The sequence below is a fragment of the Glandiceps talaboti genome, chromosome 23, assembly GCF_964340395.1.
Source record: "Glandiceps talaboti chromosome 23, keGlaTala1.1, whole genome shotgun sequence".
Classification (NCBI taxonomy): domain Eukaryota; kingdom Metazoa; phylum Hemichordata; class Enteropneusta; family Spengelidae; genus Glandiceps; species Glandiceps talaboti.
The window spans coordinates 15,079,721-15,207,220 of record NC_135571.1 but is presented as its reverse complement, the minus strand read 5'-3'; the positions used below and the strand labels follow the sequence as shown (position 1 = coordinate 15,207,220).

Below are 127,500 nucleotides of genomic sequence, written 5' to 3'. Positions count from 1 at the left end.
TACAACATTTCTGACTGACTGACTAGTGACTGACAGACCCCTTGTAATATACATGTACTACTTGATGGCTGACTAACAGGTGACTGACTGACTGCTTCAGTTGTACTACAACGTTACTGACTGACTGACTGACTGACTAGTGGCTGGCAGACTCCTTGTAATGTGCATGTACTACTTGATGGCTGACTAACAGGTGACTGACTGACTACGTCAGTTGTACAACAACATTTCTGACTGACTGACTGACTGACTGACTGACTGACTGACTAACTAGTGACTGACAGACTCCTAGTAATGTACATGTACTACTTAATTGCTGACTGACTGGCTGCTTCAGTTATATACTACAACATTTCTGACTGACTGACTGACTGACTGACTGACTGACTGACTGACTAACTAGTGACTGACTGACTGACTTACTTACTGACTGACTGACTGGACTGACTAGTGACTGACTGACTCCTTGTAATGTACATGTACCACTTGATCGGTGACTGACTGCTTCAGTTGTACTACAACATTTCTTACTGACTGACTGACTGACTGACTGGTGACTCTCTCCCTCCTTGTAATGTACATACATGTACTACTTGGTGGCTGACTGACTGCTTCAGTTGTACTACAAAATTTCTGACTGACTGACTGACTGACTGACTGACTGACTGGTGAGTGACTGTCTAGTGACTCTCCTTGTAATGTACACGTACTGCTTAATGGCTGACTGACTGTTTCAGTTGTTCTACAACATTTCTGACTGACTGACTGACTGACTGTCTGTCTGACTAGTGACTGACTGACTCTTTGTAATGTACACATACTACTTGATGGCTGACTGATAGGTGACTGACTGACTGCTTCAGTTGTACTACAACATTTCTGACTGACTGACTGACTGACTGACTGACTGACTGACTGACTAGTGACTGACAGACCCCTTGTAATGTATATGTACTGCTTGATGGCTGACCGACAGGTGACTGACTGACAGCTTCAGTTGTACTACAACATTTCTGACTGACTGACTGACTGACTGACTGACTGACTGACTGACTGACTGACTGACTGACTGACTAGTGACTGACAGACCCCTTGTAATATACATGTACTACTTGGTGGTTGACTGACAGGTGACTAACTGACTGCTTCAGTTGTACTACAACGTTACTGACTGACTGACTGACTGACTAGTGGCTGGCAGACTCCTTGTAATGTGCATGTACTACTTGATGGCTGACTAACAGGTGACTGACTGACTACGTCAGTTGTACAACAACATTTCTGACTGACTGACTGACTGACTGACTGACTGACTGACTAACTAGTGACTGACAGACTCCTAGTAATGTACATGTACTACTTAATTGCTGACTGACTGGCTGCTTCAGTTATATACTACAACATTTCTGACTGACTGACTGACTGACTGACTGACTGGACTGACTAGTGACTGACTGACTGACTGACTTACTGACTGACTGGACTGACTAGTGACTGACTGACTCCTAGTAATGTACATGTACTACTTAATTGCTGACTGACTGGCTGCTTCAGTTATATACTACAACATTTCTGACTGACTGACTGACTGACTGACTGACTGACTGACTGACTAACTAGTGACTGACTGACTGACTTACTGACTGACTGACTGGACTGACTAGTGACTGACTGACTCCTTGTAATGTACATACATGTACTACTTGGTGGCTGACTGACTGCTTCAGTTGTACTACAAAATTTCTGACTGACTGACTGACTGACTGACTGACTGACTGGCTGGCTGGCTGGCTGGCTGGCTGGCTGGCTGGCTGACTGACTGACTGACTGACTGACTGACTGACTGGTGAGTGACTGTCTAGTGACTCTCCTTGTAATGTACACGTACTGCTTAATGGCTGACTGACTGTTTCAGTTGTTCTACAACATTTCTGACTGACTGACTGACTGACTGACTGACTGACTGTCTGTCTGTCTGACTAGTGACTGACTGACTCTTTGTAATGTACACATACTACTTGATGGCTGACTGATAGGTGACTGACTGACTGCTTCAGTTGTACTACAACATTTCTGACTGACTAGTGACTGACAGACCCCTTGTAATGTATATGTACTGCTTGGTGGTTGACTGACAGGTGACTAACTGACTGCTTCAGTTGTACTACAACGTTACTGACTGACTGACTGACTGACTAGTGGCTGGCAGACTCCTTGTAATGTGCATGTACTACTTGATGGCTGACTAACAGGTGACTGACTGACTACGTCAGTTGTACAACAACATTTCTGACTGACTGACTGACTGACTGACTGACTGACTGACTGACTAACTAGTGACTGACAGACTCCTAGTAATGTACATGTACTACTTAATTGCTGACTGACTGGCTGCTTCAGTTATATACTACAACATTTCTGACTGACTGACTGACTGACTGACTGACTGACTGACTGACTGGACTGACTAGTGACTGACTGACCCCTGGTAATGTACATGTACTACCTGATGACTGACTGACTGACTGCTTTAGTTGTACTACAACATTTCTGACTGACTGACTGACTGACTGACTGACTGACAGACAGACAGACTCACTTGTGACTGTCATACGTCATGATCACGATCAGAAATCCTGTCATTTGTGCGATTTGTTATTCAAGTTATACAATTAAATGAAAATTCCTAAACTCTGAATAGTGTTGCACCTCAACAACCTACAAAACTTTGGAAAACCAAAATTTCCGAGGGTATTTATGAGATGTACTTGGACGACGTCATTTTGAATGCCGATCTTCGGATTTTCGGTAAGTTTCGGAAACAATCGGAAGCCAATGCCTCCGAGCTCCGTTCCATTTCTCACGTTCGGTAATGTTCGATTGACAGTTGTGCTCGATTGAGTAGATCTCCCCACCCGATTGTCAACTCGGCAAACCAAAAACCGATATTCAGAGTACGATAACATATTGAGTACGATCGATTTAGATCATCTATATTTCGTTACTAACGGAAATAGAGAGTTTATTTTTAAGGCTTTTCTTAGAAATTTCAAATAATCAAAGTACAAAACCAATTTTGCAAGTAATTTGTAAATTTTTAGCAGCTGAATAGCCGACCCAATTGACTGAAAAGCCGGGCAAACTGGTCGGTGGCCAGCTTAAAATGAACACGCTGAATCACAAGTCTCAAAAAATGGCAGTCCAGACTATTCTTTTAGTTGTATCTCTTGCACATTCCAACCATTTCTTTAGTGGGCTTCAAATTCTTGATATATTTAAATTACACAAACCTCAACTTTGAACTTCCGTGTATGACTTATTATAATATTAAACAAGTAGTTACCTCACTACCTTCCACATTATTGCACTCCACCATTTTTATGATTATAGTACTAGCTAGGTTAAATGTTAGGGGATGACATATCAAACAACAACAAAATGTGCTCCCTGATCCGAAACACATTTTAGAGGGGAGCGTTAAATAGGGGGATCTGTAGCGGCTGTAGCGTTGTAAAAGTGATTTAGCAAAACTGCTACAGATTCAGATATGAATCGGTTCTGTCTATTTGCGTTTGCGTTAGAAGAATTATTGAGTTTGATTTGGGTTAAACGTCGAAACGAAAAAAAGCACGAAAACAGACGAAAAAGCCCTCAAAATCACACAAAAAATGCAGCTATAATGAGAGCGACCTAAGACACCAATACCATTTCAAAAAAGACAAAAAATATATTATATATAAGACAATTATTGACTCACTTCTGCCTTGAGATTGAAAATCACATCCATCTATCTTGGGGATGTTCCATCTGAAAGTGAATTCATCAAACAATAGTTAAAAAAAAAATACTTTTTCAATATATAGCATTCATTGATATTGTAATATCTTATTCTGTTACATACCACAGACTTGAAAGTCTCTAACTTCTAATGTTCCAATAACACTGGTAAAATCACTTTATAAGACAATTATTACTTACGTCTGCCTTGAAATTGATAATCACATCCAACTGTCTCTGGTCTTCTTGTCCAGCTCCATTATTGTGCCCACCTGGTTGGTTTTTAATTTTTCTTTGCTGAATTTTTTTTCATCGTGAACATATATAATGAGAGACTGAGATCTATGATACAATACCATTTCGAAAAAGACAATTTGACATGCATTAAAGAGGAGAAATTTAAATATTAGTGAATTAATTAAAGTTATTCGTGACTAAATGTGCGAAGTGCGAGATAGAAAGTGCCGGCCATTCAATTTATTTTAGCTACTTTTTGAACTGGTAGTGGCAAAATAGAACGCTTTCATTAATTTTGTTCACGTAACTATGAAGTCATGTTATTTTTGTCCCAAATTTTTCCAACATTTTTCAACTAATCGAGCCTATAATTGTTGCTTCTCCTAGACAATGGAATTGGCCAAACTGTTGTCCATTGCCCACATAACCCAACCCAACACAATCCGTACAAGAGAAAAAAATAGCATGATGTCAAAAATGAAGCAAATAAAATCTATCCTAGCATGATGTCAGTTATCCCAACCAAACAGGTAGGCACAACTTTGGGCTTCCTCCTTCTTTACAAGTCGCGTCTTCCATCGAGCCTCAGCAATTCACAGACAGACATTACAGATAGATGTGTAGCCATTTTGAACTTTTTGAGCTGTTGTAGTAAGACGGATTTACAAGTATTTGAAAAGGTATTGAGAACCAATCAAAATAAAGAGCAAAAATTAACCCATCACCTGTGATTTTACATTTTGGCGGGAAACTATTGTCTCTATGTGAGGTCAGTATTAATGAGCAAGTATTACACGTTATATTGCGTGACAGCCAATCAACGTCAGAATTTTACTCGGCGGGAATTTACAAGTGGTGTAAACAACATCCTTACATAACACATCCGTGGGTGCACACCATATCTTAATCAATTGTTTCTCGCGAAATGCAAATAGTCGGAAAACGGCGCATGATTTCTGAAAGCGCTCTGACCGCAAAAGTCGGAATAAGTCACCCCGTTTGAATTACATACCTTAGTAATAAAATGGAATGTCAGAGACCAACAAATAAAATGAAATAGGACGACTTCACCTACAATGTGGTATAACGAACGTGTATCTATAGGAAGTTTGCGATTTTCCATCTCTTTATGTTAATATCACAGTTTGTACGATCCAGAAGTAAAAATGTACAAGGCAGCGTCGTTAGCATAATTTCATCGATAACTTGAACTTTCCAACGATTTAAAATCTCAGTATAAATTATAGTCTATTTTTTATGTTGCTTCCAAATGTATGCAAACTATACGATAAACTATTTTAGAATAACATATTGTCCATGTATATCTTCAGATGTCAACCTTTGTACATTTGTAACAAAATTGTTATGTTAATTAAGACATGAAAACAAAATTTGGGGTGAGTGTCTCGTCATTATATTTCCATAAAGTACGTTTTTCTGCCTTGCACATATCACAGTTAGAAAAAAAAATCACCAGTGTTTTTTTTAAATATCATATAATTATTTATGTTAATACGTAACAGTGTATTCATGTAAGTATTCCCATTTCCATGGTAATCACTATTTCCATGGTATACTGTGACACCTCTGACGCGTGACGGCGGCAATTTGAACGACACACATGCATTCCCTTGTAATAAAAAAATAATAAAAGTTGTACGAAGTTGCAGACGTCGACAGAGACACTCAGGCCTAACTCGACCTTCAAAGTTTTCGTAGTGTTCGACAGGTGAGGCAAAACCATTTAAAGAGAATTGTTTGTCCTTGGTGTATGTTATTTGTAACTTGACATGTAACCTGCAATAGATCAATTCAACCAGAAGAGGGGTACTTTTCTACGATCGTGTATATTGTCTATTTGCTCATTCGAATAACAATCGGGTGATAATACAAAGTACTGGTATATACAGTTCATAATAAATATAATTAAATGAAAATATGTACAATAATATATACTTGAGTTGGCACATAATCCCCCGTGCTTGTTGAAATACCAAGATATGATTCAGTACACTTCAAGGACAACTCATACAAATCCACGCCAGATCTAGATTATCGCAGACTGTACTCATAGCTCGTCCAGTCTCAGACAACACTAGACAAGTGCAAAGTGTGTCGTACGCGTGTCTGAGGTCCAATAATTTGATCGTGTATATTGCTTGAAATTTACTTTCAGAAGAAAAACGTGTGGGTTCATCGAAATGCTTTGCCTATATTTTCACGTATACATAATGATTCACAACAGCGGCGCGATCGTCATCGTGTATGATTTTCTCCTCGTACTTAGCCCCGTACAAGATAGGCTTCCTTTGACCGAGTGACACGTGAAAAAAAGCTCACAAAATGTAAGTTTTTTTCCGCATCCGCATATTTGTTATAAAGACGTTTCTTTTTATCGACGGTAATTACTATTTAGGTTTGTTGACAATTTTATTTCATCGCACTGTATTCGTACGCTCATACCTATGTGTTTACAGCACTTGAACTTTGGCATACTTTTGATAACTGTTCCGTGTCGGTCCTTGCCATCGTTAGTAAGAATTAAGTAAAGTATATTAAAAAATTATTTGACATTTGTAAATAAAATAAGATTGATAATACGAAAAGAATTATTCGGTTTTCGTGAATGTTTTTGGTCAAATCCCATTGAATGTCTGACAAGTTCATACAATGAGCATGATTTACTGGAGGAATCCGTACTGCAAATGGTAACTATATAGCTTTTAGTCACACATCTACTAGACTAGTATTCATGCCGGCCCCGTGCATCGCGTCAAAAATAAAGAAATCTTGTTAATACGATATTAAAACAAATTCTATGTATCCATCGAATGATATTTAATACGTCAAACAAACAAGGAAGGGGTAGGATGTAAACATGACACACCCCTCGTTGATTGCCGTGGATGACAAACTACATGTACTATCCAGACATGTCATTATGTACTCACGTGTATGGCAAGCCGTTCAGGTCAAAATTATTATTTTATTTTAGCTGTACATGTAGTATTTCTTTTATATTTTTCGTACTGACAAACTAATTTAACCGTTTATGTACTTTTATTCCATGTTCATATTATTTCAATTGAAATACGTTTTCATTTATTTGAGAATATTGTTTTATTTTTCGTCAAACCAGAATTTTTAAGGATTTATTTTTCGTCAAACCAGAATTTTTAAGGATTATATATACAAATGTAATTAAAAGTCAAAATGTATTTTTTATTAAAGTTTTTTATTTTCTTATTTTTTTCAACTTTTTATTTTTTAACATTTTTTTTCAACTTTTATAAAAAAAGTTTTTTATTTTTTTATTTTTTTCAACTTTGTTCTTTTCAACTTTTTTTTTGGCCGAGTGCTGACAGGCACAGGTAACGAGCACGTCGTGCTCGCGACAGGCGTGAACTTTGACATCCATTACGACGCGTTTCGGCGTCAAATACACATTCTTATTACCTTTGAAGTTGATCGCTCAAACATTATATCAGTTCTCAAAACTGTTAATTTACGTGTGATAGTATCTGTTTTTTCCCTAACAACCGCGACTTCAGCCGCGTACACACATGTGTACACCGTCACTTTAAGGTTATGACCGCTTGTATGATGTATTATTACATGGTGTAGTACGTAGGACAGGACCCATGTGCAACGGGTAAAGGTAGTTAATCTACAACAACTGAAGTTTGGCGCATCAATAACATTCATTATTGTGAAACTGAACAAAATTGAAATTAGATGGTACACTATAATGTGAGCGTGAGCAAAATAGCTTTAGGAACAAAAACGTCCAATGGGTCAGTCAGGTACGAGCGCACATGTTGACGTCGACCTTTGTATTACATGTACATACGTAGGCGTGTTGTTCTCAACTTTTCATGATACATGCGTGTACTTAGACCACTAAAAATGTATACTACAATGTACGATAAAGTATTTATTAGCACCAAATTATCACATACAACGCAATTATGTTATAAATAATACAGTTCAACATAATCTATCTTATACTAGTGTTCTATCAACATAAATCAACTGCAATTCTAGCACTTCTCAAAGTACCTTGTCCGTGAGGATGTGCAAGACTTGTTTCATCACAATCACTATCAGTGTTATCATCAGTACATGAATTTTCTGAGCTATCAGTATCACAATTGTCTCCATCACTGCCTTGATCATGCATTACAGAAGTATCACTTTCAGTCTCAGTCACTATCTGTTTCATTCATGTCCATGATATTAATTTTAATTTCATTAATTTTTCCAGCCAGTTTTCTAAATCTAAATTCTGATGTTCCTACTATGCGAGTGGATACTATGTCTAATTTTTCTCTTTTTTTAATTTATTCTCTATACCTGCAAACCATGTTTAGTTGATAACTTAAACTTGAACAATTACAATTACAATTGATAAATATTCTATTTTGGCGGAGATCTCACCATAGTTTAAAGTAATTTATTCACTATGCTTGAAAACCATGGTTCGGGGCCATAGATTCGTCCTATGACTGCAACGTGCACCGTATTTGGCTTGGAACATGGTTATCAAGCACAGTGAATAAATTTCTTCAACTATGGTGAGATCTCTGCCAAAATACAATAATTAATTTATTCTCTTTGCCTGCAAACCATGTTCAGGGACCTACGATACGTCATATGACGTATTTGCATCACTTCTCTCCAATCATGATTGACCACGAACTGAAGTCATATGCATCATGGCGACTGACCTTATAAATCTATGTGAATATATTTCTGGAATCGTTAGATTGCTGGATGATGTTTCAGAGTTTAATCAGTTGAATACTGCAGTCCATAAAGTTGTTTTGGTTGAAGAAGAATTGGTTTGGCATGCCCTTAGTTTTGATATTCCAAATGACGTCTTCAATTACATTTGGCACGCTATAACAACTTTACAGGAATGTGATGACCCTGGCAGTACAGATGTGCGCCATTTATCCCCAAAAATCGGTGAATTACGTGATGTAACAAACTATGACTTTCGAGAGAAAATAAATTCGTAACCGTGAATAAATGTTTGTGTAGTTTTATTAAATGTAAATATGAGACAGTATGCAGCAGGGTCGTAAATCTTTACCTGTATTTTCTATGGACAATCGGAGCCACGGTGGTGCACATGGATGAAACGCGTATCATGCTAGGCACAACATTAGTTTCAATAGTTTCAATCTTTATTGCGTATTATATTATAGCATTACCAATTCCAGTGTGTTTTGTGACGTCATCGCTGTACATTATTACTGATAATGTACTCCGTTATTGGGCATCGCAGCCCCGGAACGAGCATAACAATACAAGCTTATTTGTTCTGTTTCTTCATACGACTTGGTATTTTTTCGAAATGTGTGTTGTTACTTATGATTGTCATTTCCACTGTTTAAAAATACAACACATTCATGAAACATATTTGTGTTCACAGCAGTTCATAGAAGTGTATATGTGTGTGTATGTGTACGTACGTGTGTCGCTATGATTAGTATTCAGCTTCCGGGCCGAACATGGCAGACGATGTTCAGTGCTGTGTATATTATACGTTGTTTTGTGTTTCTCGGTCTACAAATTCACTGGAATTGGCAAAACTATAAAATAATAACAATAATGTACACTCTCTCAGTCCATAATGGACTCAAGCAAACTTTGCACTCCATAATGGGCTCGGCTGTCGCCTCGCCCATTATGTCGTTCAAAGTTTGCTTTCGTCCATTATGGGCTGGGAGGGCGTACATTATTGTTTAAACATCATGCTTTAGCGAGCATGGTAAAGCATACAAAAAAAAAGTAAATAAAATACAATCATTTAGCCAACTGCTATATTATTTACATTAACAAGAAAGTTTCCAAGAGAAAGTTTATCATCAGCAGACAAAATATGTAAAAATTTACTTTTGTTATCTAAGGAATGAAAATTGTAAATACTTAATGAAAAAGAAGAAAGAAGTTTCTTTCTCTCATTTATGTAATGAGAACAAATAATTAAATGATGAAATTCATCTTCTACCATATTTTGACAAAATTTACAGAATCTTTCATCTGCAGGAATCTTAGGAGTACAACGCCTTCCTAATTCCATTTGAATGTTATAATCTGAAATTCTAAATTTAGTCACTAGTGTTCTATGAACAGTATTTTTAATATGAACAAGGTATTTCTCAAAAACAATCTAAAAATCTGTTTTAAACAATCTATATGTTCTCAATTTGTTTTTATCAGTACTATTTCTTCTAATGTCATTATGTAATTCCCTGAACCAAGATTTACAAAATTCTTTACATAAATTATCATGAACTTTTTTGATTGTATAATTGAATTTGCAAAGATTTGACCAAATGCTGTTCTCACTATATTTATCAAGTAAATTTCTTATATAAATGCCCCATTTTGAGTAACGTATAGAAGACATATAGGCTGCTCTCAGTAAACCATCTCCATCAACAATTAATCTATACCAATACTTAAGCATCAGTTTTATTACAGTGAAATTGATAGGAAAACGACCCAATTCTCCAATAATACCACACCCTTGAGGCCTTTTTAGAAACCCCAAGTAAAAATCTATAAAAAGAAAAACTAACATCATCAAGAAAATTTCTTTTGCTATCAATTTCATAACCCCAAACTTCACAACCATAAGTCATAATAGGAACAATTAAACGATCAAAAAGATCTAGCGCAATGTCAATAGAAATACTCCCATTTGGAGAAATAGTTCTACGTAAACTAAACAGAGCTCTCATCGATTTAAGTTTTAAATTATTGAAGTTTTGTTTAAATTTACCATTAGCAGAAATGATGATACCAAGATAACAGTATTCTTTTACAATGTCAAGTGTAATGCCATCAAAATAAAAGTTCACTCCCTTAATTAATTGATTTCCTTTATTAAATACAATGACTTTAGTTTTCTTAATATTGATTGTTAACTTCCACTTTGTACAAAACAGTGTAATTTATCTAAGCAACTTTGCAACCCAGCTTTAGTTTCAGAGAATAATAACAGATCATCAGCATATAAAAGACAATTCAGTGACAAAGTTTTAAGTTTTACAGGGCTATCATTCAAATCAAAAATTGATGGAAGATCATTAAAAAAAATATTGAATAAAGTAGGACTTAAGTTACATCCTTGTTTAACACCAACAAAAGATTGAAAATTCTTGGTAATACCAACACCCGTTTTAACACAGTATTGTACATTATCATACATAGATTTGACAAGGTGGTAAAATTTACCATTTACCCCATATTTTCTTAATTTCCAAAATAAACCTGTGCGCCAAACACTATCGAAAGCCTTTCGAAAATCTACAAAACAAGTGTAAAGATGTTTGCTATCATTACCTTCAACTGTAGAATAAACACATTTTTCAACTGCTGACTTAAGTACAAAAATATTATCAGATGTTCTTCGTTTAGCTCTAAAACCTGACTGAAATGGAGTGTAAAGGTTATTTTCTTCTAGAAAATGAACAAGTCTGTTATTCAACACAGAAGTAAAAAGTTTAGCCAAACAACTATTAACAGAAATACCTCTATAGTTAGAAGGATCACATTTCGAACCAGATTTATATATTGGAACCAACATGGCATTTTTCCAGGTAGATGGAAACTCACCAGAGTAAAGAATGACATTAAATAACTCACAAAGTGGTTTGAGTAAGATGTGACTACCACATTTCAACATTTCATTCAAAATACCATCAAAACCTAGAGATTTACTAAATTTCAACCTACGCAATGCTTTTAATATTTCTAATTCACGAAACGAGACATTGAGAGTTTTGTCTATCCTACCATCGTCCGATTCCATAGAAAACAACTCACTCTCTATATTCTTAGAGGAAACGTCTGTAGATGATGAAGTATTCATACTCATTTTTTTGAAATGTTCAAACCACTCATCCGCAGTTACAAAAGAATCAACATTACAGTTATCTTGAGATGATAAATCTTTCAACAGTTTCCAAAACGAGTTACGGTCATTAGAGAATGCATTATTTAATTTTGAAAGTTTAGATTTTTTAAACTGAGACTTTTTCTGTTTGATTATTTTTTTGAAACTTTTTCTCAGAACAAAACATCTACCTCTTATAAAAGGGTCGTTTGGAAAAAGACTTAATAACTTCAAACAGTGTTTTAAATCTTTACACAATGAGAAGCATGATTTATCAAACCATGATTGTTTTTTCTTTTTAGTTTTCTTTGACTTAATTCTAGGAGTAATTTTTCTCAAAGAACTATCTGAAACTTTATGCAAAATATTTTCAAATAAAGAAACAATATCATCACTTGTAGCATTATTACTACATGCTAAGTGAAGTTTATCCAAATCATTTTTTATTGATGAACGTTGTAAACTATCAATAAACTGTTGTTTAGAAGTATCATCCCAAATGTATTTACTAGGAAAAGGAAGTACACCAGGAAACTTATCGTTAGAATTAAACAAATGTGACACAGAATGAAGTGAAAGACCCACAGGACAATGATCAGAAAGGTGAGACAAACCAAAAACTTTAAAATACTGAACAAGATCAATCAAATCTTTTGAAATAATTCCATAGTCAACAATGCTATAGCCACTATATTTATAACATGTGGGTTTACCATTCAGATCACCAATAGTCCTACCATTTAAAATTAGTAAATTATTTTGAATACAAAGATCAATCAACTCACGACCAAAATTATTACTACAAAATTTACCACTATCCATGGACTCTTTCATAAACATCATCGGGAATGAAATCAATTTGAGAATTACAAAAATCAACATCATCATCACGAATATATAATATTGTAGATTGCCAGTACGAGCATTAAAATCACCAAGCAAAATTACATCCCCACAAGAAGAATAACGTAAAATTTCAGACTGTAGCGAATCAAAATAATCATCGCTAGAATGCATAATAGAACCTTGTGGAGGTATATATACACAACAGATATAAATGTCTCGAACACATGAAAAAGATTTTTTATCCAGTTTACACCAAAGATAATCTGAAATTTTTGAATCCAATTTCTGAATACCACTCTGTAAAATTGACTTGAAAAAAGACAACAGATCCCCCAGCAGCACGTTTACTACGTTTATGACGAAAAGTGCGATCAGATCTGAAAAAGTTACAGCCATTCAGTGAGATATCATGCGATTTTGAAAGCCAAGTTTCTTGTACACAAAAAATATCAAATTTATCAACAATATCTTGAAAATCTACATCATTACATTTGTTTGCAAGACAACCCTGAATATTCCAACTTCCAATACTAAGTGACGTTGGACTCTTATGACAAGAATTCGTAATATTATACCTATTCTTACGACAAAGACACATTATAAAAAATGTCAAAGTCACACAAAAAAACCCCACAGATAATGTACAAAAAATTGTACTTCAAAAAAGTTTGGAATTCAAACAATTAGAAGTTCACCCTGAAAGGTAAGTAAGCATGCAAGTAAAGTGGCCAAACTTCAACTAGGTTCCAGGAAAACCAACATTAGTCAGGTTACGTATTACACCGTATGCTTGTAATGGCAATACTCGGTAAATTGTATCATGTACCAATATTATATTCTGGCCTTTGAGTGAGAAATGAGACAAGTAAAATTTATAACTGTGAGTAAATGTATGTACTTGTACTATATTAAATGCGATTGTGGGATGGCTGGGTTGTAAATCCTCGTATTTTCTACAAAAAAGTGACGTGCACGGTGCATACGCCATCATCACACAGCTGGCCATGTGTTTTGTACAGTAGTGAAAACACCTCTGTAATTACGCTCTAACTTTCGAGCAATTAACCCAGATAAATAAAATTCAGCCAATAAAGTTATAACTGTGAATTGATGTTTGTACTTTTAATAGTCTAAATTGTGGTTATGATATGGCAGGGTCGCAAAGCACGAAAAGTAAACGATGTATGCTGGGACGCTATGCATATGCAGAGAGCAGATAAACTTAGACCCACGTACGCTATGCTACGAGCATGCACCACAGCTCGGTAAATCATGTGTACTAAACCTTGGCTTTTGAGCAAAAAGAAAGAGACAAATAAATTCATGACTGAGTAAATTTTACTTCTTTTTAATGATTACTTTGGGACAGCAGGGACGACGCGATAGCCGTCAGATATTTTCTTCAAAAGTGACTTGTACGTAATGCATGTGTAGAACCAACAACATTGTTTGTGTCTTCCGTATTATATGGGTAATCTGATGTGTCATGCCGCCGGGCAAGCAATGCAGTCTAAATGCCACCCACCAACATGCGTGCGTCCAGTCTGGGATAATTTTCCTGTAAAATGTCGTGGAGATCAGTCGCTGTACTGTCGTACACTTTCCGCCATACTCACTCATGATACTTGATTTACTAACAGTGAACTACGTCATGAACGACATATCTTTGGCCCCGGAACATGGTTTGCAAGCATAGTGAATAAATTAAATATTTCAAGTTGATAACTTATACTTAAACAATTACAATTGATGAAAAGCACAGATAAGAATCAAAATATAGACTTAAATAACAAAATACTGAATTGCAAAAATAATTTAATAATAAGCTTAAGAGAACATCATAATTAAAATATATTGCTGAGAATGTTTAAATTCACTGTAGGCAAATGAAATAATTTAATACGATAAATAATTAAAATCTTAATAACTGAGGAAAAGTGAAATCAGATGCAAAATACAGATTTAAATAACGGAATTATACATTTTAAAACTAATTGAATGTTAAGAAATAAAGGTAAAATATTAAATAAGCAAGTTTCTTGACATAAGTCGAATAATTCAACTTGAATTATAGAAAAATAAAAATAACAAGAACAAATTGCAAATTAAGAACAAAATACATAAATAATTAAAATGTGAATAAATAAATAATGAAATAGTTTCAAAAATAATTAAAATTAACTGACAAAGGAAATACACCTATTTCATTAGAATAAATAAGTGAATAAATAAATAAAGAAATAATTGTGGAAATATTAAATAAAAATTATTCAAATAAATTAATTTCACAATAAAGTAAATACATCCATTTTATTAAAATAAATAAGTGAATAAATAAAGAAATAATTATAATAAAAGTAATCAATTTGACAATAAAGTAAATACATTAATTTTATTAAAATAAAGAAGTGAATAAATACAGAAATAATTGTGTCAATTAAATACATCTATAAATTTGGGATATCACCCCATAGCCTGGTCGCCTGCCGCATTTCCACCCACTTCTTGTTTTGTCTTACTTTCTTCGCTGTTCTTTGTTTCTCCTCCTTCTCTCCTTCTCTGCCATGTGTACTTGTTGGTGCATGAATCGTTTAGCAAGCACTTTTACTGTATGGTTTACTTTATTTTCTATTGTCTCTGTTGTGGCTTTCAATGTAGACAACTTGGTCAGTTTATCATCAATAAACTGACATTCGTTTCCAGACCATTTTAATTATTAAGAGTTTTTTCAGTGTTATTTAGACCAATTTGATTTCTTTTAGCACACATTTAGGAAACTGAACTGGAACAATACAGTATAAAACTCTCTTTAGATAACATGTGCATCACAATATTTGCAAATACAACTAAAATGACGAATGATGATTTATCTCTAAGGAAAATTCTCTAATTAATTTTTTTTGTATTCAATACTGTAGTTAGTGTTTTATATCTAACATTTTTGTTTCTATTGTTTCTGTATGTTGTTTTTTACTTTAGATAATGTATGAGACAAGTGGAAAGCCCTATGGCTGGGTAGCAGGGAGATTGATAGAGACATATACACTGTCGATAGAAATTAAAAGCACAATTTTGCTGATGTTACCATCATCAATTACACACACACACACACACACACACACACACACACACACAGAAAGAAAGAAAGGACAGGACATATAGACACAGACAGACAGACAGACATATAGATGGACAGACAGACAGACAGACAGACAGACACATACATCCATACATACATAAAACATAAACACGCAATTATGAAACTGGCTGATCATGTGATTTTTAGCAACAAGTATGGCCAAAATTCAGTCAAATTTAATATACTCAGGGATATCTATAATATATTAATGGAACCCTATAATATATTTAATATCCAGAAAGGATGGCAGTGAAGCATAATCTAATATATATATATATATATATATATATATATATATATATATATATATATATATATATATATATATATATATATATATAATTGATATATATATATATATATCTCATCTCTTTGGAATCTCTTGATTGTTTTCAACCAGTATCAGAGAAGGAAAATCACGATATCATCAGGGGTGCACCAAACAAGTCAAGTAGCTTAGATCCATTGCCAACATCATTTGTCAAGCTGTGTCTTGATAAACTATCACTATCACTTGGATTATTAATTTGTCACTCAAATCTGGCTCTGTACCTCATTTATTGAAGTCTGCAGTTGTCACACCACTTATAAAGAAACCCACGCTCGATCCGGAAATTCTCAAAAACTTTCGTCCAATTTCCAATCTACCTTTTCTGTCTAAGTTTAATACTTGAAAAGGTAGTTGCTGCTCAGCTCACAGACTTCTTGAATAATAACCTTTTATTTGAGCCACTTCAATATGCCTACAAACAACATCACAGTACCGAAACAGCACTTCTCCTTGTACATAATGATATTCTGACTGCACTCGACTCCGGACAAATTGTTCTTCTTGTTCTTTTAGACTTATCTGCAGCGTTTGATACCATAGATCACGAAATACTTCTAAACCGTTTGTCAGATCTTGGTATCAAAGGAACTCCTCTTAAATGGCTTTGCTCATACCTCACAGACAGATTTCAATCAGTTACAGTAAATGGGAAAATGTCACTTGCTCAATTGCTACGGTTCGGAGTACCTCAGGGCTCTGTCCTAGGACCTCTATTGTTTACTATTTATATTTCACCACTCGGTCAGATCATTCGCCGTCATAAACTTCAGTTTCACCAATTCGCTGACGATAATGAACTGTACTTGTCTTTTAAGAAATCCAATACCACCTCTGCCGTATCTTCTATTGAAGAATGTGTCAACGATATTAAGAAATGGATGACGCAAAATAAACTGAAGTTAAACGATTCTAAGACGGAAGTCATTTTAATTCGTTCCAAATTTGATCATTCGCCGTTGCCTCTCACTTCCATCAACATATGTTCAAGTGTTATTGAAACTACTTCATCTGCGAGAAACATTGGTGTTATATTTGATGACAATTATACATTTCAACAACACATAATTATCACCTGCCGCACCATTCACTTCCTCCTTCGTAAAATTGGACACATCAGGAAATACCTCTCTCGAGATTCTTGTGCCACCCTTGTCCATGCTGTCATATCATCGAAGCTGGACTATTGTAATTCCTTACTATATGGTCTGCCTGACGTTCACTTACAGCGCTTACAACGTGCCCAAAATACAGCTAGGAATATTACGCGCACCAGAAAATTCGAACACATAACCCCTATTCTGAAACAACTTCATTGGCTTCCAGTATCTCATCGTATTGTTTTCAAACTTCTGCTCATCACTTACAAAGCCCTAAATGGAATCTCTCCACGATATCTCAAGAACTTAATTACACCTCGTTCTTCATTACGCACTCTTCGTTCATCGGATAAATGCCTTCTGCATACACCCAAATGGAATCTGGTTTCCTATGGTCGCCGCTCCTTCTCTTCAGCAGCTCCTGAACGTTGGAACTCTCTGGACATTAAAACCTCTCCCAATGTTAACATTTTCAAAAGACGCTTGAAACCCACATATTTCAGAGAGCTTTTTCATCTACTTTCTAACTCTAAGCGCCACTGAACATTGTTTTCTTTGGATATTTGACGCTATATAAATTTATTAGCTAAATATATATATATATATATATATATATATATATATATATATATATATATATATATATATATATATATACCATATATATATATATATATCAGTTTGCCGTAGTTTGTTGACTTTCTGGATTCAACATATTCATTTTTACCTTCCGTAAGGAAGGTTATAATATACCGATATACCGATGAAGTCTGTGTGTCTGTGCGTGTGTGTGTCTGTATCACCATTTCCGAAAAAACGGCTGCATCAATTCAAACAAAACTTCATAGATACGTTCTGTAGGGTAGGGTAATGGCCAGAACTGATTAGGTTTTGGTAATAATCAGATGAATATTAATGACCAATTTGAGTAATTAATCGATCGAACGAATATAAAGTTGACGTCAGATTCAGATTTAGATTCAGATAGTGTTATCTTATGAATGTTATATTGAGCGTCAGATGGCCCCAGATCCACCACACTTGATGTTAAACCTGAAATAATACCATTGAGACTACAGGAAAGGATTCTACTTCACTGCCGTTGAGTGTATTCTGACGCTCAATCTGACGCTACCTGAATCTGAATCTGACGCCAACTTTATACTCATGCTCTACATAGCTCTACACTGAGAAAGACTCTGTTTTCAGGGGTTTTGTACGTGCCAACCTTATTTTGTGTTTCCCTTGGATCTGCACTCTGCATTGGCTGGACAAACACGAGATAAGACCGAGGCAGGGTATTTAACTTGATTCAAACTAACCAGAAAACATTTTTTCTTCTTGGCCTTAAAATAGGTTTACAATGAGCATGGAGTTCACAAACAGGTACAGGTTCACTGAACCGTGTAGAAATGTTACCATGGATACTTTTTTCATGGAAAGACAATGTAGGTAATTTTTTATACAACTTCAATGAACCGTGTAGAAATGTTACCATGGTTACTTTTTTCATGGAAAGACAATGTAGGTAATTTTTTATACAACTTGTATATAACTTTGTTGCAATTTGAATATTTTTTAGGGTTACATGATACATAAACATAATCACAAAACACTGACTTCAACTTATACTTGTACAGTTGGCCTGACAGATGGAAAATAGTCGTATTTGTGATTGAATACATCTACTTAAACACATGACTATGAATTCAGTAATTTTACATCGGCAGGGTATTACTACATTGATACAGGGATGTAAGGGGAGGGTGGGGGGAGGGGTTTCCAATGGAAATTAATACTGAACATACTAAATATAGGAACTGATGACCCAATCAGTTGGGCATTTAAAATTAAAGTTCAACAACGTTAACCCTATTTTGTTTGTTTTGGTTTTATAATTTATCACAAGGAAGAATTACAAAAAAGCAAATAAATAAAATAAAATAAATATATAATTACATGTATATAAATAAAATAAACATGCAAAAACAAAAGTATGAGTACATGCACAGATTTCCTGGTGCACAAAACCATCATTGAGTTAGCATCTTATCCTTCCTTGAGAAAAGTATAAACGCCAGACTCTCAAACAAAAGGAAATGAAAATATTTTTTGACATTTATTTGTATACCTACACATGTATATACAGGTGTGTGTATACATGTATTACTTATTACTATGTTTCTATATAGTATAATGACCAGTGTGTATTGCTTTGATAGTGTACAGGCCTGTATATGCATGAATAAATATACATGTTCATGTATACAGATATTCATGATTATTAATTTCAATTTCATATTATCATGCAAATGTTTTTTTAATTGTATTCATTAATTTCATAAGTTGCCTTTTTTCTTCTTCTTTTTTTTTTGGGGGGGGGGGGAGTTTGGCTTCCTGTGCATTCTTATGAATTTTCATTTAATTTTCTTTTCTTTTTTTAAACTATATTTACAATTCAATCAATTCAGATGTAAAAAGATCATACATCTACCTTGAAATTAGGATTTTTGTCAGTCATTTTTACATTGTTTTAATAAACACTATTTGTTCAAAGTCTTCATTAAGTTATTTTGGTAGTTTACACAGATACACACACACAAACAAACACACATGCACATGCACATACACACAGCGACAAATATAAACAATCTGTTATGTTTATTGGTTTTGTATGGACTATTCCCTTTCAGAGGATGTGGCTGTGAAAAGAACCATCTGGTTTGGTTGGCCTTCACAAAATCCAGTCGAGTTGGTAACAGATTTAAATGGGTTAATTCCAAAGATAGTCCTAGTAGACCATATTAATGATTCCTTTGGAAAGGCCTGTATGATTTGGTTCTAGTGAGTAATATGAGTAAAACCCAATTGTAATAATATAAAGCCCTTAAACTTTGGCGAGATGTCTTGAGTAGCACAGGTTGTAGTACAGGTATTTCTGATGATCCATTGACATGTCAGTTGATACAAGGCTCTCGGGTAGGTTGTCTGCAGTCAGTATTGAGATGTCCATCATTGACCTCAGTATTTGGATTTTATTTCTGTCTCTTTACTGTTTGTTCTTTCTTTTACATGCACTACTCCTAGATTTTCATGATGGAAGCAAGAGTGACGATATTTGCTGCCCAATGTACCAATTTTGCTGATCTGAAATAAATATCAAAATATGCCAATCAGTATTTTTATGTGTATTAAAGTTTCTGTAAAATGTCAAGAATAAAATTTGGTTGTCACTTCCACTTAAGTTAATTTCACTGGTTTTAATAAGAGATGGGGTAAAGACTGTTTTCAATAGTGTATTAATTCCTTAGCCTCACCTGTCAACTGATGTGGATTTATATAGTGGATCACTCAGGACATTGAGTATGTAGTCATTAACCTTCTTTCTAATGATTTGCTCGTGTATCTATTTTGACCATTAAAATTTACACTATTCTCGGCAAAGTATGGTGCATCACTGCAGAATTAAAAGTATTCACAAGACAAAGGAAATAGTCAATTCTAGTCAGTTTCTACTAAAGGAAAGCTAATGGCTAATCATATTATTAGCTACATGCTAAAATTTTATCCTGACTTAATCAGATGGAGTTGAATCTTACCACCAGTTAAACAAGAAAATAAGGCAGAAATTGTGTAATAAATATTTTGATTGCTTGGAGAAAAAAAATATTCGGGGATACATGGAAAGATGGAAGTGATAACAAATTATGTACTTTAATATGATTTTCAAGAATACATTTAAGTTTGAAGACTTTTACACATAATGTAGAAATATCTCTGGAGAAATTTAGGCTAAGTGATCATAATTTGGGTCTAGAAATGGGAAGAAAAAGTAAACCAAGATTACCTATGAAGGAAAGAGTTTTCACAGATACAAGAATAATGTGTGATTCACTTGTTAGTTTCATGTAAGGAGCACAGATCTGATGGAATTATTTTGTTCCAGATTTGTAATTTCAATACTTCTACTTTTTCCATTATCTCACATACAGAAAACTTAAAAATGAAAATCGAATACAATTATCTAGAGCATCAATGCAGGTATTTTAAAGAAACACTGTTATATGTTGTGCTCTCCGGTAGCTCCATGCAACAGATAAAAGTTGCTTGTATACAATGCATAATTGTTTATGCTCTTCAATTGTGAAGCTTGTAGTTTTTCAAATAGTCTTTTCATGAATTGGCACCCTATCATACACTCTCTGCTAGTGTGTGTTGATGAGCAATATGTATAGTAACAATATGCCTGATTGATTGATTTCAATGAACATCATATGGATATACTAAATACCCTGTGTGCTTAGTGACCTGAATAATGAAAAACATTGACATAACAACTAGTAAATAAATCAAAATAATACAGTATATTATAGTTGTACATTGATAGTACATGAATCAGAGTAAAATATACATAGTATCACTTTTGCGGGCAAATTTACAAATCTGATTATTGTTATCCTATAAAATGACAAAAAATGTATTTCTTTATTTGTTATCAGTGCATATTTTCATACATATTTAACACTGAAACATAATTTCAGAATAGGTAAATATCAAATGAAAGCATGTATTTTTAACTCCAAAACATACTTATATGACTGTATGTTAACACCAAAATATTGCAATGTCAATGAAAATGGTTAAGTGTTGGAACCTGGATGAGTTGTTTTCGAATTCCTTATCTGGTTAAATGGGATAATATACGGCAATATTTTATAAATGAACATTAAATTGGAGTGGGAGATATTACATTTAAAGATTTTTAATAAATCTTTAATGTGTTATCTCCCACTCAAATTTAAAAATGTCACATTTTGTCTGAGTTCACAGATTTGCATGTAAATACAGAATTAGAATAAATTGGTCTACATGTATAATCAGGTTGACATCCAGAAGACATCATAATTTGTGTCTGTTTTTAGTAATCATCATGCTACAAGACTTAATATACCAGGTATACAGACACTGCCTATTGTCTAATAGTATTGTATTTATACACAAACTAATCATATTCAACTACAGTTATAGCATCATAGAATGTATAAATGCGTGCAATATCAATATTATGCAATGCAATACCTTACCTGGCCTGATTGCTTGTTGATGTACAACTGGGTCTGACTGTTTCCAGCTGATGAGTTGACAGCTTCAAGCTTCAGCTACATGATCCATGCAGGGTATAAACTAGTTGTTGGGACATTGAATGAATATTCAAAATATTCCATAAATATGACAGGGACCATTGCCACTAATCACGAAACTCGGTGTTATTTATTCAATTAGTCCAAAATGTTCTCAAGCATGGTCATGTTCCCATCACAGTTATCGGCATTTCATATTGCATTCTTTTCCCAAATGCCCGGTTTGCAAGGTAGTACAGAGTTCGCTCGTGGAATCTTTCCAATTATAGCAATATATACTTTCACCTTCTTTGCATATTATATGTGGTATCCATGTTCTATCCATCCTTGTTCTGCGACCTCGGAGTCTATGTTGATGATACATTTCATCAATGATCAAGTCAAAAAATTATAAGATAGTTCCTCTTACGGGCAACAAGTAATGGTTGTATATCTTATTTTCTTCGAAATTACCTTCCGTTCACCCCTAAATCTCTAGGAGCGTATGCAATGTTTCGCCTGAAACACATACATGTATGACTACACTTTACTTCCGGGTTTGCTTCGCGCATTACGTTTGTCACGCGTCTGGACATGTCCCGTTTCAGTTGCAGCGCCTCTTACGAGGTAGCATGGAAATGTCTCACATTAGAGAATCACGCGAGACCTTTCGACATTCCGCCATCTTGGTCTGTGCGTGCATTGGCAAGTCATCGAAAGTAATTACTGAACTCTGAAGACACTCTTATTCGTAAACCGAGATTTATTAAGATTTAACGTAACCATGGTAAGTACGCATTATCCAAGTAATGTGCTACCTACTATTCGGTGGCTAGATATTTTTGGTTAATATGTGTTGCGGTACTTTGACATCACTAGGGAGACTCGTCCGTTCACTCCTGTAGTGAACTGCTACCCACGTGTGGACGATGGCATGACCAGTCCATAGGTTATTTGGGAAAACTTGTAGTACGATTTGTTTTTATTGTTGCTGTTTTCAAAATTCGACAGAATGTGTCCTGATTCCTCTTTTGTGATATATTATAAATTGCGTATTGTAATCAGCCATCTATATTTTGTCCGTGCCATGCCGATCTAACCACAGGCACTTGTTTCTCGAGATATGTATCATATCACTTTATCAGAACATTTCTATCAGACTCCAATAAAATGTCGATAATATAATAATATTGATGTATTTAGCCAACTGTATATGAAAGGGGTAAAAATGCACTTGTTTCTATGATCGCACAAGTCCACCCACCGCGAAATAACAAGGTTTGCAACAGAACACAATTACTGTACGCAACATGAACTTTCAACCGGTGTACTCAGCAAACATTTCGAAAGTTTTAACTTCCATAACATCCTAGTTCCCAAATTTAGTAATCTTCCGATAAATCTTGTCGTTGTTGCAATCGGACCGTGCATATCAAAGATATCAAACGATTTCTGATGCCATGTAGAAGAATTGGAGCATTTAACTACCTTCTGATTAGCTGCAATAATTGTAGCGTCTTGTTGCGGTTTTGTGGTTTTTTTCGTCTGTTTTGGTGACTTTTTAAGTTTTTGTGTTTAACCCGCACCTAACGCTACAATTCCTAGTGCAGGAAATCCAATCAGCTGGTGCGATGCGGATCTGCATCGCACGTATCAATCCCTATTTTCGCCAAAATATCGACCTACCTACGGAAAATCTGACATTTCCTAACCGTAACGCTTCTTAGGAATCCTCCGCAGCACAATCGACACCCCGATCTGCCCTTTTCCCCGTCAAAAACGGCCGCCGAACATGCGAGACTAGACAATTTTGAAAACGAAGGTCGTTGATCACGCGATACATTTGCCGAGATCTCGTAGCCGCGAAAGTTTTCAAAATTGTCTAGTCTCGCATGAAGAAGAGAAATCACTCAATCATTTATTTTTAAAATTTCACCAAGCTGCAATATTGAATGTGACATACAAGTCAATCTCTGGGGTACCATGGTGAAGGGCGAATTTGAACTAAAACAGGGGAAATGATACATTCAGGGTACTGGGTACCGAGAGTGTGGTGCCGAAATGACTGGGGTCAAAATGGCCAGGTGTTGAAATGTCTAGAACGCAGTTCCATCAAAAGGTATATTGCATTCCTCAAAAAAAAATTTTTTACCATTTTTTAGCTTTAAATCAGTTGTATCATCGGGAAATGACCAACACCGTAATAGTAATGCGTTTCATGACCCATGACATGCATGACCTTGGAAGACGTTACTTCTTTCAGCATTGGAGTGTTTGAATTTGTTGGTGTTGACACGATGCAACAACATCTTGCTATTGCCTATTGCTAACATTAGTAACAATACTGACAAGCTACAGAAGACCATAATGTATACTGTACTGCAAGGTCAACCAAGACTTGCATGGCATGTTACCGATTTTGTTTGTTTACATTTATTACTTTTATTCAGTAAATCCCAAATGAGTACTGAGTTCTAGAAATGTTTACATGTTATCTGGGGGATTATTTTGACAAGTTCACACTGAAGAAAAATCTTCCATAGAAGTAATGATTTATAAGAATGAAACACTGATGACAATCACGCAAGTGTTTCAAAAAGTTACATACTAAAGTTCAAATTAGATAACTTGCTAGTGATGTCAGTGCCACTTTGATTAATAGGACGAATGTATTAGTACTCCTGATAAAATCATACAATAGTTCATGGCTACAGATATACACCCATCAGGATGATAAGTATTCATCTTCTTACAAAGTTGTTCTATGGACTTGTCAACCTTGCTACAATAATAATAATAAATTCTTATCAGCGCATTACGCAACAGCCTCAATGCGCTTTACAAAACTGAAAAAAAGAAAAGAAGCACAAACTTGATTTGCATAGAAATCAAAACCGAGAAAAACTTGACGTTCACTATTGATTACAATTAAAAGCACAATATGTCCTAAACGTTTGTAAACAAGAGTATGGCACAAACTTAATTTGCAAAAAACGACAACTTGAAATTCACTAAAAATCAAAACTTCTTGATTACTGCATGTAAAAGTATACAATGAAGGGAAGAGACCTGTAACAAGGAATTCAGTAAAGAGAAGAGAAAACAAGTTGTAGAGAGACTGGCAGGACAGAAAGGACAGAATAGAACTGAAAAAATACATATATTATACTTTTTTCATTATTTCTACCCCTGATGAGTGATATTCAAATTAGGTGTAAAAATGTTCATATTTTTTGTCAAAAACTTATATCTCAAAGAGTACTTGGTCAGTGAGTCTGAAACTTAGTGAGATGTTTCTGAAAGTGCTATTCTGCAGATTTTCTCTAAAACATTTTGACAAAATTGGTCCTAGCAACCTTGACCACGCCCTTAGCAACAACCGAGTGGCTGTATATTTTGGTCAAATAACATCATCTGGTAGGCAAGTGAGTAAACATTCAAAAAATGTATGCAAATACCCTAGCAACCATGACCACACCCATAGTAACAGCCAAACGATCGTGTATTTCACAAAGATAACGGATTAATAGACAATTGAATAAACATTCAAAAAATGTATGTAAATTTGCCTAGCAACAACACCACACCCATAGCAACAGCCAAATAATCATGTATATTGCAAAGATAACAACAGGAATAGAAAGACAAATGAATAAACATTCAAAAAATATATGTAAATGTGCCTAGCAACAGCCAAATGATCACATATATATCAAAGATAACAACAAGGATTAATAGACAATTGAATAAACATTCAAAAGTATGTAGGTATGCCTAGCAACAAGACCACGCCCATAGCAACAGCTAAATGATCACGTATATTGCAAAGATAATATCAGGAATTCATACACAAGTGAACAAAAACATATAAAAATGTATGCAAATATATCTAACAACATGACCAAGCCCATAGCAACAGCCAAATGACAGCATATATCGTAAAGATAGCGACATGCATGGTTGGATAGGCAACTGGATAGTCATTCAGCAAATGAACACCTATTGTTAGCATGGACTAGCATATGGATAAACATTTTTAAAAAACTGTACAGTTGTGCTACAATGCCATTGGTGGTATTTTTACTAGAGAAATTTGAAACAAATTTTGCATCAGTTTGATGGTAAACCTGCTATATTGACTAACAAATGTCAGTTATTTTTACTCATGTTGCATCACTATATTAGCATAAATTATATTCCCGAAAAATCAAAGTACATCATAATAAAATTAATATCAAACAAGTAGTACATGTACATGTGACCAAAGGAAAGTTGAAGGCCAATTTATTAATTCAAAATATTAGCACCAAAAAGAAACTCATAAAGCAGTGTTATTGATTATTATTGTTAGGAAAGCTGAAATTATTTAAATCTTAATGTCCACAGATAAATTAGACTTTCGAAACACAAAAAGTTTGTGTACAGCAACCGGCAGACATCGTGTTAGTCCGAAATATCGTGATACACGAGACTTACTATACTTCCCTATGGAGGACTTCCAAAACTCGCGATAGTTTGTGATGTCATGGCCGCCATATTGGAAAATCCATGCGTAGTCGTACGATGTATCAGTCTACAAATTACAATGTCAAACTACAAACTAAACGTGTTTTCAGGGTAAAATTGAACATGAAGCTGATAATCAGAGATAACATTGCCACTTTATCGAAAGGTACATTAGTCTGTTCAACTCTTTTCACAACATTGAAGAATGCACATGCTCATGCTCTTGGGTTGAGACATACGGTGTTATCACTGTTACTCTGTCACTCATAGAAAATTAACTAGACACTGAATGTCAACTTCATGCGTTTGTCGAACTTTTATACTTTATAGCAAAATGGCACGGCATCGTTTGATTTTATAGTTGTCAAAATCTGGCAGTTCCGACATGCTTCTACGGTCGAACCGACGTTACGGATGGGCCGGTTTTGCCTTTGATTTACCGAAAGCTGTTGTACCGAGTGTGAGTCACACTACCATTAGCGGGTTTACGCATTTTATTCCTATCGAAAACAATACTGATGGCAAACTTCAATGAAATCTGTCTGGTAATCATTACCATATCATAAACAAGGATGTCGGGCAAGATCTAAAGCGTCACGGCACATTGTCAAGCGTCACGGCCTGCCGTCCAAGCGTCACGGTGCCGTGCCGCTTCAAGGGCCTGGGGAGAACACTGGAGTATATATGAAATATATGAGGGCAAAGTCAGTGCTCCTAACAGCAGTTTGAATTTCCTGCATATGCATACATTACCCATAACTCCCTTAATATAGGGGACATCTGCCTTTAATGAATTTGACTAATTAAATATTTCTCGTAGTTACAAGACATTAATAAATTTTTTTTCATGTCAAAGGTTTCATTGGCACCTGTCAACATCTTTAAAAATGCAGCAGAAGAAGAGAAAGCAGAGACTGCCAGAATGTCATCATTTATTGGTGCTATTGCTATTGGTGACTTGGTAAAAAGTACCCTAGGACCAAAAGGAATGGTATGTATTGCTGTTGGTACAACACATGATACAGGCCAGTTATAGAGTGAATATTGTTTTGGATTTACATTCACTTTGGATCCAAAGATCCGTCATCTGTTTTTATTTGCAATATCAGGCTCACGGCTGTCGGCAGGTGTCAGGCCCGACTGCCACTCACAATTGCCGACCTTGACTTGGAGGTTGCCGACCATAACTACTTGAAATGCATTTTTCTCTCTCTCCTTGTGTTGATCCATCATTGTCATGTTTTCTGCCCACACATGCGTATTGATTTAAAATACAATGTAGTAAAAAATGTCTTTTTGAGAAAAGAACAATGTAAACAACCATTAATTACAATAATAACAAATACTCAACTATTTGTAAAGATGAAGTGTGAATTGACCACAGCTGACTCTATATGTATACAATATTATTATCAGAATACATTGTATATGGTGTATGGTAATATGTGAATTACATGGTTTGTCATTGGCAAGATCGCCCAATCGTGGGACCAGCCATTGACGACATCAGTCCAAAAGTCGAAGTTATCGGGTGGGATTTCGATACGTTCTAGGAGGACAAAATTTACTTCCTCAAACCCTTAAAATTCTTCATCATCATCGCTACCACTGCCTAGCAATTGTTGAGTGAAAAAACTCTCTGTCTTCTGGGTTTAATTCGTTCAATATATTAGCATAATGTCAAAGGTCAACATCCATATTCACAGCGGCTGCCATATTAGGCATTGCTAAGTAGGCACTATTTGCATTCGGCAGCAAAAAGTGAGAAAAATCGCACATGTGACTGTTCCCCACCTGAATATTTTAATATTTAATAAGATAACATTGTGTACACCATTACTTATTATAGGCATAAGGGCGGGACAGCGATAAACCCATTACAACGTCACTTTATCGACAGCATATGCAAATTACCCTGTTGTTGTTGATATCAACGACGTGGCCTAGAATGTGGAAGTGCTTGGATTTCAACGATGCGGCGTCACAAGGGTTAAAGGGTTGGCCCGCCCCATTAAATTTTGTTGCCACCCCCTTTAAATTTACATACCAGAACTTTGATGTGTTTGACATCGTAAATCTTGAAATTCTGGCAGCGACTTAAAACATGCATTTACTAATGATATCATTAACCATCGCAAGTTCATTGTAAGTCTCAGATTTAAAGAGATTTAGGACTAGACACAATGACTGCATGCAAATATATATATTGGAAGATTAAACACACTTGAATTAAGGATTTTGCTTTGATGCTTTTTGCTTTGCTCCAAGGTGTTGAAGTTCATCATCTCAGTTTTAAAGCAGTCTGTATTTGTAGAATATTTATTTTGAATCATTTGAGTAACTAGTGTATAATATACTGCTTGCACATGTATGTAAATATATGCAAATTTAATTTTTCCATCTGTCAGTGATGTAGATAATATTTGAATAGATTGTCACCAAAGTCATGCAGGTTGTCATAGCTGTGAGGGCGCACAGCGGCAGAGGTGATGATACCGGTGAGGGTTTTAGAGAGGGGTGTCCCCCCACCCTAGGTTTAGAGCTTTTTTGGATTTGTACATGCTTCAAAGTGCTTTTTATGGCTTTTAGTATAATATTTGATTTGCAAAATGTCAGTCTTAGATCACTAAAATAGCTACATGTACTTGAAGATGACAATTTGGAAAACAATTGTGAAACATTGTGACTATGAAGTTATGTCTTATGATAAATTTAATAGTATATATTGTAATTGGTGTTAATGAGATGTATATGACTTTGTTGTCTGACTGGTTTTATAGATAGTGACTATAATTATAATTTCCCATAAAGCAAACCAGTTACAATACCCTGGAAAGTTTTTGTCAGTTCATTTTTGTGTCCCTCACCATATTCCTCTCATTGATTTCTTTCGGAAAGAAAGATACTCTTTGCAGCATTTCTTTATTTATACTCCCCATAGCTGTTTTATGTTGTTCTGTTTCCACAGTATATTCTTGGATTGCAGACATTCTGAATGGGACAAACATATAGTGTCCCCATTCAATGTTTTGGATTATTTTATTTAAAAGATTTGTGATGTCTTTGACACACATTTTGAAAAATATACATTTCCACAAACCACCATAATTATGTATATTTGTCAAATGATGTATCTATTCAAGGGGAAGTTCTATACAAGTAATACAACACAAGCAACTGTCCGGGCCTTAGGGATCATTAAAGAAATAATAGTCGTTAGTTGCCAACTTCAGATTTGTTTACGAATTACATCACTGTACCTGTAATCAATGTCACTTACATTTGTATCAGTATCAAATGTCGCATTAAATGTTTCCAAAATGTGTTGCTTCCCATCAGAAAATCATAACATAAAGTATTGGAATTCTTGATCATAACATATTCAGTCATAAAATCATCAGGTTTCTGACAAATTCCAATATTTGTAAAGAAAAACTGCTATCCAAGAACATTTGGAAACAACAGCATAAGATAAAATTAGTTATTACATGATCATCGCCCAGTTGATGTGCTTCCTGTACAGGTACATATACATGTAGCGTGTCTGTCAGTGTCACATTTTGCTTCCTCTCTTCAGTTTTCTAAGATATTACTTACTGTTATAAGAATTTGAAAATCGTCTGTGTGATCGACAGAATTTCTTTTCTTGTGCTGTTGCATCATGCATCATTAGATGTCACATTGACCTCATGTCACATTGACCTCATGCTTCCTTTGATGTCCTTATGAAACTAGGTCAGGGGTTAACTTCACCTCGAAGGCTTTTGTTAGCGATTGATAGCATGGCCACTCTTGTTTTATCGCATAATCGTCAAATATCTTCCAAACAATTAGGAATTAATTTCTTATTTTGCACTTTGGTTATTTTTAGTAGCTATTAGCACTTCTGTGCTACTCATATTTAATTTTCTGACCTCAGAATATTTTTTCAATGATCTGGTTTGAGTAGTTTCCTAAATTTATAGCCGGGTGTTGTGACAGGTAACCGGCTATTATCCACATCACTGTCTGTGGAGAACACTGGATACATATAATCTAAGAACTTGGCAATACAAACTTGAAAATTGTGAAATGTTTTACTTCATGCATCAGTCATGTAAACAGATTGATCCATTATTCAGAACACATGACCTGGACACAAGCAGAATAAGGCATCATACATGCCTGGAAGTTTATATTGAACTAATAATATTGTTTGTTTTTGATACTATACAGGATAAAATTCTACAGTCTCCTAGTCATACAGCTACAGTAGAAGTGACCAATGATGGTGCTACTATTCTGAAATCAGTAGGTGTTGATAATCCAGCAGCCAAAGTATTGGTGGAGATCAGTAAAGTACAAGATGATGAAGTTGGAGATGGAACCACTTCAGTTGTTGTATTAGCATGTGAACTACTCAAGGTTTGATGTTTTACATATCCTGTCACTACACTACACTAGAATAGAATAGAATAGAATAGCATTTTCATCTACTTCAAAATCCTGTGACAGTCACTGTCTTTTACATGGATTTCACCTGAAGAGGGTTAAGAATGAAATTTTGATGTACATTAAGCTATTGCATTACAACCTACTAGTGCAAGGATAAAAAATGTAAATTATCGGTATTTCAATTTCCTACTCTGTACTATGATAGCATTAACTTGCAATCTATCAAATATTTATATATATAATCCCTTTGAAATCAATGTTAGTTTTACGTCATACTGTTTCGAGTATGATTCTGCGGACTCATACAAATTCGAGCTGGTAGGCGAGAAATTGTAGTCCGCAGAATCATGCGAGGAACAGTATGTCGTAAAACTAACATGATTTCATGGGATTATATATTTATCACATAAGTAAGTTTTTCCACAAACTTCCTCCATTTTGAATTGAATTTTACGAATACTACATCGTTTCATCCCACTTTACTCTTCATCGCATATCAAAAATGGCATCCGATGGCTATGCAAATTACGTAATCGCGTGACCTGTTGCGAGGTCAACCTTATGTGCAAACCACAGTGTGCTGTGGTTTCTCGACCAAAATTATCGGTTATAACCTAGCAATGTACATGTAATATCAAATTTAGCTTTAAAATGTAAGTAAACTTTGTCTGCATGTGACTTTTGTTCCAACATTTTATTTGTATTAGCTCAGGATTACGTTCTGAGCTTTGAGCTTGACGGAAAACTGAACCGGCTGCGAGCCTACATAGGAATTGTTATCGATAATCTGCATGATTTTTAGATAGAATAGTATCTGTTCAATAAAAATAAAAGTACCTCTACGTATCAGACTCATGCCACCCAATGATGTATGTAAAGCAATGTGTGCATTTATGGTTTGAAATACATAATTATTACGACAACTTGATCATAGTGTAACAGGAACACTTGAACAATTGAGAAAAAAATTTGGTAGAACAGGGGTGATACACGTTTTTGATCTGCCCTGTTTGACGTCATACAGTAGCAGATATGCACATGCTTATGTGATATGGGTGTGGATATCACATACACAGTACTCAATATGGGTGTGGATACCACATACATGGTACTCAATATGGGTGTACAGTACTCAATATGTATGTGTATACCACATACACAGTACTCAATATGGGTGTGGATACCACATACACAGTACTCAATATGTATGTGGATATCACATACACAGTACTCAATATGTATGTGGATACCACATACACAGTACTCAATATGGGTGTGGATACCACATACACAGTACTCAATATGGGTGTGGATACCACATACACAGTACTCAATATGTATGTGGATACCACATATATGGTACTCAATATGGGTGTGGATATCACATACACAGTACTTAATATGGGTGTGGATACCACATACACAGTACTCAATATGGATGTGGATACCACATACACAGTACTCAATATGGATGTGGATACCACATACACAGTACTCAATATGAATGTGGATATCACATACACAGTACTCAATATGCATGTGTATACCACATACACAGTACTCAATATGAATGTGGATATCACATACACAGTACTCAATATGCATGTGTATATCACATACACAGTACTCAATATGGGTGTGGATACCACATACACAGTACTCAATATGTATGTGTATACCACATACACAGTACTCAATATGGGTGTGGATACCACATACACAGTACTCAATATGGATGTGGATACCACATACACAGTACTCAATATGGGTGTGGATACCACATACACAGTACTCAATATGAATGTGGATACCACATACACAGTACTCAATATGGGTGTGGATACCACATACACAGTACTCAATATGGATGTGGATACCACATACACAGTACTCAATATGTATGTGGATACCACATATATAGTACTCAATATGGGTGTGGATACCACATACACAATACTCAATATAGATGTGGATACCACATACACAGTACTCAATATAGATGTGGATACCACATACACAGTACTCAATATGGGTGTGGATACCACATACACAGTACTCAATATGGGTGTGGATACCACATACACAGTACTCAATATGGGTGTGGATACCACATACACAGTACTCAATATGGATGTGGATACCACATATATGGTACTCAATATGGGTGTGGATACCACATACACAGTACTCAATATGGGTGTGGATACCACATACACAGTATTCAATATGGGTGTGGATATCACATACACAGTACTCAATATGGATGTGGAAACCACATACATGGTACTCAATATGGGTGTGGATACCACATACACAGTACTCAATATGGGTGTGGATACCACATACACAGTATTCAATATGGGTGTGGATATCACATACACAGTACTCAATATGGATGTGGAAACCACATACACAGTACTCAATATGGGTGTGGATATCACATACACAGTACTCAATATGGATGTGGATACCACATACACAGTACTCAATATGTATGTGGATACCACATATATAGTACTCAATATGTATGTGGATACCACATATATGGTACTCAATATGGGTGTGGATACCACACACACAGTACTCAATATGGGTGTGGATACCACATACACAGTACTCAATATGGGTGTGGATACCACATACACAGTATTCAATATGGGTGTGGATATCACATACACAGTACTCAATATGGATGTGGAAACCACATACACAGTACTCAATATGGATGTGGATACCACATACACAGTACTCAATATAGATGTGGATACCACATACACAGTACTCAATATGGATGTGGAAACCACATACACAGTACTCAATATGGATGTGGATACCACATACACAGTACTCAATATGGATGTGGATACCACATACACAGTACTCAATATGGATGTGGATATCACATACACAGTACTCAATATGGGTGTGGATACCACATACACAGTACTCAATATGGATGTGGATACCACATACACAGTACTCAATATGTATGTGGATACCACATATATAGTACTCAATATGGGTGTGGATACCACATACACAATACTCAATATAGATGTGGATACCACATACACAGTACTCAATATAGATGTGGATACCACATACACAGTACTCAATATGGGTGTGGATACCACATACACAGTACTCAATATGGGTGTGGATACCACATACACAGTACTCAATATGGGTGTGGATACCACATACACAGTACTCAATATGGATGTGGATACCACATATATGGTACTCAATATGGGTGTGGATACCACACACACAGTACTCAATATGGGTGTGGATACCACATACACAGTACTCAATATGGGTGTGGATACCACATACACAGTATTCAATATGGGTGTGGATACCACATACACAGTACTCAATATGGGTGTGGATATCACATACACAGTACTCAATATGGATGTGGAAACCACATACATGGTACTCAATATGGGTGTGGATACCACATACACAGTACTCAATATGGGTGTGGATACCACATACACAGTATTCAATATGGGTGTGGATATCACATACACAGTACTCAATATGGATGTGGAAACCACATACACAGTACTCAATATGGATGTGGATACCACATACACAGCGATCTTTTGTGTATAGCAACATCTAAGTGATGTCTTTTAAGTGTTGGAAACGGTTAACCGCTATGGCAGCCATATTGGATTTTACGAAACTTTAAAAATGACAACTTCTCCAAAAGCACTGCATTACTTTACTAGAATCAACTACTTGATTACTTAAAAGTTTGTAATCGAGAAAAAATTTCAACTCTTAGTTTTTTGGCAGTCATTAATTTGGGAAATCCAGTGGTGGCCATATTGGATTTTCCTCCAAATCATTGTTAGCACAACTAAACTACAATGTAGGTTCAGTAGTGCTATAGGCATCGAGCGGTGTCTGTCCGTTCGTCCGTCTGTCTGTTTGTCTGTCTGTCTGTGTGGACGACTTAAACTCAAATGAAAATGATCGCATTACAGGTGTGTGATTTGGGTAAAAAAATATGATTTTTGGTAAAAAAAAACTTAAACTCAGAAACTACTGGGCAGATTGGTGCAAAATTTAGTGGGACATTCTTAAGGGGGGTGTAAAGTAAGATTTGTTCATGACATGATGTTCCATCAGTAATATGCAAATTAGGACTAAAAAATCTGTCTTTGTTAAAAGATCTTTAATGTCAAAACTACTCAACAGATTGGGATGAAATTTAACTGGTGCATCTTGGGGTGTATAGATAAAGAAATATTAAGAATATAATGATGATATGAGTAATATGCAAATTGGGTGGAAGATGTGAATTTTGGTCAGAAATGTATATCTCAAAAAGTTCTTGGTCTTATGTTTCTAGATATTTTATTCTGCAGATTTTGTTCAAAGCATTTTGACCCAATTGGCCCTAGCAACCATGACCATGCCCTTAGCAACAGCCAGATGGGAGTACATCTTGGTCAAATAACATTATCTGGTAGGCAAATGAGTAAACATTGTAAACATTCAAAATATATATGCAAATATCCTTAGCAACCATGACCACACCTATAGCCACAGCCAAACGGTGATGTATTCCATGAAAATTACATCAGGGATTCTTAGACAAACGAACAAACATTAAAGAAATATATGTGAATGTGCCTAGCAACAAGACCACACCCATAGCAACAGCCAAACGGTGATGTATTCCATGAAAATTACATCAGGGATTCTTAGACAAACGAACAAACATTAAAGAAATATATGTGAATGTGCCTAGCAACAAGACCACACCCATAGCAACAGCCAAACGGTGATGTATTCCATGAAAATTACATCAGGGATTCTTAGACAAACGAACAAACATTAAAGAAATATATGTGAATGTGCCTAGCAACAAGACCACACCCATAGCAACAGCCAAACGGTGATGTATTCCATGAAAATTACATCAGGGATTCTTAGACAAACGAACAAACATTAAAGAAATATATGTGAATGTGCCTAGCAACAAGACCACACCCATAGCAACAGCCAAACGGTGATGTATTCCATGAAAATTACATCAGGGATTCTTAGACAAACGAACAAACATTAAATAAATATATGTGAATGTGCCTAGCAACAAGACCACGCCCATAGCAACAGCCATATGATCACTTATATCACAAAGATAGCAACAGGGAGAAATAGACAAATGAACAAACATTCAAGAAATATATGTAAATGTGCATAGCAACAAGAACACACCCATAGCAGTGTTTTTGCTAAGGTTTGGGAACCCCGGTAACAGAAAGGGGGAAAGAGGTAAAACTGGTAGTACTTCCCATGCAATTTATCATAGTTTAGGTGGGGAACCCCGGTAAAATGATGTGGGAACCCCGGTAGATTTTACCTACTTACCGCCCTTAAATAAAACACTGCATAGCAACAGGCAAATAATCACATATATTGCAAAGATAACAAGACTTTATATACAAGTGAACGAACATTCACAAAATGTATGCAAATATGTCTAGCAACATGACCACACCCATACCAACTGCCAAATGATCATGTATATTGCAAAAGATAACAGCATGGTTGGATCGGCAACTGGATAGTCATTCAGCAAATGAACACCTATACCTAGTATGGATCAACATGTGGATAAACATTTTTAAAACTGCACAGTTGTGCTGCAATGCTATTAGCACTATTTTAGAAATGTTCTCTGAAATCAGTGTATAGATAACCTTACAATTTGGCGTGTAGAAGGAAGACTATTCCAACCTCCATGCAGCACAATATTGTCTCCTGGGCAAACCGCTTCGACCTACAAATGTTGCTTGCAGCTTTAATTTGATTTGTTTTACACTTTCAGGAGGCAGAAACATTGGTGTCATCTAAGTTACATCCACAGACAATCATTGCAGGCTGGAGAAAATCTGTAGATGAAGCAAGGAAAGTTCTTGAAGCGAATGCCCTGGACCATGGGTAAGTTTAGTGTTTTATTAAGTTAACTCTTTCACCACCATTGGCGTCATGGGATTGTTTGTTCTCCACCAGCCCCCTCAATAACATAAGGTGAGAGTGAGTGTGGTGTAATCAAATTGATGTAAAAATACTGAGAATTGCTCAATCTTTGAAAATTAGGTATCATTTTACTGGAAAATAAATTGCCTATATCAATTTCAGTCGAAATATCCAAAGACAGCGACATAATTTATATCGTAGCCCATGTTATGAGAGCTGTTAATTATATCCGCCATGTTTAAATTCGATCTTGTGGGCGAAAAATGCATGTAATCTAAATGCTCGTCATTTAGATTGTAACTCCTGATACCATTCACTATCATGCATTCAAAATGGCAGGTTAGATAAACAAGGCTAACATTCATGTGTGGAACTAGTTATGGCAGCAAATTTTGCAGCAATAGCTGCTGTTGAACGGTTTTACGGCAAGATAGGTGAATGAACTTTGGCATTTCGGTATACCGGGTTCTGGTGGGCGCCCTAGCGTGTCCCGGTATATCGGGTACTGGTGGTGAAAGGGTTAAAGCTAATGTCCTGGACCATGGGTAAAGTAATTTTTGTAACAATTTCAAAATCATTCCGTGGATCACTATTGAACCATGTTGTTTCAGACTTAGCCATTGTGATCCTTGCTTTTCATTGTTTAGGTAAGCCTGAAATCATGGGGAGACAAACTAATTTCTTCATTTCAGACATTTTTCTCAGTGTCTGCTTACAACATTCTAGGTAACACTTTGTGTTAATAAAGTATTCTGGCTAGAGTGCCTTCAAAGCTAATTTGACACGCCACTGACACACACAGTTTCTAGTAATTAACAAAATTTGGTGGTGCCTACAGTTCTGTAAAACATCCTAGTTTTTCTCATTTTGACTCACAACAACAAAATGTGGCTATCCTTGGAGGGTACACTGATTCCAGCTAACACTTTGTGTTGTGTGTCAGTCAAGTGTTCAAGCCAGCACTGTGTTGTGTGTCAATCAAGTGTTCAAGCTAACTCTATGTTGTCAGTCAAATGTCATAGCTAAAACTGTGTTGTGTCAGTCAAGTGTCCTAGCCAACACTGAGTTGTGTCAGTCAAGTGTTCTAGCTAAAACTGTGTTGTGTCAGTCAAGTGTTCTAGCTAACTGTGTTGTGTCAGTCAAGTGTTCTAGCTAACGCTTTGTTATGTGTCAGTCAAGTGTTCTAGCTAACACTTTGTGTATTATGTCAAGTCAAGTGTTCTAGTCAACACTGTGTTGTCAGTCAAGTGTTCTAGCTAATGCTTTGTGTTGTCAGTCAAATGTTTTAGCTAATTCTTTGTTTTGTCTGTTTATAGCAATGATCCAGTAAAGTTCCGTGAAGACTTGATGAATATTGCCAGGACCACACTAAGTTCTAAGTTGTTAACTCAACACAAGGACCATTTTGCTAACCTAGCAGTTGAAGCTGTTCTCAGGTTGAAGGTAAAATATTGACTTGATACTAGTTAATTACTTAAATCCAACTTTCTTATTTACATTGTACATCAGATTGGAGGCAAACAAAACCAACAACAGGTATATGTTTATATAATTATAATATTTAAAGTTACTGCACCTTCAAGTCTCCAAGACCTTCTTGATTTGGTTGCAACAAAGACAACCAAGTCAGAGGGTGAGGTGCTGTCATCCTCACTAGTGTGGTTTAACCATGTGAATGGACGTCTTGGGGGTCAGTGCACTTTGCCATGTGCTCTGATTTATACTTTGTGAAGTGTGCAACACCTGATGCCAAGTCATAAGGAAACAGCTTTGAATTTTCCAGTTATTAATAGGCCTAGTCAATTAATATCGTCAGTGGAAATTTTGCCAGCATCCCAAAATTATAAAAAACGGTTGTAACTGACTTGAAATCGCAAACTAAATCGGTAACTGTTCGCCCACACAAAGGTATACAAAGCAAGTCGTTGGTAATCGTTCGTCCATACAAAGGTATACAAAGCAAGTCATTGGTAAGTGTTCGCCCACACAAAGGTATACAAAGCAAGTCATTGGTAAGTGTTTGCCCACACAAAGGTATATAAAGCAAGTCGTTGGTAAGTGTTGGTCCATACAAAGGTATACAAAGCAAGTCATTTGTAAGCGTTCGTCCACACAAAGGTATACAAAGCAAGTCATTTGTAAGCGTTCGTCCACACAAAGGTATACAAAGCAAGTCATTTGTAAGCGTTCGTCCACACAAAGGTATACAAAGCAAGTCATTGGTAAGTGTTTGCCCACACAAAGGTATATAAAGCAAGTCGTTGGTAAGTGTTGGTCCATACAAAGGTATACAAAGCAAGTCGTTGGTAAGTGTTCGCACACACAAAGCCTAGGTATGGAGGGGACATGTCAGTCAGTACCTTTGGCAGTGACCACCATTGCTATAAATGGTCGAGTTGGGGAAAATTGTTGGTACACGAAAGTGCTTCCCATCGTCGGGGAATTTTTCCCCACAAGTGACTATTTTTCCTGAGTTGTGGAGAGAGTGGCAAATACTGCCAGAGTGAAATTAACCTGGGGGAAGGAAAAGGGTTTAACTTTGATAGGAAGTGATTTCCTGAACGACTACCCCTTGAAAAATGACACTTATGCAAATGCCTGATATGCTAATGCAGACCTCAAGATATGAAAAAGGCCAAGATGTGTTGACTGGCTTTGTAATCAACATGAAACCAAAGAAGGATGAAAAAAGTGATTTTTAGCACAACTGAACTGAGGTTCAGTAGTGCTATAGGGATTGTTTGTCTGTATGAGTGTGTGTGTATGTGTGTGTCTGTGTGTCTGTGTGTGTGCGTGCGTGCGTGTGTCTGTGTGTGTGTGTGTGTGTGTGTGTGTGTGTGTGTGTGTGTGTGTAAACAACTTAAAGTCAAAACCGCTGAACCAACTGCCATGATATTTGATGGGTCCATTACCTTTGGTGTCTAATTGGGAAATTGTTCAAATCAAAATGATCCTAGCATCGGTTTGTGATTTGGGTAAAAAAAATGTGATTTTTGGTCAAAAAACTTAAACTGAAACACTACTGGGTTGGGCAGATTGGGCTGAAATTTGGGTGAAACATTATTCAGGGTGTTTTTACTATGAATTGTTCATGATATGATGGTCCCATCAGTGATATGAATTAGGGCTAAAAATGTGTCTTTTGGTCAAAAATCTATAATTCCAAAACCACTGAGCAGATTGGGCTGAAATTTTATGGGAATGCATCTAGGGATGTATGGACGAATAATTCCATAAGTGATATGCAAATTAGGTGTAAACATGTTCATTTTTTTGGTCAAAAAATCTCTGAAAGTAATTGGTCAATGAGTCTGAAACTTGGTGAGATGTTTCTAGAAGTGTTATTCTGCAGATTTTTTTTCAAAACATTTTGACAAAATTGGCCCTAGCAACCATAACCATGCCCTTAGCAACAACCAAATGGCAGTATATTTTGGTAATTAAAAATAACATCATCTGGTAGGCAAGTGAGTAAACATTCAAAAAATGTATGTAAATGTACCTTTGATCACTAATTCTTTCAACAGGACCACTGGATTATTTAAGGCACTGGTCCAGGGACCAATGGTTCACAAAATGATTTGTTCACCCCTGGATCACTAATTCTTTTAACAGGACCACTGGATTATTTAAGGCACTGGTCTGGGGACCAGTGGTTCACAAATGATTTGTTCACCCCTGGATCACTAATTCTTTCAACAGGACCACTGGATTATTTAAGGCACTGGTCTGGGGACCAGTGGTTCACAAAATGATTTGTTCACCCCTGGATCACTAATTCTTTTAACAGGACCACTGGATTATTTAAGGCACTGGTCTGGGGACCAGTGCCTCACAAATGATTTGTTCACCCCTGGAGTATATTTCAAAGATAACGACAGCATTGGATAGGCTACTAGATATTTATTCAGCAAATGAACACCTATTGTTAGCATGACCTAGCATATAAACATTTTTATAAACTGTACAGTTGTGCTACAACGCCATTGGCGCTATTTTTATATTATTACAGGGTAGTGGTAATTTAAATGCTATTCAAATTATGAAGAAATCTGGTGGCAGTATGTTAGATTCTCATTTAGATGAAGGATTTTTATTGGATAAGAAAATTGGTGTCAATCAACCTAAACGAATTGAAAATGCTAAAATAATGGTTGCAAATACAGCTATGGATGCTGATAAAATTAAGGTAAGGTTCAGTGCTTGTTTGTGTGTAGGTATCCTAAATTCTTGATTACCCCCCTCCCCCCTCCCATAAGGGGAGGTTATATTATACTTGCTTCTGTCTGTGTCTGTCTCTCAAAATTTACAACATATACATTGTATTGTAATGAAACAAGCTGCACATCTGGTAATGACAGGAACTGATTAGATTTTGGTAAACATCCAATGAACATTAATTAGTCATTTGCATCATTAATGGTTTTTAGTAATTAGGCTATACCTTGGGAACGCAATGTCATATGCAATATAATTTTGTACATAAGTTAATTATAACAAAGCACATATGTTCTATAAAGTATGTTGATTTCGCTAAAAGCTGTAATGAATGATTTGCATAATTAATAATGTCAGGTAAGTTGATTCTATCTAACAAATGCATACTTCAATTTCAATATGATGTTGTACATGTGTTAACCATGACAAAGCACATATGTCCTATAAAATTTGTTGATAAAACTTACATTTTTAGTGAATAATTTGCATAATTAACGATTTTCGGTAATTAGTATGAATGTATGCATCAGTTACAATATAATTTAGTACATACATGTTAGCCATAAGAAATTGTATATGTCCTATAAAGTTGTTGATGTACCTTACAGTTTTAATGAGTAATTTATGTAATTAATGACTTTCCATAAGTTATTATCTTAAGAATGCACACTTCAATTCCATGTCATCTGAGACTGTTGGCATAGTTTTTTTAGTTTCAAAAGTTAATTTGCAAAATCTAGGTACCTGCAGTCACGTACTTCATACCTAAAACAAGTTTTCTAACAGACATTGCATGTTTTCATTTTGGTAGATATTTGGTTCACGGGTCCGTGTTGATTCAACAGCAAAGATAGCAGAGTTGGAGCTAGCTGAAAAAGAGAAAATGAAAGACAAAGTGGAGAAGATTCTCAAACATGGAATTAATGTATTTATCAACAGGTAAATTAGACAAAGTGATAGACAACACATTGTTATATTGACATCAAGTGTTTATTTCTGAGACATTTTTAGCTCCACTGTCAGTACCAGCTGAGTGGAGCTTAGCCCTTTCACCAATAGAATGCGTAAGCGCTAACCCTTTCACCACTGATTCAAATTCAAATTTCAACATGGCTGAAGCAAAAATTGTCTCCATAACATGGTTTATGATGTAAATAAAGGCTGTGTTTGGAAAAAATTCTATTCAATTTTGACTATGATTACCATGTTTAACACATCAAGTAGATGGCTGAATGAACTCTATGTAATTTATGTATGGGTCATTTAAATGCTACATAAATTCAAAGTTCTGACTCCAGTTTACTTCGATTGCAATGTTAACGGCAAATTTAGTGCCACCTTGCTGACCCAATTCGGACTCCACATTACTGACTTCAGTGCATTTTTTAGCACAACTGAACTGATAAGTAGTGCTGTAGGCATGGGAAAGTGTGTGTGTGTGTGTGTGTGTGTGAGAAAAACCCAAGTCTGAAACTGCTTGACCGATTGCCATGGTATTTGGTAGGTATATTACCTTGGGTGTCTAGTTGGGAAATTGTTCAAATCATCATGATTTAATCAGTGATATGCAAATTAGGGATACAAATATGTTGTTTTGGTAAAAAAATATGCAAGTCCAATAGTTCTTGTGTCTGATTTGGCTGAAATTTCACAGGAATGTTTCTGGGGATGTACAGATCAAATGATGTTAATGGTATGATGATCCCATTAGTGATATGCAAAATAGATCTAAAAAACATGTGAAATGTCTGTCAGGAATATTTAAACAGATAGGAGTGTACAGAAATGATTGTTTTAGTGATCTCATTAACCCTTTAGAGACTTCCCGGGAGGCTATGCATTTTGTGTATGACTATGCACTTTGGTCATCATTCCATCATTTTTCGAAAATTTGGTCATATATCTCTCTATATATTTGGAAAGGATGTTAAATAAGGAATATAAAACAAGTACAACATTGTTTATAAATTGTTGCAATTTTATACATTACCTAATTATATATTCAAAATGGCTGTCAGTGTGTGAATGACTTCAAGTTAAAAACCGCCACACGGATTGCCTTGGTATTTGGTGGGGACATTACTTTTGGTGTCTAGTTGGAAAAAGTAAAATGATGGGGATGTTATTCTTCAGTTATTATTGAAAACTGGGAAGGGTAGCCAAATGAATAAAGGTTCCAAAAATGTATGCAAATATGCCCAGGAACAAGACCATACCCATAGCAACAGCAAAATACAGTTGTGTTACAATGCCGTTGGCAATATTGTTATGTGTGTGTATATATATATATATATATATATATATATATATATATATATATATATATATATATATATAAAAGCTGCTTCTCACATGCCCCTCTCAAAGCATCTTTCCTCTCTGTGTCTGAGATCTTTACTCCCTTTTCAGTAGACACTATTATTTGTATGATATATTTAACTTTTCTGATCAGTATGATTTATATGTAAGAATGAAGTAGTTTAGTACAAATTATCAGTGGACACTATGATTTATATGTAAGAATGAAGTAGTTTAGTACAAATTATCAGTGGACACTATGATTTATATGTAAGAATGAAGTAGTTTAGTACAAATTATCAGTGGACACTATGATTTATATGTAAGAATGAAGTAGTTTAGTACAAATTATCAGTGGACACTATGATTTATATGTAAGAATGAAGTAGTTTAGTACAAATTATCAGTGGACACTATGATTTATATGTAAGAATGAAGTAGTTTAGTACAAATTATCAGTGGACACTGATTTATATGTAAGAATGAAGTAGTTCAGTACAAATTATCAGTGGACACTGATTTATATGTAAGAATAAAGTAGTTTAGTACAAATTATCAGTGGACACTATGATTTATATCTAAGAATAAAGTAGTTCAGTACAAATTATCAGTGGACACTATGATTTATATGTAAGAATGAAGTAGTTCAGTACAAATTATCAGTGGACAGTAAGAATGAAGTAGTTTAGTACAAATTATCAGTGGACACTATGATTTATATGTAAGAATGAAGTAGTTCAGTACAAATTATCAGTGGACACTGATGTATATGTAAGAATGAAGTAGTTTAGTACAAATTATCAGTGGACAGTAAGAATGAAGTAGTTCAGTACAAATTATCAGTGGACACTATGATTTATATGTAAGAATGAAGTAGTTTAGTACAAATTATCAGTGGACACTATGATTTATATGTAAGAATGAAGTAGTTCAGTACAAATTATCAGTGGACACTATGATTTATATGTAAGAATGAAGTAGTTCAGTACAAATTATCAGTGGACACTATGATTTATATGTAAGAATAAAGTAGTTTAGTACAAATTATCAGTGGACACTATGATTTATATGTAAGAATGAAGTAGTTTAGTACAAATTATCAGTGGACACTATGATTTATATGTAAGAATGAAGTAGTTCAGTACAAATTATCAGTGGACACTATGATTTATATGTAAGAATGAAGTAGTTCAGTACAAATTATCAGTGGACACTATGATTTATATGTAAGAATGAAGTAGTTTAGTACAAATTATCAGTGGACACTGATTTATATGTAAGAATGAAGTAGTTCAGTACAAATTATCAGTGGACACTATGATTTATATGTAAGAATGAAGTAGTTTAGTACAAATTATCAGTGGACAGTAAGAATGAAGTAGTTTAGTACAAATTATCAGTGGACACTATGATTTATATGTAAGAATGAAGTAGTTCAGAACAAATTATCAGTGGACACTATGATTTATATGTAAGAATGAAGTAGTTTAGTACAAATTATCAGTGGACACTATGATTTATATGTAAGATTGAAGTAGTTTAGTACAAATTATCAGTGGACACTATGATTTATATGTAAGAATGAAGTAGTTTAGTACAAATTATCAGTGGACACTATGATTTATATGTAAGAATGAAGTAGTTTAGTACAAATTATCAGTGGACACTATGATTTATATGTAAGAATGAAGTAGTTTAGTACAAATTATCAATGGACACTATGATTTATATATAAGAATGAAGTAGTTTAGTACAAATTATCAGTGGACACTATGATTTATATGTAAGAATGAAGTAGTTCACTACAAATTATCAGTGGACACTGATTTATATGTAAGAATGAAGTAGTTCAGTACAAATTATCAGTGGACACTATGATTTATATGTAAGAATGAAGTAGTTCAGTACAAATTATCAGTGGACACTATGATTTATATGTAAGAATGAAGTAGTTCAGTACAAATTATCAGTGGACACTATGATTTATATGTAAGAATGAAGTAGTTCAGTACAAATTATCAGTGGACACTATGATTTATATGTAAGAATGAAGTAGTTCAGTACAAATTATCAGTGGACACTATGATTTATATGTAAGAATGAAGTAGTTTAGTACAAATTATCAGTGGACACTGATTTATATGTAAGAATGAAGTAGTTCAGTACAAATTATCAGTGGACAGTAAGAATGAAGTAGTTTAGTACAAATTATCAGTGGACACTATGATTTATATGTAAGAATGAAGTAGTTCAGAACAAATTATCAGTGGACACTATGATTTATATGTAAGAATGAAGTAGTTTAGTACAAATTATCAGTGGACACTGATTTATATGTAAGATTGAAGTAGTTTAGTACAAATTATCAGTGGACACTATGATTTATATGTAAGAATGAAGTAGTTTAGTACAAATTATCAGTGGACACTATGATTTATATGTAAGAATGAAGTAGTTCAGTACAAATTATCAGTGGACAGTAAGAATGAAGTAGTTTAGTACAAATTATCAGTGGACACTATGATTTATATGTAAGAATGAAGTAGTTAGTACAAATTATCAGTGGACACTATGATTTATATGTAAGAATGAAGTAGTTCAGTACAAATTATCAGTGGACACTGATGTATATGTAAGAATGAAGTAGTTTAGTACAAATTATCAGTGGACAGTAAGAATGAAGTAGTTCAGTACAAATTATCAGTGGACACTATGATTTATATGTAAGAATGAAGTAGTTTAGTACAAATTATCAGTGGACACTATGATTTATATGTAAGAATGAAGTAGTTCAGTACAAATTATCAGTGGACAGTAAGAATGAAGTAGTTTAGTACAAATTATCAGTGGACACTGATTTATATGTAAGAATGAAGTAGTTTAGTACAAATTATCAGTGGACACTATGATTTATATGTAAGAATGAAGTAGTTTAGTACAAATTATCAGTGGACACTATGATTTATATGTAAGAATGAAGTAGTTTAGTACAAATTATCAGTGGACACTGATTTATATGTAAGAATGAAGTAGTTTAGTACAAATTATCAGTGGACACTATGATTTATATGTAAGAATAAAGTAGTTTAGTACAAATTATCAGTGGACACTATGATTTATATCTAAGAATAAAGTAGTTCAGTACAAATTATCAGTGGACACTATGATTTATATCTAAGAATGAAGTAGTTTAGTACAAATTATCAGTGGACACTATGATTTATATGTAAGAATGAAGTAGTTCAGTACAAATTATCAGTGGACAGTAAGAATGAAGTAGTTTAGTACAAATTATCAGTGGACACTATGATTTATATGTAAGAATGAAGTAGTTAGTACAAATTATCAGTGGACACTATGATTTATATGTAAGAATGAAGTAGTTCAGTACAAATTATCAGTGGACACTGATGTATATGTAAGAATGAAGTAGTTTAGTACAAATTATCAGTGGACACTGATTTATATGTAAGAATGAAGTAGTTTAGTACAAATTATCAGTGGACACTATGATTTATATGTAAGAATGAAGTAGTTTAGTACAAATTATCAGTGGACACTATGATTTATATGTAAGAATGAAGTAGTTTAGTACAAATTATCAGTGGACACTATGATTTATATGTAAGAATGAAGTAGTTTAGTACAAATTATCAGTGGACACTATGATTTATATGTAAGAATGAAGTAGTTTAGTACAAATTATCAGTGGACACTATGATTTATATGTAAGAATGAAGTAGTTTAGTACAAATTATCAGTGGACAGTAAGAATGAAGTAGTTCAGTACAAATTATCAGTGGACACTATGATTTATATGTAAGAATGAAGTAGTTTAGTACAAATTATCAGTGGACACTATGATTTATATGTAAGAATGAAGTAGTTTAGTACAAATTATCAGTGGACAGTAAGAATGAAGTAGTTTAGTACAAATTATCAGTGGACACTATGATTTATATATAAGAATGAAGTAGTTTAGTACAAATTATCAGTGGACACTGATTTATATGTAAGAATGAAGTAGTTTAGTACAAATTATCAGTGGACACTATGATTTATATGTAAGAATAAAGTAGTTTAGTACAAATTATCAGTGGACACTATGATTTATATCAAAGAATAAAGTAGTTCAGTACAAATTATCAGTGGACACTATGATTTATATGTAAGAATGAAGTAGTTCAGTACAAATTATCAGTGGACACTATGATTTATATGTAAGAATGAAGTAGTTCTGTACTTATTTTTTACTTATTTTTCCTTAAATGTTAGAAGAATGATGTTCATTTCCTTGTTCTTTTTCTTCTCTACTGTAATGTAAAATGTTAGTGTGATGGGCTGAGGCCTTAGCATTTGAAATAATATACATATCATCTATTTCACTTTTCTTCAAAACAGACAACTAATCTATAACTATCCAGAGCAGTTGTTTGCTGATGCTGGTGTCATGGCGATAGAACATGCAGACTTTGAAGGTGTAGAACGTTTATCACTAGTTACAGGAGCAGAAATTGTATCAACATTTGATCATCCTGACCTTGTACAACTTGGACAATGTGATTTAATACAAGAGGTCATGATAGGTAGGTGTAGCCATACCAGAACCCTGTCACCTTTATATATGTATGAACAGAACCCTGTCATCTGTATATATATATTAACAGAACCCTGTCATCTGTATATATATATTAACAGAACCCCGTCATCTGTATATATATATTAACAGAACCCCGTCATCTGTATATATATATTAACAGAACCCCCTCACCTGTATATATATATTAACAGAACCCCGTCATCTGTATATATATATTAACAGAACCCTGTCATCTGTATATATATATTAACAGAACCCTGTCATCTGTATATATATATTAACAGAACCCTGTCACCTTTATATATATATTAACAGAACCCCGTCATCTGTATATATATATTAACAGAACCCTGTCATCTGTATATATATATTAACAGAACCCTGTCATCTGTATATATATATTAACAGAACCCTGTCACCTTTATATATATATTAACAGAACCCCCTCACCTGTATATATATATTAACAGAACCCCGTCATCTGTATATATATATTAACAGAACCCCGTCATCTGTATATATATATTAACAGAACCCCGTCATCTGTATATATATATTAACAGAACCCCCTCACCTGTATATATATATTAACAGAACCCCGTCATCTGTATATATATATTAACAGAACCCCGTCATCTGTATATATATATTAACAGAACCCTGTCATCTGTATATATATATTAACAGAACCCCGTCATCTGTATATATATATTAACAGAACCCCGTCATCTGTATATATATATTAACAGAACCCCCTCACCTGTATATATATATTAACAGAACCCCCTCACCTGTATATATATATTAACAGAACCCCCTCACCTGTATATATATATTAACAGAACCCCGTCATCTGTATATATATATTAACAGAACCCTGTCATCTGTATATATATATTAACAGAACCCTGTCATCTGTATATATATATTAACAGAACCCTGTCATCTGTATATATATATTAACATAACCCCCTCACCTGTATATTTATATTAACCGAACCACGTCATCTGTTAATATTGAAAATTTATTTAATTTTAGTTTATACATAATATTTTCCAAAGCCTGAACATTTCACTCCTCCATGCATCCAGCTTACAAACTCTCATGTGCACATACATATCAGAGATGTTTCAAATATGCTAACAGGAAATGCCAGGGGATGTATGTCATCACCACATCATTACGTAAGGGGAGCACAGGAAATTGTCAGAATGTTTGCAAATACTTAGTCAAATAGAACGGTCACCTTGCCATCCAATGATATTAAGACTGACTAATTAGTCCCCGCCAGACGAAGTCCGGGACGGGTACTTATTGATTGGGTTCCGTGCGTCCATGTGTCCGTCCGTCCGTCCATCCGTCCGCAGCCGTTTCTTGGAGATGCCTGGACCAATTTTTTTCAAACTTGGTACAGGGGCAACATACAATGGCATACATATGCACGTCAATTTGTTTCATGATACGATCCAATATGGCCGCCTAGCAGCCATTTTGTTTGCAAATATTCCATGTCTAAAGCCATAACTCAGACATGCTTGAACAGATCTCATTCAAAGTTGGTATTAGGACAGTGTTCTATGGCATACATGTGCATATTCATTGTTATTGTGATACGATCCAATATGGCCGCCTGGCAGCCATTTTGTTTGCGAATTTTCTATGTCCAAAGCCATAACTCAGACATGCTTGAAAAGATCTCATTCAAAGTTGGTATTAACCTTTTCACCACCAATTGCCCCCTGGGAATGTTTGTTCTCCACCACCCCCCTCACTGACCACCAGGTGAAAGTGAGTGTTATGTAATCAAATTGATATAAAAATACTTAGAGTTGCTCATTTTTTAAAAATGAGGTATCATTTCATTGGAAAATAAATTCTCTACATCACACTTGCAAATACATGCATTCAAATTCCACAAACACAACCGAAATATGAATTAAAGTAATAAAATATGAATAAAACTAACACAAGTCGTTTATTTATTGACATATCCCAAATAAACAAAATATTTATATTACAAATAAAATTCAAAATACCAACATTTATGTTCCTACAAAACTTCTCTTTACTGGCTAAATTGTCAAAATTGGCGAAAATTTGGCAGAAAATGACATTTTGAGTCGTAAAAATTTGAACGAAATTAATTAACGGCTCACTAATCCGATTATGACGCAACAGACGGTGCTGCACCGGCAATGAAAGTGTCTTGAAATATCTAAAGTTGTCACCTTGATACCTTTTGAAAAGTTGGTTTTTGTAAATATAATTCATTATTTAGCAGAACAACAAAAAATTGTTACTCAATTTATGCCAGAAATCGGCAAAAATGACCGTAAGTCAGTAGCATCGGCGCCAAAATCGGATGGGCAAAATGGCTTTATTTGCCGACGCACATACCGACCAACGGAAATATGCAGCCTGTAATTTGAACCCACGCCGCGGTAATGTTTTCGTCACATTGAGTACATTGAGTTCACACAGCCATCTCCTTTCATTCATAAATGCCATCAAAGTCAAAATTAAACAGAATTTTTCATGAACAGAGCCGTTATTTACATCGCAAACGATGTTAGGGGAGACAATTTTCGGTGTGGCCATGTTGAAATTTGAATTTTACCGTTAAAAAACGCATTCAAAAATGTGATCGGAAAATCTTCAGATTGTGTGTAATCTACCGCCCACATTGTACCACTGACCACTATAAATTGAACTTGTATGAGTATTATTCATTATTGAACATTACCACAAAGAAATATGACCAAAATAATTACTTTTGGAGCTAAATACTGGCCCCAAGGCCATAGTATGAGCGAATGCTACGGGTCAACAAGTTACGCAATTTGCCAACTTTCACTACGGCAACGGTGAATTCCCCGCCGGTAGATCACTCGGCCCTCGTGGTAGTTCTGAAGCCTATACCGTTCCCACAACTGACCTGATGTATTCAACAATGTTTTTGAGTAAAAATTCAGTGGAAATTTCTCAGGACAGTTGTCAAAATGACATCGTAGGAGATGCTACGTGAGCCGTTAATTACTTCCGCGTTGTTGAAATTCGATCTTTCTGGCGAAAAACGCACACAAAAATTACGATTGCTCGTCTTTCCAATCGTGCTAGAAAACCATCCACTAACATGTGTTCAAAATGGCAGACTATATAAACAAGGCTAATACGCATGTGTGGAACTAGTTATGGCAGCAAGTTTTGCAGCAATAGCTGCCGTTAAACGGTTTGAACGTCGTAGTAGTTGAATGACCTTTGGCGTTCCCGCTGTAGAGGGAATCGGTGGGCGCCCTAGAGCGTTCCCGCTGTAGCGGGAATCGGTGGTGAAAGGGTTAAGACAGTGTTCTATGAGATACATGTCCATATTCATTGTTGTTGTGATACAATCCAATATGGCTGCCTGGTAGCCATTTTGTTTGTGAATTTTCCATGTCCAAAGCCATAACTCAGACATGCTTGAACAGATCTCATTCAAAGTTGATATTAGGACAGTGTTCTATGACATACATGTGCATATTAATTTTCATCGTGATATGATCCCCCATACCCGACCAATCCTTTATTGTTGTAGGCATGTTCCATGTCCAACAAGTAGACACAACATATCTAAGTCTGTTTGATTTAGGTTCACAAGTGTTGTTGCGTGATCAGAGTAGTGATAATTCCTTAAAACCCAATCATGGCGGGGAGTATGTCATTCTCAATGACTTGTTGCAATACATAATATGCCCATTTAGGCTCCTTTATTGACATTATCTAACAGATGTTTCAAGCCTAAGTCTAGTTCAAGCAGAGTTTGGAGAACATTGCTAATATTGTCTCTGCCTACCGAGTCAATCCATTCCATTTGGCAAACTCCGTACGACACTCTTAACCCTACTATACACTTTACTGTGTATGTTACATGTAACCTTCAGACGATTAGCTTCATCGGCTCCCAGCGGATAACGAGCTCACTTTCAACTTTAACTCCGGCATTCTCAACAGAGTCGCAGAAATCTCAATGCCACCAGTGAGAAGATCTACGAATCGATCACAGTCACATAACAACACGGAAGTTTACAATCTCATGCTACCGGAAATTTGGACGAATGTGAGACTCCGTTCAGAACTATCCAAATTACAAGTGCATACCCTTGGAGCCCTAAAAAGAACCACCTTATCACCTTGTACAAACAAAGGGTCAACGACCGAGTGCCTCATGGCAGGACAGGAAGACACGATCTGACGTCACCCATGCAGCCACCGGAACATGACACTGGGTCACAACTTTTCAACCATCATGCAACGGGTGTAAACAACAATGGCGGCCTCCTGTCAGCAATCCAAGGTCTGACCGCTACAGTTACGGAAATGCAGGCAAACCTAACGGTCCTGACAAATAAATTAGGAAGGATGGAACAAGCACCTGTGCCAAATAACAACGAAGGTGTCGCAGATACGCTTTATTCCGTTATGCGCTCGCCACAGCAAACTCCGGCGACGACAGGGGGTACAAGGACGCAGTTTGTGGCAGCCGAATCACTACCGTTCGTCAAAACCATCACACCCCACCCGCAGCCGTTTCTGGGAGATGCCTGGACCGATTTTTTTCAAACTTGGTACAGGAGCAACGTACTAGAGCATACATATGCACGTCAATTTGTTTTATGATATGATCCAATATGGCCGCCTAGTAGCCATTTTGTTTGCGAATTTTTCCTGTCCAAAGCCATAACTCAGACATGCGTGAACAGATCTCATTCAAAGTTGCTATTAGGTCAGTGCTATATGACATACATGTGCATATTCATTGTTGTCGTAATACGATCCAATATGGCAGCCTGGCAGCCATTTTGTTTGCGAATTTTCCATGTCCAAAGCCATAACTTAGACATGCTTGAACAGATCTCGTTCAAAGTTGGTATTAGGACAGTGTTCTATGACATACATGTGCATATTCATTGTTGTTGTGATACAATCCGATATGGCTGCCTGGCAGCCATGCATACAGAGTAGTTATATCAAAAACAACCATATGAGTCCAAACAACATTAAACAGGTTTGAAAATGACAACATAAACTGTCAGTTCCTTAAAACCCAATCATAGCGGGGACTATGTAATTTTCAATGACTTGTTTGTAGAAAAAACATCTTCCCAGCCAACTTCAGTTCATTCATCAATAATACAATAGAAGCGATAAACATCGTATTTTAAGTAACCCCAAAATGCACCTTTCTCAGTCACATTAGTGGCTTTGTGAGCACACCCTATAAGCTTTATAAGCACACTTTTGCAATATAAGTGACAAAAACCAAATCATGCCCTATTTTAGTTGAATTCAACATTTTTTGAACATCTTCTATTCATCTTTTATACAATAAAAGTGATAAAACCATATTTTAAGTGTACTCCCCAAAATCTGGAATTTTTGGATCTCTTCGTAGGCAATGACAGTCCTACCGGAGGCATTTGTTCTATGGCCCGTATGGGGGTCTTTGTCAGGGTAATTTGTCCTAGAACCTGTGATCTCATGTATCCATGGTGTAATGTTATGAGGTGTCACAAGTTTTTCAGCCCATGCAAGTAACATATTGACTGTCACCCCATGTCAGTTTAACTATATGATCCCACTCCCAGAACAACTAATTATATAGACATGAAAACAATTATAATTATTAGTAGGCCACAAATTGTAGATAAAAACATCTCAAATGTTAACTTTAGTATGTAAGGCCACAAATTGTCGATAAAAGCATCTCATGTTAACTTTAGTATGTATGGCCACAAATTGTAGATAAAAACATCTCAAATGTTAACTTTAGTATGTAAGGCCACAAATTGTCGATAAAAGCATCTCATGTTAACTTTAGTATGTAAGGCCACAAATTGTCGATAAAAGCATCTCATGTTAACTTTAGTATGTATTGATTGCAGGTGAAGATAAACTGATCAAATTCTCAGGTGTGAAGCTAGGAGAGGCCTGTACTATTATACTTAGAGGTGCTACACAGCAAATATTAGATGAAGCTGACAGGTCACTTCATGATGCATTGTGTGTACTTACACAGACTGTAAAGGAAACTAGAACTGTATTTGGTGGTGGTAAGTACATTACATATCTGACATATACAAACAAAATTTTATTGCCTAGTATGTTAAAAGGTATACAGTAAACTCTGATTATCCGAAGCTTCCCAGAGGTATGGATTCTGTTAGAATGTGCACAGTTCAGCTAATAAATCAAGTTTGTGGGTGGTGTATATAATTTTCCCATATGTGAAACATCATGAACTAAAAGATTACTTGAACCCGTCTTTGTGTCAAATATGAGTTATTGGATAGGCTTCTGTCAAGTACAAGATCAAAACACTAAACAAGAATGTTATGTGTAATGTTTAATATATTATCTGTGTTTCACTAACCACTGGATCTCAGAGGCTGGCTCATTGAACTACGAGTCTAGTGATACACGACAAATGAGTTTTTTGTCAGGGATAAGGGAATTGTTTGTCAGGGACAAGGGAATTGTTTGTCAGGGACAAGTTAGTTGTTTGTCAGGGATAAGGGAATTGTTTGTCAGAGACAAGTTAGTTGTGAGGGTGTCTATCGTTATATCATCTCTCTTCTATGTGTTTTATTTGAATACAGGTTGTAGTGAAATGTTAATGGCCAATGCTGTATCAGAATTAGCTGCCAGAACACCGGGTAAAGAAGCTGTTGCTATAGAATCATTTGCAAGGGCTCTCCGACAGGTAAGGGCAATAACAGATAAGGGGCTGACTAGATTTAAGACTCAGTGACATAGCTCCTAGTTTGGTAGCCTCCAATAGGACAGAACCTAAAAGGTCATACCAATATTTGGTACAATCAATGACAAGCAAGTATTGACAAGGAAAACTAACAGGGAAAGTAAACAAATGAATTGGATTAATAACACTTGGCACACAGCATGTTGGAACAGCAGAGACTTGTATTAAACCATGGTTTGAGGAGAACCATTTTATGGCCTATTTACATGTACATGGAATACCAGGGAACTGGAAATTTGTTTTGTGAATGTTAACTATTATGTAAAGATAAAACTGTTTTTATCAAATGATGAAATGTAATACTTATCTCTACTGCCAACATGTGGTGCTAAGTGTTATTAAAATCCAGTTCAGTTGTTTACTTTCCCATGCAGTTTGTGTTTGTAAATGCTTGCCAGTCACTGGTTGGAAGTTTTTTGTTTACAAGATAATCTCACAGTAAGCCATCTTCAGCCTTGAGGCACCACATTGGGTGAGACCCCATTGAGTGCATAGCCACCACATTGGGTGAGACCCCATTGAGTGCATAGCCACCACATTGGGTGAGACCCCATTGAGTGCATAGCCACCACATTGGGTGAGACCCCATTGAGTGCATAGCCACCACATTGGGTGGGACCCCATTGAGTGCATAGCCACCACATTGGGTGAGACCCATTGAGTGCATAGCAACCACATTGGGTGGGGACCCCATTGAGTGCATAGCCACCACATTGGGTGAGACCCCATTGAGTGCATAGCCACCACATTGGGTGAGACCCCATTGAGTGCATAGCCACCACATTGGGTGAGACCCCATTGAGTGCATAGCCACCACATTGGGTGGGACCCCATTGAGTGCATAGCCACCACATTGGGTGAGACCCATTGAGTGCATAGCAACCACATTGGGTGGGGACCCCATTGAGTGCATAGCCACCACATTGGGTGAGACCCCATTGAGTGCATAGCCACCACATTGGGTGAGACCCCATTGAGTGCATAGCCACCACATTGGGATGGGTCAAGCCGATGTGTCAAAAGCTAAGCAACACCATTGTTCTCAACGTCATCATATGCACAGTATATGATTGATAAAAAAGAGGTCATTAAAAGTTTGGTTGTAAAAATGATGTGTGTATTTGGAATGCAAGTGCCAAGTTGCTGGCAAGTGTGTCATAACTAGTCGTCAACCGACAATTTATTGCCATCTGGCTGAGATGGCGAGCCGTTTGAAATTTGAGTGTTACCTTTGAAATCTGTTTCAAAACAAATTTGGAAATATTACTTTTTGAATTACAGTTGGATCCACTTGTGGGATCATAGGCCCTATGGTTAAAGGATGTCTTGCATGCCAGACTGTGAAATTGCTGTATTGTTGCCTATTTTTAAACAAACATCTAAAATTTGATACAATGTCATAACTTTTCACCCGACTTACATACCAACATACAAGTGGACACGATCACTTATATGTTAATAGTTAACAATGGTGTAATTTTTAGTCTACAATTCATCAGCTAAATTTGTCTAAAAATGGCTAAAAACATTGAAAACGATGAGAGTTATTTTTCATTGTCTTTGATTTTATCATATAAATGTATAAATTAGTTATCTATATGTATTTACAAATTAAAATTTGGAGATACTATGTCGTTTTAATTTATGAATTTGGACTAAGATCTACAACACACGTTCATTGTTAAGAACTCAAGTATAAATATGGCTGACAATTGTTTCGCATGTCGTGATTTCCTAGTCTAGTTCCTGACAACCATATTCCGATTTTACTTTGTGTTATCTTCATACATTACTAGTTCCTGACTGTATTCTGATTTTACCATATTTTCCATATGATAAAAATGAACACTGTATTTATCAATGATTATTATGAAGATAATGTAGGGTAAAATCATATGCACTTCAACTATGATATTACTGATTCATTTCAGATTCCAACTGTTATTGCTGACAATGCAGGTTATGATAGTGCTGAGTTAGTCTCTAAACTTAGGGCAGAACACACGGCTGGCCATCATACCATGGGACTTAGTAAGTACTATTTACTCAAGGGTTCAATGCTGGGCTGTACTTGCGTCAAGTCAGGTATATTATACAGTGTCTTGGTTTAGGAAGGTTAGTTATTATTATGTTTACATGGTTTACAATGATAGAAAGGTTAGTTATTATCATGTTTACATGGTTACAATGATAGAAAGGTTAGTTATTATCATGTTTACATGGTTACAATGATAGGAAGGTTAGTTATCATGTTTACATGGTTTACAATGATAGGAAGGTTAGTTATCATGTTTACATGGTTTACAATGATAGAAAGGTTAGTTACTACCATGTTTACATGGTTTACAATGATAGGGAGGTTGGTTATCATGTTTACATGGTTTACAATGATAGGAAGGTTAGTTATCATGTTTACATGGTTTACAATGATAGGAAGGTTAGTTATCATGTTTACATGGTTTACAATGATAGGAAGGTTAGTTATCATGTTTACATGGTTTACAATGATAGGAAGGTTAGTTACTACCATGTTTACATGGTTTACAATGATAGGGAGGTTGGTTATCATGTTTACATGGTTTACAATGATAGGGAGGTTGGTTATCATGTTTACATGGTTTACAATGATAGGAAGGTTAGTTATCATGTTTACATGGTTTACAATGATAGGAAGGTTGGTTATCATGTTTACATGGTTTACAATGATAGGAAAGTTAGTTATCATGTTTACATGGTTTACAATGATAGGAAGGTTGGTTATCATGTTTACATGGTTTACAATGATAGAAAGGTTAGTTACTACCATGTTTACATGGTTTACAATGATAGAAAGGTTAGTTATCATGTTTACATGGTTTACAATGATAGAAAGGTTAGTTATCATGTTTACATGGTTTACAATGATAGGAAGGTTAGTTATCATGTTTACATGGTTTACAATGATAGGAAGGTTAGTTATCATGTTTACATGGTTTACAATGATAGAAAGGTTAGTTATCATGTTTACATGGTTTACAATGATAGGAAGGTTAGTTATCATGTTTACATGGTTTACAATGATAGGAAGGTTAGTTATCATGTTTACATGGTTTACAATGATAGAAAGGTTAGTTACTACCATGTTTACATGGTTTACAATGATAGAAAGGTTAGTTATCATGTTTACATGGTTTACAATGATAGGAAAGTTAGTTATCATGTTTACATGGTTTACAATGATAGGAAGGTTAGTTACTACCATGTTTACATGGTTTACAATGATAGGAAGGTTAGTTATCATGTTTACATGGTTTACAATGATAGAAAGGTTAGTTATTATGTTTACATGGTTTACAATGATAGAAAGGTTAGTTACTACCATGTTTACATGGTTTACAATGATAGGAAAGTTAGTTATCATGTTTACATGGTTTACAATGATAGGAAGGTTAGTTACTACCATGTTTACATGGTTTACAATGATAGGAAGGTTAGTTACCATGTTTACATGGTTTACAATGATAGAAAGGTTAGTTATCATGTTTACATGGTTTACAATGATAGAAAGGTTAGTTATTATCATGTTTACATGGTTTACAATGATAGGAAAGTTAGTTATCATGTTTACATGGTTTACAATGATAGGGAGGTTGGTTATCATGTTTACATGGTTTACAATGATAGAAAGGTTAGTTATTATCATGTTTACATGGTTTACAATGATAGGAAAGTTAGTTATCATGTTTACATGGTTTACAATGATAGGAAGGTTAGTTACTACCATGTTTACATGGTTTACAATGATAGAAAGGTTAGTTATCATGTTTACATGGTTTACAATGATAGGAAGGTTAGTTACTACCATGTTTACATGGTTTACAATGATAGAAAGGTTAGTTATCATGTTTACATGGTTTACAATGATAGGAAGGTTAGTTACTACCATGTTTACATGGTTTACAATGATAGAAAGGTTAGTTATCATGTTTACATGGTTTACAATGATAGGAAAGTTAGTTATCATGTTTACATGGTTTACAATGATAGGAAGGTTAGTTATCATGTTTACATGGTTTACAATGATAGAAAGGTTAGTTATCATGTTTACATGGTTTACAATGATAGGAAGGTTAGTTATCATGTTTACATGGTTTACAATGATAGGAAGGTTAGTTATCATGTTTACATGGTTTACAATGATAGGGAGGTTGGTTATCATGTTTACATGGTTTACAATGATAGGAAGGTTAGTTATCATGTTTACATGGTTTACAATGATAGGAAGGTTAGTTATCATGTTTACATGGTTTACAATGATAGGAAGGTTGGTTATCATGTTTACATGGTTTACAATGATAGGAAAGTTAGTTATCATGTTTACATGGTTTACAATGATAGGAAGGTTGGTTATCATGTTTACATGGTTTACAATGATAGAAAGGTTAGTTACTACCATGTTTACATGGTTTACAATGATAGAAAGGTTAGTTATCATGTTTACATGGTTTACAATGATAGAAAGGTTAGTTATCATGTTTACATGGTTTACAATGATAGGAAGGTTAGTTATCATGTTTACATGGTTTACAATGATAGGAAGGTTAGTTATCATGTTTACATGGTTTACAATGATAGAAAGGTTAGTTATCATGTTTACATGGTTTACAATGATAGGAAGGTTAGTTATCATGTTTACATGGTTTACAATGATAGGAAGGTTAGTTATCATGTTTACATGGTTTACAATGATAGAAAGGTTAGTTATCATGTTTACATGGTTTACAATGATAGGAAGGTTAGTTACTACCATGTTTACATGGTTTACAATGATAGAAAGGTTAGTTATCATGTTTACATGGTTTACAATGATAGGAAAGTTAGTTATCATGTTTACATGGTTTACAATGATAGGAAGGTTAGTTACTACCATGTTTACATGGTTTACAATGATAGGAAGGTTAGTTATCATGTTTACATGGTTTACAATGATAGAAAGGTTAGTTATTATGTTTACATGGTTTACAATGATAGAAAGGTTAGTTACTACCATGTTTACATGGTTTACAATGATAGGAAAGTTAGTTATCATGTTTACATGGTTTACAATGATAGGAAGGTTAGTTACTACCATGTTTACATGGTTTACAATGATAGGAAGGTTAGTTACCATGTTTACATGGTTTACAATGATAGAAAGGTTAGTTATCATGTTTACATGGTTTACAATGATAGAAAGGTTAGTTATCATGTTTACATGGTTTACAATGATAGGAAAGTTAGTTATCATGTTTACATGGTTTACAATGATAGGAAGGTTAGTTACTACCATGTTTACATGGTTTACAATGATAGAAAGGTTAGTTATCATGTTTACATGGTTTACAATGATAGGAAGGTTAGTTACTACCATGTTTACATGGTTTACAATGATAGAAAGGTTAGTTATCATGTTTACATGGTTTACAATGATAGGAAGGTTAGTTACTACCATGTTTACATGGTTTACAATGATAGAAAGGTTAGTTATTATGTTTACATGGTTTACAATGATAGGAAGGTTGGTTATCATGTTTACATGGTTTACAATGATAGAAAGGTTGGTTATTATGTTTACATGGTTTACAATGATAGGAAGGTTGGTTATCATGTTTACATGGTTTACAATGATAGGAAAGTTAGTTATCATGTTTACATGGTTTACAATGATAGGAAGGTTGGTTATCATGTTTACATGGTTTACAATGATAGGAAAGTTAGTTATCATGTTTACATGGTTTACAATGATAGGAAGGTTAGTTATTATGTTTACATGGTTTACAATGATAGGAAGGTTAGTTATCATGTTTACATGGTTTACAATGATAGAAAGGTTAGTTATCATGTTTACATGGTTTACAATGATAGGAAGGTTAGTTATCATGTTTACATGGTTTACAATGATAGAAAGGTTAGTTATCATGTTTACATGGTTTACAATGATAGGAAGGTTAGTTATCATGTTTACATGGTTTACAATGATAGAAAGGTTAGTTATCATGTTTACATGGTTTACAATGATAGGAAGGTTAGTTATCATGTTTACATGGTTTACAATGATAGGAAGGTTAGTTATCATGTTTACATGGTTTACAATGATAGGGAGGTTGGTTATCATGTTTACATGGTTTACAATGATAGGAAGGTTAGTTATCATGTTTACATGGTTTACAATGATAGGAAGGTTAGTTATTATGTTTACATGGTTTACAATGATAGAAAGGTTAGTTATCATGTTTACATGGTTTACAATGATAGGAAGGTTAGTTATCATGTTTACATGGTTTACAATGATAGAAAGGTTAGTTATCATGTTTACATGGTTTACAATGATAGGAAGGTTAGTTATCATGTTTACATGGTTTACAATGATAGGAAGGTTAGTTATCATGTTTACATGGTTTACAATGATAGAAAGGTTAGTTATCATGTTTACATGGTTTACAATGATAGGAAGGTTAGTTATCATGTTTACATGGTTTACAATGATAGAAAGGTTAGTTATTATGTTTACATGGTTTACAATGATAGGAAGGTTAGTTATTATGTTTACATGGTTTACAATGATAGGAAGGTTAGTTATTATGTTTACATGGTTTACAATGATAGGAAGGTTAGTTATCATGTTTACATGGTTTACAATGATAGGAAGGTTAGTTATCATGTTTACATGCATTCACATAAGTGATTTGGTGAAATGTTAGCATGTCTGATCTATGATATAATTTTTCTTCTTCTAGTATTTGTGTTTGGATTAAAATGTTGTATGATAGATGAAATGAACACTTTATTTATCAACTTTTATCATATACTGCAACAGTTTATAGCAACTATTTAAAAAAAAGCATGATGAAAGCTCAGTTATGCAAACATTGTCAAAGTTTGTGAATTTAACTTGTATTGCACTGAAATCAGCTCACTAAAGCCTTCGCCAGTGTTTTCGGAAGTCATGATGCATGCTACTATTACAACTGCCAAAACAATTATTTCAATATAGCCGTAGCAACTGTTACAACAGCCATAGCAACTGTTTCAGTGGCCGTAGCAACTATTACAACAGCCATAGCAACTGTTTCAGTGGCCGTAGCAACTATTACAACAGCCATAGCAACTGTTTCAGTGGCCGTAGCAACTATTACAACAGCCATAGCAACTGTTTCAGTGGCCGTAGCAACTATTACAACAGCCATAGCAACTGTTTCAGTGGTCGTAGCAACTATTACAACAGCCATAGCAACTGTTTCAGTGGCCATAGTAACTATTACAACAGCCATAGCAACTATTTCAGTGGCCATAGTAACTATTACAACAGCCATAGCAACTATTTCAGTGGCCATCAAAACTGTCCATATCATCACTTCTTTCATAATAGCAACATGAAAGTAGATAATTTCAGTACAAGATGATGGTAATGTTATGCTGGTATTGTAATATGAATTTCAGATATGATTGATGGAACTGTGGGTAATGTACAACAGTTAGGAATCACCGAGTCTTTCCAAGTCAAAAGACAAGTGCTTATGAGTGCAGCAGAAGCAGCAGAAATGATTCTTCGTGTTGATGACATCATCAAATCTGCTCCAAGGTGAGTTATGTTTACCAATTTGCCATGGTAACCATGTTTTTGCTAATCAAATATAGCTGAATGGCAGCCATATTTGTTGTTAAATTTTACAATGTCCATTGTAACTTTTGAGGTATAATACATAGTGACTCCATTCAAGTGCCTACACCCAATATTATCAAATATGAGCTTTCTTGACCTTGAAAGTCTTCTTCAATGTCGTATACATGTAGTCAAATTCAAGGTCGTATACATGTAGCTAAATTTAAGGTCATATACATGTACATGTAGCCAAATTTAAGGTCGTATAAATGTAGCCAAATTTGAGTTATCTTCCTAGCTTTTTAGCTCTGCTATCAGCGACAGCTTAGCAGAGCTTGATCGTTAGGTTGATTCTCTATTGGCATGTTGTCTGTCATGTATCCATCAACTTTTTTGCTTCACTGTCAATGACAGCTGAGTGGAGTTTTAGGGTTAGGTTCTGTTGATTCTCCATCATCGTCCGTCAACTTTTTCTATTTTCATCTTCTCCAAAAATGACAGTCAGAATACTTGGATTTTTGGTGTGCATGTCCCTTGGGGAAAGGCTATTTAGATTTGTTCATTCCAAGTTGATCTGTGTCATTTTCATGTTTTTGTGTGCATTTTTGTCAAAAGTGATATTTTCAACTTCTCAAATACTTCTACTAGACTTTGAATCAAAGTTTAGTAAACTTTTGTTTCTTTTTGTTTACAGACAACGTCGTCCTGATCCTGGTTGCCATTAATTTAAAGGTGTTTGTTGCCATACTTCCAAATAAATTAATGTTTTATTGTGTAGATGTGAAGTTAGAAAGTAGAGTTGCAGTTTGCTGGAAATCACACCACATGAAACTGATAATGTGGGATATCTGCATGTCAGCAGCAACCTCCTCTGTGAGCTTTGACCTTTCACCTTTGTCAGTAGCAGTTTTCCCCTGGTCCATATGTGTAGCCATGGAAATCATTTTTAGCTCCCCCCCCCACCCCCATGCTGTTACAGTGGGTTCCATCTGTCTGTGTGTGCATGTGTGCATCCTTCTGTCTGTCTGTAATATGTCATTTCTCAAGACATGCAGTATCCGATTTCTTACAAACCTAATACAAATCATGTGGGACATATGCACATGAGTTTGTTTTTTGATATATACAAATATGAAAGAATGGTGGCCATATTTGTAGTTAAAGTCAACATTTCTACAATATCAGACACTCTGTTTTATTTATTTGTTGCCACCAATTTCTTTTAAATCATGTCTCCATTCAGTCACATAGAAATAAAGTATTTGGGTGGGGGGGGGGGGGTTCACATGTGTATAGTCATTTTGAGAGCGATATGTACTATATACTTACAACAGTTTGTATATATCGCAATTTTGTCAATAATTTGGGGGAGGGACAGTTATGTAATGTCCAAATATGGTATATTTGTCAGCTCAGAATACAATGTACGGTATACACTGTTTGCATCATTGTAACACTTGAGGGTTTACTAATTTACATAAACAACTTATGGTTCATGATTTCTCATTGAGCTACAGTAGTAAAGAGACGATTTGATACCATCAATGGCATCTCAACTATTGATAGTCTGTGTTAGGGGTTGCGTAGTTAAGACAACTGTCTATGAATACTTCCCACCATTGACTTTACAGTCTGGTTCTCCAGATCACATTTTGACCAACAGCTTTTTGTCATCCTGACATCTACTGTGTCATTATCCAGCATTTATATATTTTTCAGTGCTGTAATTGTTTTTGTACAACAACCATTTTTCTTTTGCTATTTTTTCATACATTGGTGAATAATGTTGTGTTTGTCACACCTGGTGACCTGTGATAATAATAAATGATATCTACACTATGCAAAGTTTATTATCTTCATTGTGAGCACAATTGAACTATTAAAGACTGCATTTGTAGATTCAATTATGTTATAGTCGTACATGGTAGAGAGAGTGTGTGTGTGTCGGTGTTATAACCTTACATGGTAGAGAGTGCGTGTGTGTGTCGGTGTTATAACCTTACATGGTAGAGAGTGCGTGTGTGTGTCGGTGTTATAACCTTATATGGTAGCGTGTGTGTGTCAGTGTTATAACCTTACATGGTAGAGAGTGCGTGCGTGTGTCGGTGTTATAACCTTACATGGTAGAGTGTGTGTGTGTCAGTGTTATAACCTAACATGGTAGAGTGTGTGTGTGTCAGTGTTATAACCTTACATGGTAGAGTGTGTGTGTGTGTGTGTCAGTGTTATAACCTTACATGGTAGAGTGTGTGTGTGTCAGTGTTATAACCTTACATGGTAGAGTGTGTGTGTGTGCGTGTCGGTGTTATAACCTTACATGGTAGAGAGTGTGTCAGTGTTATAGGCATGGTAGAATGCGTGTTGGTGTTGTAGCCTTACATGGTAGAGTGCGTGTGTTGGTGTTATAGGCATGTTAGGTTATAGGAATGTGTATGGGGAGGGGGGTCAATGTTACAGGTATGGTAGAATGTATGGCGAGGGGGTCAATGTTGTAGGTATGGTAGAATGTGTATGGTGAGGGGGTCAGTGTTACAGGTATGGTAGAATGTGTGCGTGTCTGGATATATAAAGAAATGTAGTATAGTATACGGGCCAATATAAACAAGAATTTAGTTATCAATGAGTTTGAAATATTTTCATCTACCCCTGTATATGTGCATGATTCCTGGGCTGTGTGTGTGTGTAATATATATATATATATATATATATATAATTGTAAATGACTTTATGACAGTCAAGTCAGTATGCATGTAATTGAATTACTTTAAGGTGACCTGTACTATATTGATGCAAGCATGGAATGAGTAATTACTGCCCAAACATTTTATGTGTCACACCTCAAAATAATCGCATCAAATTCTTTACACACACACACACACACACACACACACATGCAAACTTTCAATATGCTGGTCCCACTTGCAGTGATGGGGATGTTAACTTTGCTGCCAAGTTGGAGAAATGTACCAGGTTAGATGATTGAATCAGTGATATGCTCATTTTGTAAAAACACTCAAAAGCCTGGGCAGATTTGTGTGTTATTTGATTGGAATGTGCCATAACCATTCATTATACAATGCAGATCCAAGAAGTGTGATATTGGTCAACAAAATGACACTCCAAACTGGGTTGTCTTGTGTTCTTTTAGATGTTTGGAGTATCTAAGTATTACTGTGGCAAACAAAAATGGCTATAATATTAGTTACGGTGTTACATTAAATCATTATTTTATTCTCATAAAATTCATACATAATTTTGAACATGCTTCTACCAATCTGAAAATAATTTGTATGAAAACAGTGGACTAGACATGGTTTGTGTTGTGGGTAACAGTATAGACTACATATGGTATAAGTCATCATGTACAAGTTATAGGACCAGGAGTATCACGGCACATCAGAGATGACTTCTCAGCTTTAGTACTTGAATTCCTGAAAATCAAAAAGATAAAAAAATCAAAATGCAGCGCATCACAGTAAAATAGTGCCAATGGCATTTGTAACACAACTGTATTTGGCTGTTGCTATGGAGATAGTATGGACATTTATACACATTTTGGAATCATTATTAACTTGCCTACCCTTCCCACTTTTCATTTTTGCAATATAAGCATCATACATTTTGTATACACTACGGCTAGACTGACTTGGCCAATCAGAGGCCTTGATTTCGGTTGATTATATGGAGCCATAACCCATTCTTTCTTAGGGGTATGACCTATATTACGCTCAGCACTCAATTTGCATGCAACAAAGTACACAACAATTTTGAAAAAGATCCGTTTGAGCCAATCACGCAGTAGTATTAGCAAGATAGACAACTCGTTCGGAAGGGATATGTGCTACACCCCCCCCCCCCCCCCCCCCCCCCCCCCGTTTTATTGGCACATAACCCTCCCGAACTCGTTGACTATCTATTACTTAGCCATTGATATGGGTGTAGTCCTATTGCTAGGCATATTTGCATTCATTTTCTTAATCTTTAGTCACCTACCCATCCCAGTTGTTATCTCTGTAATATGTATCATCATTTCACTGTTGTTATGGGCATGGTTATGGGCGTAGTGGTCATGGCTGCTAGGGCCAATTATGTTGAAATGTTTTCAACAATAACTGTGGAATAATACCTCCAGAAACAGCCCCACCAAGTTTCAACCCCTTTCACCATGCAGTTTCAAAATATAAGTTTTTGATCAAAATTGACCATTAACATTCAGCCCAATCTGCTCAGTAGTTTTGGAACTATATATTTTTGACAAAAAAAGGCACATTTTTAGCCCCAATTTGCATATCAGTGTCACTGATGGGATCATCATGTCATGAACAACTCTTAATCTAGACTCCATCAACATAGATTTTTGACAAAAGACACATTTTTTGCCCAAATTTGCATATCACTGATGTCATGTTCATGTCATGAACAATTCTTACTGTAAGCACCCTGAAAAACACTCCAACCAATATCCAGCCTAATCTGCTCAATCATTGGATTTTTTGACCCATAAATACCACTTATTTTTCACTTTACACAATCTTGTGTTATGGAGTGTATATTTAATTAGCACACACGCAAGGGTACATATGGGTATACAGGTATGAATACATATGGGTATACAGGTACTGAGGTAGGGATACATATGGGTATACAGGTAGGGATACATATGGGTATACAGGTAGGGATACATATGGGTATACAGGTATGGGTACATATGGGGATACAGTGCTCAGGTTAAAAACAAAACAAATTATGACTGTACCTGTTACTGCTATACATATATTCCAACCCATAAACATAGGAATAAAACTCCAAATCCCATAAAGAGACTTGCAACCAATGAAATCAACAATTCTTTGTACAAATCACGTGTGAATTTGGTCGACGTTACTTCATATCTGAATATAAAGTTAAGAAAATAACACAAGAAACCATGTGTACAACATGTCAACTTGATTTATCATCTATCATCAATAGGAGGCTAATTTTGCTAACTGAGCACTGTCAGGGTTAGCTACTGTGTCAGTGTTAGCCATTGTGTCAGGGTTAGCCATTGTGTCAGGGTTAGCCATTGTGTCAGGGTTAGCTACTGTGTCAGGGTTAGCTACTGTGTCAGGGTTAGCTACTGTGTCATGGTTAGCCATTGTGTCAGGGTTAGCTACTGTGTCAGGGTTAGCCATTGTGTCAGGGTTAGCTACTGTGTCAGGGTTAGCCATTGTGTCAGGGTTAGCTACTGTGTCAGGGTTAGCAATTGTGTCAGGGTTAGCCATTGTGTCAGGGTTAGCGGTTCTGTCATTTGGTTAAATGATATGATTCACTATAACCATGGCAACACAATGTCCTAAATGTATAACCGATACCCAGACTAGTGGTTCTGCATAGCATAGGGACAGGACTAGGGTTCTACATAGTATGGAGGTAGAGGTAGTGGTTCTACATAGTGTGGGGGTAGAGGTAGTGGTTCTATATAGTATGGGGTAGGACTAGTTCTACATAGTGTGGGGGTAGAGGTTCTACATAGTACAAGGGTAGGACTAGTTTTTCTACATAGTGTGGGGGTAGAGGTAGTGGTTCTATATAATATAGTATGGGGGTAGAGGTATAGTGGTTCTATATAGTATGGGGGTAGAACTAGTTTTTCTACATAGTGTGGGGGTAGAGATAGTGGTTCTATATAGTGTAGGGGTAGGACTAGTGGTTCTACAGTGTGGGGGTAGGACTAGTGGTTCTATATAATATGGGGGTAGAGGTAGTGGTTCTATATTGTACAGTATAAAACTGAAATCCATTTATTGTCAAATTAAAAGCTGTTTACTGTAAAACTGAAATCTCTTTGATGTAAAATTAAAACTAGTTGACTTGACATAATTGTACTGTAAAGGATACACAAAGAACCATGCCATAAAGAAGATACCAATAGACATCAAGACTATTGTAAGATGTGGATAAACAGCCGGGTTAACAGGACTTACGTATCTCGTCATGGACTCTATTGATGACTGCAGAAAAAACACAAGCAAGCATATGTGTTAGCATCAAACATATATACAAATGAAACACTGGACTTTGTCCAAAAGAAATGGATGTACTTGTCTTAGTAATACATACATCATCTAGTAATGTACTTGTCTTAGTAATACATACATCATCTAGTAATGTACTTGTCTTAGTAATACATACATCATCTAGTAATGTACTTGTCTTAGTAATACATACATCATCTAGTAATGTACTTGTCTTAGTAACACATACATCATCTAGTAATGTACTTGTCTTAGTAATACATACATCATCTAGTAATGTACTTGTCTTAGTAATGCATACATCATCTAGTAATGTACTTGTCTTAGTAATACATACATCATCTAGTAATGTACTTGTCTTAGTAACACATACATCATCTAGTAATGTACTTGTCTTAGTAATACATACATCATCTAGTAATGTACTTGTCTTAGTAATGCATACATCATCTAGTAATGTACTTGTATATATTCATAGATTTGTGAAGGTATTGAAATATTACTTAAGTTCTCTTAGCTGCAATAATTATAGCATTTGCTGTGATTTTGAGGCATTTTCTTCTGTTTTTGTGCTTTTTGTTGTTCCGATGAACAGGAAGCAAACGCTACAATTCCTACATTGTATAATATAAACACAAATAGATGAGATCATGCTGAAAACGTGATCAAGATGTCAGTGTACTGCCCATTTCAAAATGGTGCAGGCATTGCTACTTTTGCCGATTTTGATTGGATTGTGGTATCTCTGAACATTTCTTGGGTCTTGAAGGCTCCATAATTAATGTTGGAGTTAGGAAATGTCCATTTTTTAGCAGATAAGGCATAATTTACCAGAAAAATTCACCTAACTTTACGATTCTGATCTGAATTGCTTCTGTCTGTTTCTGTTTATGTTACAGGAATAGTATTAACGTAGCTGCAATAATTGTAGCGTTTGATGTGATTTTGAGGGCTTTTTCATCTGTTTTTGTGCCTTTTTTCGTTCTGACGTTTAACCCGAATCAAACACTACAATTCCTCTAATGCAAATGCTATTAGACGAGACCACATTGATAACGTGAGCGAGGGGTCAACGTACTACCCGTTTCAAACTGCTGCATGCCTTGCTACATTTGCCGATTTTGACGGAATTGGGGGACCTCTGAACACTTCTTTGGTCTTGAAGGCTCCGTAATTAATGTTGGCATTAGGAAATGTCCTGACATTTTGCCAAGTAAGGCATAATTTAGCAGAAAAGTCCACCCAACTTTGCGATTCAGATCTGAATAGCTTCCGTCTATTTGCATTTGCATTAGAGGAATTGTAGCATTTGATTCGGGTATTAACATTGACTTGTCTTCCAGTTAAACGTCGGAACAACAAAAGGCAGAAAAAAAGCTCAAAATCACAGCAAACACTACTATTATTGCAGCTTCTGTCGTCTCAATTTCTGAAATAATGACAAACAATGCAAGTGTATTTTAATTTTCTGTTAGTGTTGCCATGGAAGTATTTTGGTTGCTGCTAACATGCTAAGCACTAGCTGCAATATAATTGCAGTGTTTGCTGAATATCATGACGTTTAACGTCCTATATCATAACGTGATATTTATCGTCCTATATCATAACGTGATATTTCACGTCCTATATCATAACGTGATATTTATCGTCCTATATCATAACGTGATATTTATCGTCCTATATCATAACGTGATATTTCACGTCCTATATCATAACGTGATATTTATCGTCCTATATCATAACGTGATATTTAACGTCCTATATCATAACGTGATATTTAACGTCCTATATCATAACGTGATATTTCACGTCCTATATCATAACGTGATATTTATCGTCCTATATCATAACGTGATATTTCACGTCCTATATCATAACGTGATATTTATCGTCCTATATCATAATGTGATATTTAACGTCCTATATCATAACGTGATATTTCACGTCCTATATCATAACGTGATATTTCACGTCCTATATCATAACGTGATATTTCACGTCCTATATCATAACGTGATATTTCACGTCCTATATCATAACGTGATATTTATCGTCCTATATCATAACATGATATTTCACGTCCTATATCATAACGTGATATTTATCGTCCTATATCATAACGTGATATTTAACGTCCTATATCATAATGTGATATTTAACGTCCTATATCATAACGTGATATTTCACGTCCTATATCATAACGTGATATTTCACGTCCTATATCATAACGTGATAAATATTTAACATCCTATATCATAACGTGATAAATATTTAACGTCCTATATCATAACGTGATAAATATTTAACGTCCTATATCATAACGTGATAAATATTTAACGTCCTATATCATAACGTGATAAATATTTCACGTCCTATATCATAACGTGATATTTCACGTCCTATATCATAACGTGATATTTATCGTCCTATATCATAATGTGATATTTAACGTCCTATATCATAACGTGATATTTCACGTCCTATATCATAACGTGATATTTCACGTCCTATATCATAACGTGATAAATATTTAACGTCCTATATCATAACGTGATATTTCACGTCCTATATCATAACGTGATATTTCACGTCCTATATCATAACGTGATATTTCACGTCCTATATCATAACGTGATATTTCACGTCCTATATCATAACGTGATATTTCACGTCCTATATCATAACGTGATAAATATTTCACGTCCTATATCATAACGTGATATTTCACGTCCTATATCATAACGTGATAAATATTTAACGTCCTATATCATAACGTGATATTTCACGTCCTATATCATAACGTGATATTTCACGTCCTATATCATAACGTGATATTTCACGTCCTATATCATAACGTGATATTTCACGTCCTATATCATAACGTGATATTTCATGTTAAACGTCATCCAGAATGATTGATCTGAGCATAGGTGTATGATAAAATGCGTTAACATGGAGCGATACCGGAAGTACATCCCTGGGTGTCTTTATTTATGTTTTTATGTAGTAGTTTTACAAGCTATGATGTCATAATAACAACAATATAATGTAAGGTCACGATGTTTTGAATATATATATGACACTAGTCAACTAATAGGAGCAAAATCCAGTTCTGGAAGATAGGTTTTTCGAAATCCTTTAAAATCTTGTGTAGCGCTAGCGCCACGTCAACAGTTGTGGATTGTTAAGTTTATCGAGGGCTCGCAGCTTTCTGTACTTAAAATCTTCCATAACTGTCGGTGCGCTTAAAATAAAAAAAACTTCCTGATACAAGTGTGTATATACTACAACTTTTTTTTACTATTAACAATGTTCGTTGACTTGTATAATCGTATGATGGCTATGGATTGCGATTGTATCCATTCATCTCAGAAACCCACCTCCATTTTGTCGTCCTCTGTAGCCCGGAAAAAGGAAGTTACATTGTTTTGTTTCGTGTTTGTACATCTTTACTCCACTGAGCTCAGTCAGATTGGACCATACCATGTTCACAATAGGTATTGGCGCAGAGATTTTACTTTTTGATAAAGTTAATCACGTTCATGTATAATTTCATATAATAATTAATTATACTTACTGATGAACTTGGAATTTTTTTTAAAGATGCATTTCTTACACAAAGGTGGTATGTTCATAAAATGTTACGATCGGTGCCCATTTATTGATTGGCCGAGTTCATTTCTGTAGCTATGATACCGAAGGGTAAATAGCATAGCATGAGCGACTCAATAACTTTATCTTGTGTGATTAGGCTGGCTGGACACCATGTAAGCTACAAATTTAACGTGCCAAACAAAAAATCACAGGGTTTATTTTGCTTTACTTGGTTCTGTTTGAGCCATTTGAATGCTGAGAATTCAGTGAGAACGGTGGAAAATCACAGCTGCAATATAGACTGAATTTATAAGCGTATAATGAGAGGTAGCTCAACCATAACCGAACGGAAGATGAACCATACTGATATCAAGCTTCGACTCCAGTTTCAACGTTCATTGGGATTCTTCAATGTTTAATGTAACGTGGGGATAAATTGGTCAACACTATGTCATCTACAGTTTTTAGTACACTATCCAAGGGGTACGGATCGTGGACAGTTGGAGATCTGGAAGCAAAAGACAACGGGGTACGTAAGGTAAATTTGAATGTTATTATTACATTAGTACAACTACAAATCTGTAAAATCACGTACACCAACACCTGCCGAGGGTATGGTTCCATTGGCTAAGTTTGTATATTACGATCTGTGTTTAGCGTCGTTTAATACCTGCGTTTATACAGTCTTGTACGTATCCCCACACACAAGGTGTTTTATTTGCACATTAATCTTTTATTCGTTCAGTTTATACCCTCTTTCGATGACAGCAATAACCTGTGCCTTAAAAGTTGTTTAGCTTTGAGACGGTTCAATCGTTTTGACAAACAAAACGTATTGTGTTGTGAATACTAAACATACATCTAGCTTACTAAGTTACTAACTATTTCTTACCATACACACATGTACAATGTAAGTGTACGTGTAATCTTAATTTACAGACGCCTGCTGTCTTTGATCTCATTGTCAGACATTCTTGTAACCAAAATATAACATTTTAGTGTGATGAGAGGGGTGTATACAAAAAATCGATTACAAGTTACAACGAAATTCAGGATATGATAAATTCATACAAGTATTACATTGTACAGGTATTAATTTTGATAAATCTTGGACAAACACATCAGTAAATGATTGTCTGAGATAAAATATTATTTGATTGAAATAATAATCATCTACTATCTTAGTCATTCTAGTTTTGAGGCTGACCTGCTAATTGCTATACCCTCCAGTAGCTCCATGTACAAGTTAAACAATTTTTGTATTATCAGGATAGGTGGTAGTATTAGTAATGAAAAAGATTATACCACATACAGATATCATGCAGTTGAACACAAAATACAGGATATATTTCTTAATTTACATATGATGACTTGGATCACAGTACATGCTTCACTCTTCATGTGTGTCATACTTATTTTTTCTGTGGAGTGAGCACAAATCAGTCAAAACACCCAACATCACCATTATTTTCTTTCTGCATTATATTATAAATTAAAGTTGTTGCAGGTATAATTCTTTTGCTTTCCAATAGCTGTTTCATTCAACTACAAAATACTTGTGACATTATATCTAGGTTTTAATTGTCATTGTCCACGTTTGACAAGTTGTAGTAATAGGTTCCTACAATGTATGTATACATGTATATATTCCCTGAATGAAGATACAAATGTATGTAGAAAAAAATGTATATTTATTTCCTACCTGTGACTTTAGATTTTTTGGGAGAAGAAGTGTTGTTTTTGTGCCAAAAAGTTTCCTACCTGTAACTTTAGATGCGTTTAATTTGCCAATTTGTAAAAAAAAATGAGTGGCTTTAAAAATTTTATTGGTAATTTAGCTTACAGCTGCTAATCTTATTATTAACTCAATAGTAACTGACACAGAGTTTGACACAATAGTAACTGACACAGAGTTTGACACAATAGTAACTGACACAGAGTCTGACACAATAGTAACTGACACAGAGTCTGACACAATAGTAACTGACACAGAGTTTGACACAATCAGTTTGACTTCTAGCAATGAATGAGTAACGTTTAGTGAAATTCAGGTTCCTGATGTTAGAAATGAAGAGTGTGTGGCAGCAAGTTAAAATGATAATGCCTTTAAGTAAGTAAGAAATAAAGATTTAGGATCAGGAATGTAATTAATCTTGCCTTAAACTTCAAAGTAATCAGTGTCAAAAAGTACTTAAAAAACAGAAAGCAACTGTACTTCCCCTTTTCCAGAACTTTCCAACACCACATTGGGCATCAGCATACATTTGTATTAATTTACTCAAACTGAAAGAGCCACAGAAAGAAAACAGTACTGGTAGTATTTATGTATTGTACCTTTAACAACTCCCCAGGGTTTTGTTACCTGTACTCAAATAAATAAATAAATAAATATAACAGTAAATAGTAATACATCCATATGTGTTTGTACTGACATTAATTCTGCGTAATAAACTAATAATATTTTTACAGATATTGTACTGACATTGCCTGTCATTGCTATGTATTTTTACAGACACTGCCAAAGCCAATTCTCCCAATTAATCTTGAGAGAGAAGATTCAAGTTTCAAAGACAAATCATTAAATATTCCATTGCGTACAAAAACACCACAGACAACAGTGAATGAGCTCCTAAAAACTAAAAATGTTATAGCGCCTCCTGAAGACACCTATACTGTTTATAGTCGGCCAAAGACTGCTACTTCTACAAAGACCATACAACATGTATACTCACCCAGAACACCAAGGATTCAAAGTTGTCGTATGAGAGCTAAAAGTGCTCCTCCATACAGTCCACGCTATGAACAACCTGTAAAACCAGATGGGGAATTAGTTTTACCTAAAACATTTTTAACAAGACGTGGTGCAATGCTACTATTTACAGCTCCTGAAGATCTTGTTTTTAGTCAGGAACAGAAATGTTATTCATCACACCAACACAAATCAGCTGATGTCTTTGATTTGGGATTACGGTTAAAAACTGTCAACAAACTTACTGCTTCAGTACTGCAATATGGACAAGACTCGGTAAGTGAATTTTGGCAAATACTGTTGCTTTTTGGTAAGTGAGTTTTGATGTACATTATCTATAATGTTCAGGTTGTTAAACAGCCTTACTGTAATGCAATGTTTCAGTGTGAAAAGCCATATTTATACAATGTAGATGTATATATAAAATGAATGTGCAAAAAGTTTGTTATTGTATGATTTGCAAACAAACTGCATCATTAAAATATTTGTGAATGGTGATATTTCGATATTTGGAAAATTGACTGGTCCATGTACAGACTGAAGCTTGCATGACATTTACCCAGTGTGTTTACAGATGACTGAAGCTGGCATGACATTTACCCAGTGTCTTTACAGATGACTTCCTTACATACAATAACAAACATTTACACATTTACTCCCACCTATTGGGTATACGTATATGTGCCGTCCTTTGGGGTAGGGTTTTTCACTCTTTGGTCTAACATGGGTACTGTCTTTTGAGAGCTAATGAGTCTAAAATGGGGTCCACATTTCACAATTTTTCATTTTGTTTGGTCTAAAATGGGGTCCCGGAAGGAGCTCCTTAATAAATTCTCGACGATAAAGGTACTTGAAAGAATCTAAAACAAGGATATTCATGATTACTCTAAACAAATCTACACATTGTGTACAGTAGACAATAGTACCTTTGTACATTAACTAACAATCACTGAGTCACTGCTTCTAACAATCACTCAGTCACTGCTTCTGTCATTATTATCATCTACAATTATTTTTTTTATTTTCTAATAGGGTCCAGAGAATGACTTTGAAAGTTACTCCACACACTATGACAAAACTTTCACTAAATTTCTCCGAGATGTGGATGACGAAACAGCAATGGATATACATGCACAGCCTGGTGGAGATTATTCATTCTATTTACGAGATTTACAAGTTAGGACACAGTAAGTTAATACTGATGATTTTATTTATGGACTTTGTAAGTTAGGATACAGTAAGTTAATACTAATAATTTTATTTATGGACTTTGTAAGTTAGGATACAGTAAGTTAATACTGATGATTTTATTTATGGACTTTGTAAGTTAGGATACAGTAAGTTAATACTAATAATTTTATTTATGGACTTTGTGAGTTAGGATACAGTAAGTTAATACTGATGATTTTATTTATGGACCTTGTAAGTTAGGACACAGTAAGTTAATACTAATAATTTTATTTATGGACTTTGTGAGTTAGGATACAGTAAGTTAATACTGATGATTTTATTTATGGACCTTGTAAGTTAGGACACAGTAAGTTAATACTAATAATTTTATTTATGGACTTTGTAAGTTAGGACACAGTAAGTTAATACTAATAATTTTATTTATGGACTTTGTAAGTTAGGACACAGTAAGTTAATACTGATGATTTTATTTATGGACCTTGTAAGTTAGGACACAGTAAGTTAATACTAATAATTTTATTTATGGACTTTGTAAGTTAGGACACAGTAAGTTAATACTGATAATTTTATTTATGGACTTTGTAAGTTAGGACACAGTAAGTTAATACTGATGATTTTATTTATGGACTTTGTAAGTTAGGACACAGTAAGTTAATACTAATAATTTTATTTATGGACCTTGTAAGTTAGGATACAGTAAGTTAATACTAATAATTTTATTTATGGACTTTGTAAGTTAGGATACAGTAAATTAATACTGATGATTTTATTTATGGACTTTGTAAGTTAGGATACAGTAAGACAAGTTAATACTGATGATTTTATTTATGGACTTTGTAAGTTAGGATACAGTAAGTTAATACTGATAATTTTATTTATGGTCTCTTTAAAGCCCCGGCTTTTAATCCCAGGTTCTCGCATTAGTGGCTACTCCGCCCCATAAACATCACCTTATCTACTATCAGTAAATCGAATGCCTATCATATACATATCAATTTCAAGTTTTACTGTCAAAATATACCAAAAACAAGGTGAAGCAGTATCATTATTTTCAATTTTCCACTGCACAAGATTGGGAGTGTTCATGGCCATAGCTAGGTTACCGGTTGTGGAGGCAACTAGGTTAGCGTCAGTGGCCTGAAAGGGACGCTGTGGACAGCATGCAACGTCTATTTTTAGTGACACTTTCATGAATTCAATGGAATGGTTTTGACTCTCACCAACACCATGAAAATGTAACGCAGATGGGTTATATTCCGAACTCCATAACTAAGATTACGGTCTGAGGAGCAAAATGACGTTCTATCGAATCATTGCAATGTTATACCATTGTCTTGTTTAGCAGCTGTTTGAGCGGTAGCGAGATAGTGCCTATTGTACCAACTCTGACCGACAAGCCACTCAAGCAATAGATGTTTTGGACATCCTTATTTACCTTCCCTCCACTTCAGCTAGCATATTATAAAGAAATAAAATTCACATATAAAATGTGTGATAGTGAGACGTAGATACTATTCAAATATGCAAACGGTAGACGTTCTACCTGAAACAAAAACAGAAATATTTAAACTTCACAAAAAGTGCCTTCATATTTACCACGGCACAGAGATCGTGCTCCGATCCGACACGTCTTCAACTAGTGCCTCCTCAGATTACGGAGTCTATATAACTACATGTAAAGCTATTGCACACCATTATTTCAGATTCCGATTGCGGAGTCAATTTTTACTCTTTATCACAATGCTATATGATATGACAGTTTGTTGTGTCATATGTCCCTCCTAACAGCAACTCCATGTGCCTAAAATTGGCCCTATTTTTTCTGTTTCTCATTACTGTACCATTACAAATATGGGTCAGTCGGTCGATTGAAAAATTCATCATCAAGTAATTGCTACTGTTCTCTTTTCCTCCTTGATGTTTTCTTTTTATGTGATTTTTGTTGTTGATGTCGGAGGGTTGAAACTTTGTATTCAGTGGGTCGCCCGGATAATGAAAAACAGAAAAAAAAATAGGGTGACCCTAATAAATTGAAGTACGTCAGACAACAATTTAGCATTTCATGATCATCTGATTTGTCAAATTTTACAGTTGGAGAAAGATCAATACAGGCGATCACGAGTAAAAATACCCAATACTGAACTTCAGGCTCCTTTACTTAGTTGAAGTTTTTGCTATACTGTGAACATTTTATTGTTACATATTCAAACAGTGCGAATCTTGTTGTTGTATTCAGAATTGAAACCATTTTCAAAAGAAATGCGATACTAACAATTACTGTATGATACAAATTCGAGAGAATATAAACTTGTAGTTTATATACTTCGAGGTACTTTAGTAGTTTGTATTTTACAAATATTGTGTTGTAAATTAGAACAATGCTCATAAATGGTTAATCATAGGGCAATTGTTCTTCTTTCGACATACAGCACACTTCCTACTTTATTGGCCATGGATATCTTTGAAATTGTATGATAGTCAATGAGGCTACAGACATGAGACACTGACAGGTCTAAGTTCTATCTATCAACAAACACTTCATAGCAATGGATCGCGTACACGTACACCAAGGGTGGTTGTGTATAGAAATGGATGTGAAATGATGCTACAACGTTGTAACATGGTCGAGGCGTTTTTCGCCCATTCTGATTAGGATTGGTCGTTGTGCAAGACACACAGAATATCTGTACTCGAAGGGCTCATAACTTGGTTTCAAGCAAAGAAGATGGCTAGAATTGACGTCAATGACAAATTTAGTTTTTGTAGATAATGTAAGCATCATTAGGATTTGTTCGTGTGTGTGTACTTCATGTTGATTGACAGTTCCGTAGCGTTATCAACTGCAAAGTCGGCGTAGCTTTTCTGATGTCTGACCGAAAGTAATGTCGAGAAATGTACCTCAGATTTCCATTCTTATTGAAAATGAATGCGGTGATTACATATGTCATATATTCATAATGACTTGGTCACAGTACAGTATGTGTCAATGGTCGGAACACATGCAAAACTGCAGTTTAGCAGGAGCTGTCGCTAGGTTGTTACCACTTCCCTATTGTTTACCAAAATGACCACAAAGGGCCTTCGCGTTTATATATGGGAGGCGGCCTTTAATACTATTTCAGTTTTTATGCTTTATTTTTACATAGGTTTATTGGATTCATTGTAGTTTTTTGTTCATCTTTATCCGTAAGGGTACGGGAGGTATTAAAAGGGAAATGTCTGTCTGTGTGTCCGTCTGTCCATCTGTCTGTCTTTCTGTCCGTCTGTTTGTCTGTGTGTGTCTGTGTCATCATTTTCTGAAAATCGGCTGGCTCAATTGTAATGAAATTTGGAATATATAATCTTTAGGGTAATAGTTACACCTGATTAGGTTTTGAGCCAGATCTGTTAATGTTTAATTAGAGAAATTTGCATATTAATTAAATCAACTAGTACTAGTACGTACGTTAACCATAAGAAAACACATATGTCCTATCAAGTTTGTTGATGTACTTTACAGTGTTAATAAATAATTTGCATAATTAATGATTTTCGGTAATTAGGCTATATCTTAAGAGTACATACTTCATTTCCAATAAAATTCAGTACACACGTTAACCATAACAATCACATATGTCCTGTAAAGCTTGTTGATGTACCTTTCACTTCAGTGTTAGTGAATAATTTGCATAATTAATGATTTTCAGTAATTAGGCTATATCTTACAACTGCATACTTCAATTCAATACAATTTTAACATACATTAACCATAACAAATTGTGTATGTCCTATAAAGTTAGTTGATGTACCTTACAGTGTTGATGAATAATTTGCATAATTAATGAGTTTCAGTAATTAGGCTATATCTTAAGACTGCATACTTCAATTTCAATACAATTTTATAGTACATAAGTTAAACATAACAGAGTGCATATCTCCTATAAAAGTTGTTGATTTCTCTTAAAGATTTAGTGAATAATTTGCATAATTAATTATTTTCGGTAATTAGGCTATATGCATGCTTCAATTTCAATATAATTTACTTCATACATTAAACATAACAAACTATATATGCCCTATACAGTTGTCGATGTATCTTACAGTGTTAATAACTAATTTGCATGATTAATGATTGTCATAAGAATGCATACTTGAATTTCAATATCATTTAGTACATATGTTAACCATAACAAAGTGGATATGTCCTATAAAATTTGTTGATATAGCTTACAGTTTTCATGAAATATTTGCATAATTAATGATTTTAGGTAACTCGGCTGTATCTTAAAAATGCAAGCTTCAAATTTCGTATAATATGGTACATATATCAACCATAATAATGCGCACCTGTCCTGTGAAGTTTGTTGTTACAGCTTTTACCTTTAATAAGTATTTTGAATAATGAACAATATTCAGTAATTAAGCAGTATCCTGCACTCTTCTACCATATTTTTTTTTAGTTTAATGAGTTATTTGCATAATTAGTGATTCCCTTACGGGAGGCATTCAGTTTAAATCTGGTCTGTATTCTTATTCTTTGCTTCATACTTTTTTTGAAAAAGACTGTCTGTGCACAGTTGAAACGTTGGGATTCAAATAAAGCAGACATTTTAACCAGACTTGGACTTTTATTTTTATTTTAACAATATTTTATTTATATGTTAGGACCTAGTAAATCAATACAGTTAATTCTATTTACAAGTCAGGACCTAGTAAATTAATACAGTTAATTCTATTTAGGTGATTAAAAGTCAGGACCTAGTAAATTAATACAGTTAATTCTATTTACAAGTCAGGACCTAGTAAATTAATACAGTTATTCTATTTAGGTGATCCAAGTCAGTGTTGGACAATTCAATACTCAGTATTTTCTATTAAAACTCTTTCAGTTTACTTTTTGGTTTATGTTTTGCAGTTATTTAACTAATTCAGTCTATTTCTCGTTTGATTTTCTTTTTATCATTTTCTTGCACCCCACAGATCAGGAATGGGATTCAGACCGTCATCAGGAAGATCTGTCACTTCAGATTTGGAAAGAGCAGAACTTCAGGAGGAATTACGTAAGATGGATGCAGGTGATGCCGGCAGCCATGGTTACCGCATTAGTGCGGATGTCAGTCAATTGACTGAGTCCTATTCACAGCCATCACCAAGACAATCAATGCAATCAGATAGAAAACGAAAACCTTCATCAGCAAAGTAAGTAAATAGGGAGCCTTTGGTATTTGCTAGTGGGGTTGGGTGGGGTGGGGGTGTGATTTTTTGCAAGTTGGCTCTTGGGGAGGGTCACATTTTACTGTCACTCATTGTATTGCCTAACATTGCATTATTTTGAGGGGTTTTCATCTCATCGCTGTTACAGGTTCCAAATCCCATTGCTGCCATTCAGGTTAGGGTTAGGGTTAGGTATCAGCCTATATGTATATCAAATTGCTGCTGACAACCAAATAATGAATCAATATTAGTCAGTTGTGGTGTGAGGAGATGAGTGGGTCTCACAGTTGTAAAAAAAAGAAGTAGTTGGGTAAGATACAAGGGATAATGTTGTGGAGATATTGACCTCATTCCCATTGACGATGTCAGGAGCGTGTCAATCTAATCATTGAGATTTAAATTGTGGCCTTCAGTTTAGCCAACAAGATCAAAACAGAAGTATTTATTAATGCAGTGCCTTCACACACTTCAACATGGTGGTAGAAGTGGGACATAACCCATGTTTTTGAACAGGGGTAGGGTCATGTTTTAGAGAAAGACATTTGGGGAGGGCCACTAAAGTTACTACTACTGGCACATTGGAGTTGAGGGAGGGTCATATTTTACTCAACAGTGGATACATTATGTATGTTACAGTGTTCGAGTGAGTACATTATGTACATGTATGTAACATAGTGTTCAAGTGAGTACATTATGTATGTAACATAGTGTTCAAGTGAGTACATTATGTATGTAACATAGTGTTCAAGTGAGTACATCATGTAACATACATGTAGTGTTCAAGTGAGTACATTATGTATGTAACATAGTGTTCAAGTGAGTACATTATGTATGTAACATAGTGTTCAAGTGAGTACATTATATATGTAACAGTGTTCAAGTGAGTACATTATGTATGTAACATAGTGTTCAAGTGAGTACATTATGTATGTAACATAGTGTTGAAGTGAGTACATCATGCAACATACATGTAGTGTTCAAGTGAGTACATTATGTATGTAACATAGTGTTCAAGTGGATATCAGAGGAACTGAATATAGGAATCATTGGTGATAACAGATGTTGTCATATATTATTGAATATGATTAAAATACTGATTAATCACAAGAGATGGTCATCCTTGGGTAGTGAATAAAGCCATCATTTCTGTTGACAAAGTGACCCATAGTAGTGATGGTCATCCTTGGGTAGTGAATAAAGCCATCATTTCTGTCACAAAGTGACCCATGGTACTGAAGACTAACTGAAATTGTTACAGTAAGTGTTTATTTAGTAGATAAACCTCTTTATACAGTAACTGATAAAAAGTCTACTCCCTTAGGTATATACATAAAAACTACATGATTATACAGTACTGTTAAACCCCTCTATACAACTATCACCGCTAGTTTAAAACGTTTATCCAGTTTTTGATTCAATTCTTTTCTATCCAGATCTGTGTTATCAGCAATGAAACTAGCTGCCTCATTGAAATCTACCAATTACTTAGGGAGACCTGGTGGTGCCCAGTATCTACCAATGACAATCTCTCCATGGAGAAAAGAAGATAACCATAGTGACATGGTAGATGTACCCTTGCCTTCATCAATCCCACCAACACGACCTCAAACAGCTGATGACATATCATCAAGTTCAAGGAGGTCACCTGCCTCCATGGGGTCAGCTGGACGTCAAAGGTCAGAGGTTGGGGAGGATGACAATCAATCTGGTCCAGTAAGAGGTAAGTATATAATGTCATTAGCTATGATGTATTGATCACACATACAGTACATCCAATGTCATTGGCTAGGATGTATTGATCACACATACAGTACATCCAATGTCATTGGCTAGGATGTATTGATCACACATACAGTACATCCAATGTCATTAGCTATGATGTATTGATCACACATACAGTACATCCAATGTCATTAGATAGGATGTATTGATCACACATACAGTACATCCAATGTCATTGGCTAGGATGTATTGATCACACATACAGTACATCCAATGTCATTGGCTATGATGTATTGATCACACATACAGTACATCCAATGTCATTGGCTATGATGTATTGATCACACATACAGTACATCCAATGTCATTAGCTAGGATGTATTGATCACACATACAGTACATCCAATGTCATTAGCTAGGATGTATTGATCACACATACAGTACATCCAATGTCATTGGCTATGATGTATTGATCACACATACAGTACATCCAATGTCATTGGCTATGATGTATTGATCACACATACAGTACATCCAATGTCATTAGCTAGGATGTATTGATCACACATACAGTACATCCAATGTCATTGGCTAGGATGTATTGTCACACACACATACAATACATTTAGTTTCATTTGCTATGTGGTATTGATATATGCCACATGATACATGCATTGTTATTGGTTATGTGGCTATCTGGTTCAAAATACTGACAAATGATATTCTCAAACTAGATACCCAAATCTCATACACACACATTGCAGTTTATGTTCAGATTTCCATTTATCATTATCATTATCAGAATTTCATATTTTTATTATACATATTCATTTACCTAAGTTATTAATTTATTATTTTCCTCCCATAGATGAATCACTGACAGGTTATGATAAAAATGCAATAGGACAAGAATGTTACACTGTGACAGAGGTTGACAAATCATTACATTCAGAAAGTAAAGGGGATGAACAGATTGCTGATATAAATGATAAAGATGGTGGTTATGGAGGAATAGGAGTCACTGGACAAATGTGGTCTATACCAAGTGGGGAATCAGAGGTCAAAGGTCAAGGTAAAAAACTCTTGATACTTGAGTGTATTTACAGTATGTGTGACAGTGGGTCAGTAAAACATGCAATAAATAGTTATTGTTAAATTACCATGGCAATGTTCAAACTACTAATGAGTAACATTTGCCTGCTAAATTGACATGGCAATGTTCAAACTAAATAAGTAAGTTAATACTAATAATTTTATTTATGGACTTTGTAAGTTAGGATACAGTAAGTTAATACTGATAATTTTATTTATGGACTTTGTAAGTTAGGATACAGTAAGTTAATACTGATAATTTTATTTATGGACTTTGTAAGTTAGGACACAGTATATAAAGTTAATACCGATAATTTTGTTCACACATCTTTAATTTCAAAAGAATTGAGCAGATTTGGCTGAAATTTGGTTTGAATATTCTTCAGGGTGTTTCGAGAAAGAATTGTACATAACATGGTGATCCTCATCAGTGATATGCAAATTAGGGATACAAATGTGTCTTTTTGATCAAGATTGTTTAGTAGAATTGTTCATGACAGGATGATCTCATCAGTGATATGCAAATTAGGGATACAAATGTGCCTTTTTTGTCAAAAATATATAGTTCCCAAACTACTGAGCAGATTGGGTTCAAATTTAATGGGGATGCATCTTGGGATGTGTAGATGAAGCTGTATGTACAACATGATGATCCCATCAGCAATATGTAAATTAGGTAAAAAACAATCTCAATTTTGGTAAAAAAAAAGAAAAAAAGTGATAACTTTAAACTGAATAGTGAATGAGGTTGAAACTTGGTGGGGATATTTCTGGAGGTATTATTCAGCAGTTATTGTTGGAAATGTTTCAACACAATTTGCCCTAACAACCATGCCCTTAGCAACAGTGAAATGGTGATGCATATTACAAAGATAACAACAGGGATGGGTAGGTAAGAGAATACAGATTCAAATAATTTTTGCAAATATGCTTAACAGCAGGACAATGCCCATATCAACAGCTAAATAATGGTTTATATTGCAAAGATGAAGGGTAGGCAAGTTGATAAAGAATCCAAAAAATGTATGCAAATATCAATAGCAACAAGACCACACCCATAGCAACAGACAAATACAGTTGTGCTACAACATCATTAGTGCTATTTTTGTTTCCATTACAGAAGATGATAAATGCAGCAGACCTGTATCTGTATCCATGGTATCACAAAGAGAGGAAGAGGATGATTTATGGATTGGTGGTCAAGTAGATGAAGAACAACTGCATAAGGCAATGTCTGAGGAAGATTTGATGATAAATGACAATGATAGAAAGACTACAACTCCTGTAAGTGACAGAACTCACTCTGCTACTCGTATGTCTTCAAGAAAACCCTCTGTAGCTGGAAGTGAAAGGGTGCCCTCCAGAACCAGTAAGACTGGTCGTGAGAGCAGAGTTACAAGTGCAACAGCTCAGTCCATAGGTGATGACAGACCTGGTAGTATGGCAGCTCAGTCCATAGGTGATGACAGACCTGGTAGTATGGCAGCTCAGTCCATAGGTGATGACAGACCTGGTAGTATGGCAGCTCAGTCCATAGGTGATGACAGACCTGGTAGTGTGGCAGCTCAGTCTATAGGTGATGACAGACCTGGTAGTATGGCAGCTCAGTCCATAGGTGATGACAGACCCGGTAGTACGGCAGCTCAGTCCATAGGTGATGACAGACCTGGTAGTATGGCAGCTCAGTCCATAGGTGATGACAGACCTGGTAGTATGGTAGCTCAGTCCATAGGTGATGACAGACCTGGTAGTGTGGCAGCTCATTCAGTGGGTATTAGTAAAGTTGATAGTGGGATAGGACATTTGAAAAGCAGATCTATTACTGACAGTCGACCAGGAAGTGCAAGAAGTGAGATAAAAACAGAGGACCTTGGCGAAACAATGATAGCAACACACCCATTACAAGCTCCTTATCAAGGTATGGTTTGATGGTTTTTATGTGGTTTTATATCGTAAAGTTTGTACTGTGATGTATGGTATAGTTTGTACTGTGATGTATGGTAAAGTTTGTACTGTGATGTATGGTATAGTTTGTACTGTGATGTATGGTATAGTTTATACACTGATGTATGGTATAGTTTGTACTGTGATGTATGGTATAGTTTGTACTGTAATGTATGGTAAAGTTTGTACTGTGATGTATGGTATAGTTTGTACTGTGATGTATGGTATAGTTTATACACTGATGTATGGTATAGTTTGTACACTGATGTATGGTATAGTTTGTACTGTGATGTATGGTATAGTTTGTACTGGGATGTATGATATAGTTTGTACTGTGATGTATGGTATAGTTTATACACTGATGTATGGTATAGTTTGTACTGTGATGTATGATATAGTTTGTACTGTGATGTATGGTATAGTTTGTACTGTGATGTATGGTATAGTTTATACACTGATGTATGGTATAGTTTGTACATTGATGTATGGTATAGTTTGTACTGGGATGTATGATATAGTTTGTACACTGATGTATGGTATAGTTTGTACTGTGATGTATGGTATAGTTTATACACTGATGTATGGTATAGTTTGTACTGTGATGTATGGTATAGTTTGTACACTGATGTATGGTATAGTTTGTACACTGATGTATGGTATAGTTTGTACACTGATGTATGGTATAGTTTGTACTGTGATGTATGGTATAGTTTGTACACTGATGTATGGTATAGTTTGTACATTGATGTATGGTATAGTTTGTACTGTGATGTATGGTATAGTTTATACACTGATGTATGGTATAGTTTGTACTGTGATGTATGGTATAGTTTGTACTGTGATGTATGGTATAGTTTGTACATTGATGTATGGTATAGTTTGTACTGTGATGTATGGTATAGTTTGTACTGTGATGTATGGTATAGTTTGTACTGTGATGTATGGTATAGTTTGTACTGTGATGTATGGTATAGTTTGTACATTGATGTATGGTATAGTTTGTACTGTGATGTATGGTATAGTTTGTACATTGATGTATGGTATAGTTTGTACACTGATGTATGGTATAGTTTGTACTGTGATGTATGGTATAGTTTGTACTGTGATGTATGGTATAGTTTGTACTGTGATGTATGGTATAGTTTGTACATTGATGTATGGTATAGTTTGTACACTGATGTATGGTATAGTTTGTACATTGATGTATGGTATAGTTTGTACTGTGATGTATGGTATAGTTTGTACTGTGATGTATGGTATAGTTTGTACTGTGATGTATGGTATAGTTTGTACTGTGATGTATGGTATAGTTTGTACTGTGATGTATGGTATAGTTTGTACTGTGATGTATGGTATAGTTTGTACTGTGATGTATGGTATAGTTTGTACTGTGATGTATGGTATAGTTTGTACTGTAATGTATGGTATAGTTTGTACTGTAATGAATGGTATAGTTTGTACTGTGATGTATGGTATAGTTTGTACTGTGATGTATGGTATAGTTTGTACACTGATGTATGGTATCATTTATATTTAGTATAGTTTATATACTATTATTTCCATCCCAAAGGTGTAATTATTCCTGGTTCAGAAGCCATTCCAGTAGAGGACACAACTGAACCAACTGTTGATGGGGCAATAGAAGATGAAGGCTCAGCATGGCCAGCAACAGGTGAACTTATGAAGGCAGCTCAGGAACCAGAGGTCGTATCAGGTGGTAAGTAGAAAGTAATCAGGGTCAAATAGAAAATTGGTCAATAAATTACGCAGCTTTGTATCTTGAGAAACTATTGAAATGTGCACATCAACTTTGCCATATAATAACACAAAATTGGGGACTATGTGTTTAATGTAGGCTCTCACTTACAGATATAGGATCATGGCACTCACTTACACATGTAGGATCATGGCACTCACTTACACATGTAGGATCATGGCACTCACTTACACATGTAGGATCATGGCACTCACTTACAGATATAGGATCATGGCACTCACTTACACATGTAGGATCATGGCACTCACAGATATAGGATCATGGCACTCACTTACAGATATAGGATCATGGCACTCACTTACACATGTAGGATCATGGCACTCACTTACACATGTAGGATCATGGCACTCACTTACACATGTAGGATCATGGCACTCACTTACAGATATAGGATCATGGCACTCACTTACAGATATAGGATCATGGCACTCACTTACAGATATAGGATCATGGCACTCACTTACACATGTAGGATCATGGCACTCACTTACAGATGTAGGATCATGGCACTCACTTACAGGTATAGGATCATGGCACTCACTTACAGGTATAGGATCATGGCACTCACTTACAGATGTAGGATCATGGCACTCACTTACAGATATAGGATCATGGCACTCACTTACAGATATAGGATCATGGCACTCACTTACAGATATAGGATCATGGCACTCACTTACAGATATAGGATCATGGCACTCACTTACAGATATAGGATCATGGCACTCACTTACAGATATAGGATCATGGCACTTACAGATATAGGATCATGGCACTCACTTACACATGTAGGATCATGGCACTCACTTACAGATATAGGATCATGGCACTCACTTACTTACAGATATAGGATCATGGCACTCACTTACAGATATAGGATCATGGCACTCACTTACAGATATAGGATCATGGCACTCACTTACACATGTAGGATCATGGCACTCACTTACACATGTAGGATCATGGCACTCACTTACAGATATAGGATCATGGCACTCACTTACAGATATAGGATCATGGCACTCACTTACAGATATAGGATCATGGCACTCACTTACACATGTAGGATCATGGCACTCACAGATATAGGATCATGGCACTCACAGATATAGGATCATGGCACTCACTTACAGATATAGGATCATGGCACTCACTTACAGATATAGGATCATGGCACTCACTTACACATGTAGGATCATGGCACTCACTTACAGATATAGGATCATGGCACTCACAGATATAGGATCATGGCACTCACTTACACATGTAGGATCATGGCACTCACTTACAGATATAGGATCATGGCACTCACTTACAGATATAGGATCATGGCACTCACTTACAGATATAGGATCATGGCACTCACTTACAGATATAGGATCATGGCACTCACTTACACATGTAGGATCATGGCACTCACTTACAGATATAGGATCATGGCACTCACTTACAGATGTAGGATCATGGCACTCACTTACAGATATAGGATCATGGCACTCACTTACAGATATAGGATCATGGCACTCACTTACACATGTAGGATCATGGCACTCACTTACAGATATAGGATCATGGCACTCACTTACACATGTAGGATCATGGCACTCACTTACAGATATAGGATCATGGCACTCACTTACAGATATAGGATCATGGCACTCACTTACACATGTAGGATCATGGCACTCACTTACAGATATAGGATCATGGCACTCACTTACACATGTAGGATCATGGCACTCACTTACAGATATAGGATCATGGCACTCACTTACAGATATAGGATCATGGCACTCACTTACACATGTAGGATCATGGCACTCACTTACAGATATAGGATCATGGCACTCACTTACAGATATAGGATCATGGCACTCACTTACAGATATAGGATCATGGCACTCACTTACAGATATAGGATCATGGCACTCACTTACACATGTAGGATCATGGCACTCACTTACAGATATAGGATCATGGCACTCACTTACACATGTAGGATCATGGCACTCACTTACAGATATAGGATCATGGCACTCACTTACAGATGTAGGATTGATTGCAGCCATGATACATTGACCACAGCCATGATACATTGACCACAGCCATGATACATTGACCACAGCCATGATACATTGACCACAGCCATGATACATTGACCACAGCCATGATACATTGACCACAGCCATGATGCATTGACCACAGCCATGATACATTGATATTGTAACAGTCTTTGATCACAGTTAGAAAAAGTAAACTTGGGCAAGGATTTAACTATCAGTTTTAACCTGATTTTTTTAATGAAATTTTGTCAAGTTTGAAATAGTTGTTTGTTTTCATATTTAGTCTTTATACTCTATGTATTGTCATTGTATGGGATTGTTACTGAAATGAGATATGAATTCAAATTAACAGATATAAATTAAAGAAATGCATGTACATGTACATGTATGCAGTGAATTCTTTAGTTGTGCTTGGCTACCAATTAGCTGTATTTGTTATCAATGTATTGATGTCTTCACAGGGCAAAGAATCAAAAACACCGATGAAGTATCTTTAACATCATCACAGAAAACAACTACATTAAAAGCAGGCATACCTGAAAATGTAATGGTTATACCCCAGGAAAAATCATCAACCATTCACAAGCAACCAGAGAAATCAACCAATCAGAAAGTACCAACTCCCGTGACTTCAGCCAATCAGAAAATGCCAAGCCCTGTAACTACAAACACAGATATTGGAACAAAAACAAAAACAAGTGAAGAGTTGGAGAACAAAGTAAAACTATCTACACCTAAGAAAACATCGCCTTCTACACCTCCTACTCAGAAATCTACAAGAATACCAACACCTCCTAAGCCAATGACACCTAAAAATGAAGTGAAAACCCCTACTCCTCCTGCCACTGCACCAAAGAAAGAAAAGGCTTTAGATTTAAGTGAGTTGAAGGCAATGATGGCCACCAAGACAGATAACGGAGAGGTTAGTATGAGATATCAAGAGTAATTAGTATCGTAATTATACTTATCACACTTGCATGTAACTTTATCACATTGGCATATAATTTTATCACACTCACATATAACTTTATCACACTCACATATAACTTTATCATACTCACATATAACTTTATGACATACATATGCAACTTTATCACTATGCCAGATTATGGCTGTGGCATACCCTGGCATATAACTGTATCACATTCAGATAACATTATCACTCTTACATATAACTTTAGCATAATCACATAAAAGTTTATCACACTCACATATGACTTTATCACATTGGCATATAATTTTATCACACTCACATATAACTTTATCACATTGGCATATAATTTTATCACACTCACATATAACTTTATCACATTGGCATATAATTTTATCACACTCACATATAACTTTATCACACAAACATAACTTTATCACAAACATAACTTTATCACATTGGTATATAATCATGACACTCACACATAACTTTATCACATTCGCATATAACTTTATCACACTCGTGTATAACTTAATCACACTCACACATTACTTTATCACATTCGCATATAACTTTATCACACTCGTGTATAACTTAATCACACTCACATATAACTTTATCACACTCGTGTATAACTTAATCACACTCACACATTACTTTATCACATTCGCATATAACTTTATCACACTCGTGTATAACTTAATCACACTCACATATTACTTTATCACACTCACATTACTTTATCATATTGGCATATAACTTTATCACACTCAGATAACTTTATCATTCTCACATATAACTTTATCATACTCACATATAACTTTATCACACACATATAACTTAATCACACTGAGATATAACTTTATCACACTCACATAAAACATTATCACATTGTTATATAACGTTATCACACTCACATATTATTTTATCATAATCACATATAACGTTATCACTATGGTAGATTATGACCATGATACATGTATACCCTGGCATATAACTTTATCACATTCAGACAACTTTATCACTCTCATATATAACTTTATCACACTCACATATAACTGTATCACACTCACATATAACTTTATCACATTATCATATTGGCAACCTTATCACACACATTTAACTTTATCACACTGACATATACCTTTATCACACTCACATAAAACATTATCACACTGACATATACCTTTATCACACTCACATAAAACATTATCACATTGGTATATAACGTTATCACACTCACATATTACTTTATCACACTAACATATAACTTTATCACACATAACTTTATCATCCACATCCAACTTTATCGCACTCACATAAACTTTATCTCACTCACATATAACTTTACCACACATTAAACTTTTATCATATTCTTTCGTGCTTAGTACTAAAGGGGAAGTTACATCCAGACTTAGAATTAAAGTTACATCCAGACTTAGAATTCATGTTACATCTAGACTAAGAATTCAAGTTATATCCAGACTTAGAATTAAAGTTACATCTAGACTTAGAATTAAAGTTACATCTAGACTTAGAATTCAAGTTACATTTAGACTTAGAATTCAAGTTATATCTAGACTAAGAATTCAAGTTATATCTAGACTTAGAATTCAAGTTACATTTAGACTTAGAATTCAAGTTACATCTAGACTAAGAATTCAAGTTACATCTAGACTTAGAATTCAAGTTACATTTAGACTTAGAATTCAAGTTACATCTAGACTAAGAATTCAAGTTATATCTAGACTTAGAATTCAATTTACATTTAGACTTAGAATTCAAGTTACATTTAGACTTAGAATTCAAGTTACATTTAGACTTAGAATTCAAGTTATATCCAGACTTAGAATTCAAATTACATCTAGACTTAGAATTCAAGTTACATTTAGACTTAGAATTCAAGTTACATCTAGACTTAGAATTCAAGTTACATCTAGAATTAGAATTCAAGTTACATTTAGACTTAGAATTCAAGTTACATTTAGACTTAGAATTCAAGTTACATCTAGACTTAGAATTCAAATTACATTTAGACTTAGAATTCAAGTTATATCCAGACTTAGAATTCAAGTTACATCTAGACTTAGAATTCAAGTTACATCCAGACTTAGAATTCAAGTTATATCTAGACTTAGAATTCAAGTTACATCTAGACTTAGAATTCAAGTTACATCTAGACTTAGAATTCAAGTTATATCTAGACTTAGAATTCAAGTTATATCTAGACTTAGAATTCAAGTTATATCTAGACTTAGAATTCAAGTTACATCCAGACTTAGAATTCAAGTTATATCTAGACTTAGAATTCAAGTTACATCTAGACTTAGAATTCAAGTTGCATCCAGACTTAGAATTCAAGTTACATTTAGACTTAGAATTCAAGTTACATCTAGACTTAGAATTCAAGTTACATCTAGACTTAGAATTCAAGTTACATCCAGACTTAGAATTCAAGTTACATCTAGACTAAGAATTCAAGTTATATCTAGACTTAGAATTCAAGTTACATATAGACTTAGAATGCAAGTTACATTTAGACTTAGAATTCAAGTTACATCTAGACTTAGAATTCAAGTTACATCTACTATACTACTTAGAATTCAGGTTTAGTTCACTTAAAATTCAAAACGATAATAATTTAAAGAATAAGAGAATGTGAGAGAAAATGTGAAGTGTAAAATAGAAATAGAGATTCATTCATTTATTAGATTAGATTATATTATGTTATATTAGATTATGTTAGGTTATATTAGATTATGTTAGGTTAGATTAGATTAAATTAGATTAGATTAGATTAGATTAGATGAATGGTGCATGTAACTTTTAAAAACATTTTGATTGTTTTAACAACAATCTAATTTTCTTGTGTATTGTCATTTTTCAGGCCAAAACCAAGAAATCTGTCGGACCAAAGAAGGAAAAGAAAAAGAAAGGTGGTAAACTTCAGTTTGTAGATAGTCTGGGTATTGAGAATTATGGTCCATCGGCAGATGAAATTGAAGCTATGGTGCAACAAGAGGTAAGATTTCTTACAATACAATATTGTGTTGTGTTCAATATCTGATTTGACTATGTCATGTCATGTCATAGAACTAACTAGAAATAGATGGATATTAACATTATATTATGCTTTGCAGCTTGCCAAGGAATTAAACTCAAGGAACTTGTCAGAGACAATAAATCAAGGAGAGGACATGAAAGTGAGAGCCAAGGAGAATAAGAAGTCTGGAAAATCATTATCTGTTGCATCAGCTCCTGATAGTGGTATAGATACTGCAATCACTGGTTTGTATTTATTTGTGTTATGTTTGTTGCTATAGTAACTATATACACATTTGTGAGGAACATACATTTGTACTCTAAACAAGGCCTCATTGAAGACATAGTCCCAATGGTGTGTTTTATGGCAAACGTATTGTACAAATTTCAATGGTGTCTCTAGATACAAAACTTCATAATTTATTGACCAATTTGCTATTTGACCTTGAATATGAAGATCAAAGTCAAAGGTCAAGGTATAAAAAGAAAGCTAACCTTTGGGTTATAGACATTTAAATGGAAGCTTTGTTTATTCAACTTCTTGAGTTAATGTAGAAAGAAGAAATTGGTCATTTTATCTTTAAATTGTTTGTCAAGGTCAAAGGTCAATGTCTCATTAGGAAGCTCATTGATAATGAGAGGGTAGACATTTGAATGGTGTCCATATGTATCAAACCTCTGAAGATTACAGGCAAAATGTTTTTTTTTTTCACAAATTTGGCCCCCATTTTGCTCATTCCCACAAACCAGAACTGTTATTTCTTCCATGACACTGAAATAAATCTTTGATATCTTACTTAGGGCTATGAAAACGTTATTTCAGCTTATTAATAATGTTCATGAATAATGACGTCATGGCAATCCATACATTCTGTAGTCAAGCATGTTCACTCTACACGTGTATAACACTGATCGACAGTTAATAATACTTATACTGTGACTTATACCTGATTTGTCACTGTCAACAAATGTCAATGTGACTAAATACGCTTGTTTATATTGGGCAATTCCCTTGAAGCAACATTATTTTCTGACAATATACAATGACTCCAACAGGCAGACATAACGTGAACAGTCCTTCCTATATGCACTGAGTGAACATGTATTGGAAAGACCCATGTAAAAGTTATTGGAAAGACCCATGTAAAAGTTATTGGAAAAACCCGTGTAAAAGTTACTAGTCTCATGCAAAGCAACTAGGATAAGCAACATTTGAAGGAGTTAAAGAGCGTAAAGCAAGAATGAGGGAAGATTCATTGTAAATTGTAAATTCAATGCTGATATACTGGCACTGCACTGAGTAGTAGTACGGGATGCCATGAACACAGTCCTGGAGTTATAGAGTCCTGCATCTGGAGAACATTGTGCTAAAAGGTCGTACTTATTTGCATTCAGCTAAAAGGTCGTACTTATTAGCATTCAGCTAAATGGTCATACTTATTAGCATTCAGCTAATGGTCATACTTATTAGCATTCAGCTAAATGGTCGTACTTATTAGCATTCAGCTAAATGGTCGTACTTATTAGCATTCAGCTAAATGGTCATACTTATTAGCATTCAGCTAAATGGTCATCCTTATTAGCATTCAGCTAAAGGTCGTACTTATTAGCATTCAGCTAAAGGTCGTACTTATTAGCATTCAGCTAAATGGTCGTACTTATTAGCATTCAGCTAAATGGTCGTACTTATTAGCATTCAGCTAAATGGTCATACTTATTAGCATTCAGCTAAATGGTCATACTTATTAGCATTCAGCTAAATGGTCGTACTTATTAGCATTCAGCTAACTGGTCGTACTTATTAGCATTCAGCTAAAAGGTCATACTTATTAGCATTCAGCTAAATGGTCGTACTTATTAGCATTCAGCTAAAGGTCGTACTTATTAGCATTCAACCCAGGTCCAATCCTTTGAAAAATTAATAAAAGTATTGTAAACAACACTTCAACAACCACGAACAAGAGGTCAAGATCTTAAAAGAAAGCTTGTATTTGATAATGTCTGACCCGGTGTAGACACTTGAATGGCATAACTAATGATGAACTAGAACACAACTAGTAATGCTAATGGCATAGAACTCAACTAGTGATGACATAGAATGCAACTAATGATGAACTAGAACACAACTAGTAATGGCATAGAACTCAACTAGTGATGGCATAGAACTCAACTAGTGGTGGCATAGAACTTAACTAGTGATGGCATAGAACACAACTAGTGATGGCATAGAACTCACCTAGTGATGATATAGAACTTAATTAGTGATGGCATAGATATCAACTAGTGATAATATAGAACACAACTAGTGATGGCATAGAACTTATATAGTGATGGCATAGAACTCAACTAGTGATGGCATAGAACTCAACTAGTGATGGCATAGAACTTATATAGTGATGGCATAGAACTCAACTAGTGGTGGCATAGAACTCAACTAGTGATGACAGAAGTCAACTAGTGATGGCATACATATCAACTAGTGATGGCATAGAACACAACTAGTGATGGCATAGAACTTATATAGTGATGGCATAGAACTCAACTAGTGGTGGCATAGAACTCAACTAGTGATGACAGAACTCAACTAGTGACGGCATACATATCAACTAGTGGTGGCATAGAACTCAACTAGTGATGACAGAAGTCAACTAGTGATGGCAGAACTCAACTAGTGATGGCATAGAACTCAATGAGTGATGATGTAGAGTTTAACTTCTTAACGAGAAAAGCTATTCAATACATACTTCCTGCTGTTTAGACTGTTAAAGTTATATTAAATCATTTCTTGGATCTTATATTTTTAGCACAACTGAATTTATAAGGTTCAGTAGTGCTATCGCACTGGTAAAGTGTGTGTGTGTGTGTGTGTGTGTGTGTGTGTGTGTGTGTGTGTGTGTGTGTGTGTGTGTGTGTGTGTGTGTGTGTGTGTGTGTGTGTGTGTAAACAAATTAAAGTCCAATTGCAATGATATTTGATGGGTTTGCTACCTTGGGTGTGTACTTGGGAAAATGTTAAAATCAAAATGTTCTTATCACCAGTGTGTGATTTGTGCCAAAAAATGTGATATTTGGTCAAAAAACTTAAACTCAGACACTACTAGGCAGACCAGTCTGAAATTTGGTGGGAACATTCGTAGGGATGTTTAGATTAAGAACTGTTCACAACATGATGATCCCATCAGTGATATGCAAATTAGGTCTAAAATGTGTCTTTTTGGTAAAAAATCTTTAATTCCAAAACTACTGAGCAGATTGGGCTGAAATTTAATGGTATGGATCTATGGGTGTATATACGAAGAAATATTAAGTATATAATGATCTCATCAGTGATATACATGTACAAATTAGGTTTAAAAATGTGAATTTTGGTCAAAAAAACATCTCAAAAAGTATTTGGTCAAGCAGACTGAAACTTGGTGAGATGTTTCTGGAAGTGTAATTCTGCAGATTTTCTTCAGAACATTTTGACACAATTTGCCCTGACAACCATGACCACGCCCTTAGCAACAACCAAATGGCAATATATTTTGGTCAAATAACATCATCTGGTAGGCAAGTGAGTAAACATTCAAAAACTGTATGCAAATATCCCTAGCAACCATGACCATGCCCATAGCAACAACCAAACTGGTGTATTTCACAAAAATAACAACAGTGATTAATAGACAACTGTAAAAACATTCCCAAAATGTATGTAAATGTGCCTAGCAACAAGACCACGCCCATAGCAACAACCAAATGATCATGTATGTTGCAAAGATAACATGGATTAATAAACATTCAAAAAATGTATGCAAATATCTTTAGCAACATGACCATGCCCATATTGCATCTATTGCAAAGATAACAATAGGGCTGGATAGGCAAGTGGACAGTTATTCGACAAATGAACACCTATACCTAGCATGCACTATACAGTTGTGCTGCAATGCCATTGGCACTATTTTTTAAATTAACATTCTTATCAAAATTCTAATTATTGTCTACAAACCAGAACCACACAATGAAATAGTGACAGAACCAACAGGCAAAAATATTACCATGGTTACATCAGATGATGAAGATGCTGCCATTGAAGCTGAACTCAAAGCTAAATATGGTAACAGACCAAAATCAAAGAAAAGTAAGAAACAAATGATTAAAGAAAAGGCAGCATTGAAAGAAGCCAAGAAAGAAGAAAGACTTGTAAGTATTTAGTTTCTCTACAGTTAGGAGTTATGTTTGCTTAGCTGTCTCTGTCTGTCTGTCTGTCTGTCTGTCTGTCTGTCTGTCTGTCTGTCTGTCTGTCTGTCTGACTCAGTTTCAGAAAATGTGATTGTTGTCTATCCTTAACATGTAAATATTTCAACCTGTATACTCCAAGGTATCACATTCACCTTAGGTTAACACTGTAATATTGCTATGTGGACATAAAGTAATAGTGATTAATTCTATGTGGACATAAAGTAATAGTGATTAATTCTATGTGGACATAAAGTAATAGTGATTAATTCTATGTGGACATAAAGTAATAGTGATTAATTCTATGTGGACATAAAGTAATAGTAATTAATTCTACATGGACATAAAGTAATAGTGATTAATTCTACATGGACATAAAGTAATAGTGATTAATTCTATATGGACATAAAGTAATAGTGATTAATTCTATATGGACATAAAGTAATAGTGATTAATTCTATGTGGACATAAAGTAATAGTGATTAATTCTATATGGACATAAAGTAATAGTGATTAATTCTATATGGACATAAAGTAATAGTGATTAATTCTATGTGGACATAAAGTAATAGTGATTAATTCTATATGGACATAAAGTAATAGTGATTAATTCTACATGGACATAAAGTAATAGTGATTAATTCTATGTGGACATAAAGTAATAGTGATTAATTCTACATGGACATAAAGTAATAGTGATTAATTCTACATGGACATAAAGTAATAGTGATTAATTCTATATGGACATAAAGTAATAGTGATTAATTCTACATGGACATAAAGTAATAGTGATTAATTCTACATGGACATAAAGTAATAGTGATTAATTCTACATGGACATAAAGTAATAGTGATTAATTCTATGTGGACATAAAGTAATAGTGATTAATTCTATGTGGACATAAAGTAATAGTGATTAATTCTATGTGGACATAAAGTAATAGTGATTAATTCTATGTGGACATAAAGTAATAGTGATTAATTCTATATGGACATAAAGTAATAGTGATTAATTCTATGTGGACATAAAGTAATAGTGATTAATTCTATGTGGACATAAAGTAATAGTGATTAATTCTATGTGGACATAAAGTAATAGTGATTAATTCTATGTGGACATAAAGTAATAGTGATTAATTCTATGTGGACATAAAGTAATAGTGATTAATGCTATGTGGACATAAAGTAATAGTAATTAATTCTATGTGGACATAAAGTGATAGTGATTAATTCTATATGGACATAAAGTAATAGTGATTAATTCTACATGGACATAAAGTAATAGTGATTAATTCTATGTGGACATAAAGTAATAGTGATTAATTCTATATGGACATAAAGTAATAGTAATTAATTCTATGTGGACATAAAGTAATAGTGATTAATTCTACATGGACATAAAGTAATAGTGATTCATTCTGTGTGGACATAAAGTAATAGTAATTAATTCTATATGGACATAAAGTAATAGTGATTAATTCTACATGGACATAAAGTAATAGTGATTAATTCTATGTGGACATAAAGTAATAGTGATTAATTCTACATGGACATAAAGTAATAGTGATTAATTCTATGTGGACATAAAGTAATAGTGATTAATTCTATGTGGACATAAAGTAATAGTGATTAATTCTATATGGACATAAAGTAATAGTGATTAATTCTATGTGGACATAAAGTAATAGTGATTAATTCTATGTGGACATAAAGTAATAGTGATTAATTCTATGTGGACATAAAGTAATAGTGATTAATTCTATGTGGACATAAAGTAATAGTGATTAATTCTATGTGGACATAAAGTAATAGTGATTAATTCTATGTGGACATAAAGTAATAGTGATTAATGCTATGTGGACATAAAGTAATAGTAATTAATTCTATGTGGACATAAAGTAATAGTAATTAATTCTATGTGGACATAAAGTAATAGTGATTAATTCTATGTGGACATAAAGTAATAGTAATTAATTCTATGTGGACATAAAGTAATAGTGATTAATTCTATATGGACATAAAGTAATAGTGATTAATTCTACATGGACATAAAGTAATAGTGATTAATTCTATGTGGACATAAAGTAATAGTGATTAATTCTATATGGACATAAAGTAATAGTAATTAATTCTATGTGGACATAAAGTAATAGTGATTAATTCTACATGGACATAAAGTAATAGTGATTCATTCTGTGTGGACATAAAGTAATAGTGATTAATTCTATGTGGACATAAAGTAATAGTGATTAATTCTACATGGACATAAAGTAATAGTGATTAATTCTATGTGGACATAAAGTAATAGTGATTAATTCTATATGGACATAAAGTAATAGTAATTAATTCTATGAGGACATAAAGTAATAGTAATTAATTCTATGTGGACATAAAGTAATAGTGATTAATTCTACATGGACATAAAGTAATAGTGATTCATTCTGTGTGGACATAAAGTAATAGTAATTAATTCTATATGGACATAAAGTAATAGTGATTAATTCTACATGGACATAAAGTAATAGTGATTAATTCTATGTGGACATAAAGTAATAGTGATTAATTCTACATGGACATAAAGTAATAGTGATTAATTCTATGTGGACATAAAGTAATAGTGATTAATTCTATGTGGACATAAAGTAATAGTGATTAATTCTATGTGGACATAAAGTAATAGTGATTAATTCTATGTGGACATAAAGTAATAGTGATTAATTCTATATGGACATAAAGTAATAGTGATTAATTCTATGTGGACATAAAGTAATAGTGATTAATTCTATGTGGACATAAAGTAATAGTGATTAATTCTATGTGGACATAAAGTAATAGTGATTAATTCTATGTGGACATAAAGTAATAGTGATTAATTCTATGTGGACATAAAGTAATAGTGATTAATGCTATGTGGACATAAAGTAATAGTAATTAATTCTATGTGGACATAAAGTGATAGTGATTAATTCTATATGGACATAAAGTAATAGTGATTAATTCTACATGGACATAAAGTAATAGTGATTAATTCTATGTGGACATAAAGTAATAGTGATTAATTCTATATGGACATAAAGTAATAGTAATTAATTCTATGTGGACATAAAGTAATAGTGATTAATTCTACATGGACATAAAGTAATAGTGATTCATTCTGTGTGGACATAAAGTAATAGTGATTAATTCTATGTGGACATAAAGTAATAGTGATTAATTCTACATGGACATAAAGTAATAGTGATTAATTCTATGTGGACATAAAGTAATAGTGATTAATTCTATATGGACATAAAGTAATAGTGATTAATTCTACATGGACATAAAGTAATAGTAATTAATTCTATGTGGACATAAAGTAATAGTGATTAATGCTATGTGGACATAAAGTAATAGTAATTAATTCTATGTGGACATAAAGTGATAGTGATTAATTCTATATGGACATAAAGTAATAGTGATTAATTCTACATGGACATAAAGTAATAGTGATTAATTCTACATGGACATAAAGTAATAGTAATTAATTCTATGTGGACATAAAGTAATAGTGATTAATGCTATGTGGACATAAAGTAATAGTAATTAATTCTATGTGGACATAAAGTGATAGTGATTAATTCTATATGGACATAAAGTAATAGTGATTCATTCTGTGTGGACATAAAGTAATAGTGATTAATTCTATGTGGACATAAAGTAATAGTGATTAATTCTACATGGACATAAAGTAATAGTGATTAATTCTATGTGGACATAAAGTAATAGTGATTAATTCTATATGGACATAAAGTAATAGTGATTAATTCTACATGGACATAAAGTAATAGTGATTAATTCTACATGGACATAAAGTAATAGTAATTAATTCTATGTGGACATAAAGTAATAGTGATTAATGCTATGTGGACATAAAGTAATAGTAATTAATTCTATGTGGACATAAAGTGATAGTGATTAATTCTATATGGACATAAAGTAATAGTGATTAATTCTACATGGACATAAAGTAATAGTGATTAATTCTACATGGACATAAAGTAATAGTAATTAATTCTATGTGGACATAAAGTAATAGTGATTAATGCTATGTGGACATAAAGTAATAGTAATTAATTCTATGTGGACATAAAGTGATAGTGATTAATTCTATATGGACATAAAGTAATAGTGATTCATTCTGTGTGGACATAAAGTAATAGTGATTAATTCTATGTGGACATAAAGTAATAGTGATTAATTCTACATGGACATAAAGTAATAGTGATTAATTCTATGTGGACATAAAGTAATAGTGATTAATTCTATATGGACATAAAGTAATAGTGATTAATTCTACATGGACATAAAGTAATAGTAATTAATTCTACATGGACATAAAGTAATAGTGATTAATTCTATGTGGACATAAAGTAATAGTGATTAATTCTACATGGACATAAAGTAATAGTGATTAATTCTATGTGGACATAAAGTAATAGTGATTAATTCTATATGGACATAAAGTAATAGTGATTAATTCTACATGGACATAAAGTAATAGTAATTAATTCTATGAGGACATAAAGTAATAGTAATTAATTCTATGTGGATATAAAGTAATAGTGATTAATTCTATATGGACATAAAGTAATAGTAATTAATTCTATGTGGACATAAAGTAATAGTAATTAATTCTATGTGGACATAAAGTAATAGTAATTAATTCTATGTGGATATAAAGTAATAGTGATTAATTCTATATGGACATAAAGTAATAGTGATTAATTCTATGTGAACATAAAGTAATAGTGATTAATTCTATATGGACATAAAGTAATAGTGATTAATTCTATGTGGACATAAAGTAATAGTAATTAATTCTATGTGGACATAAAGTAATAGTGATTAATTCTATATGGACATAAAGTAATAGTGATTAATTCTATATGGACATAAAGTAATAGTGATTAATTCTATGTGGACATAAAGTAATAGTGATTAATTCTACATGGACATAAAGTAATAGTGATTAATTCTACATGGACATAAAGTAATAGTGATTAATTCTATGTGGACATAAAGTAATAGTGATTAATTCTATGTAGACATAAAGTAATAGTGATTAATTCTATGTGGACATAAAGTAATAGTGATTAATTCTACATGGACATAAAGTAATAGTGATTAATTCTATATGGACATAAAGTAATAGTGATTAATTCTATGTGGACATAAAGTAATAGTGATTAATTCTATGTGGACATAAAGTAATAGTGATTAATTCTATGTGGACATAAAGTAATAGTGATTAATTCTATGTGGACATAAAGTAATAGTGATTAATTCTACGTGGACATAAAGTAATAGTGATTAATTCTATATGGACATAAAGTAATAGTGATTAATTCTACATGGACATAAAGTAATAGTGATTAATTCTATGTGGATTTAAAGTAATAGTGATTAATTCTATGTGGATATAAAGTAATAGTGATTAATTCTATATGGACATAAAGTAATAGTGATTAATTCTATATGGACATAAAGTAATAGTGATTAATTCTATGTGGATATAAAGTAATAGTGATTAATTCTATGTGGATATAAAGTAATAGTGATTAATTCTATGTGGACATAAAGTAATAGTGATTAATTCTATGTGGACATAAAGTAATAGTGATTAATTCTACATGGACATAAAGTAATAGTGATTAATTCTATATGGACATAAAGTAATAGTGATTAATTCTATGTGGACATAAAGTAATAGTGATTAATTCTATGTGGACATAAAGTAATAGTGATTAATTCTATGTGGACATAAAGTAATAGTGATTAATTCTATGTGGACATAAAGTAATAGTGATTAATTCTATATGGACATAAAGCTAACATTAATTTTAGTTGCAATCAAGAAATGCTAAGTTTGTGTTTTTGTAGAGAAGAGAGGCAGAACTGAAGGAATTAGAGGACAAAAGGAAAGAAAAGGAAGAAGCAAAAAGAAGAGAGAAAGAAGAACAGAGACGAAAGAAACAGGTACGGCAAACTTTGTGACAAATATAGTGTTGCCATAGAAACTGGTATGGCAGACTTTGTGAGAGACACAGTAATATGTTGGCTTGGAAACACCGGGTTATACATGTAGTATGTTATATATTTTTGTTGAAAGGGGAAGATTATAGAAATATATTGTATTTAGGGACAATCACACAATGTTGTACAACCTCAATAAACTAACTTTGTATGTATAGGACAAAAAACCCTCCCCTAAATGTACATTCACAAGTGCAACATCAACATGTTTATGTATGATGTAAACCATGCAAATTGTAAAAAAAAATCATACCCCTACAATCTATGCCATGTAAAAGCATGATAACATTCACTGAAAGTGGCGAGAACTTTTTGAGATTGGCTAATTCAGTGGCTACATGTTTTAATTTGCTAGTGGGAGCATTGTAAACCTGGATGTTTTCATGATCTAAACTCTGTCAAGAGATTGACTAACGTCCTCTCAACATAGTCAATACAACATGTAGCAACCCAGCGATGGTTCCAGGCTACTCTTGAAATGGCTTTCACATCGGATTTTCAAAATTTCAAAGTACTTTTTATATTTACAACTTTCCACAAATGGTTTTATATGTTCCCCTGCTAGACTCATAGACGGTCCGGCTTTCTTCCAATACGATAAACGAACAAAGTTCACTGTGTGAATGAAGTTCGCAGTGAGGGCTTGCCTGAACGTCTCACTAATGTCATTTTCAGACTTCACATTCCATTGAGAGGACGTATGGCCTTGGGTTGCAAATATATAATTATATGTTAATATATTCATAACCCACAACCTCTATAATGCGTACATATACTAATGTCCAATATCACATGATGATAACAAACTACTAATTACTATGTCTCATCAGTTTATGGTAATTCTGAGTTTGATGAGTGTTTAGATGTTGTCATTCACACATTTCAGTTAAGGCATTGGGGCATTGGTGGTTGTTCCTTACATGACATTGTGTCATTGTCCCTTACATGACACTGTGTCATTGTCCCTTACATGACACTGTGTCATTGTTCTTTACATGACACTGTGTCATTGTTCTTTACATGACATTGTGTCATTGTTCTTTATATGACATTGTGTCATTGTTCTATACATGACATTGTGTCATTGTCCCTTATATGACATTGTGTCATTGTCCCTTACATGACATTGTGTCATTGTTCTTTACATGACATTGTGTCATTGTTCTTTACATGACATTGTGTCATTGTTCTTTACATGACATTGTGTCATTGTCCCTTACATGACACTGTGTCATTGTCCCTTACATGACATTGTGTCATTGTCCCTTACATGACATTGTGTCATTGTCCCTTACATGACATTGTGTCACTGTCCCTTACATGACATTGTGTCATTGTCCCTTACATGACATTGTGTCATTGTCCCTTACATGACATTGTGTCATTGTCCCTTACATGACATTGTGTCATTGTTCCTTACATGACATTGTGTCATTGTTCTTTACATGACATTGTGTCATTGTCCCTTACATGACATTGTGTCATTGTTCTTTACATGACATTGTGTCATTGTCCCTTACATGACATTGTGTCATTGTTCTTTACATGACATTGTGTCATTGTTCCTTACATGACATTGTGTCATTGTCCCTTACATGACATTGTGTCATTGTTCTTTACATGACATTGTGTCATTGTCCCTTACATGACACTGTGTCATTGTCCCTTACATGACATTGTGTCATTGTTCTTTACATGACATTGTGTCATTGTTCCTTACATGACACTGTGTCATTGTCCCTTACATGACATTGTGTCATTGTCCCTTACATGACATTGTGTCATTGTTCTTTACATGACATTGTGTCATTGTTCCTTACATGACACTGTGTCATTGTTCTATACATGACATTGTGTCATTGTCCCTTACATGACATTGTGTCATTGTTCTTTACATGACATTGTGTCATTGTTCTTTACATGACATTGTGTCATTGTCCCTTACATGACATTGTGTCATTGTTCTTTACATGACATTGTGTCATTGTTCCTTACATGACATTGTGTCATTGTCCCTTACAGTTACATGACATTGTGTCATTGTCCCTTACATGACACTGTGTCATTGTCCCTTACATGACATTGTGTCATTGTTCTTTACATGACATTGTGTCATTGTTCTTTACATGACATTGTGTCATTGTTCCTTACATGACATTGTGTCATTGTCCCTTACATGACATTGTGTCATTGTCCCTTACATGACATTGTGTCATTGTCCCTTACATGACATTGTGTCATTGTTCTTTACATGACATTGTGTCATTGTTCTTTACATGACATTGTGTCATTGTTCCTTACATGACACTGTGTCATTGTTCTATACATGACACTGTCATTGTCCCTTACATGACATTGTGTCATTGTCCCTTACATGACATTGTGTCATTGTTCTTTACATGACATTGTGTCATTGTTCCTCACATGACATTGTGTCATTGTTCTATACATGACACTGTCATTGTCCCTTACATGACATTGTGTCATTGTTCTTTACATGACATTGTGTCATTGTTCCTTACATGACACTGTGTCATTGTTCTATACATGACACTGTCATTGTCCCTTACATGACATTGTGTCATTGTTCTATACATGACACTGTCATTGTCCCTTACATGACATTGTGTCATTGTTCCTTACATGACATTGTGTCATTGTTCTTTATATGACATTGTGTCATTGTTCCTTACATGACACTGTGTCATTGTTCTATACATGACATTGTGTCATTGTTCCTTACATGACACTGTGTCATTGTTCTATACATGACACTGTCATTGTCCCTTACATGACATTGTGTCATTGTCCCTTACATGACATTGTGTCATTGTTCCTTACATGACATTGTGTCATTGTCCCTTACATGACATTGTGTCATTGTTCCTCACATGACAGTGTGTCATTGTTCCTTTATTTCTGCATTTTGTCACTGTTGACTATTGAGTTGACAAAGTATAGATTTGTTGGAACAAAGTTTGAAGATTTTAGAAAAGATGTATTTACCATGGTAATTTGATAACAACAATCTGATTATCTTTTACTGACCAGCTTGCTGAAGAAGCTGCACAGGATGCTGCTGAAAGAGCACAGGATGCTCAAGAAGCAGAGGAAGAGGCTAGGCTAATGTTAGTGGCAGCACGGAAGAAAGCTAAAGAAGAACGAGAATCTAAGAGAAAGGCAGAATTAGAACGAAGACGTCAAGAAAGAGAACAACAAAGAGAAGAAAGAAGGAGAATGGTAAGTGTTACATGGTAAATACCTCTCATTATGATGTAAACTGTTGCCATGGTAAATACCCCTCACTATGCTGTAAACTGTTGCCATGGTAAATACCCCTCACTATGATGTAAACTGTTGCCATGGTAAATACCTCTCATTATGATGTAAACTGTTGCCATGGTAAATACCTCTCATTATGATGTAAACTGTTGCCATGGTAAATACCTCTCATTATGATGTAAACTGTTGCCATGGTAAATACCCCTCACTATGATGTAAACTGTTGCCATGGTAAATACCCCTCACTATGATGTAAACTGTTGCCATGGTAAATACCTCTCGTTATGATTTAAACCATTGCCATGGTATATGTTGCCAAGGTAACCATACATATATATCATGTATATATTAGTGATTGATCACTATTTATACCTAAAATCAAATTGAGTATTACACTTACACACATTTAGTTGTCAATAAAAGACAGGAAATGCAAAAAAAAATGTGCATGTTAAGAAAAGGTAATGAATCGTGCATAAAAAAATAAATATAGTACAAACATCCAATGTGTAATATAGTACAAACATCCGATGTGGAATACAGTACAAACATCCAATGTGTAATACAGTACAAACACCCAATGTGTAATACAGTACAAACATCCAGTGTGTAATATAGTACAAACATCCAGTGTGTAATACAGTACAAACATCCAATGTGTAATATAGTACAAACATCCAATGTGTAATATAGTACAAACATCCAGTGTGTAATACAGTACAAACACCCAATGTGTAATACAGTACAAACATCCAGTGTGTAATATAGTACAAACATCCAGTGTGTAATACAGTACAAACATCCAATGTGTAATACAGTACAAACATCCAATGTGTAATATAGTACAAACATCCAGTGTGTAATACAGTACAAACATCCGATGTGGAATACAGTACAAACATCCAATGTGTAATACAGTACAAACATTTGATGTGTAATACAGTACAAACATCCGATGTGTAATACAGTACAAACATCCAATGTGTAATACAGTACAAACATCCAATGTATAATATAGTACAAACATCCAGTGTGTAATACAGTACAAACATCCGATGTGGAATACAGAACAAACATCCAGTGTGTAATACAGTACAAACATCCAATGTGTAATACAGTACAAACATCCAATGTGTAATACAGTACAAACATCCGATGTGGAATACAGTACAAACATCCGATGTGTAATACAGTACAAACATCCAATGTGTAATACAGTACAAACATTTGATGTGTAATACAGTACAAACATTTGATGTGTAATACAGAACAAACATCCGATGTGTAATACAGTACAAACATCCAATGTGTAATACAGTACAAACATCCAATGTGTAATATAGTACAAACATCCAGTGTATAATACAGTACAAACATCCGATGTGGAATACAGAACAAACATCCAATGTGTAATACAGTACAAACATCCAATGTGGAATACAGAACAAACATCCAATGTGTAATACAGAACAAAAATCCGATGTGTAATACAGTACAAACATCCGATGTGGAATACAGTACAAACATCCAATGTGTAATACAGTACAAACATTTGGTGTGTAATACAGTACAAACATCCAATGTGTAATACAGTACAAACATCCAATGAGTAATACAGTACAAACATCCAATGTGTAATACAGTACAAACATCCAATGTGGAATACAGTACAAACATCCAATGTGTAATACAGTACAAACATCCGATGTGGAATACAGTACAAACATCCAGTGTGTGATAAATACAGTACAAACATCCGATGTGGAATACAGTACAAACATCCAGTGTGTAATACAGTACAAACATCCAATGTGTAATACAGTACAAACATCCAGTGTGTAATACAGTACAAACATCCTATGTGTAATACAGTACAAACATCCGATGTGGAATACAGTACAAACATCCGATGTGGAATACAGTACAAACATCCAGTGTATAATACAGTACAAACATCCAGTGTGTAATACAGTACAAACATCCAGTGTATAATACAGTACAAACATCCAGTGTGTAATACAGTACAAACATCCAATGTGTAATACAGTACAAACATCCAATGTGTAATACAGTACAAACATCCAATGTGGAATACAGTACAAACAGCCGATGTGTAATACAGTACAAACATCCAGTGTATAATACAGTACAAACATCCAGTGTGTAATACAGTACAAACAACCGATGTGGAATACAGTACAAACATCCAGTGTATAATACAGTACAAACATCCAGTGTGTAATACAGTACAAACATCCAATGTGTAATACAGTACAAACATCCAATGTGTAATACAGTACAAACATCCAATGTGGAATACAGTACAAACAGCCGATGTGTAATACAGTACAAACATCCAGTGTATAATACAGTACAAACATCCAGTGTGTAATACAGTACAAACAACCGATGTGGAATACAGTACAAACATCCAGTGTATAATACAGTACAAACATCCAGTGTGTAATACAGTACAAACATCCAGTGTGTAATACAGTACAAACATCCAGTGTGTAATACAGTACAAACATCCAGTGTGTAATACAGTACAAACATCCAGTGTATAATATAGTACAAACATCCAGTGTGTAATACAGTACAAACATCCGATGTGGAATACAGTACAAACAGCCGATGTGTAATACAGTACAAACATCCAGTGTATAATACAGTACAAACATCCAGTGTGTAATACAGTACAAACATCCGATGTGGAATACAGAACAAACATCCAATGTGTAATACAGTACAAACATCCAATGTGTAATACAGAACAAACATCCAATGTGTAATACAGTACAAACATCCAGTATGTAATACAGTACAAACATCCAGTGTGTAATACAGTACAAACATCCGATGTGGAATACAAAACAAACATCCAATGTGTAATACAGTACAAACATCCAATGTGTAATACAGAACAAACATCCAATGTGTAATACAGAACAAAGATCCGATGTGTAATACAGTACAAACATCCGATGTGGAATACAGTACAAACATCCAATGTGTAATACAGTACAAACATTTGATGTGTAATACAGTACAAACATCCGATGTGTAATACATTACAAACATCCAATGTGTAATACAGTACAAACATCCAGTGTGTAATAAATACAGTACAAACATCCAATGTGTAATACAGTACAAACATCCAATGTGGAATACAGTACAAACATCCAATGTGTAATACAGTACAAACATCCGATGTGGAGTACAGTACAAACATCCAGTGTGTAATAAATACAGTACAAACATCCGATGTGGAATACAGTACAAACATCCAGTGTGTAATACAGTACAAACATCCGATGTGTAATACAGTACAAAAATCCAATGTGTAATACAGTACAAACATCCAATGTGTAATACAGTACAAACATCCAATGTGGAATACAGTACAAACATCCAATGTGTAATACAGTACAAACATCCGATGTGGAATACAGTACAAACATCCAGTGTGTAATAAACACAGTACAAACATCCGATGTGGAATACAGTACAAACATCCAGTGTGTAATACAGTACAAACATCCAATGTGTAATACAGTACAAACATCCAGTGTGTAATACAGGACAAACATCCAGTGTGTAATACAGTACAAACATCCAATGTGTAATACAGTACAAACATCCAGTGTGTAATACAGTACAAACATCCAATGTGTAATACAGTACAAACATCCAGTGTGTAATACAGTACAAACATCCAGTGTGTAATACAGTACAAACATCCAGTGTGTAATACAGTACAAACATCCAGTGTGTAATACAGTACAAACATCCAGTGTGTAATACAGTACAAACATCCAGTGTGTAATACAGTACAAACATCCAGTGTGTAATACAGTACAAACATCCAGTGTGTAATACAGTACAAACATCCGATGTGGAATACAGTACAAACATCCATTGTGTAAAACAGTACAAACATCCAGTGTGTAATACAGTACAAACATCCAATGTGTAATACAGTACAAACATCCAGTGTGTTATATAGTACAAACATCCAGTGTGTAATACAGTACAAACATCCAGTGTGTAATACAGTACAAACATCCAGTGTGTAATACAGTACAAACATCCAGTGTGTAATACAGTACAAACATCCAGTGTGTAATACAGTACAAACATCCAGTGTGTAATACAGTACAAACATCCGATGTGGAATACAGTACAAACATCCAGTGTGTAATACAGTACAAACATCCAGTGTGTAATACAGTACAAACATCCAATGTGTAATACAGTACAAACATCCAGTGTGTAATACAGTACAAACATCCAGTGTGTAATACAGTACAAACATCCAGTGTGTAATACAGTACAAACATCCAGTGTGTAATACAGTACAAACATCCAGTGTGTAATACAGAACAAACATCCGATGTGTAATACATCCAATGTGTAATACAGTACAAACATCCAATGTGTAATACAGTACAAACATCCAATGTGTAATATAGTACAAACATCCAGTGTGTAATACAGTGCAAACATCCAATGTGTAATACAGTACAAACATCCAGTGTGTAATAAAGTACAAACATCCAGTGTGTAATATAGTACAAACATCCAGTGTGTAATACAGGACAAACATCCAGTGTGTAATACAGTACAAACATCCAGTGTGTAATACAGTACAAACATCCAGTGTGTAATACAGTACAAACATCCAGTGTGTAATACAGTACAAACATCCAGTGTGTAATACAGTACAAACATCCGATGTGGAATACAGTACAAACATCCAGTGTGTAATACAGTACAAACATCCAGTGTGTAATACAGTACAAACATCCAGTGTGTAATACAGTACAAACATCCAGTGTGTAATACAGTACAAACATCCAGTGTGTAATACAGTACAAACATCCAGTGTGTAATACAGTACAAACATCCAGTGTGTAATACAGAACAAACATCCGATGTGTAATACATCCAATGTGTAATACAGTACAAACATCCAATGTGTAATACAGTACAAACATCCAATGTGTAATATAGTACAAACATCCAGTGTGTAATACAGTACAAACATCCAATGTGTAATACAGTACAAACATCCAGTGTGTAATAAAGTACAAACATTTGATGTGTAATACAGTACAAACATCCAATGTGTAATACAGTACAAACATCCAATGTGTAATACAGTACAAACATCCAGCGTGTAATACAGTACAAACATTTGATGTGTAATACAGTACAAACATCCAATGTGTAATATAGTACAAACATCCAATGTGTAATATAGTACAAACATCCAGTGTGTAATACAGTACAAACACCCAATGTGTAATACAGTACAAACATCCAGTGTGTAATATAGTACAAACATCCAGTGTGTAATACAGTACAAACATCCAATGTGTAATACAGTACAAACATCCAATGTGTAATATAGTACAAACATCCAGTGTGTAATACAGTACAAACATCCGATGTGGAATACAGTACAAACATCCAATGTGTAATACAGTACAAACATTTGATGTGTAATACAGTACAAACATCCGATGTGTAATACAGTACAAACATCCAATGTGTAATACAGTACAAACATCCAATGTATAATATAGTACAAACATCCAGTGTGTAATACAGTACAAACATCCGATGTGGAATACAGAACAAACATCCAGTGTGTAATACAGTACAAACATCCAATGTGTAATACAGTACAAACATCCAATGTGTAATACAGTACAAACATCCGATGTGGAATACAGTACAAACATCCGATGTGTAATACAGTACAAACATCCAATGTGTAATACAGTACAAACATTTGATGTGTAATACAGTACAAACATTTGATGTGTAATACAGAACAAACATCCGATGTGTAATACAGTACAAACATCCAATGTGTAATACAGTACAAACATCCAATGTGTAATATAGTACAAACATCCAGTGTATAATACAGTACAAACATCCGATGTGGAATACAGAACAAACATCCAATGTGTAATACAGTACAAACATCCAATGTGGAATACAGAACAAACATCCAATGTGTAATACAGAACAAAAATCCGATGTGTAATACAGTACAAACATCCGATGTGGAATACAGTACAAACATCCAATGTGTAATACAGTACAAACATTTGGTGTGTAATACAGTACAAACATCCAATGTGTAATACAGTACAAACATCCAATGAGTAATACAGTACAAACATCCAATGTGTAATACAGTACAAACATCCAATGTGGAATACAGTACAAACATCCAATGTGTAATACAGTACAAACATCCGATGTGGAATACAGTACAAACATCCAGTGTGTGATAAATACAGTACAAACATCCGATGTGGAATACAGTACAAACATCCAGTGTGTAATACAGTACAAACATCCAATGTGTAATACAGTACAAACATCCAGTGTGTAATACAGTACAAACATCCTATGTGTAATACAGTACAAACATCCGATGTGGAATACAGTACAAACATCCGATGTGGAATACAGTACAAACATCCAGTGTATAATACAGTACAAACATCCAGTGTGTAATACAGTACAAACATCCAGTGTATAATACAGTACAAACATCCAGTGTGTAATACAGTACAAACATCCAATGTGTAATACAGTACAAACATCCAATGTGTAATACAGTACAAACATCCAATGTGGAATACAGTACAAACAGCCGATGTGTAATACAGTACAAACATCCAGTGTATAATACAGTACAAACATCCAGTGTGTAATACAGTACAAACAACCGATGTGGAATACAGTACAAACATCCAGTGTATAATACAGTACAAACATCCAGTGTGTAATACAGTACAAACATCCAATGTGTAATACAGTACAAACATCCAATGTGTAATACAGTACAAACATCCAATGTGGAATACAGTACAAACAGCCGATGTGTAATACAGTACAAACATCCAGTGTATAATACAGTACAAACATCCAGTGTGTAATACAGTACAAACAACCGATGTGGAATACAGTACAAACATCCAGTGTATAATACAGTACAAACATCCAGTGTGTAATACAGTACAAACATCCAGTGTGTAATACAGTACAAACATCCAGTGTGTAATACAGTACAAACATCCAGTGTGTAATACAGTACAAACATCCAGTGTATAATATAGTACAAACATCCAGTGTGTAATACAGTACAAACATCCGATGTGGAATACAGTACAAACAGCCGATGTGTAATACAGTACAAACATCCAGTGTATAATACAGTACAAACATCCAGTGTGTAATACAGTACAAACATCCGATGTGGAATACAGAACAAACATCCAATGTGTAATACAGTACAAACATCCAATGTGTAATACAGAACAAACATCCAATGTGTAATACAGTACAAACATCCAGTATGTAATACAGTACAAACATCCAGTGTGTAATACAGTACAAACATCCGATGTGGAATACAAAACAAACATCCAATGTGTAATACAGTACAAACATCCAATGTGTAATACAGAACAAACATCCAATGTGTAATACAGAACAAAGATCCGATGTGTAATACAGTACAAACATCCGATGTGGAATACAGTACAAACATCCAATGTGTAATACAGTACAAACATTTGATGTGTAATACAGTACAAACATCCGATGTGTAATACATTACAAACATCCAATGTGTAATACAGTACAAACATCCAGTGTGTAATAAATACAGTACAAACATCCAATGTGTAATACAGTACAAACATCCAATGTGGAATACAGTACAAACATCCAATGTGTAATACAGTACAAACATCCGATGTGGAGTACAGTACAAACATCCAGTGTGTAATAAATACAGTACAAACATCCGATGTGGAATACAGTACAAACATCCAGTGTGTAATACAGTACAAACATCCGATGTGTAATACAGTACAAAAATCCAATGTGTAATACAGTACAAACATCCAATGTGTAATACAGTACAAACATCCAATGTGGAATACAGTACAAACATCCAATGTGTAATACAGTACAAACATCCGATGTGGAATACAGTACAAACATCCAGTGTGTAATAAACACAGTACAAACATCCGATGTGGAATACAGTACAAACATCCAGTGTGTAATACAGTACAAACATCCAATGTGTAATACAGTACAAACATCCAGTGTGTAATACAGGACAAACATCCAGTGTGTAATACAGTACAAACATCCAATGTGTAATACAGTACAAACATCCAGTGTGTAATACAGTACAAACATCCAATGTGTAATACAGTACAAACATCCAGTGTGTAATACAGTACAAACATCCAGTGTGTAATACAGTACAAACATCCAGTGTGTAATACAGTACAAACATCCAGTGTGTAATACAGTACAAACATCCAGTGTGTAATACAGTACAAACATCCAGTGTGTAATACAGTACAAACATCCAGTGTGTAATACAGTACAAACATCCAGTGTGTAATACAGTACAAACATCCGATGTGGAATACAGTACAAACATCCATTGTGTAAAACAGTACAAACATCCAGTGTGTAATACAGTACAAACATCCAATGTGTAATACAGTACAAACATCCAGTGTGTTATATAGTACAAACATCCAGTGTGTAATACAGTACAAACATCCAGTGTGTAATACAGTACAAACATCCAGTGTGTAATACAGTACAAACATCCAGTGTGTAATACAGTACAAACATCCAGTGTGTAATACAGTACAAACATCCAGTGTGTAATACAGTACAAACATCCGATGTGGAATACAGTACAAACATCCAGTGTGTAATACAGTACAAACATCCAGTGTGTAATACAGTACAAACATCCAATGTGTAATACAGTACAAACATCCAGTGTGTAATACAGTACAAACATCCAGTGTGTAATACAGTACAAACATCCAGTGTGTAATACAGTACAAACATCCAGTGTGTAATACAGTACAAACATCCAGTGTGTAATACAGAACAAACATCCGATGTGTAATACATCCAATGTGTAATACAGTACAAACATCCAATGTGTAATACAGTACAAACATCCAATGTGTAATATAGTACAAACATCCAGTGTGTAATACAGTGCAAACATCCAATGTGTAATACAGTACAAACATCCAGTGTGTAATAAAGTACAAACATCCAGTGTGTAATATAGTACAAACATCCAGTGTGTAATACAGGACAAACATCCAGTGTGTAATACAGTACAAACATCCAGTGTGTAATACAGTACAAACATCCAGTGTGTAATACAGTACAAACATCCAGTGTGTAATACAGTACAAACATCCAGTGTGTAATACAGTACAAACATCCGATGTGGAATACAGTACAAACATCCAGTGTGTAATACAGTACAAACATCCAGTGTGTAATACAGTACAAACATCCAGTGTGTAATACAGTACAAACATCCAGTGTGTAATACAGTACAAACATCCAGTGTGTAATACAGTACAAACATCCAGTGTGTAATACAGTACAAACATCCAGTGTGTAATACAGAACAAACATCCGATGTGTAATACATCCAATGTGTAATACAGTACAAACATCCAATGTGTAATACAGTACAAACATCCAATGTGTAATATAGTACAAACATCCAGTGTGTAATACAGTACAAACATCCAATGTGTAATACAGTACAAACATCCAGTGTGTAATAAAGTACAAACATTTGATGTGTAATACAGTACAAACATCCAATGTGTAATACAGTACAAACATCCAATGTGTAATACAGTACAAACATCCAGCGTGTAATACAGTACAAACATTTGATGTGTAATACAGTACAAACATCCAATGTGTAATACAGTACAAACATCCAATGTGTAATACAGTACAAACATCCAATGTGTAATTTTATAAGAAAAGTTAAAGCCATCAACTATGAATCTATCATTGCACAGGAGGAGGAGGCCAGCAAAAGAGAACAAGAAATGTTGGAAAGGCTGGCATCTGCTGAAGAAAGAAGGAAAATGAGAGAATTGCAACAAGAAAAGGAATGGGAAAGGGAAGAAGAATTAAGACTTGAAGAGGAAGAAAGACAGAGACAGGAAGACGAAGAAAGGAAAAGAATGGAAGCTGAGGAGGAAAAGATACGAGAGTTAGAGAGACAGGTTGGTGTACCTTGGGTAATATCATAGAGTTAGAGAGACAGGTTGGTGTACCTTGGGTAATATCATAGAAATAGAGAGACAGGTTGGTGTACCTTGGGTAATATCATAGAGTTAGAGAGACAGGTTGGTTTACCTTGGGTAATATCATAGAGTTAGAGAGACAGGTTGGTGTACCTTGGGTAATATCATAGAGTTAGAGAGACAGGTTGGTGTACCTTAGGTAATATCATAGAGTTAGAGAGACAGGTTGGTTTACCTTGGGTAATATCATAGAGTTAGAGAGACAGGTTGGTGTACCTTGGGTAATATCATAGAGTTAGAGAGACAGGTTGGTGTACCTTAGGTAATATCATAGAGTTAGAGAGACAGGTTGGTTTACCTTGGGTAATATCATAGAGTTAGAGAGACAGGTTGGTGTACCTTAGGTAATATCATAGAAATAGAGAGACAGGTTGGTGTACCTTAGGTAATATCATAGAAATAGAGAGACAGGTTGGTGTACCTTGGGTAATATCATAGAGTTAGAGAGACAGGTTGGTTTACCTTGGGTAATATCATAGAGTTAGAGAGACAGGTTGGTGTACCTTGGGTAATATCATAGAAATAGAGAGACAGGTTGGTGTACCTTAGGTAATATCATAGAGTTAGAGAGACAGGTTGGTTTACCTTGGGTAATATCATAGAGTTAGAGAGACAGGTTGGTGTACCTTGGGTAATATCATAGAAATAGAGAGACAGGTTGGTGTACCTTAGGTAATATCATAGAGTTAGAGAGACAGGTTGGTGTACCTTGGGTAATATCATAGAAATAGAGAGACAGGTTGGTGTACCTTGAGTAATATCATAGAAATAGAGAGACAGGTTGGTGTACCTTGGGTAATATCATAGAAATAGAGAGACAGGTTGGTGTACCTTGGGTAATATCATAGAAATAGAGAGACAGGTTGGTGTACCTTAGGTAATATCATAGAGTTAGAGAGACAGGTTGGTGTACCTTGGGTAATATCATAGAAATAGAGAGACAGGTTGGTGTACCTTGGGTAATATCATAGAGTTAGAGAGACAGGTTGGTGTACCTTGGGTAATATCATAGAAATAGAGAGACAGGTTGGTGTACCTTAGGTAATATCATAGAGTTAGAGAGACAGGTTGGTGTACCTTGGGTAATATCATAGAGGTAGAGAGACAGGTTGGTGTACCTTGGGTAATATCATAGAAATAGAGAGACAGGTTGGTTTACCTTGGGTAATATCATAGAAATAGAGAGACAGGTTGGTGTACCTTGGGTAATATCATAGAAATAGAGAGACAGGTTGGTGTACCTTGGGTAATATCATAGAGTTAGTCAGGTTGGTTAGTTATTTATATCTTGTCACATAGTACCACATATTGTGTGGTATCTTGTCACATAGTACCACATATTGTGTGTGTGGTATCTTGTCACATAGTACCACATAGTGTGTGGTATCTTGTCACATAGTACCACATATTGTGTGGTATCTTGTCACATAGTACCACATATTGTGTGTGTGTGTGGTATCTTGTCACATAGTACCACATATTGTGTGGTATCTTGTCACATAGTACCACATATTGTGTGGTATCTTGTCACATAGTACCACATATTGTGTGTGTGTGTGTGGTATCTTGTCACATAGTACCACATATTGTGTGTGTGTGGTATCTTGTCACATAGTACCACATACTGTGTGTGTGGTATCGTGTCACATAGTACCACATTGTGTGGTATCTTGTCACATAGTAGCACATATTGTGTGGTATCTTGTCACATAGTACCACATATTGTGTGGTATCTTGTCACATAGTACCACATATTGTGTGTGTGGTATTTTGTCACATAGTACCACATATTGTGTGGTATCTTGTCACATAATACCACATATTGTGTGTGTGGTATCTTGTCACATAGTACCACATATTGTGTGGTATCTTGTCACATAGTACCACATAGTGTGTGGTATCTTGTCACATAGTACCACATAGTGTGTAGTATCTTGTCACATAGTACCACATATTGTGTGGTATCTTGTCACATAATACCACATATTGTGTGTGTGGTATCTTGTCACATAGTACCACATATTGTGTGGTATCTTGTCACATAGTACCACATTGTGTGATATCTTGTCACATAGTACCACATTGTGTAGTATCTTGTCACATAGTACCACATATTGTGCGTGTGGTATCTTGTCACATAGTACCACATATTGTGTGGTATCTTGTCACATAGTACCACTTATTGTGTTTTATCTTGTCACATAGTACCACATATTGTGTGTGTGGTATCTTGTCACATAGTACCACATATTGTGTGGTATCTTGTCACATCGTACCACATAATGTGTGGTATCGTGTCACATAGTACCACATATTGTGTGGTATCTTGTCACATAGTACCACATATTGTGTGGTATCTTGTCACATAGTACCACATATTGTGTGTGTGGTATCTTGTCACATAGTACCACATTGTGTGGTATCTTGTCACATAGTACCACATATTGTGTGTGTGGTATCGTGTCACATAGTACCACATATTGTGTGTGTGGTATCGTGTCACATAGTACAACATATTGTGTGGTATCTTGTCACATAGTACCACATATTGTGTGTGTGGTATCTTGTCACATAGTACCACATATTGTGTGTGTGGTATCTTGTCACATAGTACCACATATTGTGTGGTATCTTGTCACATAGTACCACATATTGTGTGGTATCGTGTCACATAGTACCACATTTTGTGGTATCTTGTCACATAGTACCACATTGTGTGGTATCTTGTCACATAGTACCACATTTTGTGGTATCTTGTCACATAGTACCACATATTGTGTGTGTGGTATCTTGTCACATAGTACCACATATTGTGTGGTATCTTGTCACATAGTACCACATATTGTGGGGTATCTTGTCACATAGTACCACATATTGTGGGGTATCTTGTCACATAGTACCACATTTTGTGGTATCTTGTCACATATTACCACATTGTGTGGTATCTTGTCACATAGTACCACATTTTGTGGTATCTTGTCACATAGTACCACATATTGTGCGTGTGGTATCTTGTCACATAGTACCACATATTGTGTGGTATCTTGTCACATAGTACCACATCCACATATTGTGTGGTATCTTGTCACATAGTACCACATATTGTGTGTGTGGTATCTTGTCACATAGTACCACATATTGTGTGTGTGGTATCTTGTCACATAGTACCACATAGTGTGTGGTATCTTGTCACATAGTACCACATATTGTGTGGTATCTTGTCACATAGTACCACATATTGTGTGTGTGGTATCTTGTCACATAGTACCACATATTGTGTGGTATCTTGTCACATAGTACCACATATTGTGTGTGTGGTATCTTGTCACATAGTACCACATATTGTGTGGTATCTTGTCACATAGTACCACATATTGTGTGTGTGGTATCTTATCACATAGTACCACATAGTGTGTGGTATCTTGTCACATAGTACCGCATATTGTATGAAGGCTTTACAGTTTATGAACTTTTATGCCACAGTTAGAAATGTTTTCTTATTGTAAATCCTATAGGCTGAAGAGGAGGCAATGGAGAGATTGATCCGTGAACGTCTTGAAGCTGAAAGATTGCAAAGACAAGCACAGGAGCAGGCTGAAAGAGAAAGGATAGAGGCAGAAATGAGAAGGTAAGAATATCAGGGATTATTGTCATTGATAACATATTTATCAGTGTGACATTGAAGTTTAACTTAGTAAATCATTGTTAGTACTGTAATCTCTGGTAGTTTGGTTTTAAGTGCAAAAGATGTTCAAAATTAGTACTGTAATCACCAGTCCTACTATTGTTGGCTTCCACTAGGCAAGAAGAAATACTTCTTCAACAGCAGGCAGAAGAAAGGCGTTTACAACGTGAACTTGAAGAACAACGTAGGCTTGAAAAAGAAAAACAAAGACTTTTAGAGGTATGGACATGAGATGCTTTGGTGATAATAATATTAGAGGTTTGGACAAGAGCAATATGATTCAAATCTTATGTGGTGAAAGCAGCTAGATGTCTTTTAGACTGTCGACAGTCGTTTGTGCCTTTTTTGCTACGTTTTATCTAAAAGTCATTGCCTCGCTCCGATCTGGAGCAATACTATAACCACGCACTGATAAGCGAGTGTCAGAGGCACGAACGACTGTCATCGCTCGCTGTATCTCCCTTTCTATTACTTATTCATGATGTAACGTCATGGAATTGGGCTTTACTCTATTGTATGATTTGCATACAGTTCACTCAACAATTACCGCATACACGTACACTGCAGTGCAAATTTGATCCCATAAATGTATTTTTATGGTCATAGCTTTCTGTGTTTATGGTGTTTCACTTCTCTGATACCTGTGACCATCACCAAGTTTAATACATGTTACCAGGTTAGATGTGAAACCCACTTTTGTCATGCTGTTGTTTTTCACCATAAACCACCAAGAATGAAATATATTCCAAGGTGAACACAATATTACTCAGGATTCTCGGAGAATATACTATGTGAATGACTGATAAACAAAGTTATAAACACAGTCACAGACTTGTTTGATGATGATCTAGTAAAGGGCTACTTAGTGTAGCCAGGATTTTTATAGTACGGACACAGTGCAAAGTTATGAGATTTTGACATCTCCCCTGGAATATGTTAAAACAAATATCCATCACGATAACATCAGGGATTCATAGACAAGTGAATAAACATTCAAAAAGTGTATGCAAATATGCCTAGCAACATGACCACGCCCATAGAAACAGCCAGATAATCATGTATATTACAAAGATAACAACAGGGTTAGATAGGCAACTGGATAGTCATTCAGCAAATGAACACCTATACCTAGTATGGATCAAAATGTGGATGAACGTTTTTTAAATACTGTACAGTTGTGCTACAATGCCAATGGTACTATTATTTGCATTCAGTTTGTTGTTTTTATGTTAAAACTGTATTTTTAATTTCCCCTAGTTGTTGAATGACAAAATTGTTTGTGATTCTGATTTTGGTTAGATCCAGCGACTAGAAATGGAGGCTAGAGAGAGAGTAAGACTGGAAATAGAGAAAAGGAGAATGGTACTAATGAGACGACGAGATCAAAATCTAGAACACAGAGATCACCTTCAAAGTGTTCGTCAAACACAAGGCTTGACTAGACCATGGGTATTCTCCTACTATGTACATTGGAATAGAGACACTTATGAGAAACCATTATCATCAAATGAAGACAAGAAGAAAAAGAAAGGATTCCGACCAAAAGCCAAATCTAAATCCTAAATCGACAACAAAGTAAAGAAAAGGATTTTGACCCAAAGACCTAAAACATGAACCATCAAGTAGAAAAAGTACACATACAATCACATATCAACTATTTGTGTGACCTACTTGATAAATGAACATGACCAAAACTCTTTTTTGAAACTATGTAAATTTCAAATTATTTATATTAATGAAGTCTTAAGATGATAAGTACCAACACCTGACATGGTAACATAGATCTGAGTCAGTGTAACAAAAACCATGGAAACCAAGCTTTCATCTAATTCCCATAAACCTATTGTAGCAACAAGTTGATGTAATCTATTGACTGGACACTGCAGTACGGTGGTGATTATGATAGCTTCCACATCTTTCTGTGTACATTTAATATGTGTTGTATTCTCATATATAATGAAATGTCTACATTGACTTTGTGTGCAATGAAAATTTTACAAAAGCAATAGGGTGTAGAGGACTCCTAACATGAGATTGATGCACTATCAGAAAACTTAATTTAATTCATTACGAGTGAAGACTGCACTAGTACCGATATGTAGCAAATAATCCTCAGGTACTAGTACTAGAATATGCCAAATAGTACTAGTACCGATATGTACCAAATAGTACTAGTACTGGAATATGCCAAATAGTACTAGTACCGGTATGTACCAAATAGTACTAGTATTGGAATATGCCAAATAGTACTAGTACTGGAATATGCCAAATAGTACTAGTACTGGAATATGCCAAATAGTACTACTACCGATATGTGCCAAAATAGTACTAGTATTGGAATATGCCAAATAGTACTAGTACCGGTATGTACCAAATAGTACTAGTACTGGAATATGCAAATAGTACTAGTGCCGATATGTGCCAAATAGTACTAGTACTGGAATATGCCAAATAGTACTAGCATCGGTATGTACCAAATAGTACTAGTACTGGAATATACCAAATAGTACTAGTACCGATATGTACCGAATAGTACTAGTACCGATATGTACCAAATAGTCCTCGGGTACTAGTACTGATATGTGCCAAATAGTACTAGTACTGGAATATACCAAATAGTACTAGTACCGGTATGTACCAAATAGTACTAGTACTGGAATATGCCAAATAGTACTAGTACCGATATGTACCGAATAGTACTAGTACTGGAATATGCCAAATAGTACTAGTACCGATATGTACCGAATAGTACTAGTACCGATATGTACCAAATAGTCCTCGGGTACTAGTACTGATATGTGCCAAATAGTACTAGTACTGGAATATACCAAATAGTACTAGTACCGATATGTACCAAATAGTACTAGTACCGATATGTACCAAATAGTACTAGTACCAGTATGTACCAAATAGTACTAGTACCGGTATGTACCAAATAGTACTAGTACCGATATGTACCAAATAGTACTAGTTCCGATATGTACCAAATAGTACTAGTACTGATATGTACCAAATAGTACTAGTACTGGAATATACCAAATAGTACTAGCATCGGTATGTACCAAATAGTACTAGTACTGATATGTACCAAATAGTACTAGTACTGGAATGTACCAAATAGTACTAGCATCGGTATGTACCAAATAGTACTAGTACTGGAATATACCAAATAGTACTAGTACCGATATGTACCGAATAGTACTAGTACCGATATGTACCAAATAGTCCTCGGGTACTAGTACTGATATGTGCCAAATAGTACTAGTACTGGAATATACCAAATAGTACTAGTACCGGTATGTACCAAATAGTACTAGTACTGGAATATGCCAAATAGTACTAGTACCGATATGTACCGAATAGTACTAGTACTGGAATATGCCAAATAGTACTAGTACCGATATGTACCGAATAGTACTAGTACCGATATGTACCAAATAGTCCTCGGGTACTAGTACTGATATGTGCCAAATAGTACTAGTACTGGAATATACCAAATAGTACTAGTACCGGTATGTACCAAATAGTACTAGTACCGGTATGTACCAAATAGTACTAGTACCGATATGTACCAAATAGTACTAGTTCCGATATGTACCAAATAGTACTAGCACTGATATGTACCAAATAGTACTAGTACTGGAATATACCAAATAGTACTAGCATCGGTATGTACCAAATAGTACTAGTACTGATATGTACCAAATAGTACTAGTACTGGAATGTACCAAATAGTACTAGCATCGGTATGTACCAAATAGTACTAGTACTGGAATATACCAAATAGTACTAGTACCGATATGTACCAAATAGTACTTGTACTGAAGAACTGGTATATACCAAATAGTACTTGTACTGTAGTACTGGTATATACCAAATAGTACTTGTACTGGAGTACTGGTATATACCAAATAGTACTTGTACTGGAGTACTGGTATGTACCAAATAGTACTTGTATTGGAGTACTGGTATATACCAAATAGTACTTGTATTGGAGTACTGGTATATACCAAATAGTACTTGTACTGGAGTACTGGTATATACCAAATAGTACTTGTACTGGAGTACTGGTATATACCAAATAGTACTTGTACTGGAGTACTGGTATATACCAAATAGTACTTGTACTGGAGTACTGGTATGTACCAAATAGTACTTGTACTGGAGTACTGGTATGTACCAAATAGTACTTGTACTGGAGTACTGGTATATACCAAATAGTACTTGTATTGGAGTACTGGTATATACCAAATAGTACTTGTACTGGAGTACTGGTATGTACCAAATGGTACTTGTACTGGAATACTGGTATGTACCAAATGGTACTTGTACTGGAGTACTGGTATGTACCAAATAGTACTTGTACTGGAGTACTGGTATATACCAAAAAGCACTTGTACTGGAATACTGGTATATACCAAATAGTACTTGTACTGGAGTACTGGTATGTATCAAATAGTACTTGTACTGGAGTACTGGTATATACCAAATAGTACTTGTACTGGAGTACTGGTATGTATCAAATAGTACTTGTACTGGAGTACTGGTATGTATCAAATAGTACTTGTACTGGAGTACTGGTATGTATCAAATAGTACTTGTACTGGAGTACTGGTATATACCAAATAGTACTTGTACTGGAGTACTGGTATGTATCAAATAGTACTTGTACTGGAGTACTGGTATGTATCAAATAGTACTTGTACTGGAGTACTGGTATGTATCAAATAGTACTTGTACTGGAGTACTGGTATGTATCAAATAGTACTTGTACTGGAGTACTGGTATGTATCAAATAGTACTTGTACTGGAGTACTGGTATGTATCAAATAGTACTTGTACTGGAGTACTGGTATGTATCAAATAGTACTTGTACTGGAGTACTGGTATATACCAAATAGTACTTGTACTGGAGTACTGGTATATACCAAATAGTACTTGTACTGGAGTACTGGTATATACCAAATAGTACTTGTACTGGAGTACTGGTATGTACCAAATAGTACTTGTACTGGAGTACTGGTATGTATCAAATAGTACTTGTACTGGAGTACTGGTATATACCAAATAGTACTTGTACTGGAGTACTGGTATATACCAAATAGTACTTGTACTTGAGTACTGGTATATACCAAATAGTACTTGTACTGGAGTACTGGTATATACCAAATAGTACTTGTACTGGAGTACTGGTATGTATCAAATAGTACTTGTACTGGAGTACTGGTATGTACCAAATAGTACTTGTATTGGAGTACTGGTATATACCAAATAGTACTTGTATTGGAGTACTGGTATGTATCAAATAGTACTTGTACTGGAGTACTGGTATGTACCAAATAGTACTTGTACTGGAGTACTGGTATGTACCAAATAGTACTTGTATTGGAGTACTGGTATATACCAAATAGTACTTGTACTGGAGTACTGGTATGTACCAAATAGTACTTGTACTGGAGTACTGGTATGTATCAAATAGTACTTGTACTGGAGTACTGGTATATACCAAATAGTACTTGTACTGGAGTACTGGTATATACCAAATAGTACTTGTACTGGAGTACTGGTATGTATCAAATAGTACTTGTACTGGAGTACTGGTATATACCAAATAGTACTTGTACTGGAGTACTGGTATGTATCAAATAGTACTTGTACTGGAGTACTGGTATGTATCAAATAGTACTTGTACTGGGGTACTGGTATGTACCAAATAGTACTTGTACTGGAGTACTGGTATGTATCAAATAGTACTTGTACTGGAGTACTGGTATATACCAAGTAGTACTTGTAC

General features: G+C 34.8%; 3 protein-coding genes across 5 annotated transcripts; 2 read left to right on the top strand and 1 right to left on the bottom strand.

Annotated features, from left to right (window-relative positions):
• The first annotated feature begins 23,126 nt into the window (after positions 1–23,126).
• LOC144452589 (T-complex protein 1 subunit beta-like) lies at positions 23,127–64,763 on the top strand. 2 transcript variants are annotated; one of them, XM_078143710.1, is made up of 13 exons: positions 23,127–23,243; positions 27,819–27,953; positions 31,178–31,366; positions 37,248–37,360; positions 38,716–38,842; positions 41,412–41,588; positions 42,429–42,556; positions 48,317–48,501; positions 54,438–54,605; positions 55,152–55,255; positions 57,244–57,343; positions 62,771–62,912; positions 63,628–64,763. In XM_078143710.1, the coding sequence occupies exons 1-13, from the start codon at positions 23,241–23,243 to the stop codon at positions 63,656–63,658; spliced, it is 1,602 nt and encodes a 533-aa protein (XP_077999836.1). In that variant the 5' UTR covers positions 23,127–23,240; the 3' UTR covers positions 63,659–64,763. The 2 variants fall into 2 exon arrangements, with proteins under 2 accessions (XP_077999836.1, XP_077999835.1); XM_078143709.1 differs by lacking the exon at positions 23,127–23,243 and having other exon boundaries at positions 27,810–27,953.
• Positions 64,764–66,143: 1,380 nt separating this feature from the next.
• On the bottom strand, positions 66,144–72,382 carry LOC144452959 (dolichyl-diphosphooligosaccharide--protein glycosyltransferase subunit TMEM258). The gene is made up of 4 exons (XM_078144194.1): positions 72,331–72,382; positions 68,814–68,926; positions 67,690–67,825; positions 66,144–66,364 (listed from the first exon to the last, which is right to left on the bottom strand). Exons 1-3 carry the CDS (start codon positions 72,334–72,336, stop codon positions 67,699–67,701), a joined length of 246 nt encoding a protein of 81 aa, XP_078000320.1. The 5' UTR covers positions 72,337–72,382; the 3' UTR covers positions 66,144–66,364; positions 67,690–67,698.
• Positions 72,383–72,683: 301 nt separating this feature from the next.
• On the top strand, positions 72,684–124,575 carry LOC144452642 (uncharacterized). Of its 2 annotated transcripts, none has more exons than XM_078143774.1 (18): positions 72,684–73,073; positions 75,057–75,569; positions 76,326–76,480; positions 81,444–81,662; positions 83,111–83,397; positions 84,268–84,471; positions 85,612–86,409; positions 88,006–88,152; positions 90,737–91,197; positions 94,094–94,228; positions 94,347–94,494; positions 98,242–98,432; positions 104,388–104,483; positions 107,592–107,780; positions 117,731–117,940; positions 121,537–121,649; positions 121,823–121,925; positions 123,006–124,575. In XM_078143774.1, the coding sequence occupies exons 1-18, from the start codon at positions 72,993–72,995 to the stop codon at positions 123,267–123,269; spliced, it is 4,314 nt and encodes a 1,437-aa protein (XP_077999900.1). In that variant the 5' UTR covers positions 72,684–72,992; the 3' UTR covers positions 123,270–124,575. The 2 variants fall into 2 exon arrangements, with proteins under 2 accessions (XP_077999900.1, XP_077999899.1); XM_078143773.1 differs by having other exon boundaries at positions 72,684–73,082.
• The last annotated feature ends 2,925 nt before the right edge of the window (positions 124,576–127,500 follow it).

What these genes read in the sequence shown, in the direction of transcription:
- LOC144452959 (XM_078144194.1), bottom strand. An exon ending in TTTATGGCATGGTTCTTTGT is followed by an intron (nt 67,826 to 68,813) that starts GTATCCTTTACA and finishes CTTTATATTCAG; the next exon opens with ATATGAAGTAACGTCGACCA.
- LOC144452642 (XM_078143773.1), top strand. Translation starts at nt 72,993, where the DNA reads ATGTCATCTACAGTTTTTAGTACACTATCCAAGGGGTACGGATCGTGG. An exon ending in AAGACAACGGGGTACGTAAG is followed by an intron (nt 73,083 to 75,056) that starts GTAAATTTGAAT and finishes GTATTTTTACAG; the next exon opens with ACACTGCCAAAGCCAATTCT. An exon ending in AAAAACAAAGACTTTTAGAG is followed by an intron (nt 121,926 to 123,005) that starts GTATGGACATGA and finishes GATTTTGGTTAG; the next exon opens with ATCCAGCGACTAGAAATGGA.
- LOC144452589 (XM_078143709.1), top strand. Translation starts at nt 27,810, where the DNA reads ATGTCAAAGGTTTCATTGGCACCTGTCAACATCTTTAAAAATGCAGCA. An exon ending in CCCTAGGACCAAAAGGAATG is followed by an intron (nt 27,954 to 31,177) that starts GTATGTATTGCT and finishes GATACTATACAG; the next exon opens with GATAAAATTCTACAGTCTCC. An exon ending in GCGAATGCCCTGGACCATGG is followed by an intron (nt 37,361 to 38,715) that starts GTAAGTTTAGTG and finishes GTCTGTTTATAG; the next exon opens with CAATGATCCAGTAAAGTTCC.